Source organism: Macaca thibetana, chromosome 8 (genome assembly GCF_024542745.1).
Source record: "Macaca thibetana thibetana isolate TM-01 chromosome 8, ASM2454274v1, whole genome shotgun sequence".
Lineage (NCBI taxonomy): Eukaryota > Metazoa > Chordata > Mammalia > Primates > Cercopithecidae > Macaca > Macaca thibetana.
The window spans coordinates 34,513,892-34,658,070 of record NC_065585.1 but is presented as its reverse complement, the minus strand read 5'-3'; the positions used below and the strand labels follow the sequence as shown (position 1 = coordinate 34,658,070).

Genomic DNA, 144,179 nt, shown 5'->3' with positions numbered 1-144,179 from the left:
GTCAAGCATTCAGTCTCTACTCAGGCTCTGTAACATGCCCAGATCTTTTTCTTAAAATAAGAATAGTTATCCTTAGAGAGTGGCGTAATTTTGTTAAAATCTTTAGAGTTGCATTATGATTATCCGCACATGCCTGCCCAGTGCTCTGTACAGCATACCTGGTTGTCATAGATATGTCAAGAAAAATTGGATCTGCTGAGTCATATGGTCCAAGTGGCAGAGCAGTTTGCAAGCAACCTAGACCTGCTAAAGAGCCTTTTCTTGATTTGAGCCACACTCCAAACTAGTAGCTTCTCAGGTTACTTGATAAAAGTTTTGGATTAGCAAGCCAAAGTGAGATATTTGTCACTTAGTAAATCTAAAAATCTCAATAAACATCATGCCTCTCTCTTAATTTAAGGAGGGGACAGATGTGGCAACTTGTCTTCAATTTAGAAATTGTATCTTACATTGTCCCAGGCTGCTAAATCACTACAAAGCATGATGAAAAACAACAACAACAACAACAACAAAAACTAACTAAACTAAAAATCCATGTAGTTGGCCTGTAATCAATAAGAATAAATGAAATTCGAACTTGCGTTTTTGTCTTACTGCTTTGAAGCCTCCAACTTTGATAATGTTCATGACCTACAATACAGTTGATGCACTTTACTATGGAATTTCAAAAGCACTTGGCCAAGTACTTGAAAATGCTGAAGACAGAGACTCAGTGGGACCTCCAGGTGCTGCAGATCCAACTACTTCCTCATGCCAACAAGATAATCTGGCAGACTTGTACAATGTGAGCTATCTGAAACCATACCTGACTTTACATCAAATTTCGGAGTTTAAACATGGGCTGCTGCTGCTTCACTTCCACCTTCTAAATCATGCACAAATTTATTCTGTGGCCAACACTGCACTAGAACCTTAAAGGAAAGGGAATTTCAAATTATGTAATTCTAGTTTAGCTAAATTGATACAAGACAACATCACATTAATTATTTCCATGTTAATTTCCTCTTCCTTTAATAGCCAGAATCTACATAATTATTTTGAAGTCATACTCATGTTTCAAAATTTAACAAGATGTACTATGTCTTTTGCAACTGTAACTCAATTATTGACACCAATCTCTTCTTTCAAGGCAGTTAAGTGATGGTTCACTAGACTTGTAAGTGCACCCAAGGTAACTAAAAGAAAAATTCATACCTGTAAAAATCAGATTGAATTATTAAATATTTATAAATTCTGACAAAATATTCAGGAAATATTTTATAATTTATCAAAATACATTGCTTTACACATTTCTTAGTGCATGAACCTCTTAAAAATGAATATATAGTCTATGTCATTTTATCAGTTTACAGAATCTATTTCTACATTCTTTCAACACGTCTATTAATTGACTACCAGATTACTGGAACATGGTGCAGAGTTTATAATAGTAATCAAGGTAAGCAAGTCCCAATTGTAAAATAATTAGTATTCTGGAAGATAAAGGGGAGGGGGGAGAGGAAAACCAGGTAATAAAAAGTAAAAGTACTATACTAAACCTCAAGTAAAGTTTTATGAGGTAAAGAAAACAGAGTACTGTAGGAGAGAAATATAAGTCTATCTAAAGGAAGTTACTTCTGTTAGATAGAATTTGAACTGGAAAAGCAATGACAAGAAGGTGATCACTGTAGGGAAATCTAAGATAAGAGATCTAAGATAAGAGTGCTCCAGCAAGATACTAAGGAAGGGGAGCAAGCTTGGCATGTTGCAGGAGAAAAATAAAAATGAAAAACAATGGAGTGTCTGGAACATAATGAGAAAGGCATGAGTGTTGCTGGATGAAGTCAGAGAAATAGCTGGACTCAGAATATGTAGCATTTTATAGGCTATGGTAAATAATCAATATATGTTTTCTTTCACAGCCTTGAATTTTTGAAGTGTGTAGACCAAATATTTTGCAGAATGCGCCTCTCATTGAGCTTATTTGATGTGTCCTCATGATTAGATTTAGGTTATGCATAGGCATACCAAGGAGGTAATATTGGGTCCTTAGTGAATCATGTCAAGAGTCATGATATCTCCAACTTGCTGTCAGATGGCTCCAAAAACAATCAGTGTAGTGGAGGAGGGAGAGGAGAAAGAAGGTTGGGAGGAGGAGAGAACAACAAGGAGTGATAAAACAAATGGATAGAAACATTTTAAAAATTACCATCTGTATACCCTTTGTTTAGGTATGAAAGTTCTTTGTTCTATTCTTCTAACTTTTATGTAATTTTGAAATTATATATAAAAATAAAAATTACCCAAAGTAATAAATAAATAAATAATATTGATTATCTAAATGTGATATGGAGACAAGTATTTTTAGTATAGGAATGGGATGATATAAATTACATTTTAAAAATACCTTCTCTTTTATGAACAGAACAGATCCTTTAAAAGTGGTCAAGTGTAGAGACAGGGAAATTAATCAGGAGACCATAATGATAGCCAATCCAAGAAGTAATGGTGACTTTAACTGGATTTTATTCCTAAGGATAGAAATAAGTGGCTATAAAATATGTTGGAAGTAGAAAAATAGGGCTTATTAATGAACTGAATTTAGAGTTATGTGAAGTAATAACCAATCAAGAACCTTCTTGGTTTCAATTATGAGCAAGTGTGTAAAATGTGTTGCCATTTACTGCGATTAAAAGCCTGAATTCGGAAAAGTTTTGACAAGGAGTTTAAGGGGATGGAAATTATGAGCTATGTTTTGAAAATGTAAAATGTGACATTAGTATATAATATCCAAGTAAAGATATGGATAATTTGAACAATATAAGTATTTTGTGAGTCCAAAAGAGTCAAATGTCATCAATTTCATATGATTCCATCACCTAATATTATGTGGCTGTGGATATGAATCTGCAGTTCAGAGAAAAGCTCAGATTTAGACAGAGATTTGAGAAGCATTGGAATATTGATGTTATTTAAAGCTGTAAAACTGGATGTGGTCACATAGGAAAAAATGTAAACAAAAAATAACTTTATAGGTGAGCTAACAACAAGATATTTATAAATAAAAATTGAGGCTGAGCACAGTGGCTCCTACTTGTGACTTCCCAAAATTTGGGGAAGCCAGGGTGGGAGGATTGCTTGAAGTCAGGAGTTCAAGACAAGCTTTGGCAACATAGGGAGACCCCTGTCTCTATAAAAAAGAAAAACAAACAAAAAAATGAGTCAGGTAGTCCTAGCTTGTAGGTAGGCTGAGGTGGGAGGATTGCTGGAGTCCAGGAGTTGAAGGCTACAGTGAGCTATGATTGTTCCACTGCACTTCAGCCTGGGTGATAGAGCGAGACACTATCTTAAGAAGAAAAGAATAGATTAAGAAAACAAGTATAACAAGAAATTTCAGAAAAAGCAGATGAAGTGATTAAAATTATTTGTATTTTCTTCAACAAAATATTAAAACTATTTTTCAGTTTGATCTTTTGGCATTGCTGTGTTTCATTCCCTGTCACATAAATAAATAAATAAATAAATACAATCTTCTGAGTCACTATGAGTCTATAAAGTTGACTCTTGATTTAATAAAGAATCTTAGCAAACCTTTTCAAATTTCACAACCCTAGGACTTACCTAACTGCAATATTCAATGTTTTATATGCTGCTCCAGCTTCTACCAACTGTACAATAAACTACTAACAGTTTAAAATAGACTAAAAAAGAAATACACAACCATAATACTTTCTTATGCTTTATTGTGCAATAAATTTGACATAAAGGTTCCAAACCCACATTTACTTGATACATGGTGCAATGTAAACTGATAATTTCCACTTTCTCTTCTCCTTCTCTTCTCTTTTCATCAACAGACTGTTGACTTGTTTATCTTATATTCAGGAGCCCCATCAAGGAGAAGTATGTACTTGCTATATACATCAAAGCAGCATTTTTCAAATTGCTACTACTTGGTAGCAAAACCAAAAATGTAACATGAAAATGAAAATAACTTAATAAATGATATAAAATTGCTCCTAGGGTAAATCTGGAGGACCAGGCTGAAAAATTAAGCAAGAACAAGATAACTAACCAGTAGACAACAGGCTACTGAAACAGACTGGCTAGATGCTACTCTGAACATTAATGTTTGTGGAAACAGCCCTGTCATCACTCAGGAATGCCACTCTTGGAAATTTGATCATTTTAACTTAAATAACCTCAAACTTTTCTTGAATAACTTTCACTCTCCCTTAACATCCAATGCCTGAGAAAGAAATATGTGAATTCAAGCTCAACCCAAGTTTATATGTCTATGAGCTATTAGGGTATGAATGTAGGATGGGGCCCTGCCTGCTTCAAGTTCCACCATCACACTAGGGATTCCTTGACAATTCAAGGGATATTTACACGATGGATAATTAACAAGTAACAAATATCTACTATAACCAAAATTATACATACAATCTTCTTTTATTTAGAAAAAATTTATCCTATATGACATAATACAAATATTTCTTGTACAACTGAAACAAATTTCATTTTCAAGGGAAAATTGCCTAAAATTTCAGTAATTTTTGCATCCAATTCTGTTTGAATTCTGTAGAAAATACTTACTGCTTTTCACAGGAGGAAATTTGTTACAATATAAATATAAGTGCAAACACTAGCAAAGATTTAAAAATGGATACTCTAGTTTATAACATATAATTTACAAATTACCTCCTCTATCACCCATTTCAAATTCTTCTGGTTTTGAGACAGCAATCTCAACCTGACAGGGTTCTCTACCTAATTCTATGATCCAAACTTATGTTAATAAATATCTGTGACTTTGGTGTTCCTGCCTGTACAGATTACAATAACATTTAGGCCTCTGTGCTGTTATGCTAGTGGGTGTAGTAGGGGGTCATCTGAATTCTATTCATATTCTTTCCTCCTTTATGTAATATTTATCTATTTGGATCATGAGGATTGATCATGCCAGCCAATATAAATACCCTGTTTTGACTTTTGATTTAATCATGTGAAAAGCTACTTTGGCCAGAGATAATCTCATCTAAATCAACATGACTCATCTTGGAAGCATTCTTCAGAACCCAGACTTTCAAATGAGCAAAGCCACGAATCATGGGTGATAACAATAGACCTTTTTCCCAACTATGTATTTAGGTGTGATTCAACTTCTGTGCTTTGTCTCCAACTGCATTCTGCTTATGGGAGGACATTTTTCAAAGATTGGTTGTTAGTTCAAAACACATTATATAGTCTTCAGGACAACATCATAACTATTCAAGTTTCAGGCTCATGCGTTGGGGAAGAGAGGGAGATATATTAAGTATTTGGAGCTCATCAAGGTGACTAGCATTATGTAGTCCCTCTGGTTGCTTTGGACAGCAGGTGGAACAGAGGCCCTAGAAATCACTGAGTGGTGACCAAAAGAAAATGCCATAGAATAATGTAAACTATGCTTATTTTTAAAATGGCTTTTGACTGATTTTTCACCTAGAGCCCTGATGGACTTATTAGAGGACCCTTTTAGGAAATTTATTCTAGTTCTCAAATACTAAGTTATATGGACTTATCTTGATCATGTGTGGGGCTGCCTGCCTCTGAGGTAACCTCCATTGGTCTCCACCTCCTAGTATTGATTCCATTGTACAGTCCATTCCCACCTTCTACTAGGGTTGATCGATGTGGCCAATAGAATATGAGAGATTGATGGTATGTTGCTTCTGTGATTGAGTTATAAAATATATTGTGACCTCCATCTTGGTCCCTCTTTTTGTTTTTGTAATTTCGATAGTTATAGGAGTACAAGGGGTTTTGGGTGACATGAATGAATTGTATAGTGGTGAGGCCTGGAGTTTTAGAGTATCCATTACCTGAATAGAGTACCTTGTACCTAATAGATGATTTTTCATCCTTCACCCACCTCAAACCCTCCCTCCTTCTGCGTCTCCAATTTCTATTATGCCTCTCTGCACGTCTTTGTGTATCCACAGCTTAGCTCTCACTTCTAAGTAAGAACATGCAGTATTGCATTTTCCATTTCTGAGTTACTTCACTTAGGATAATGGCCTTCAGTTCCATATTTAAAAAAATCATTATTGTATTCTTGTTTATGAGTATTTTTCCATGTTGTTAATATACCACATTTTCTTTATCCACTCATCGGTTGATAGCCATTTAAGTTGATTCCACATCTTTGCAATTGTGAAATCTGCTGCAATAAACCTATGCATGCAGGTGTCTTTTTAAAATAGTGACTGCTTTTCTTTTGGGTACAAAACCAAAACTAATAAATAGGACCTAATTAAACTGAAAAGATTCTGCACAGCAGAAGAAATATTTAATAAACAGTCTACAGAATTGGGAAAAAAAATGCAAACTTTACATCCAACAAAGATGTATATCTTTATACATCTAATATCTTTATACAAACTAATATCCAGAATCTACAAGGAAGTCAAACAAATCAGCCAGAAAAAAAGTCAAATAATCCCATTAAAAAGTAGGTAAATGACAACAACAGACATTTCTCAAAAGAAGATACAAAAATGGCCAACAAATATTTTTAAAATGCTCAGTATCACTAATCATAAGGGAAATAAAAATTAAAACCTCAATGAGATACAACCTTACTCCAGTGTGGGTATTGGGCATTATTAAAAAATCAAAAACAATAGATGTTGGTGTAGCTGTAGTGAAAAGGGAATGTTTATACACTGTTGGTGGGTATGTGAATTAGTATCTCACTTTTTTAAGTGACTTATCAGGGAGAAGTCAGCTGCAAGGGAGCACAGCTTTATGTTGAGACTCATGTGATAATCAACCGAGACTTTCTGCCACTGACCATACAAGTGAGCTACCTTGGAAGCAGGTCCGTCAGTCTCTGTCAACTTTCAGATGACTGAACTGTGACTGACAGCTTTACTAAAATCTTATAAAAGATCCTCAATCAGGATCAGCTATATAAACCACTACTGAATTTCTGATCTTAAAAACTATGTGAGATAATAAATGCTTGTTGTTTTAAGCTGCTATTAATAATGTTTAGAGCAATTTTCACAGTAATAGAAAATTAAGTCTGTTAGGAGGGTTATCTTAAAAACATTAAAGAGCTATATTAATAACCATTACTAGAAGCCCATAGTCCTTATGATTTTGGACTATTGTCATAGAATCCTTTGGATGTCAGTTTAATATGATATAATTTTTGTACTACTCAATGGAGATAATTAAATATCAAGCCCATTAACCAAAGAAAGTGGGATACATTTTTTTTCAACAGAAATTTTGGTATGCCACAGCAAGAAAAAACATTAAAGCATAATTAAGATATCTTAGTGTAAACAGATGTTTTAGAAAACACACAGTAGGAAAATGAAAACACAGTGAAACAATTTTTGAAATTAAGATAATTGGTTAAAAATGGAGCTTCTTTGACAAATAAACAAGTAGTCAATCTTTCATGAGAAACAAGAAGGCTCGCTTTGTACTCAACATTGCTGGCATGATTTATTATAAGGAGAATATCTTAGCCCTGTGGAATTATCTTCAATTGTACATCAGCTAGATGCAGAACAGAGGATGAGAATGGCAGAAGGAAGAGTTTCTAGAGAAGAAACTAGAAACGCATTTTTACAGTAGCCTTCTGGAAATAGAAGTGACAGGTTTTTTTTGCTTTTGTTTTTGTTTTTTCTCTATTCAGATTATAAGCAATGCCTTGCAAATTTGGAGTTTAGACCTAATCTTGTTCAATAGTCCGGAGTATCAAAGGCTCAGGATCAACTTTCTAAATGTAAGATAATTTACATGCAATTACAAAGAATACTTGTTTACAGTTAGAAAGTTAGGAGAACAATGTTTAATTCGAATACTTTCTTGAGGGTTTCAGACTTAACATCAGATAACTACCTTGCACTTTTCTCAGCTCAATTACAACAGGAATGTTATTCTATATTTCTTGTTAAGGACGACCTGCCAGACTATGAGGCCAACCAACTCCTGCAGATGATTAGGCTCCAATAAATGCATCGACCAAAACTTATTACAGAAGACTTAGATAAAGTAACAGCAAAGGTTCCATGAAACAGATCTGGAATGAGTCTTAGAGACAAATGAATGGTCAGAAATGTTAGATGAGGAGGAGGAATTGCAGAGGGCTCCGGGACTAAGTCGCCTAGTAATTGACCTGGAAGGTGAAGAAGCACATCTCTGCAGAGCTATTCAGCTAAGTATGCAAGGCAATTCCACAAATTTATCTCAAGATGTTCCATAGACCTCAGGGACAAATCTCACTTCGAAAGAACTTTGGAGGAGAAGAGAAACCTATTTGAAAAGCAGCAGCAGCAGCAGCAGCACCAGGTAGATTCGCCAGGACAAATTGCATATCCATGTGAAAGACTGACCACAAGTTCAGGAGCATTTGAGAGTGATCTAGGTGACATGACTGAATAAGCCATGTTTCAGGCAGCTGTGATCATGTCTTTAGAAACCGTTGGAAGTAATTTGAAAACAGAAGGAAAAAATATCATTCAAAAATAATTTAGGCTGGGTGTGGTGGCTCACATCTGTAATCCCAACATTTTGGGAGGCCAAGGTGGAAGGATCACTTGAGGCCAGGAGTTCGAGACTAGCCTGGCCAACATGGTGAAACCACATATCTACTAAAAATACAAAAAAAAAAAAAAATAGCCAGTTGTGGTGGTGCACATGTAGTAATAGCTATTCGGGAGGCTGAGGTATGAGAATTTCTTGAACCCTGGGGCAGAAGTTGCAGTGAGCCGAGATCATGCCTCTGCACTCCACTCTGGGTGACAGAGTGAGACTCTGTCTCAAAAAAATAAAATACAGGTAAATAAATAATTTAAATACTCCTATTTTTCCAATATTATCCCGTGTGATTACAGCATAGGATTCCAACATTATACTGTAGGATAACAGCACAGCTCCATTTTGGTAATGTGTTAAATACATGAGGAAATAAGACTTTCAGATGACTTGCAAACAAAATGATGAGAAAGCAGGAAAATGCATCAGTTGTGGGACTAAATAATGATATTTCAAATATTAGCCAAACAGGCATTCAGCAATTAAAGAAATTTAAAATATATATATTTTTAAATTGATCTTCTTTTCCTCACCATGGTTAACTTAGGTACTTAACCAGGCCTTTCATACTCTTACCTAAGTACTGGATTATAACAAGAAGATGGTATAATTCCAATATAATTTTTAAAAATTCTCTATGAGTTGTATTTTCTTCCAAAGTTAACATTTGTATTCATTGCATCATACTGAAATATGGTTTTCTGTATTTTTTTATTTTAATAATAAACACACCTCTATTGACACACACGCTTGTGAGTATGGCTCTATTTATCTATGGGATTTACCACCTGATGAAGTTTTGTAATTATGACAATTTAATTCAGTGCTTTTCTCTAATTAGGCCCACTGTAAAGACATTTTAAATTGAATTTAATTGTATTAATAACCTCTGATTGACACTGGACTACTATTATTTTAATAGTTGTCATCAACTGTCTTAAATACTTTTGGCAGAAATATATTTTTCCCAACACTGTGTGAAAGAAAACTCACCTGAAAGCAGGATAAATTCTAAAATGCCAACTGTTACAGTTTCTATTTTAAGGACATCTTAATAGTTATAAAGGACCACTTAGGAAAGATATAAATACGTCTCTCTTTTTTTCTCCACTTATACTATGCAAATTAGCCCTGAATACCTGAGGACCCCTGATTGAATTATGAAAAGTAGCTAAATCATTTACAGGCACGTATGCATGCGTGCAGGTGAATGCGTGTGAGTGGTGATAATGACATAAGAACTGAGACACTGGAAAGTCTTTTGGAGGGGAATTTGTTGCACATTTTAGTGTGTATTTTAAAAACAAGGCAATAGATAAGAGAAAATATTTGTAAGTAGCAGATCTTCAGAATCCTTGACAAATCAAAAATATATAATATGAAAAATGCATCAACAATGGCATACATATCTTGTCATTGATTGAGAGAACATATCTGTTGGTTGGACACTGGAAATAATGGAGAGAAATAAAATGCTCTCAGTAATTTACAATGAACAGTAGAAGAGAGCATAATAAAATCCAGGTGCTTCCTCTTCCAAACTAGTCTTTGGCTAGACACAAAGACATGACAGTGGTTGGTGATTAGGTTAGAATGTATGCCTGGAAATGAAGACAATACCAATAAAACAAATATCTATTGCATTGTCATCATTCTACTTTCTGTGAAGGATAATATGGGGAAAACTAGAGAAAAAATGGTTCCTATGACAATATAATCATAGCAGTGTCTACCACCTGGCATTCAGAAATAATGGCTTCCTGCACCTACCTGCACCTACCATTTGCAAAGCTAATTCTGCATTCTTGTTAATGGAAATCCATACCTTGAGAGAAAATGATAGGTGTTGTAATTTATAATATTCTGCTTTACTCCAACAGCACAAGATCATTTCAGTTTCTGTTTACTCATCTGTCAAAGTTTTTACAGGAACACATATTTTTAGCCATAACACCTGCATCTAGAATCTCATATATGTTATGCAAAATATACTTAAGATTTTCGGTTTGTTGCACATGCACTCAAGATATGTTTCTTATGTTAAATAGCGATGACGACAGGTGTACCAAATCAGCCTGTTATGTTTGTGGAGCTCAAAACAAAATACTGCTGCATGTCTTTTGCATTTTAAAAACCTAACAAATACCATACTTCAAGATGATTAAATCTGGAAATCTATTTTTAATTGTTCCTCTTCTCTCTTTTGCTTTCACCTCTGATGGAAGTCTTTCCTGCTGCCATTTCCATCTATACTATCCCCTGCAGGTTCATGAATGAGAATAATTTCTACCTAAAAACATGACTAAAAATGAAGGAAAGAGCCTTGTTTTGAGTTTTTCATAACTCTTGTTTGAATGACTAATAGTGGTTAGAATGCTGGAGTTATGTTAGGAGATTTAATGGTGTATTCAGTCACATTTAAATTTTTTCTTTTTTTAACATTTTATGTGAACATTTAAATGTTGGATCTTTCAGTTAGGGAAGCTACACAAACAGCTACACCAGGAGATCTCCAACACAGAATTTTCTACTTACCTGGTCTCTGTGTCTTGTGTTCCTGAGAAATCTGAATAATGTGTCTTTGGGGCAATAACTGAATATAATTTTCTGTATTTCTCTGTTCCAGCACCATGTTTATGTGGAGATGAGGCATATAGATTTTTTTCTCTGTATCTCTTTCTCTCTGCCTTTCTCTCTCTCTTAGATTTGTTTATAGTATATAGATATTATATAGCTATAAAGACTACATATATAGGGATAATATATATACACACAGAAATATTTAACAAAATTTATAATAAAACTTTTATATTTCACCTTTTAGTTTTCCTTCACTCTTTTCCTTCATTTTTTTTGAGAGTTTTCTATATATTTTATTTCAAATGAATTTTAAGTATTATATATACTACATGGTATGTGTATGTGTGTGTGTATATATCTCTCTCTCATATATATGTGTGTATATATATGTATCATATATAATATGCACATTTTACTTATGATTGAAACAGGTGAGTTCCTTTATTTCCTTTGCAGGACATGTGACAGGGGATTGGCTTGCCTCTTTAGTTGCACTACAGCTCAAACCCCTAGGGGGAGCATGCAGATGGGCAGGTGCAGAGGCCCAGGTGAGTGCTATGGTCTCTTGGCCCCACGGTAGTGTCTAGGGGTGACTGCCTGCAGCCCCAGTGTTACAAAGCTCTTTCAGCTCTGCCGTCTGCAGACAGATTGAATGTTAATCAGGTCAATGGGCCCTCTGCCTTATCACAAGGGCAGAGAGCCAGTGTGACAGCCTTCTGTATCCTGAGTTCTTGCCCAGTGTCCCAGAAGAATCGGATCACAGGTGGCTTGAAGGATGAATGTCAGGTTTTATTGAGTGGCAGAGGTGGCTCTCAGTGAGGTGGATGGGGAGCTGGAAGGTGGAGGAGTGGGGGAGATCATTTTCTCCGGGAGATTATCCAAGGGGAGATTGTCCAAAAATGGCTGAACTCCTCTTGACGTTCGGGCACCTCTTTTCTCCTTCTCTGCCACGCCATCCTGCTGCTCCCTGCAATGCCATCCTGCTGCTCCCTGCCACTCCCTGCCACTCTCTTCCGCTGTCTGCTGCTCTCCACAGCTCCTCTTGATGTACAGTCATGTGGGTGTGTGTCCACTAAGGTCTCCGGTTTATATGGGCACAGGATGGGAGGCATGGTGTGCCAGAGTGGACTTGGAAAATGCAACATTTTGTCACAAAAACAGGAGTGCCTGTTCTCACTTAGGTCTGCAGGCACAAGTCTGAGAATGGAACCCTCACCAGCGACCCTGCCCTTCTCTACCCAGAACTTCTCTGCCACCTTCTGTATCACCATCATATATGTATTTATAGAATATATGATAAATACACGAATATATATTTATTATATTATATACATTTAGTATTTTTATATATATACACACACACACACACATATTACACACACACACACACACACACACACACACACTTGATCTGGACATTTCTAAAACCAGTTTTAGATTCTGACTATATTCAAACTTGATATTTTCTACAAGAGCCAAAAATTGAACAAGATTTTTTCATTCTCAGGGGTATTTTAAAATAACAACAAAAAGTTTTAATCAGAATTTGGTTGTTTTTTCTCAATTTGCCTTTGTCTTTTTAAGTGAGGAGAGTTGATTCATAATTTTTAAAAGATTGGGTTTCTTTTTGAAAGGTGTCTGTTCATATCCTTTGCCCACTCTTTAATGGCATTGTTTGTTTCTTTCCTGTAAATTTGCTTAAGTTCCTTGCAGATTCTGTATATTAGCCCTTTGTCAGATGGATAGATTGCAAAAATTTTCTCCCATTCTGTAGTTTTCTGTTTACTCTGTTGATAGTTTCATTTGTTGTGCAGAAGCTCTTTATTTTAATTAGATTCCATTTGTCATTTTTTGCTTTTGTTCGAATTGCTTTTGGTGATTTCATCATAAAGTCTTTGCCCATGCCTATGTTCTGAATGGTATTGCCTAGATTTTCTTCTGGGGTTTCAAAAGACATGCATGTGGCCAATAAACATATGAATAATAGCTCATCACTGATCATTAGAGAAATGCAAATCAAAACCACAATGAGATACCATCTCACGCCTGTCAGAATGGTGATTATTAAAAAGCCAAGAAACAACAAATACTGGTTAGGTTGCAGAGAAATAGGAATGCTTTTACACTCTTGGTGGGAATATAAATTAGTTCAACCACTGTGGAAGACACTGTGGTGATTCCCCAAAGATTAGAACCAGAAAAACCATTTGACCCAGCAATCCCATTACTGGGTATATACCCAAAGGAGTATAAATCATTCTATTGTAAAGATGCATGCACACGTATGTTCACTGCAGCACTATTCACAACAGCAAAGACATGGAATCAGCCCAAATGCCCATCGATGATAGACTGGGTAAAGAAAACGGGGCACATATACACCATGGAATACAATGCAGCCATAAAAAGGAACAAGATTATGTCCTTTGAAGGCACACGGGTAAAGCGGGAAGCCATTATCCTCAGCAAACTAATGCAGAAACAGAAAACCGAACACCACATGTTTTTACTTATAAATGGGAGCTGAACAAGGCGAATACATGGACACAGGGAGGGGCACAACACTTCCTGGGGCCTGTTGAGGGAGAGTGTGAGGAGAGCCTTAGGGAAAGGAACTAATGCATACTGGGCTTAATACCTAGGGGATGGGTTGATAGGTGCAGCAAACCACCATGGCACACGTTTACCTATGTAACAAATCTGCACATTCTGCACATGTACCCCAGAACTTAAAAAAAAAATGTAAAATAATTATTAAAAGTAAAGAAAATCTGACCAACAATTCCATTTATTATTTATTTATTTATTTATTTATTTTGAGACAGAGTCTTGCTCTGTACCCTTGCTGGAGTGTAGTGGCACGATCCTGTCTCACTGAAACTTCCACCTCCCAGGTTCAAGCAATTCCCCTACCTCAGCCTCCTGAGTAGCTGGGACTACAGTTGTGCACCACCACGCCCAGCTAATTTTTGTATTTTTATTAGAGATGGGGTTTCACCATGTTGGCCATCGTGGTCTCCATCTTTTGACCTCGTGATCCACCCATCTCAGCCTCCCAAAGTGCGGGGATTACAGGCATGAGCCACCGCGCCTGGCCAACAAATTTTTGTAAGGTTAAACGTATACAAATCGGATGGACAGTCATTCCATTCCTAGGAATTTACACACTGTGTCTGCACAATGATCTGTATGTGTATTCATGATACTTTATTTATAATAGCCCAAACCTGGAATGATAGAATTGTCCAATAACAAGTGAATGTATAAACAAAATGGTATAGTCACACAAATAAAAAAATATATATCGGGTTTGAAGAAGTCTCTTCTCCAATGGAATGGCAGTAGAGACAATAAGAAAGGAAGAAAGAAAGCTAAGAGGTTGAAAGTGAAATGCTCTGTGTGTGTGTGTGTGTGTTTTTCCTTTCAGCAGATGTAACTCTATGCAGTATAAATATTTCCAGTAATATTTCTTTTTAATTATTTGTAAAATAGAAAGTGTTAATTCAGTTAGGTGTAGTTAGAGCCAAAACAGTTTTCTTTTTAATTTTTAAGCACTTGTAGAATTAACAAAACAAAACAAAACAAAAAAGGGGGTATGAGAAGATACATTGAATAGCAAACAAATTTGAATGTTGAGAAAAACAGGATTAAAGATGATCTTCACAGATTAGAATATAAATGAGCTTTTATACTTTGTGTTTCCGTATCTGGATAACTGGAAAAAAATAACACTAAGAAAGCAGGTGTTGCATTAAAAAAAGAAGTGAGGAAAAAAATCTAGAAGCATGAGATTTTCACTGATTTGAAGCATACACGAATGCCTGAATCAATTGGGATTGCAGCCAAATGAAATAGAACAAGGCAGCAGAAACAAATCATGCTGTGCTTCATGAAAGATATTAGCAGCTTCATAATTGTGCCTTGAAAAGCTTTTCTTTATTTCCGTCTAATTGCCATTAAATTCATCATTTCACAGAGAAGTTAAGGCCAAAACTAAAGGAACATTTCAAAATTTATGTTTCTTATTTATCATTGACATAATAATTACACATATTTATGGAGTACAATGTGATGTTTCGGTGCATGTATACAGAGTATAATAATCAAATCGGGTAATTACCATATCCATCACTATTATCATTTATCATTTATTTGTGACAACACTCAAAATCTCTTTTGGCTTTCTTGAAATATACACTACACTGTTATTTGTTATAGTCACCCTATCATTTTAGGACTCACTTGATCTGCTGAAAAATCAAATCGATTTCCTATCTTAAAAGTCATTCACCAGAGGAACATGATTATAAATTGCCTGAAAAATTATATGGGTGGGTGCTAAGAGATCCCACTGTTGCTTACTTTTCTATTATCCTTTTATCTCTGTTGGAAATCTTGAGAAAAATATTTTCCATTTTTAAAATGGGAACATAGGTGGGAGGTTAGTGATAATTTAAAGGTTATAGCCAATAAATGGCCATTGACATCAAAATTTCTGATTGTAAGTGATGTATTGTTTCAACAATTTGATGTTATTGAGCTAAATTGCCCCCACACAGAAGTTTTTAAAAATTGACACAAAAACAAACCAAAAAAATGGGTAGGTATGCGAGCTGATGGATGCGTTAATTTGCTTCACTTTAGTGACAATTTTTTTCACTATGTATATGTATCTCATAACATAATGCCATGTAACTTAAAATTGTTTTTTTAATTGCAAATGGAGGAAAACTTCAGAATGTGTCTTTAGGGCTTGGAGAGGAAAAAGGTGCTCTCCTATCAGTGCTGCTGTCACCAGTGGATGTTTCTATATTCACTAAGTTTACATACAAAATTATATCAGTCCTAGAAGCTATACTCCTGGATAAAAGGAGTGAAAGCAGGTAATAAGATAACACAACAAAACTGATATTTATATCTCAGATTTCCCCATGTTTCCTTAATACCTATATCAGGAAATACAGTTTTAGCTTTAGTAAAATAACTGAGTTTGGAGTTGCTTCTTTATGGCATCAATGCAAGATAACCTGTCTTTTCTCTGGAATGCAGCCAAGTAAGTCTCTCCATTGCTCCATTTCTTCAGATTATCCCTGCCAACACTGGTACCTGGTCAACAGTAAAAAACCAACCAATCCTAAAGTGTCACTGCCAGTGACATTCTGAGTCCCACATGTGTTAACAAACTAAGCATTTTCCAGTTGTTTATTTACCAAAAAAGAAAAAAATACTTTATGCAACTGCAATATTCCTTTAACGTTCTTCCAATATGCATACTCTAGTTAAAGATAGGGTGTCAGTTTGGAAGTAGATTATTTTGAGTCAAAATAAATAATATTCTGCCATGGGATATGACTCAAGTTGTAATATCTCTCCTAATATTATGATCTAGATTGATACTCAAAATCATTAAAATTGGAAAGTGTTCCACCTAAGCTACATATACAAAAGTAATTCGTAATTTCACAACTCAAATATACTCTGGGGTTCATTGCCTTCCTTTGCCATTTTGTATTCTTAAAACCCATTTGAGAACAATGATATTTGTAAGGGCATAACCTACTCATGTTAGGGCCTCTTTCAATTTAATATTGTATTATGAACAGCAATATCTGAAATGCATGTAGATACACTCGATTACCAGAGTGAACACCTTCTTATTTCGAAATAGTAATAAATAGTTGGTTATGTGAAATTGCATATGTAAGACTGGATAGGTCCACTCCTATTTCATTCTCTCCAAAAGCTTCATTGGAAAACGATACAAAAGAATCATTGGAAGGGGACACGAAGTAGTCAGTTCATCCTTATTTGGTTGGTCTTTCTTCCTTCTTTCTTTCCTTTCTTTTCTTTCTTTCTTTCTTTCTTTCTTTCTTTCTTTCTTTCTTTCTTTCTTTCCTTTTTCTCTCTTTCTTTTCTTTCTTTCTTTCTTTCTTTCTTTTCTTTCTTTCTTTCTTTCTTTTTCTCTCTTTCTTTTCTTTTCTTTCTTCTTTCTTTCTCTTTCTTTCTTTCTTTCTTTCTTTCTTTCTTTCTTTCTTCCTTCCTTCCTTCCTTCTTCCTTCTTTCTTTCTTTCTTTCTTTCTTTCTTTCTTTCTTTCTTTCTTTCTTTCTTTCTTTCTTTCTTTCTTTCTTTCTTTCTTTCTTTCTTTCTTCCTTTCTTTCTTTCTCTTTCTTTCTTTCTTTCTTTCTTTCTTTCTTTCTTTCTTTCTTTCTTTCTCTCTCTTTCTTTCTTTCTTTCTTCTCTTACTTTCTGCTTTCTTTTCTTTCATTTTCCCTTCCTTTCTGCTCTGTCCTTTCTTTTTTGTTGAGATTCAATTTTCCACCATCCCACGGTCAAGGATAGTGACAATCAAATCCCACTCTGACCATAAAGAGCAATGAAGGATTCTAATATGTTTTCGGGGAAACACCTGCAGAATAAACTTCCTCTTTGCATAACCTCATTTTCATAGTGAACTAAGTGACCCTTCTCATCTGGGATAAGTTGTGAAGAAACAAGGTGAGGGAGTGAAAAACCTTGACCTGTTATATAAATGACAACACCCTGTGTTTATAGTTCACAATTTCCCCCTACTCTATGGGTAATGAGTTATTGTTAATAATGTGAGCATTCATAATATATCATATCATATCACATCTCTGTCTATATATTCATACTGCCTTCTCACACTTGGATAACTGAAAAATAAATATTCTTCTTTCTCAAGGCAGGGGCTATTTTGTTCAACTTGTAGATATGAGAGATTCAGAATTTTATATTTGAGAGACAAGAAAGGAGAAACTTCAGAGACTATTGTCTTATTTATCTCTATTTCATTTTATACTTTCCTCACTAGAAAAAGTAATGAATAAATAGTTCTTAATAATTTAAGTCAAGGACTCTAGGTTCAGAGAGTTTAGCCATAGATTTTGCTAATTACTGAAAAGGGTTGTGTTCTTATCATTTTTGAAGATCCAGGTCCTTTTGATTTACTGATGAAAGTTATAACTACTTCCCATAGAAAAAATCAACATATGCTTTCAACATGTGTTGTATAGAGAATGTCCAGTTTCAAGGAATTCACAGATCTCATGGAGCCTACTCATGGGCTTTCTAAATGGACACAGTTTCATGATTTTTAGAGGAATTTAATACCATAATATAAATTGTTTGAATAGTATATAAAAATTGATATTATGAGTCACTGACAAAATTCTGCTTTAAATCTGAAGGATTTACTCTTGCAGTGACTGGATGTGGTGCTAGAGTCAGCCTTTAATTCTCGCCTCTAATCCAAATTGCCTTAGATGAATAGAGCTACTTCACAAGGTCATAATTCTTTTGGGGGACATTCCACTTCCAGCAACTAGTTGATAAGGTGTGTGCATGTACCTAACCACTTTGCATGAATTCAGGATAATTCTGAAGGCTATCCAAGCTACAGATCTCCTTATATGCTCTTCTGAGACTGCTTTACCGACCACCTTCCCATTCTACCCAATCCTGGTTCCATTAGTCCCCTTCTACAGATGAAAATCTGAACACCACTACCTACTAAGCCACTTGCACTCTACTCTCCATCCCAGAGTCTCTTTCCAGGACCCTGGTCTGATTTCTGTGAGAAAGCAGGCAGCCAAAGGAGTCATCAGGCTGATGTCCAATTGGTTGCCTTTTGTGTCTGAACCTTGAATTCTTCCTTTCAGGGAATACTTGGGATAGTTTAAGAAAAATATACAGAGGCCGGGCGCGGTGGCTCACGCCTGTAATCCCAGCACTTTGGGAGGCCGAGGCTGGCGGATCACAAGGTCAGGAGATCGAGACCACGGTGAAACCCCGTCTCTACTAAAAAAATACAAAAAATTAGCAGTCCCAGCTACTCAGGAGGCTGAGGCAGGAGAATGGCGTAAACCCAGGAGGCGGAGCTTGCAGTGAGCCGAGATCGCGCCACTGCACTCCAGCCTGGGCGGCAGAGCGAGACTCCGTCTCAAAAAAAAAAAAAAAAAAAAAGAAAAATATACAGAAACCTATAGTGAAAAATACTGGAAAGACTCATGGGCTTGAAGCTTCATGTTCTAGTTCAGATCCTTTACTCATGAGCTTGGTGAATTTGAATAAATATTAAGTGTAACATTCCATGTCCTAAACAAGGTATATCACAAACCAGGAGTAGAATTTTCCCTAAAATTAGCTTATATTATCAAGTTAAACCTGAGAATACCAAGTTTTCTAATGACAGCCCTTAGGCAGTCAATCAGGTATTTTGCTCCTTTGGTTTATTTATAGACAAAGTGACCTTGTAATGTATCATTCATAGTAGAGCACTTCAGAAAGTGATTGAGAAACCATTACTAATCCTACCAACACAACATGAATAATCTAGAACTATAAGCCAGAATAGATTGTCCACCTTATGTATAAGTTCCCCAGATAAAAATGTATGTTCATTGTATGTTATATGCCATGCCACATTCCCTGACAAAGAGAAAATGGTTCTCTCCAAATTCAGAGGCTGATGATATTTTAACCCAATCATGGAAGTACAGAATCAGAATAAAAATGTCTAGCCTGAACCTGAGTCTATAGTTTAAAGTTTTCTGGAAGCTGAGAGATAGCCTCATGACACTGTAGCTCTCCTTCTATATCACATAGAGAATTAAATAAGAGAAACTAAGCATGCATTACATATAAACATAATTTCTAAAAATGTTAATAGAAGTTTACCAACTCTAATATTTCGTGAATTACAAAGTACTTTCAAATTAGTGTATCTCATAATCAAGAGGAAATTTTTTATTTTTTTTAAGTATCTCTACTTAGACTGCATGAAAATCCAATGAGCTTAAAATAAATACATTGTTTATTATTAGCACATTGTTTTATTTTCATTACACAATGTCTTCACTCAACTTTTTACAGGTCACATAAAGAGTTTAGTATAAAAACAGAGCTGTTGGGGGGTATTTATCGGTTTAATAAAGATCGAGTTTCATTCTCACCTAAGTTCAAAACACACTGAAGGATGAATGCCAAGTGTCAGACAGATAGAGATCAGACTCTCAGTTTATTTTTCAATAAAGCTGACCCTGGGAAGCACTTTTTGGGCTCTGATTTACTCATATTTAACCCTGAATTAGACATATGTATTCACCAGTCACTGGCACAGGAAGAACATTGTAGGACTCCCTAATGGAAATGTCCTATCCTTCTTACATTATTGCTGCAACAAGAGTAGCTCTGAACATAATCTCAGAACAGGCAAGACATAAGAAGAAGGAAAAGAAAACATGAGTGGTGTTTCCTCACTTAAACTTATCAGCTAAATCACTCTTCCTTCCTTGGAGTAGCAAGTGAGGGAACTCAGAATGGTCATAAATGTTATATTACCAATTGTCTCTCCCTGTGAAATGCAGGATGAATGTTTCTTACTAACTTGGAACTCTTTAGACTTATGTAGAGAACTTACATAATTCTTCAATTTTATCTAATGAAGTTTGAGAAATGGTACATATTGATAAATCATAAAAAAGATTTCTTACTAACACATAAAATGCTCAGTACTATAGATTTAGCAAAACCCATTTGCTGACACCATCTACATTTCAAAATCCTATATTAGCACAGTGCCTGGTTCATAACAAAGCTAGATAAATTTTATGTATTTTTGTTTGTATTATGATAACCCTCATTTTGTATAACAGGAAACTAATGCTCAAAGTACATAGCAGGTATATAACTATATTGGCGAACAGTTTGGGAGGCTGAGAAGTTCAAGATTAAGGTACTGGCATCTAGTAAGGGTCTTCTTGCCGCACTAGCCTAGGGCAGAAGATAGAAGAGTGAGAGAGACCAAGAGAAGACCAAATTTGCCCATATATAATTGTACCAATTCTATCCATGAGGGTAGAGCCTGATGCCATGTTCTTCTCTTATGAGTTTTGGCTCTTAATATTGTTTCAATGACAATTAAATTTCAAAATTAGTTTTGGAGGGAACAAACATTCAAACCATAGCAGACCTTAAACAAACAAACAAACTAAAGGTTCTGTATTAGTTTGTTTTCATGCTGCTGATAAAGACATACCCAGAAAAGGAAGTTTAATTGGACTTACAGTTCTACATGGCTTGGGAGGCCTCACAATCATGGCTGGAGGTGAAGGGCACTTCTTACATGGCAGCAGCAACAGAAAATGAGGAAGAAGCGAAAGCGGAAATCTCTGATAAACCCATCAGATCTTGTGAGACTTAGTCACTATTACGAGAATAGCACAGGAAAGAAAGACTGTCTCCCATGATTGAATTACCCTCCCCTGGGTCCCTTCCACAACACGTGAGAATTCTGGGATATACAATTCAAGTTGAGATTTGTGTGGTGACACAGCCAAACCATATCGGGTTCATATAAAGAAATACAAACATTCAGTTGTGATAGGCACTATGGAGGACACTTTTTCCTGCCATAATTTGAGCATTTCTTAAGAAAGATTTCCCTGAGAAAATACATAATAAATTTATGGTCTTAAGTAAAAGCATAATTTAACCAGTTAAAGAGAGATGCATAGAAAGACTATTTCAACTAGAAAAGACAGGTAAAAAGAACAAGAATAAATTCAAAGTGGCTCAAAACCAGAAAAGATCAAGGAGATCAAGGTAAAAACGTGTAATATTAGACACAAACAGTAAATAACCTGGACCAGAAAACATAGGTGAGAAGCAAGCAACCATCCTTCTCCCAAACAAAAAACAGAAAACGTGGTGTACCTGGTTCACAGAATATGTAGACCTTATCATCTATTATAACTAACTTACCAATTTTTTGTTATTTTTATTATGTTTTTACTAGAATTATGAGATAAATATTTTTTAATAAAATATTATTTGATAACTTCTAAATATATATCTAGCAATCAATTAACAAGTTATATATGTAAATAATATAGCAAATTAAGCATGTAAACAACATAAACAATTTACAGTAGAGACTACAGTAAGCCAGAATATTTGCAAAAATAGACAATTAAAATGTATTGCATAAAGCCTAGCACAGTTTAGTGAAATTTCATGAAGAAAACAACACATATTGCCAGCTGTTTCTCTACAAATTCTGCATCTTACTGCATACATTGGACATCTGATGACTTTTGCTAAATTCATGGTCATATTGAGGAGTACAAAAAGGTGACAACTTTGCACAAATTCATTAGCAACACCTGGGTCTTGCTGGGTGCCAAGAAAACATATTAATCAGAAAAATGGACTTGAATCAGAATGGCTATTAAGAAATAGAGTGGCTTCTTATCACCCTGTTTCATATCAACTATTATAAAGTGCTTCAATTGTCAATGATGGCTCTTGTACCAGATGGAGGTTTTTCAACAGTTGTATTAGTCCGTCTTCACACTGCTGATAAAGACTTCTCCAAAACTAGGTAATTTATAAAGAAAAAGGTTTAACGGACTCACAGTTTCATGCGGCTAGGGAGGCTTCACACTCATGGTGGAAGGTGAAAGTCATGTTTAACATGGCAGCAGACAACAGAGAATGAGAACCAAGAAAAAGGGATTTCCTCTTATAAAACCATCAGATCTCATGAGATTTGTTCACTACTATGAGAACAGTAAGGGGGAAGTCACCCCCATGATTCAATTATCTCCTACCAGGTTCCTCCCATAACACATCAGAATTATGGGAGCTACAATTTAAGATGAGATTTGGGTGGGGATGTAGAGCCAAACTATATCATTCTGCCCCTGACCCCTACCAAATCTCATGTTCTCACATTTCAAAACTGATCACGTCTTCCCAACAGTCCCCCAAAGTCTTAACTCATTTCAGCATTAACTCAAACATCTACAGTCCAAATTTTCATCTGAGACAAGGCAAGTCTCTTCTGCCTATGAGCCCGTAAAATAAAAAACAAGTTAGTTACTTCCTAGATACAATGGAGATACAGACATTGAATAAATACACCCTTTTCCAAATGGGAGAAATTAAGTAAAATGAAGATGCTATAAGTTCCATGCAAGTCTGAAATCCAATGAGTCAGTAATTAAATCTTAAAGCTCTGAAATAATCTCCTTTAACTCCATGTCTCACATTCAGGTCATGCTGATGCAAGAGGTGGGTTCCCACCACCTTAGGAAGCTTTGCCCCTATAGCTTTGCAGAGTTTAGCCTCCCTCCTGGCTGCTTACTTGGGCTGGCATTGAGTACCTGTGGCTTTTCCAAGTGCACGAAGCACCTCTGTGTGGGGGTTCTGACCCCATATTCCCCTTCCACACTGCCCTAGCAGAGCTTCTCTATGAGGGCTCTGGATATCCAGGTCCTTCCATATATCCTCTGAAATCTAGGCGGTGGTTCTGAAACTCCAGTTGTTGATTTCTGTGAACCTGCAGTCCCAACACCATGTGGAAGCTGCCAAGGCTTGGGCTTGCACGCTTGGAAGCCACGGCCTTAACTGTACCTTGGCCCCTTTTAGCCATGGCTAGAGCAGCTGGGACACTGAGCACCAGGTCCCTAGGCTGCATAAAGCAGGGGGCCCCTGGTCCAGCCCATGAAACTAATTTTTTCTCCTTGGCCTCTGGGCCTGTGATGAGTAGGGCTGTCTCAAATGTCTCTGACATACCCTGGAGACATTTTCCCCATTGTCTTGGCAATTAACATTTAGCTCCTCATTACTTATGCAAATTTCTACAGCAGGCTTGAATTTCTCCTCAGAAAATGGGTTTTTCTTTTCTATTGCATTGTCAGTCTGCAAACTTTCCTAATTTTTATGCTTTGTTTCCCTTTTAAAACTGCTTTTAACAGCACTCAAGTCATCTCTTGAATGCTTTACTGCTTAGAAATTTCTTCTGCCAGATGCCCTAAAGCATCTCTCTCAAGTTTGAAGTTCCACAAATCTCTATGGTAGAGGCAAAATGTCGCCAGTCTTTTTTTTTTTTTGGGAAGAAGAGGAACACTTTATTGTAGCATCAATTTTAAATAAGATTAATCCAAAACTTTCCCATTGCAATCTTTACTAAAACATAGCAAGAGTCACCTTTACTCTTTACCAGTTCCCAACAAGTTTCACATCTCCATGTGGGACCACTTCAACCTGGATTTTATTGTCCATATTATTATCAACATTTTGGTCAAAGCCATTCAACAAGTGTGTAGGAAGTTCCAAACTTTCCCACATTTTCCTATCTTCTGAGTCCTCCAAACTGTTCCAGCCTCTGCCTGTTACCAAGTTCCAAAGTCGCTTCCACATTTTTGGGTATCTTTATAGCAGTGCCCCACTCGACCAGGACCAATTTACTATATTAGTCCATTTTCATGCAATGATAAAGACATACCCAAGACTAGGTAATTTATAGATTAAAAAAAAAAAAAAAAAGTTTAATGGACTTACATTTTCACATGGGTAGGGAGGCCTCACACTCATGGCAGAGGTAAAAGGCATGTCTTACATGGTGGCAGACAAGAGAGAATGGAAACCAAGCAAAAAAGGTTTCCCCTGATAAAACCATCAGATCTCATGAGACTTATTCGGTACCATGAGAACACTATGATGGAAATTTTCCCCATGATTCAATTATCTCCCACCAGGTCCCTCTCACAACACAAGGGAATTATGGGAGCTACAATTCAAGATGAGATTTGGGTGGGGACATAGAGCCAAACCATACCAAATAGTGTCACACAGTGAAAGTTCACGGATAAGCATTTCATCATGCTGTATGTTGACTATAAATGGATAATTAATTTATTTGAGAGCATGAGCAAAAAAAAAAAAACCTTTAATTTTAGTATTTTGTTTCTTTCCCTTTCTTCATTCCTTCCTTTTTTCCTTTCTGCCTCAAGTGTCCAGGGAGTTTTGTGGCAATAATGCTGAAGTTACATTGATGCTGCATTGAGTAATAGAAAAACTTTCTCAAGATTCTCAACTAAGGTAGAGAATACATGAATTCAAAGTTATTTTACTAATTTAGTTAAATTGCTCAAAAATCAAAAAAGAGAAGAGTCTAAAATAGAAAGTTATTGTTGTATGTACATAATACTCAGCACAGAGTTGTATGCAAAATCCTAGGATTGGAAGTGACAATATTTTGACAACATTTTAAACTTCAGGAATTACCATTATCATTTTTTTCTACCAACTCCCATACACTTACTGAGAAATATTAAATATTTATACTTTTGTAACTAATTTAACATTGATAACCATATATATTCAGAAGCTATAAGCAAAACTGTAGGAAAGTCAGCCTTCATTATTTCTCTCCCTTAATTTACAAAATCATCAATATTTGCCAATACTATTTAAAAACATCTCTTGAATTCCAGCACTTTGGGAGGCCAAGGCGAGTGGATCATGAGGTCAGGAGATTGAGACCACCCTGGCTAACACGATGAAATTCCACCTCTACAAGGCATGGTGGTGCCCACCCGTTACACCAGCTAATCGGGAGGCTGAGGCAGAAGAATCACTTAAACCTAAGAGGCTAGGTTGCAGTGAGCCGAGATTGTGCCATTGCACTCCAGCCTGGGTGACGGAGTGAGACTCTGTCTAAAACAAACAAACAAACAAACCCTTGAATTAATTGGCTTCTCTCCATCAACACTGAAACTATATTGTTCAAGCAGCCATTATCCCTCACTTGGACACATCTAAATCTGTATACCTTCTTGTCCACATTAGCTATCACTTTTTTAGTCATTTAGCTTTATAAAACCTAAAATATAAACCACATAGTACTCTATAATTCCTATACTACCTGCTTCCATAACTTTCCATTACACACAGACTAAGATCTTCATTACTTACCATCTCACCAATCTCATTCCTTCTGGCTTCATTTCAAGTCAGCATGCCCTCTTATTAGTATAATCCAACCATACTGGCTTTCTTCCCATTCTGTCAACATACTGCACTCTCCCCATGATCTTTGCTATGAGCGGTTTTCATGCCTGGGATGCTCTCAGCTTCCACCCTCCTGCATCATTCTCAATGCTATCTCATTCTCATCCTCCAAATCTCTACTCAAGTCTCTTCTTCTTTGAGATGCTTTTTATAACAATGTTATTGAAGGTAGATCAAATTAAGCCCTTTTTTTCCCTTCATGGCAGTTATTTTATTTTTCTTCTGATTATTTTTTTGTATAATGTTTTTGGTGTGACTGCACAGTAGACTGTATGTTTTATGAATGCAACAAAACTTCATCATTTTTAATTTACCTTTTTATCCTCAGGTGTTGGCACATAACAGGTGTTCAAAAATTATTTCAGATAAATAATTAAGACTTCTTGTAGAAGTGTTTAGAATTAGGAAGTCTTCAGAATTAGAAACAAAGTAGAGAACAGTCCCTGGGTAAAACATGGGTACACCATCACACAGACACACCCACACAAACATACATGCATGTAACATTCAAATTCTAACAAAATACAACTTTAAGGTACAAGATTTTTAGCTTAGAATAATGAGAATTAATATTAGGTTGGTACAAAAGTAATTGTGGTTTTTCCCATTACTTTTGCATTAACCTAATAGTAAATAGTCGTGCCCTTTTATTTCACATTTTTATATGATAAAGTTAAAATCAGTACACATAAGATTTTTGTAACAGGTAGGCCGAGAAAAAGGAAAGAAATATTAATTAAAATTCATTTGACTATGTATGCACTGCCCTGTTGCTTTTTTTCCTCCAATTTTGTTTTTGAATAACAAAATATTCGGCGCTCAATTCTGTAGAGTGCTTTTTACTCGAGCATATTCATCTAAATACCAGGATACTTATTTTAGCACACAAATACTGTCCATTCTGATTATCTAGAGAGAATAATATTTAAAGGGATTATCTAACTTGAACAATTATGAAAAAGGGAAATAGTTTTATAATAAGGAATGGACCCCTACTTAGAACAAAGATTATGCAAAGTTTAATACATGTATGCGTGCATAAGTAATTTTAAAAAATAAGCAAATTTTAGTGTCTCTTTTTAAAGGAATTAGGATTAACCTTTGAGACTGCAGCTATAGAAATTATCTTTTTTTTTTTCCTCTTTATAATCCATGCTTTTTTGGCTAATAATTCCCATTTACAGTGAGATATCCATTTCCTATCTCTGGACTCCTATGAATTTTTTAATGTATTTGCATCCTAGTCACATCTTGGAATGTAAAGCTCTATAAATTAGCATCTTTTACTTTCTATCATAATCATAATAATCTCTTGTCTGAGTTTGTATTGCTCTAAAAGAATGCCTGAGGTCAAATAATTTATAAGGAAAAGAGGTTTATTTGGCTCATGGTTCTGCAGGTGGTACAAGAAGTATGGTGCAGGTATCTGCATCTATTGAGGGCCTCAAACTGATTCTACTTATGGCAAAAGGGAAAGGGGAGCCAGGATGGGTAGAAAACCTATGGTAAGAGAGAGCAATTAAGAGAGATGGGAGCGGGAGGTACCAGACTCTTTTTAACAACCACCTCTCCTGGGAACTCATAGATTGAGAACTCACTCACTGGCCTTCATGCCAGGGAGGGCCTTACTCTATTCAGGAACGAGTAGCCCCAATAACCCAATCACCTCCCATGAAGCACCACTTTCAAAATTGAAAGTCAAATTTCAACATGAGATTTGGAGGGGTCAAACCACTATATCCAAATGAAAGCATCACTGATACAGCTTTCTCTTGCTGTCTAAAATATGGAAAGATGTTTGAAGACCCATTAGCAAACTGACTTTCAAATTTGTTTTCCACTTAACTCTTCCAGGGTCCATAATACCTGATCATAAAAAGGATGTGATATTATATTTTAGAAATACTCTCTAAATAATATGACTTTCTCTCCTATCACCTAGTTAATGTTTCATCTTCCTTCCCAACTATTCATACATCAATTACATGAGGATCACTTCCTCCTTGTCTTTCTTTCCACAGTGTTAATCATTATGTCTTCAATACTATTTTTGTCTGTGTTAGTTATCTATTGCTGTGTCAAAAATAGGTCAAAATTTAGAAGTTTGAAAGAATAAACACTTAGTATTTCACAGTTTCTGTGGGTCACAATATAGAAGTAGCCTAGCTAAGTAGTTTCAGCTCAAATTCTTTTAGTTTGCAGTCAAAATGTCAGTTTGGACTTCCACCACCTGAAGGTTGAATTGGGGTTTGATATTCACCTCTTAGATGTCTCCCTGACATAGCCATTGGCAAAATGCTTCAGCTACTCTCCATGTGTATTGTTCCACTAGCCTGTTTTATTGTGCTTGAAAAATGGCAGATGGCATCTCCCAGTGTGAGATAAAAAAGAGAGGGCAAGGAGCAAACCACAATGTCTGTTATGCCATAGTCTCAGAGGTAAAACACCATCACTTCCACCGTATTCTGCTTGTTAGGTATAAGTCACTTAGTCCACCTCACAGTCAAGGAAAGAGGAATAAGATCCCACCTTTTGAAGGAATATTCAATATTTTTAAGCATACTTTAATAAATTTCTCTTACAATAAATAAACATTAAGAAAATAAAAGTGTTATTTAGATTCCTCTCCTAAATTCAAAGCTCAGTTTTGGCACATAGTAATATCAAAATAAATGTTTAATTCACTTTAATTGAAAATTTATATTAATACTTTGTAGTCACAAACAGTGAACGTATCATCTCTTAATTGGTCACCTTTCTGTTAAATTCGTTTATTATGTCCTTTTAAAAATATTATAAAATTGACCAGGTGCAGTGGCTCAGGTCTGTAATCCTAGCACTTTGGGCGGCCCAGGTAGGTGGATTGCTTAAGGCCAAGAGTTTGAGACAAGTCTGGCCAACATGGAAAAACCCTGTCTCTATGAAAATATAAAAATTTGCTGGGCATGGTGGTGCTCATCAGTAGTCCCAGCTACTTGGGAGGCTGAGGCATGAGAATCGGTTGAACCCAGTAGGCAGAGATTGCAGTGAATTGAGATCATGCCACTGTACTCCAGTCTGGGTGACAGAGGGAAACTCTCTCTCTCAAAAAAAAAAAGTATATATACACACATACACACACATATGTATATATATATACACACACATATATAATTACATGTAATTACACATGATAGGTCATTAAACCTATTAACTTTTTTATGATTATGTGATTTTGAAGTCGGGTTTTAGAAGACCATTTTTTTCTGATATCTCCATAGTTACAATTCTGTTGAGTCAAAGGGGGATATAAGAAAGAGTATGTAAGCTTTCTTAAATAAAGTTTGTAAAAATATTTTGGCCATAGGATTACTGCAATGCAACAAAGAATTAGAATTAATAATATAAGAAGTCCTAACGAGCATATCAAATATCCAAATTACTTCACACTGTTCAATTGTACAACAGAAGGAACAAATTTGCCACAATCTGATTTTTATTGTGAGCTTTATAAGGGCACACCAAGCTATGCAGACAATAATTTAGATATATAGTTATAAGAGTAGAGGAAAAACTTTGTAAGTCCTGGAAAGAATAACCAGTTTTTAACAGCAAGACTATTTTTTGTTTTTAGTATAATGATGTTGTAAAATACCTACTTCATTCTGCTACTCCTCTTCCATCATCAGAAATTTTCTGGATATGTTTCACAATAAAATAACAAGCTGGGCAATCTGTATTTTCATCATATACCTTCAAATGAAGTTTGTAATATCATCAAACTATGATTATTTTGAATTTCTTCAAATATACTCCTGTTCAATGTGGTTTCAGCAAATGATGTTTTATTTTCTGAAAGGATGGTTGTGAAAATAAGAGAGAAAGGTATTTTGTGTATATGACTGAAGTTAATACATGCCAATTATTGCTAATGTGTAAAATTATCAGAGTTGGAATATATCTTTTACTCTAAAATACTTCTAGAAATGAACCAATGAAATACAGATGTGCTAGGATGAGAAATGTGGGGTTTAGGACCTATATGTGACAATTCAGAAAGAATAGATGTTGACATGGAGGTGATTTACTTATATGGAAAGCAGGGATGTTAGCATATGCATGTTATTACAGATCATACATGACATACTGTGCTAGGTGTGCAATGGATCTCTAATAGTAAAATGTCATGGATGCACACATGTATACACACACACAAATGTATATAAATAATGCTATTATGCTAGGCATTTATTGCACTTATTTTTCTTCTAAGCTTATATGTGCAGACAATGTCTTTCAAAAATAATTTAAATTTGTATGATTTCCTGGAGAAGAGGATAAATTACTCCAGACCCTTCAACGAACACATTGAAGAGTCTTAAGAAAATATAAGCAAGTGATAATATGCTTTATACAAAGAAGAGCCTTCTGAAGTTAATCTCTTAAAAGAGAGATAAATAGGAAGATAGAAAAAGAGGCTTCCTCATAGTCAGAGTCAAAGCACTTCCTGGTGATTTCTTCAGTCAATTCATTTGGATGTACCTGTGTGATCATTTAGCTTCTATGGAGAAGTGAAATTCTTCTGGAAAACGAAAAAAAAAAAAATTATTGATTATTTTAACAGCTGTCTTAGACCATTTAGTCTGCAATAAGAAAAATATTGTAGACTAGGCAGCTTATGTACAACAGAATTTTTTTTTTCTTACAATTCTGAAGGTTGAGAAGTCCAAAATTAAGGTACTCACATATTTGATGTCTGTCAAGGGCCTGCTTTATGGATCACAGATGGACCTTCTTGATGTGTCCTCACATGATGAAAGGATGTGAAGTCTCTCTCAGTTCTCTTTTATAAGGTCACTAATTCCATTCATGAGGGCTCTGCCCTGCTGATCCCATCAACTCTCAAAGGTCTCCCCTCATAACATCATCACACTGGTGATAGGTTTTAACATATGAATGCTGGGGAGACATAGATTCATACCATAACAACAACTATATAATTAAATGAGACTGCAAAGGTAGAAAGACCAGAAGTGGGCACACTTTCTGGTATTAAATCTTGACTCATATTCTGACTCAACAATTTCATACTGATGTGATATTAAGGAAATTAATAAAGCTTCCTTAGCTTTTATTTACTCTTTGGTAACATTGTATAATGGGATTATTGGGAAAAACAAAGAGATATTGCATATAAAGCCCTAAGAATCATACATAGAACATAAATATAAACAACTGTGATCAGAATAATTGCAACATAATGCAATTTGCTTGTTAAAATGGAACAAAACTCAAAAATCAGATATTTTAGGTTGAATATTTTCATCTAAACACAACTTTAATGATTAAATAAAATCACAGTCAGGCAAACTGAAATTTTAATGCATTTGAATAACAGAGTAATACCAACAATTGACAAAAAAGAAAAAAAAAATTTTAGCCTGACTTGTATGAATGTGTACATAAAATATCAATGTGACACTTCTTCTTTGAAAGATTTTTAAAACAATAAATAGCAACAATAAAAATACTTTCAGGGGGTTAATTAAAAATAAAGAGCAGAAATGACATTATGGGCAGAGAAGTAGTATCAGGAGAATGTGGTATATATTGATATTACAATTGATACATTGATATTACAGATCTGTTTTTTAAATTAAATTTTCAAAACTATTATTCCACATATTTGCTCTTTCAACAAATATTTAATAAGCACATCTTTGTGGTAGGCACTCTTCTAAGCACTATGTAGATAGTGTTGAACAAACCAACATTCCTGCTTTCATGGAATTTACTTTCTAGGTAATTCACATAAATATAATGTAGTGATATAAATATGATTTTGGTAAATGTAGCTAGAAGATAAGTAAGATAAACTTAAATATAACTATCATAATATAAATCATGTTTACATTCACTTTTTTTGCCTGAATTCTGTACTAACCTAGTGTAGATATCAATAGAAGGGAATAAATTCAATAGCTAATAGCAATAACAAACAAACAAAACTTACAGAGTTTAAACTTAACATATAGTAAATTTTTTTTTTTTTTTTTTTTTTTTTTTTTTTTTTCTTTTTTTGAGACGGAGTCTTCCTCTGTTGCCCCAGGCTGGAGTGCAGAGACGAGATCTCGGCTCACTGCAAGCTCCGCCTCCCGGGTTGACGTCATTCTACTGCCTCAGCCTCCTGAGTAGCTGGGGCTACAGGCGCCCGCTACTATGCCCAGCTAATTCTTTGTACTTTTTAGTAGAGACGGGGTTAACATATGGTAACATTTTTTACATGTAATGTTCTCATTTATTTTACTAATATACATAGATTATGTTAGTTATGACACTTTTATACTTATAATTTCCTCCTAAATGTTAATAATGAATGGGAACACAATATTGCATTTAGTATTTTTATATTTACTATGAAGTGTCTTCCTGCTTCATTTTCTTCAAATTATTTAGTAGGAAAATTAGGTATATTGTGTACCAAGTAAATTTTAATGTACCCTATTAAATGAAATATAATGCCAATCTTGCTTTTTAATTACTCAGACTTTTACTATGAGTTTTAACTTTGAAATTAGCTGCAATGGCAAATTCTGCTAGTACCCCACTCCCACTCCATCCCCTCCTATAATTGTTTTCCATTTGTCTGCCCAGAATAGATAGTAATAGCCCACTCTTTCTTGCTTTCTATCCTCTCTTGCTTCCTGTGTGAATAACTTCTTGCCAATGGTATATATGTGAAAGTGGCAATTTGGGGAATCTTAGCAGCTGGCTAGCATGTACCATTTTTTCCACTATGTTCTTTAATTTTCTTGCTGGAAGGAAATGGTTATGGCAGTGGTATTAGTCCATTTTTATGCTGCTGTTAAAAACCTACCCAAGACTGGGAAATTTACAAAACAAAGAGGTTTAATGGACTTAGACAGTTCCACGTGGCTGGGGAGGCCTCACAACCATGATGGAAGGTGAAAGGCACATCTCATATGGTGGCAGACAAAAAAAGAGAGCTTGTGCAGGGAAAGTCCCCTTTTTAAAACCAACAGATCTTGTGGCACTTATTCACTGTCACGAGAACATCACTGCAAAGTCCTGTCCCCCGATGATTCAATTACCTCCCACCAGGTCCCTCCCACAACATGTGGGAATTCAAGATGAGATTTGGGTGGGGACAGAGCCAAACCATATCATTCCACCCCAGACCCCTGCCAAATCTCATGCCCTCACATTTCAAAACGAATCATGCCTTCCCAACAGTCCCCCAAAGTCTTAACTCATTTTGGCATTAACTCAAAAGTCCACAGCCCAAAGTTTCATCTGAGACAAGGCAAGTCACTTCTGCCTATGAGCCTGTAAAGTCAAAAGCAAGCTAGTTACTTCCGAGATACAATGGAGGTCCACATATTGGGTAAATGCAGCCGCTCCCAATGGGAGAAATTAGACAAAACAAAGGGACTACAGGGTGCATGCAAGTGTGAAATCTATCAGGCAGTCCAATCTTAACATTTCAAAAATTATCTCCTTTGACCCCGTGTCTCACATCCAAGTCATACTGATGCAGTAGATGGGTTCCCGTGGTCTTCAACAGCTCCGCCCCTATGGCCTTGCAGGGTGCAGTCTTCCTACAGGTTGCTTTTGTGGCTGATGTTAAGTGTCTGTGGTGATATATATATATCTCCAATCAGTTATTTTGATATATATCTGTATATCCTATCAGTTCTTGAGGAGCAAGGAGAGCCAGTCCAAGTCCCAAAACTGAAGAACTTGGAGTCCCCTGTTAGAGGGCAGGAAACATCCAACACGGGAATAAGATATAGGATGGGAGGCTAGGCCATTCTAGTTTTTTCATGTTTTTCTTCCTGCTTTATATTCTAGCCATGCTGGCAGCTGATTAGATGGTGCCCACACAGATTAAGGGTGGGTCTGCCTTTCTCAGGCTACTGAGTCAAACATTAATTTCCTTTGGCAACACCCTCACCGACACACCCAGGATCAATACTTTGCATTCTTCAATTCAATCTAGTTGGCATTCAGTATTAACAATGACAGCAGTTGTGATGATTGAAGCTGGATTAGCTATCTTTAATCATGAGGTAAAAACTGCATGCTTAGAATGAAGGGAAAACATAATGCATACAGTTTTAAAGAGCTTCAAATTTTCTGTGTTTTTTTAAGATAGAGTCTTACTCCGCCACCCAGCTGGAAGGCTGGAGTGCAGTGGTGCCATCTCTGCTTGCTGCAACCTCTGTCTCCCAGGTCCAAGTGATTCTTATGCCTCAGCCTCCGGAGAAGCTGAGATTACAGGCGTGTTCTAACACATCCAGCTAATTTTTGTATTTTTAGTAGAGACAAGGTTTGACCATGTTGCCCAGGCTAGTCTCGAACGCCTGTGATCAAGCAATCCTCCCATCTCAGCCTCCCAAAGTGCTGAGATTATAGGCATGAGCCGCCACACCTGGCCTAAAAAGCATAGAATTTTTGTGAAGCTAAATTGGTTACCTCAAAACTTACTTTATGTGACAGGAATAGCCTTCTGTCTTGTCAATCCACTGTTGTTTGGCATTTTATATGACTCAGTCTTACAGAGTTGGTTTCCAAAATTTCAGAAGTATTTTAGTCTTTGAAACATAAAGTGTACTCTTTGGTGAGATAAATTTCTACAAATTATGACAAGATTTATATGATATAGATTAGTCCACTTGGCAAATAAATTTTAAAATTTCAAAGTGGGCGCCCTTACCAGTATAATTACATTGTAGGGTAGATATGTTTTTACAGATTACCTGAAAATCTTACTGTCATTTATTAATTTTCTTTCAGCATACATATTTCCATAAATCATAGAAAGATATAACTTTGAAAACTATATTCTCTGCCCTCTGCATCCCAACCTCTCGTCCACCACAGAGTTGTTATATAGCTAAGGAAATAAAGATACTGAGAATAATTCCGAAAATTTAGGTGGACTGACCAAGGAAACTGAAAATTAAAGAGGAACTTAGGTAGGGACTCAGACACACTGGGCACTGGAAGATAAAGAACAGCTTGTGTGTCTGTAACACTAGCTTACTACCTCATGGAACTGATCGAATTCAATTAAATCCAGTATTGTGCAGTGTGATGGGGGTATACAGTAGTAACCAAAATAGATGTTTTCCCCTGCCCTCATGGAGCCTTGTAAAACAGGGAAAACAGAGTAAATACAATTACAAGAATTTTGATGTAATGAATAGGAAAATACAGTGTGCTATAAAAGTGTGTATAAAGTGCAATTAACAATGTCTTTCTGGAGTTCACAAAATGAGGGCTTGATGTTTAAGGTGAGATTTAATACGTACATGTTATTTTGATAACTTTGGTGACTCAAAAGTTTGCAGACTGTTTTGGGGAAATTAAAGAACTTGAACCACAACGTAATCTATTTGCAATGCATCAAATATCCTATATAGCTGAAGAGCAGGGAGTAATGAAAGTATTGAGGCTGCAAGATAGGTAAAGGTCTTATGTTGGGGGTCTTGGTAAGTTTTGCCATGTTAAAGAGTAATGCATATCATTAAACAATTTTAAGCAGAAAGATTTTAATAGACACAGACCCTTAGAGTCTGGGACCCCACAAAACTGAGTCACGTCACCTCACTCTCAGCCAGAGCTGCGTTTCTGGCCACTTGAAAAGTGAATGTGGATCCCAATGCCTCTACCAATTTCAACTAAGTTTTATAGCAGTGTGAGAAACATATCTCTCTTCTCTTTGCCATAGTTATAGTCACCTCGTATGTGACAAGTGAAAAAGACAATAGAATGGAGACATTTATTTTTCTGAAACTAGTGAAGTCTGCTCTGCCCACTATTTTGACACAGGGTAATCTCTTGGAGACTAAGTATATTGAGGACTGAATTGTCTTTACATTTAACTTCTTGTCTACAGTCAGTTTGATTTCTATTTTCAACTTTGCATAGAATATGGTAAGAAAATTTAAGCCTGAGCAAATTTCCATGTAAAATCCCTTTATTATACACCAGCATGTAGGCAGTTGTAGGTCCAATTCCTTTTTGTGAACACAATAGCAGGATTTTTTCATTTTACCTCAAAGGTCAATTGCTTTTTGCAATAGCTATACTCTATGTTTCCTATCCATTAGACATGCATCATTGCAATGATTTCCTAAGATATTTTCCTGAGGTTCAAATTTTCTTTTGAGTAGAAAAGAAAGTGAGATCCAGCTGCTTTTTTCATCATATATTTTCTCATTTGTTCAGGCTGTTATTTTTTCAGTTTTTTTCTTTTTTTTCCTCTGAGATTATGTATGTTTATGCCATGTAAAAGGCTGAAGGCCCTGGCTCCTTTAAGGCGAATCAGAAGTCCTATATGAGCAGCACACTGTAGTTTGTAATGTTTCGTTGTGGTGCTCTATTAAATACCGGTAGCTGCTTCTCACTAGCACCTTGCTCCTGAAATTGCCTCAGTGAGATTTGAATAGCAATAAGCTGTGTCATTAACCTTAATCACGAAACCATGTCTACTGCATTCAAAAATAAATGCCTTATTTTGTGATGAGATATATGAATCATCAGCTTGGAGAGAAATTTATCTTTAACTCATCTAGTGGTTTTTGTGTTTGGTGATCCTTAACGTTGAAATTGCTCTTAAAAATAAATCTTTTAGTATCAATAATTAAAAGGCAATCTCTATTTGACATATATTAATGATCCACATTATCTGTGTACCAACACAAATTTGTGGAAAAGAGTGTGACAGGATTCTTGGCTTTGATAAAACATGTGCTTACTTCCTGTCAAAATAAGAAATTGTGCTTATTTTTAAAGGATAAATCAGGCTGTGTCTAGAAACAAAAACATAATCTTAAATTCCTCATAAGAGGCTAGCACACCAAAGAATAAGATAAAAAGAAACTATTCTCACTACATTACTATTTGAATCTAAATGCCAATGCCATAAATTTGGTAGTTACTACCCAGAGAGGAATGGGAGATTGTTTAGAAAAGTAACCCAATTTATGATATGTTCCAACTTTGCAATATGTTTTACAGTGATAAGATATCCAAATTAAATAAACAGCATATTTTATTAGTCAGTTGTCAACTGTTCTAACAACTGACTAAATATCTAGTTATAATTCTGACTTTTTTAACATTTTACATTACTTTTTTTTTTCAAATTCCATCTGTATATCCACACACATAAATATTAACTTATTTATTTTATTGGCATTTAGGTTAAAACACTAGACTTTTAATTATGATCATATAAACTTATTCTAACAAGTGAGTTTTAGTTTAGTCATAATAACTTTACATTTTAAAAATAGTTGATTTTTAAAAAATCTCATTTTTGGTGTCTCTTTATATCTTATGAGGAATTAATGTTGTATTTAATGATAATTGATCTGGTCACAAGCCTTTCTAAAGAATTAATTTCCAAATGACAATATTTGTAGGAGCAATGATGGAGACTTGAAGAACCTAATAATTATTTTCTGAGATTCTGTCTCTATACTTAGACAGGCAATTGTATCACTGACTAAACTGGTCATTTAGTGTGTGTTGGGAGCAAGCCCCCCAAAATATGGCCATAAACTGGCCCCAAAACTGGCCATAAATAAAATCTCTGCAGCACTGTGATATGTCCATAATGGCCCTAACGCCCAAGCTGGAAGGTTGTGGGTTTACAGGAATGAGGGCAAGGAACACCTGGCCCGCCCAGGGCAGGAAAACCGCTTAAAGGCATTCTTAAATCACAAACAATTAGCATGAACGATCTGTGTCTTAAGGGCGTGTTCCTGCTGCAATTAATTCAGCCCATCCCTTCATTTCCCATGAGGGATACTTTTAGTTAATTTAATATCTACAGAAACAATGCTAATGACTGGTTTGCTGTTAATAAATATGTGGGTAAATCTCTGTTTGGGGCTCTCAGCTCTGAAGGCTGTGAGACCCCTGATTCCCCACTTCACACCTCTGTATTTCTGTGTGTGTGTCTTTAATTCCTCTAGTGCCATTGGGTTAGGGTCTCCCTGACCGAGCTGGTCTTGGCAAGTGTGCATGATCTTTCATGTCTTCATACCCACTTCTGGAGACTGATTGACTATTTCTAGCACCACAGGTATATACTGCCTTCGTAAACTCAAAAGATAATGGCAAATGAATCAAAGTTATGATGATGCATTGAAAGGACACAAAGATAGATGTGTACCCGCCCCCCCGCTACACCCTTTGTTCTGCTCTCTAATCCTTGCACATACCAGAGATTTCATAAGTTCTGTGGGTACCTGTTTTTCTGCACGTACCAGAGATTTTGTAAGTTCTGAGGCAAGGTCACAAGACGTGTTTAAGTAAGATAAACTCTTGCTGCCATAAACCTGCTCTCCCGCCTCAAAGGTTGAACCGAAATATCAGAAATGGCGGGAACCAATCATAGTTAGCCAAATCGCTATGTTCAAACACTAGCCAATCATATATCTGATTTGTATAATAACTCTATGCCCACTTTTCTTAGACTATATAACACTGCTCGGAGCTCAGTGGGGGAGCTCTCCTGCCCGTCTCGTTTCGCGAGCGAGGGAGAGTTCCAGGTTCGAACCTGTAATAAAGATCCTTGCTGCTTAGCTTTGACTCTGGACTCTGGTGGTCTTCTTCGGGGAATAAACGGTCTGGGCATAACAGCATCTTTTAAAATAGGCAAGGTAGAAATATTAAATGAGTAAGCCAACCTAGAAGTTGTCAAAAAAATGTATATGTGTACATATATAATTCATCAATGGCTTAGGATCATGTCTTAGAAGCGTTGGTATCTCCAGAAAATGTGGAAAGCAATATGAGAAAATTGAATAAAACAGAAGATAGGCTGAATGTAGTAGGCAAATCATTTGAAAGAAATGAGAGTAGTCTTATAATACAAATATTTCAATTGTTATCTGTGTCCAATAGAAGGACATCTGTTGCACTTTGACATGCTATTTTTAGATCACTTACACATTTTAGCCCCATTCATTCAGAACTTCTGCTCATTAAAGACCACCTTCCTTCATTATTTTTCCCATCATTCTTGATCTTGCATCTCTGATCATGTATGTAATCTTCTAGTAATGTCACAATCCTTGAGGTGGAGCTTCAGTGAAACATTAAACCATTTTCCTGGTTTCCCTGCTCTCAGTGACTGTGTGAATTCATCACGCCACCCTTCAGTATTAGCTAGAATATTAGTGGTATTTTTTTATTGCATAAGCCAGCCAAGAGTACTTGAGTTTTTGAAGAATATTGATTCAGTCTTAAGTAGAAACTTGACAGATGGATATAGGGTGGATGAATACCCTTCACTGGGAGTATAGTGTGATCAATGTACAGAGGCATATATGGGCAAGCTGATTCTTTCAGAATGAATAGGCCCCTCAACAATAGAGTAGATTAGAAATGTATGTAAGACTTGTCAGGCCTCTGAGCCCCTGTGACTTGCATGTATACGCCCAGATGGCCTGAAGTAACTGAAGGATCACAAAAGAAGTGCAAATGCCCTGCCCTGCCTTAACTGATGACATTCCACCACAGAAGAAGTGAAAATGGCCGGTCCTTGCCTTAAGTGATGATATTACCTTGTGAAAGTCCTTTTCCTGGCTCATCCTGGCTCAAAAATCTCCCCCACTGAGCACCTTGTGTTCCCCACTCCTGCTCGCCAGAGAACAAACCCCCTTTGACTGTAATTTTCCTTTACCTACCCAGGTCCTATAAAATGGCCGCACCCTCATCTCCCTTCGCTGACTCTCTTTTCGGACTCAGCTTGCCTGGACCCAGGTGATTGAAAAGCTTTATTGCACACACAAAGCCTGTTTGGTGGTCTCTTCACACGGACGTGCATGATAAGACTCAGTCAGATTCAGTTTTTCTTTGTCCTAAAGTACACTTTTTTTCATACAGAATTATAATATACTGCCTTTATTTATAATTCTTTTTATAATGATATATTACATAGAAATTATTTACTTAAAAAATTATATATTATATGTTTTATGATTTTTAGAACAATACCCCAAATAAATGTTGATTTGATGTTATATATCCAAACATATATTTCAGATATTATAAATAGGTCCTTCATGATATAAACTACAACTCTAAATGTAATACATTTAATTTGACAAAAATTTACTTTTTTGAAAATATCCCTCAAGGTAAAATGGGAGATTGTATAATATTTGAAGTCATTTTATATTAATGCATATGTGAGGGAAAGTTGATAAATCAATTAAAGCTGTTTAATTCTATTTTATTCCAAAATTTACCACACTGCTTGCTTTTTCAGAAAAATATAATAATTCATATTAATGGCCTTAATAAGACATTAATTATAGCAGTAATTTCCCTTCTTTTTATTCTATATTCTGTTATGTGAAAGTGTTATGTCTTTGGGCAATTAATTTAGCACTTGAGATTTGAATGATTTTCTTATAGAAATATCAATGACATTTTGATAAGAAAGTGATTATTTATTTAGAAATATTTTTAAATCATTATGATCTAAGCATTTCGTATCATTTAAAGGGTTAAAGCATGCATTTATGTAAAAGTATTCTAATATTTGCAAATAATATTTCTTCTCATGAGGCTGTATTTTTTACTAGATATTATTAACTTTTATGACAGTATTTCTTTTTCTCCAGATTGTATAATATCAAGAAAGAAATTATTATGTTAAAGAGAAGTTGCTGGGTTTTTTTTTAAGACAGAGTCTCGCTCTGTCGCCTAGGCTGGAGTGCAGTGAGGTGATCTCAGCTCACTGCAAGCTCTGCCTCCTGGGTTCACGCCCATTCTCCTGCCTCAGGCTCCCAGGTAGTTGGGACTACAGGTGCCCGCCACCACACACAAGTAAGCATGTTAGTCAGGATGGTGGTCCCAATCTCCTGACCTCGTGATCTGCCTGCCTCGGCCTCCTAAATTGGGATTACAGGCATGAGCCACTGTGCCCGGCCGGGTTTTTTTTTTTTTTTTTTTTTCATAAGTTGGTGCCACTATTGTTTCCACTGTTGGAAAGAGAAAAAGATAACTTACATACCGTTCAATTTTGTTCTTTTAAAGTGCAAAATTTTGTGGGTTTTAGTACATTCACAGAATTCTACAACCATCACATAATCAGCTTTTGAACATTTTCATCACCACCTAAAAGAAATTGTGTAACCATTACCAATTTCTCCCCAGGGTCAATCTTTTTGCCATAGAAATTCTCAATTTACAGTTAAATTCCCAAGCAAATATAATGTTTTCCTCTCTGTTATTCTTTCTCAATTTGATGGATAATACAAGTGACAACAGCAATTTAAATCCCCTATTCTTTGGCACAGTATAGCTAGTTTTTAGCTACAACTAAAATAGTTTATAATTAATCTAATTTTTGACAGCATTAAAAGTGACATGAAAAATCTTACACTTTCCCTTCAAAAAGACCTCTAAGTATCTCTGAAATGGTGATATGAATATCTAATTGTAAGGGTGATTTTATTTAATTAACATTAACAATTACGACTTATAATAAATGTAATTTACTATTACATAGTTACGTATATCACTATATAATACTAATTTTTACTGCAAGAACACTGATGGGCAACTGAAATGCACCTACGATCAGAGAAAGAAAAAACATACTATATTGTTTATCAGGTGAGTGGGAAAAAGAAATTAGGAAATAACTTCTTTCCAAGCAATAATGACACCATCCTTATCATCTGTTCATATCTCCGAGTCTCAAATTTCTTTATTACAATGATATAAAACCACCTACAGGGCAGTGTTCCCTGTGTTCCATGGATGCAAGGTGTCTTTCAAATAAGGCTTTCTGCATTGAAAAAGCTGAATATTTTTTCTCTCATCATATTCTCAATGTAGCTGTCTTGAGGGTAAATTCCTAACGTCACATTAAATAGCTATGCCTCCCAAGAAGAAAGTGGCTTCACAATGATAAATTTATTAGTGAGGAAATGTGAGAGAGGTAGTTTCGAGAGGAGAATTGATATATTTTGTAAATATAGATGATTTGTACTACACGAATATACCTTATGCCAAAGCAGGTCAGTACTCTGAATCACAATGATCTTGCGTAGTTGTGTTTGGAGGGCAAGATTCCCAGCATTGCAATTAGGAGTTCTCCAAAGCACGCTATACACATGAGGTGTGAATCACTGATAACACATCTCACTAATGACCTAACTCATTTATTACCTGGGTTCTTCTAGAGACTAAATCACTGATTTAAAGTGTATTTGGGGCTGCAAATCACATCCGAAAGAGACAAAATCCTGGGTAAACATTGCTGCAATAAGGATTGTTTTCTAGACATTTACCCATGAGACTTTATGATGGCATTATAAATGCTTACTTAGTGTATATTATAATGATGTTTCTCAATAGTAGGAGTCTCAGAACTATTTTGATTTAATATTCTATCTAGGATTATACTCGAAGTTTTGCACCAAGCCCCTGAAACAGATGCTGACTCCAAGGTACAATTCTTTTCAAGGCAACCAAATGCTGCCTGCAGTATAAGACACTTCTACCACTGTGGAAGTAAACTGCCAGTACTGCAAGAACTGACTTGGAAATGGATTTAATAGATGCTTCCTAATTGTGAGACTTCTGCTGGCAATACAATAGTGTACATTTTGCTTTCAAGGCACAACTGTCCACAGGCAATCATCTATAAGTTCAAGTTTGATAAATTAACAATAACAAGACTTACATTTTACTATAACTTTATAATTTTTAAAATGTTTTCATATGTTATATTTTGTTTTTGTGACACAATATATAAAATATTATTCCTCAAAAAATGTAAGTGAGAAATGCTATGTTTTTTGCCTTGAAATCTCACCTCATTATGTGAATAAACTTATTTTCAGTTAAGCTAAAAGAAAAATATTTTGAGAAAACAATTTTTCAAGGTTATAGCTTTTCTCAGTTTAAAACTGTTCAGCTTTAAGGGGAAGACAAATTGTTTTGATAAGATTTGATAATTGTTTTCAAATGTGTACTAAAGATAAGCTACACAAAGGGCAATAGATATAAACAAGCACTTCATAGAAGAGGAAATTCAAATGACAAATAAACCTATGAAGATATGCTATACTTTCTTAATAATCTGGTTAATGGAAATTGAGCTACAATGAGATGACATTTTCTACAACCTCTAGATAGGCCTCAACCAAAGTACAGGTAAAGAGGTGGAAAAATAGCATCCTCAAGCACAACTAATGCAAGTGTAATTGGTACAACCACCTTGGGAAATAATTTGAACTTGTTTGATAAAACGGATCATGTATACAACCTATGACCACGCAATTTCAATCTTAGTTACATAATGATACATATATATGTATTATATATGTTATATATACGTACATACACACATACACACATATATACATCAGGTGACAGGCAGGGGAGAAGGCTATTCATAACAACATTATTTATAATACAAAAATTGAAAACATTCTGTAGATACATTAATAAGAAAATCAACAATTATATTATACATATAAAATATAACAAAAATGTAATAAAAATGAATGGAACAAAACTACTCTTACCAACAAAAAGGAATCTTGAAAATATGATGTTGAGAATAAAAGAAAATGTAGTATCATTTCTATAACATTCAAAAAGAAGTATAAATAATAGTTTTCATGAAAACATAAATGTATGGAAATGTTCTTCCCAAAAAAACAATGAAATAGTAAACATTAAATTCAAAATAGTTTTTACATCTAGGTAAAGTCAGAAGAATGAGTTAGTGATAATGCATATCTGTATATTTCATTTTCCTGCTTCCTGAATTTTATATTATCTTGAATATATTAATTATTGTACAAACATATACAAAATTATATAAAAATGCTATCTAGAGATATAGAAATCTTCATTTTATATCTAAAATACCATCAAAAAATATAAATCCGTTATTTTTCAATGTCTAACTCTTAAGCCTAATTTTATCACTGTTATTTTAAAGTCAAACATATATCAATATATATTTAACATTGATATCAAATGTTTTCATATTAAGCTTATCGATTTTATTTAAGAAAAACATAATTTGCATTCTATCATCTTATATTTGAGAACTATTTGACAAATTGAATTTCTTAATCATTTTTGAAAAAGACAATACTTTGTGTCCTAGATATTGTGCACATCACTCGATTTGAATAAACTAATGGATTTGCAAAATTCAGTAGTTTACAATATTCATTTAAAAATAACTGAAAGGTTCATATTCATAAAACCATAGTTTCATATATTTGATACTCTGTAAAACTGTTTAGAAAGATGTGAGCATTTTCTTATGACCTAGCCCTTTTCCAGGAAATATATCTTGATTCCTAATTTGCACTTTGGAACGAATCCTGTGTTCTCATTTTGGCTTTTGTACCATCAGTACAGATGTTCCTACATATTTTTGCCAGTTTATTTAATGATGTGTTAAAAATGAATCTAAACTCTTCAAAATCCCCTTTCTCTTTTTTGTTATATCTTTGTCAAAACTTTCCCAAAGTAATAAATCTTTCTCTTATTTGCCATATAAAATATTACATAGAATAAGCAAAACAGACAGACTCACATCATTCTCACTTCATTAGTTTACTTGTAATCTTTTCACATATTCCCAGTGCTCATTAAATCATCATGCTGCTCAGTCTATTTTCATATCTTGCTGCCACCTAAAATATGTATTAGTGTCATTAAAAGGATATGAGGTTTTGTCTATTTGCTTTTTTCTCACATTATTTATTAATGCAAAATATTTAACATGTCTATATATTAATATTTTAAATATTAAATGAATTTAGTTTTTATAAATACGTGACACATAAGTACAGAACGTGGTGGGTCCATAAAACACAGCTTTGAAAAAACCTCTCTACAACCTTAAGTGATTGGAAAATGTTGACAATTTGCTAGAAAAAAATAAAAAAGAAAACTTCTAAAACAGTATTGTATATCACTATAACTACCGTCTTTCACAGTTTCAATACAGTCGTAACAATATTTTAATTAAAACACAGAAAATATAATGTAAGCCAGCGTTCTGCCTAAAGGGATTTCATGTTCAATTTTTACCCATAAAATAATGACCAAGAGTCAATTCACACCTCACAATGTTAGCAGGACACAGGATGTCTTGTTCCATTATACTCTGCTCTGAAAGAGAGAAGTGTCACAGTCGTCTATTGCTGCATAACAAATTATGTCAAAAATTAGTGCCTTAAAACAACATTTGTAATCTCAGTTTTATAGCCAAGTCATCTCAGTTTTATAGCAAAGGCATTGCTTATCTGGGTTCTTTGCTTCAGAATATTTCACAGGCTGCAATCAAGGTGTCGCCTAGGTTGTAGTTACCTGGACGTTCAACTGGGGAAGAATCACTTCCACACCCACTCTTATTGGTCAGAGTCTCTTCCTCACAGATTGTTTTCATTTCCTGGGTTTTGATTGTTTGTGTCTTAGTCCTTTGGGACTGATATGACAAACTGCCATAAACTGGGTGGCTGACAAACAACAGAAATTTCTTTCTTTTAGTTCTAGATTCTGGGAAGTCTGTGATCAATGTGCCAGCAGATTCAGTGTCTGGTGAGCGCCCACTCTCTCATTCATAAGTGGCACCTTCTCATTGGGTCCTCACATGGTAAAAGAGGCAAGACCGCTCTCTGGAACTTCTTTTGTAAGGGCAGTAATCCCATTTAGAAAGGCAGAGACATTATGACTCTATCATCTCCCAAAGACCTGTGTCTTTTGATACAATAACCTTGGTGATGAAAATTCAACATAGGTACTCGGGGAGTCACAGACACTCAGACATAGCACTTTGCTTGCTACTGGCTGAAGGTAACCCTCAGTTTCTGGCCATGTGTTTCTTTCCTTAGGGAAGTTCACAACATGGCAGCTGGTTGAGTCAGAGCTGGTAGGAGGGCAAGAAAGAGTGTGAGCAAGATGGACATCTCCGGCTTTAGAACCGAATTTTGGAGCAGACAGTCATTGCTTCTGCCATATATTACTTTTTAGAAGCAAGTGACTAGTTGTAGCCCAAGTGAATACAAGGAAGTCAATGTTGGGAGTCATTTCAAAGGCCTTCAAAATAACCAATTTATTTCTGATTTTCCATCTACAACTTGGGTTTCAAGGCATAAATACTAATTTCAGAATTTTCATGAAAATAGAATAATAGGTACATTCTTACAACTGTGCAGGGGATTCATAAGTGATGTTGAAATATACGTTTGACAAATTTGTTTTCTAAAGGTTAAAGCCAAATTAAAGTTAATAGAAAATTTTGGCCGTATATGAAGGCTAAAATTGAAATGTGATACATGCCTGCTTGATTTTTGTGCTACTGACAGTATATTATAATTAAAAACTAGTATCTATTATAATTAATAGCAAGCATCTATCTTCTTGATCTTAAGTAAAATGTTTGATCATTAAATATGATATTTAATGTAGTTTTATGGTATATAGCAATTACATGATCAAGGACATTTCAGCCTACTGCAAGAGTTTTGAAGAGTTTTAAAGTTACGCTTGTGTTTTGAAATATAGCATTTTTTTAATGTACATGTAGGTAAAAATGATGATATCATTTTTTCTGTAATTTATAAATATGGCACATTACATCAGTATATTAGTCCACTTGGGAAATACATTTTAGAATTTCAAAATCTACTTCAGTACATCTCTTTGACATTGCGTTATCCTTGAATTCCAAATGTTCATACATATGGGTGTGTATGTATGTGTATATATATATGCGTGTGTGTGTGTGAGTGTGTGTGCATCTCAAAAAATATTTTAGGAACATAACTACAGTATTTTTATAGTATGTTGGTGTTACTCTATTTTTTCCAAAGCCATAGTTATCTTTATCTACTATGCTATGGCTCACTTTAAATTTCACTTGAATGATAGTAAAATTACTGCCCTCCTATTAAATCAATAATGCGTTTAGCTTCAAGGAACAGAAAAACGTGTGGTAGGGACTTAAAAACATAGAACTTTATTTTCCTCATATAAAAAAATCAGCAGGCAGACATTTTTTATTCTAATTCAGCAGCTTAATAATGAGAGGGCAATAGTTGTTAATATCATCTAGTGTTTTGAATCAGACACAGAATGAGTATTGAAGTTTCTGCCACGCCATCTATATTGCAGCAAAAAAGAATGGGGAGGAAAACTGACAGATGCCTCTGTCAGAAAACTAAACTGTTCCCAGGACACTAATTATACTTATGTGTTATCATCTGGCATTGTCCCATTAAGCCATCTTGGTGAGAAAGTGATTTGGATATGAAAGTTGGAAGTAAATATTAACAATGTTTGCCATATCTAATTTCCTTTTGGTTTATACTTTGCCTAGCATAGAGTTTCAAAACTCTTTATTTTTAACTAATCTGTGAGATTATGTTTTATGTGTATCCTCTGCAGACAAACAAATAAATATCAACAGGTATTTTTAATCATTCTCTTTTGTGATTTTAATTTTATTTGTTTTATGTTTGTTTTGTATTTATTTTTTCTTAGAATTATTTGGAAATTACGTATCACGGCCGGGCGCGGTGGCTCAAGCCTGTAATCCCAGCACTTTGGGAGGCCGAGACGGGCGGATTACAAGGTCAGGAGATCGAGACCATCCTGGCTAACCCAGAAAACCCCGTCTCTACTAAAAAAAAAAAAAAATACAAAAAACTAGCCAGGCGAGGTGGCGGGCGCCTGTAGTCCCAGCTACTCGGGAGGCTGAGGCAGGAGAATGGCGTGAACCCGGGAGGCGGAGCTTGCAGTGAGCTGAGATCCGGCGGCTGCACTTCAGCCTGGGCGACAGAGCGAGAGTCCATCTCAAAAAAAAAAAAAGAAAAAGAAAAAAAAAAAAAAAGAAATTACGTATCATATTTCAATTTCTGGTAGTCATAGATAAGTTATTATATCAGTTTCCTATAATGTTGTAACAAATTATCCTACATTTAATCCTTTCAAAACAATAGAAATGTATTCTCTTTCACTTCTGGAGGTCAGAATTCCAAAATCTATCTTGGTGAGCCTAATAAAGGTGTCAGACAGAGGTGTCTCTTTTGAGGGCTCTAGGAGAGAATCTATTTTCTGACCTTTTCCAGACTCTAAAGACCTTGGCTCATACCTACTTTCACCATCTTCAAAGCCAGCGGTGGACCATCTTCAAATCTCTCTCCAAGTCTTGGCTTCTGCCTCCTTCTTTCGTCTTTTAAGGACACTTGCAATTACATGAGCCCAACAGGATAATTCACAAGGTCTCTAAAAAGTAAACTAAAAGATGGATTTTGGAAGCAAGCTAAAACCTGGTAAAGCAACACATAATCTTTTCTCTTGCAGATTTAACCTACTCATAGACTCTAGTCAGAGCATCTTGCCACAGTGGTATTGGCCCAGACAGCTAAAGTTTAAAATGAAAAGCCTGTTATAGGACAAAAGAAAAAAAAAAACAAGAACAAAACCAGGAAAAATCTTCAGCCAGAAAGTACAGAGGAAATCCTAGAGAGAAGAGAAGAGAGCTGGAGGTTGAAATATCCTACTTCTCATGAGTATATGAAACTGTACAAGTTCAGGTGTTACCTCTGTGCTCCATATAAACATGACAGACCAAAAGTAGAACAGCAAATTTGTAGAAAACTGAACTTCAGTTTAAACTGACACAAAAATTGCCAACCTTGTGAGCATGTGTTGAGAAGACACAAAGAAATATGTAAAGGCTGGGCTGAGATTAAGCGACCACCCAAGATTCAGACTAATAGCTAAAGCAGTACATAAAGGACACCCAAAGAAGCAGACCAAAAATCCATTTGATAACTGTACTGATGCTGGGAATACAGATCACAGAGCCAAGACAGAATTTGTAGTCTTGACCAACCTAGGGTAAATATCTACTAAAACAAATAGATCAACATTATTAAGAGCAAAGTCTTGACAAACTAAAGCTCGTGGGCCAAGTCCATCTTACTGCCTGTTTTTATGTAAATGACATTTTATTGTATACAGCACATATATTCATTAATAGATCATTTGTGGCTGTCTTTGCACTAAAATGGCAGAGTCAGTTTGTCACAACAGGACCATAGGGTGTGGAAAGTCTTAAAGATTTACTATCCAGTTCTGTACGTAAAAAGCTTGCTGACCTCTGCTTTAGAGTATTTTAATAGTCTATAGTCTTTAAGTTTGTAGCCAAATCCACAATTTAATATTCAAAACATTGATGGTAAAAGCCAAATTTAGTCAATATCCAAACACTGAGGGAAATGACATTAATCCTCAAAAAAAAAAAAAAAAAAAAAAAAGAAAAGAAAAACAACAGATGCCAATCCAAAATGATCCAGATATTGGGTTTAGGTTTATAAGATTAAGACATTAAAGTAGATATAAATTATAACTATTCTCCATGAGGTCATAGTAACTATAGTTGAAATAAATGAAAAGATGTAAGTTCTCAGTAGAGAAAATGAAACAATAAAAATAATGGAAATTTTAGAAATAAAAAATGTTTGAATTAAATATATAAAGGATAGGCTCAAGAGCATAATAAAGATAAAGAAAAAACAGTAAAATTGAAGTTCGATTGTTTAAAACTATCAATTACAAAGGGCAGATAGGAAACATTTGCTTCATTACATATGTTATAATCACACAATATATTGCATATTATTAGTAGTTTTCAAAGAATATTAGTGTATTGTGTGATTATAACATATGAAATGGGGCAAGGGGATGTAATGATTGAAACCCTTCCACATTTTGTTAGCAGTCAAAAAATACTAAAACTAAAAGATTATAAAATCTTAGAGATGTTTATATCTCCCTAAACCACCGTTATAAAAATTATGTTGAAAGTGTGCTCCCCCAAGAGAGAAGATTTAAGATATATACAAAAGATACAAAAGAAGGAAAGAATTGCAACTTAGGGAACAAATAATAGAATACCAAACCACAAATAAATATCAAAATGGTAGAAGTCAAGTTATATCAATAATCACATATATGCACATTTAACAAAACCGTTAACTATATACTATCTATAGGAAACTTCTTAAAGAATAATATAAGGAATGTTCAGACTAGGAATTCCCAATGCTCACAGCCCTCCCACACACAAAAAGGAAAACAATGCAGGAAGTTTGCGTGGCATAAAAACTAAAACTAAAGATGCCCTCATAGAAAAATTTAAGAAACTTTTTACCTGTGAAACTTTATTCCCCTGGTTGAGTACAGCTTGGCACCAGGATGGATCCCCTCAGTGTAGCCTTTTCCTGTGTAGGAAAAACAAAAAAAGAGGATCATAATGGCCCTCATCACTGCAGACACTTGCAGCTTTCAACACTGAGGATTTCCCCAGACTTTATCAACACTGACCGCAACTGATGGATTAACCCAGAGTCCGTGATGCTGCACTTACTCTAGATGAGGAGCTGCTTCTGCTCCTCCAAAATATACCCCCAGAGGCATCCCTGCCTACTTTAGACTTCACCATGTACCTTGAAGCAGCGCTATGACTCAGTTCTAGTCTCTGGAATAAATTATAAACAAACAAACATACCTAAAGCAGGTTCCAGCGTCATCTGTGTTGAATGATACGATTAGAATCTGAATTTGTTTTTTTCAAACTCTCTATTTCCCTTTTCTGTTTATGGGTTATTTGCCTTGTTTTCTCTAGTTCTTCATGAACTATACTTAAGTATAGTCATCCCTATGTACTCATCCTCATAACTCGCAATTCAAGGGAAAAGAGTGTCTCCTTTCAACTTGAAAAATTGCCATAAAAGACGGCTTTATCTAGCTAAATTTGGCTTGTGTCAAATTCATAAATGTTTGCAGCTATTACTGCATCTAGAGGGATACTGTTCTACAATTGGCTTGCTTGTATCATGTACCTCTTGGGCAAAGGAGGATAGTAGGCAGTCTAACATATGAATGCAAGATTTTTGTATTACTTGAGAGAGAGCAAATACTATTTTTATAATTGTGGCAGCGTAACACATTATAGGAATGTTTAAGTCATTTCTGATTGGAATCTGCATTAAATTCATGCTGATTGTATTATAAATATAGAAGTATGAATGTGTGTGTGTGTGTGTGTTTGTATATGTAAACATATTTTTTGACCTTGATTTTTATCCACAAAGTAAGGCAATGTCTTATGATTTGAGTTATAGTGATCTTTTGCACAGAATGCTGACAATAATTAAAAATGGATGGTATATTTCAAAATTGCTTAAAGATTAAGTTTTAAATATTCTTACCACAAAAACCCATATGTATGTGAGGTGACAAATATACTAATTAGCTTGATTTAATCATTCCACAAAGTAGATACATATTGAAACATCTCATTGTGTCTTATACATATAACCAATTATATTATTTGACAAATAAAAATAAAAATTGCTGGGTGCAGTGGTTCATGCTTATAATTCTAGAAATTTAGTAGGCCAAGGCAGGCAGATGTTTGAGCCCAGGAGTTTGAGACCAGCCTAGGCAACATGGTGAAACCCAGTCTTTAGAAAAAAATACAAAAGTTAGCTGGGCATGGTGGCACACACCTGTAGTCTCAGCTACTCAGGAGGCTGAGATGGGAGGATCACCTGAAACCAGGGAGGTTGAGGCTGCAGTGAGCTGTGATGGTGTCACTGCACTCCCACCTGGGCGACAGAGTAAGATCCTGTCTAAAAATCAATCAATCAATCAATCAATCAAATTTGAAAAATTTAGCATCAAAAAAGGGAAATAAATCAAAAGTATAATATTGTCACCTTCAAATTTGGGAGTTGAGACCATTTTTACAGATGATTATACATATTTTTAAATTTTGACATAAATCTTTGTTTAGAACTGAAATAGCAGGGGGTGCTGTGGGTCAGGATGCAATTGGAAGGGCTATATGGGAACATGCTCACATCTCTGGGTGTCTAAAAAAGCCAGTACATTTACACCTTTGGTTTCCTGGAAATTATAAGTAGGGAATTAAAGCGTACTGGGACAGGAATCTTGGTACATAGTTTTCTATTGTGCAGAATTGTGACCCACATATGTAATTTGTGTTTATATATTTTGGATTTTATTATTATTTTCAACTTTTATATTAGACATAGGGATATAAATGTGTTAGTTTGTTACCTGGGTATATTGCATGACACTGAGGTTTGGGTTACAAATGACCTTGTCAGCCAGGTACTGAGAATAGTCCCAACAGTCAGTTTTTAACCCTTCCTCTCCTCCTTATCTTCTCTCTCTCTTAGTCCACACTCAGCAGATTCATATTATGGATGTAATAGCTTCTCGAATATTTCTGGGACTCTTTATTTGAATGTTAATATTTTGCTGTTGTTTTTTATTTTATTTTTATGTATTTATCCCTTGAATTATCCATTTTCATTAGATTTTTTTTCATTTTTTATGCCTTCTTCTCTTTCTTTAATTTCTCAAATATCTGGTGTGACAACAAGGAAGTGTGTATATAACTTCACAGTACAGCAGATCTATTGCCAGATTTCATTTTAGGAGAGACATAGAAAGTACCAACCATCATGCTCTTGAATCAAACAATTGCAGGAAGTAGAAGATTTTGCTTTAGTATATCAGCTTTCAAATTTTCCTTAGTGTTTCCCAGGCTACCAAGACAGATTGTTTAATTACTTTGGGAAAAACAAACAAACAATAACAACAAAAACTCTGATTTTTTTTTTTTTTCCCCAGCAGCACTAAAGTAGTGGGAGGGAATAATGGTCTACTTTGTGAGTATGCCATAAGTGTGTGAGTGTGTGTGTGTGTGTTTCACTGTTTCATTTGTTTCATTTGGAGGTGCCTATTAATGCACTTTATTTTAGCTACATGTCTTCCATAATTCCTGATGTTATCAGTTTCTAACCTGAGCTGTTTTCTCAAAGAAAGTTTTGCAAGGTGAGACAGCTACTTAAAGCACCTTATGACATTTTCTTCACCTGTGTCATCTATCACCACTCATTCCATCTGGTTTCTACTTTTCGGGAGTTTATTGAGCATATGTTTTCCTGAGTTTATTTGTTTTGTAAACTTTTACTCTAATGAAGTCTAATAGAGAAAATACAATAAATTCTTGTTTGTTTGCTATTTTACACTAAAATGTTTGGATTTATGTTAAACAAGCAAAGGTTTTAAATTTTATTTTAATATTTTTCATATTTATAAACTGTATATGTTTATGAATATATGCTTATGAATGTAAAATTCAAAAACATATAGTTGAATATATACAAATGAAATATATATCTATATATGTATAAGTATACATATATAATTGAACAACACACGGATGCTTTTATTTCTTACATTCTAATACTTCTGAGTAAATTTTTCCAAGTTAAAATCTAAAAATATTTTCCACTTATTAAAAAAAAAAGAAAGAAGCATTCTATTCATTTTCTACTCATTTCCTACATGCAGAAAAAATAATGTGATAGATTCAGGAAGCAAAATTTACCTTGGATTATAAGAGACAGAAAATGGAAAATGCACAATTATTATTTTGAAGTCAACAACAATGAACATGAACTTATATTAAATTACTACATATTTATATTTACTTTTAAGCTAATTATTTTATTAGTAGTATATTTTCTATCTCTGTTTGTTTAAATGAGCAATTCAGAGGATGGTACAGAAAATAAAAAATGTAGTAAACATACTTTAAGTAAAATATGTGTCTTAGTCCATTTAATGTTGCTGTAAAGAAATACCCGAGGCTGGGTAATTTATAAATAATAGAGGTTTATTTGGCTCAGTTCTGCAGGCTATAAAAGAAACATGGCATCAGCTATGAAGCCTTCCTCGGGGAGGGCTTCAGGCTGTGTTCACTCATGGCAGAAGATGAAGCAGGGCTGGCATATGCAGAGATCACATAATGAGAGAAGAAGCAAGAGAGAAGGAGAGGAGGTACCAGGTTCTTCTTAACAATCAGCTCTCATTGGAACTAATGATTGAGTACTCACTTACCCTTTACCCCAAGGAGGGCATTAATCTATTCACAGAGATCCCCTCCCTGATCCGAACACCTCTCATTAGGCACTCATTTCCAACATTGGGGATCAAATTTCAACCTGAGGTTTAGTGAAGAGAAACATCCAAACTATAGCAATACGCTTTTAAAAATAGCAAAAGAAGGGAAAAGTCTGAAGGGGGAACTTCGAAAGAGAAAATGAAATAAATGCCAAAAGGAAATTGAAAGAGGAAAAAAAAACCAATTAACAATTAGCCATTTAATAACTGTTTTAGGAATAATCATGATATGCTTCGTTGTTATTTATATTTATATTTATGACCTTGTTCCTTTAGAACAATGTGGAGAAAAGTAGTTAACAATTATAATTATATTAATTATAACATAAATTATTATTTATTTAACAGTTAATATGTGTGTGTTAATGCATTGAGTGATTTTAATTATTGTAATAACAAGCAACATATTTTATGTTAATGATGGAATCAAAACAGAGAAATTCACATATTCTGAGTAATGAATTGCTGTTAGTGGAAACAGTTTGTGTGAATATTAAAGTCATAATCTCTCACTCTGATTAGAAAAGTCAGGAAATTTAGGTTTGAGGACAGAAATACTCATCAGATATTTGTTTAACAAAAAAACTATTAAATTTTCTCAAATATCTTGCAATTTAAGAGATAGAGTGAATACCCTAAAACAATGGATGAAAACCTGAAAATGAGTTAGTACAAACAGAAAATATATTGGGACCTCTATTAATTTTTAATGTATTTTAATATCATATGTGAAATAAACAAAGAAAATTCTGATTAATCTCACATCTTTCTGTATTCTTTAAAATAGACATTTAATTATGACTGTGCATATTCATTTTATCAACCTGCAATTAGAAGAAAGACCTGTCTTCATATCCCCATAATTAATTTAATTAAATATAATTAAAATAACAAATGGGTAATGTAACTGAAAATTAGCAAGTAATTAGACATTAACAAAACCTAGACATTAACAAAATCTAGAGAGATGAAACCTGGTGACAATTATATAAACTTTACTTGGTATAACAAAAGATCTATTTTAAAACATATGTTATAATATATAAATGTATACATGTTATATAATATATATTTATATTTATTACACAGAATTGTATAATATCTTTATACTATATATTCATATTTAATGTTTAACATTCATTGCTTGACAGAAATTATGTTAAACCTGGGGATTAATTTGGGAAGTTTGGCATCGTTACTATGTTCCATCTTCCAACCCAAATATATAGCACGTGTGTCCCTCTTTATATTTAGATTTTATTTCACTACTTCTAACACTATTTTGTAGACTTTAGCAAAAAAGTCCAATTTGTTTTCTTAGATTTACCTTTTGTTAGTATTAGAAATACCTAAGCATGTTTTCTGAGTAATTATAAATGATAAATTTTTTAAAAATTATTGTGTGAATACATTCATTGCTAGTATATAGACACAAAATCAGTATCTCTATGTCGATCTTGTTACATAGTGACCTTGTTATTGGGACTCATTATTTCTAGGAGGTTGTTTTGTTTAGTTAAGATTTCTTGGGATTTTCTTTGTAGCCACTTGCGTTATATGTATATAGAGGCAGTCTTATTTATTCCTTTCTGCTCTGTATATCTTTATTTCTTTTGCTTAGCTTATTGCACAACCTAGAATTCCCAGAACAAAGTTGAGTAAGAGCTGTGAGGGCATGTGTTCTTTGTCTTATTTCTGATCATAAGGGAGAAAATATCATGCTAGTAGTTTTTATTTTATTTTTTAAGAATGTTCTTTTTCAAGTTGAGAAAGTTTACCTCTATTTCTATTTTCCTAAGAGTTTTTATCATGCATGAATGTTGAGTAACTGTCCCGAGTTCTTCCTCGCCCCACAGGTTGATATGATGTTACTTTTTCAAACATTACTGTTAATATGGTAAATCACACTGAATGATTTTTGAATATTAAACCAGGCTGTGTCCACGGAATAAACATTACATGGTCATGATATATCACCCCTTTTGTATATAGCTGCACTTTATTTACTAATATTTTGTTTCTTTCTTTCTTTTTTTTTTTTTTTTAAGACGGAGTCTCACTGTGTCTCCCAGACTGGAGTGCAGTGGCGCGATCTCCGCTCACTGCAAGCTCCGCCTCCCGGGTTCACGCCATTCTCCTGCCTCAGCCTCCCGAGTAGCTGGGACTACAGGCGCCGCCACCACGCCCGGCTAAATTTTTGTATTTTTAGTAGAGACGGAGTTTCACCGCATTAGCCAGGATGGTCTCGATCTCCTGACCTCGTGATCCACCAGCCTCGGCGTCCCAAAGTGCTGGGATTACAGGTGTGAGCCACCACGCCCAGCCTATATTTACTAATATTTTGTTAAGGATTATTATATTTATATTCATAATGAGTATTGGTCTGCAATTTTCTTTGATTATACTGTATTTATCTGGTTTTAGTATCAGTGTAAACCAGTTTCCTAAAATAAATTGGACAGTGTTTTCTCTATTTTCACATTCTGGAAGGATTGTGTAGAGCTGATGTTAATTCTTTAAATCATTGGTAGTATTCTCTAGTTAAATAACTGAGGTATAGTGGTTTCCTTCTGAGGAGTTAAGTTATCTCAACTGCCTTAGTAGTTATACTGCTATTTAAATTATTTATTTCTTGTTGAATAATTTGTAGTAATTTTTTTTTCAAGAAATTGCTTCATTTTATCTTAGTTGTCAAATCTATGTGTACAGATGTCTCTGTAGCAGTCCCTTGTTATCCTTTTGAAGACTGGTTTTATTCCTGATACTGGTGTATTGGTATTTTGTATTTCTCCACCTCCCTTTCTCTCTCTGCCAGTTTTGCTTTTCTTACTGATTGTATCTATTTTTTCTATATCAAATCTCTGTTTTTATCTTTAATCTTCATATTTTTGTGCTTAATTATTTGGGTTACTTTGTTCTTTTTTAAAAGTCTTGATGTCAGAGCTTAGATGATTGACTTTAGACTTTTTTTCTTTTCTAACATAAACATTTAGTGTTATGAATTGTCCTAGTGCTTTAGCTTACCCTAGCGACTTTGATATGTTGCATTTTCATTTTCCTTCTGCACAATGTGGTCTTTATTTCTCTTGAGACTTTCTCTTTGAACCATGGAGTATACAGAAGAGCAGTATTTAGTTGCTAAATGTTTGAAGATTTTCTTTTTATCTTTCTGTTACTGATTTCTACTGTAGTTTCTACTGTAGTCAGATAGCATAATCTGCATACTTTTAATTTTTAAAATATTTGTTGAATTTGTTTCCTGTTCAGGATATGGTCTATCTTAGTGTATATTCCATAGGAACTTAAAAGTGAGTACTCTATTCTTGTTGGGTGGAGTGTTCTATAAATATCAGTAAGATCCTGTTGGTTGATGGTGTTGTTGGGCACTTCTATTTCCTTGCTTTTCTCACTTGTTGTATGAGTTTGTGAGTGAGATAACTCATTTATTATAAGTTGATTTGTCTTTTTCTCCTTTTAGCTCTATCATGAGTTTTCTTCAAATAATTTGCTGTTCCGTTGCTTGTTTCATATATATGTGGAATTGATGTGCCTTTTTGCTGTGTTAACCATTTTTAAATTATTATATAAAATCTCTTTCTGGTAACATTCTTTGCTCTGAAGTCTACTTTACTTTATATTAGTAGCCATCCCTGCTTTCTTTTGAAATGATTACATAATATGCTTTTCCCATCTTTTTGTTTTCAATCTACCCATATCATATTTGAAGTAAGTTTCTTGAAGACTACGTATCATTGGTCAATATTTTTCAATTGACTATGCCAACCTCTATCTTGAATTGTCTTGGCTATTCAGAAAATTTACAATTAATTTAATTATTGATATGTTACAATTTAGTACTGACATTCTTCTGTTTGTCCACTTTGTTTTTAATTTCTTTGGTTTGGATTGTTTGCCTTGTGGTGGGTAACTTGAATGATGTTTGAGGATTTCATTTTGATTTATGTGTAGTGTGTTTCAGTGTATTCTTTTCACCAGGACATCCGTAATCCTCCTCTCAGCTTGTCTAAAATTTAATTAGGTTTCTTTCTGACTGTGGACCCTTGGCATCCCTTTTCTTACAGAGCATTAACTTAGAAAACTTGCAATTGTATTTTTTTCTGCATATTTCAAATGCAAATCATCTCCCAGCTCCGTGACAGTTTTGCCATCCAGGAGTATCTTTTTCAAGGACCTGGAAGTCATCCTTTTGAAATGTAATAATCAAGTTAGATAGCATACCTATCATCTTCCAGTCTATGGGAAGTTAGGAGCTTAAATTCCGTAAGTGCCAATTAGCAAACTCAGGTGGCCTAATCACATTGGCCAATTTCCCCTTAATATCCTCCAGAACTTTTCCACTACCTCGCCTCAGTGCATAAAGACTCCCCTGCCTTTTGTATCAACAGAGATAAGTTTGATCTCTCTCCTATTGTGATAGTCTCCCTACTTTATTGCCATAGTTTTGAATAAAGCCTTGTTTGTCATTTTTAACAAGTGTCTAGTACAGTTTTTCTTTGGAACTTTCTATAGCTTTTATAGTGGTTGCTATAGGTATGAGAGATAGATAGATAGATAGATAGATAGATAGATAGATAGATAGATAGACAGACAGACAAAACAACACGGTCTACTGATGTTGTTACTTTACCAGTTCAAAGGAAGTATAAAAACCCTAATCTCTTTGTGTCAGTTTACACTCCTTATTTATATATATATTTTTAAATATTGTCTCTAGGTTATATTTTAATCACATCATTAAATATTATTTTTGTTTCAATAATTAAACAAATTTAGATAACTCAAAAAGAGAAAGGAAGTCTATTGTATTTACCTATAAATTTATTTACCATATTTTTTTTTCCTTTCTCATATTCTAAGTTTGCTTATTTTATTATCTTTCTGTCTAGAAAATTTTTAGCCATTTTTAGCATAGATTTGCTGTGGAAAATTTCTCTTGGTTTAACTTTTTCTGAGAATGTCTTGATTGTCTCTTCATGTTAAGGGATATTTTTGTCTGACATAGGATTCTTGGTTGGCACTCGAAAAATGTTTTGCTGCTTCCTCTGTCCTTCATGGGTTTTAATGAGAAATCCACTGTCACTTGAACTATATTCCCCTTAAGGTGTCATTTCTCCTCATTGTTTCCCAGGGTGATTTTCTTTGTATTTAGTTTTCAGAAGTTTGACTATGCTGTGTCTTGGTGTAGAATTTTTTGGGTTTATCCTGGTTGTTGTTTGCTCTGTTTCCTGACTCTGTAGTTTTAAATGTTTTGCCAAACTAGGAAACTGTAATAGTTTATTCTTGCATTGCTATAATGACATCTGAGGCTGGGTAATTTATAAAGGAAAGACACTTAATTGGCTCAAAGTTCTGCAGGTTGTACAGTAAGCATGGCACCGGCCTCTGCTCAACTTCTGCATAGACCTCAGGAAACTTACAATCATGGTGGATGGTAAAGGAGAAGCAGGCACATTACGTGGCCAGAGTAGGAGCAAGAGAGAGCAAGGGAAGTTGCTGCACACTTTTTTAATAAGCAGATTTCACAATAACTCACTCACTATCACAAGAACAGCACCAATGGGATGGTGCTAAACCATCCATGAAAAACTGCTTCCATGATCCAATCACCTTTCACCAGGCCTCACCTCCAACATTAGGGATTACAATTTGACATGAGATTTGAGCCGTGACACAGAGTCAAACCATATCAGAAACTTTTCATCCACTAGTCTTTTGAATAATTTGTTTAGCTGTATCCTCTTGATAGTCTTCTGGTATAAGAATGCCACAAATATGAAAACTTTTGCTATAGTTCTATGGTCCCTGAGGCTCCGTTCATTTTTTTTTTTAAACTGTATTTTCTCTCTTTTGCTTGGATTATGTGATTTCTATTGTTCTATTTTCAAATTCACCTATTTATTTATTTGTTTTTCTCTATTTCTTCCATTCTAGTATTGGGTCTACACACTCAGGTTTTACTTACTTATTTTTTTTATCAGTTATTGTATTTTGTTGAAACTATTTCTTTCCTGAGATTATTTTTTCACTCATTTCAAACATTTTTGTAATTGGTTATCATGGCATTTTTATGATGGCTGCCTTAAAATATCTTGGTCAGATAATGCTGACATCATTATTATCCTGGTGTTGGCCACTATTGACTGTCTTCTTTCATTCAGTTTGAGAATTTTTTTCTTGCATTGCTCTAAACAGTTTGAGATCTTTATGATTCTTTTTAGGACAAGTGATTGCTTCTTGATAAGGTTTGGCTCTGTGTTCCAACCAACATCTCATCTTGAATTGTAATCCCCACGTATTGACGGAGGGACCTGGTGGGAGGTGATTGAATCATGGGGGAAGTTCCCTCATGCTGTCCTAATGATACTGAGGGAGTTCCCACAACATCTGATGGTTTTAAAAGTGGCAGATTCCCATGCATGCACTCCCTCCTGCAGCAATGTAAGACATGCCTTGCTTCACCTTTGCCTTTTGTCATAATTGTAAGTTTCCTGAGACCTCTGCAACCATGTGGAACTGTGAGTCAATGAAACCTCTTTTGTTTATAAATTACTCAGTTTCAAGTAGTTTCTTTATAGCAGTATGAAAAGAGACTAATACACTTATTAAAACTTTAACGTTTCAGGTATGAGGTAATGAGGCTCTGGACTTTATTTAAAATTTCTGTTTTCACTGTTTCTCTCTAATACCGTTCTTACAAATAAAAGGCACTGGCTGCCGCATTACCATGAGGAGGTTTGAAAGTCCATAGTTCCCACTCAGCCTATGTTGACACCCAACAGGGAGTGCTTGTTATCACGACTTCGTGTAGGTGGGAGTTCTAGTTCCCCATCAGGCCTTCAATGATAGATACACTGTCTCTGGCCAGGAGGTGTAGGAGTATATCATTAATAAATCCCAAGGATACTTGGGGGAATGTAGCCTCATAACTGCTGTAAAATTGAGGTAAAATTTATGACTCTTTGACTGGTCTTTCTGACACTCTCAGTGGGGTGAAGAAAGGGTCACCTCCTTAATGACAGGTTGGTTTGAAAACCCAAGCTCTTCATGCAATCCCACTGACACCACAAGGGTGGCCTTGTTATTTCCTGGCCGGGATGGAAAAGCTGGCTTCCTACTAGGCTTTCTCTCCTACCATCCCAGTGCAAGAACTGAGAAGGTTCATTACAGCGTGAGGATGCTAGAAATCTAAGCTCCCACTGGGAATTTGCTATTATGTTGGGGGAGGGGGGGTGAGAACAACATTTTTGTTTGTTTGTTTGCTTGTTTTTATTTTTCTGTATTTTTTGCTAGAGTAAAGCTGTTTTGTCAAAGTCTTCTGTCTTAATAGGCCACCCTTTTCTTGAACCTTTGGCTATAAACTAAAGCTTTTAGGGGAGCCTTGGCTGCATGTATTGGTATTTTTCGGTGTTAGCTTCTTCAGCTCCAAGTCTGGAAAATACAAGGAAAAACAAACAAACAAACAAACAACAACAACAAAAACAAACAAGAATTAAAAACCATGCCATTCTTTGGTCTTAATATCCCTAGCCATTCTCCCTTTTCCTACCTTTTAGAGTCTCATTATGTTCGTTTTATATATGATATCCAGGGTTTTTATTTGTATTTAATGTAAAAAAGAGGACAAGTGTGTTTACTTCATTTTATCAGAAGCAGAAGTCCCAGTTTTCTCATTTATTTATTTATTATGATCTGTTCTTTATACTGCAAATTTCTCTCATTGTATGAGGTTCATGATTCTATGGGGATGGAACATGTACAGTGTTATACAATGAATAGGCAAGGAGCTAGTGTTTATAATACATGATCCCTAAATGACAGAAATTTCTTTCCTGTTTTCTTTTGTGGTACTAAGCCTCACCTGGAGGGAGATTTCTACACCTAGAAGAAGCAGTTAAGGAAAGAGGGCAAAGTCTCATAATACATACATTGCCATTGAAGTCCCAATATTATATTGGGGATTTGGTCAGGTTTCTGCTATAATAAAGTGCATAGCAAATCACACCTCAGCAACAACATTTTCTTTTCTTGTTCCTTGATCAGTAGACGGGATAAAATTGGCTCCAGGCCAAGCCTGGTGAGGTTCTGCCGTACATGTCTCATCATAGGACTTGCAGCAAGAGATGTTCTTCTCATAGAGATGGTGGAAGCGCACAAAGAGACCAAGCAAACTGCCCAAGCACATTTAAAGTTTCTATTTGTGTCACATGGTATAACATTCTACCATCAAATGCAACATGAACAAGACAGGGAAATATACTCAGTAACTGCTGTCAGAGACACGCCAATGTTAAATTGCAAAGATACTGAATATGTAATTCTATATCAGTGAGAGAATAAAAATTGAGAAAAAGTAGACACTGTAACACAATTAGTATTATGTTTAGAAGTGAGAAAGCAATTCTGACTGAAAAATACTCACTATTAATATCTGTTCCACCAAAACAAAAGTAAATTATAACATTAGAACAGTTACTGAACATGAAACCACTTGGAAATTCTAAAGAATCATTCAAATGCAAAATGTGTGCCTTAAAATTAAAAAAAAAAAAAAAAACCTAAATGGATGGATAAAAGCATTGATCGTTACATCTACCAGTATATTTTAATTTGAATAGGGATCTCTAGAAGTAACCAAGGGTAAAAAATATTTGCAAGAAAGCATGATGTATGATGCTAAATTGCTAAAGCCAACACCATTAATTTGTAATAAAATAAAATGGAAATTTGTCAGTTACTTAGTCTGGCTAATTACACTTATCAAACTTATATTAACTTCCTAATTCCTAAAGCTTTACTTCACTTACTATTGTGAAAACCCACATGTAGCACATTCTATTTTAAAAGGCAGAGCTAATTCACACTATGTCAAATAACTCTTTAAAGAAACAGCTGAAGGTTATATTGACATGCAGAAAATGAACTGGAAAATTGGGATAATTATTTAGATAAGTCAAGTGAAAAATAATATTAACCCTTGCCCCAATTACTTGAAATTCTAGACAATTAAAATGAATCCTAAAACAGCAGAACAAGTGTTTCAAACCTCTCAGCCAATTTCTAATAAGTCTATGCCAGAGTATATCATGATTTAGAAAGAAAAATATATTCATAGTTTGTGACGCTATAGATCATGTATGCTAAACATGTTTTTCACTTGACTTTCCTACTTCATTGCTAATGAATTGAGACTATTTTCCCGGTCAAAAGTTCCATGATTTTAACTGTTTACAAATCTTTGAGTCTTAGAATATGCATATTTGAAGAAGTGACAGGGATAGCTTTGCTGTTATTAGATGAGGTTTAGAGACTGCCTTATTTTTGTACTTTTGGACTTTGATAGTACATATTACACAAATAACTCGTTCTCAGCCTGAATTAATGAAGCATACCAACACCTTTTAGACAACCCTGTCAAACTAGAATGTAGCTAGGAAATATTGCTGACCCAGTATGGTAAAACTAATACAATTAATAAGTTCTACAAATGGAAACTAAAAGACCACTTCCAAGTCTTGTTTATTTAACAATAACAGCTAATTATATTGCATAATTAATATAATTCTAATATTGCACTGGTTGCTTTACAGGTATTATATCTTTACATCCTTGTAAAAATCTGATTAGCTAAATTCAACTACAGTCAGTATCCAGATAAAAAGAAGAAGGTTTAGAGATATTGACACTTTTGCATGATCCATTCCGTACATAAAGGGAAGAACACAGATAGTGTTCATCTAGAACCTTAAATTCAATTCCATATTTTATGTGGTTTCTCATGTGTATAATAGATGTTTGGAAGGAGCTAGATGACTCCACTAAAATTATGTATTTTTTTTTTAAATTTCATATCTAGAATATTTAGAACATTTAGAATGTGTCCTGAAACAAGAAATTGTGTGCTGGTGGTAGCTTACTTGGACAGTGATCCCAGGAAGAATAATGGAAGTGAGACAGAAGAAGAATGTCTGGGGGGCGGGAAATGTTATTTTATTAAACTCTCTCGTGCTATGGATAACTGGGACACAAATTCCACTGGGTATCATCCCAGGATCCTTGTAGAATGTTCCTCAGATGTGAGTCACCAATGAATGGGAAGTCTAAGTCCTTTATCAAACACCCTTTTCCCTGGTTGAGGTTTACCTCTGTGGGCATTTACTACTCTGAACTAAGTTGACACTATCTGTATTCTAAGTGGCATTTTATATCTCTGGAGAAATCCCTGAGGTAAAAAACAAAGAGCTACTAGGGCACAAAGCTTGAGATATGATGCTGGTAATATGCATGTCAGTGACAGCATTGGCTGGACTGGAAACAGATGGACTGAGGGTACCATATGCATCTGCCATTGCCATACTCCCCAGACTCCCAGTGGTGCCTCTGAACTCACAGAATCACTTTCAGATATTTTACGTTTTCAAGGGAATCACAGTGACATCTGTTCGATATGACAAAAGCTACTTTCATGCATGTGTATTTTTTTTTCAAATAGCTACTAAGTTGTCGGGATATAAGCACTTATATCTACTGAGGTATTTATTCACTACTTAATAAATGGAGCTGTTAGGGTTCCCCCCCCCACAGTGGGTACAGTAGTGACATGAAAAATATTACTCAAATACTAGGGGCACAATGGGTCAAGAATATTTTCAGGACTTCTGAAATAGTATATTTTTACCTGTTGTACACCACACTGCAAAGCAGGATGGACCCCCCGTTAAAAAATTTGTTTGGTAGTTGAGATTGATGACGTCACACAAACACAAAGGGGGCATAAAACGTCTTATTATTCACATAACAAGGTTTTCTAGGGAGACCAGGGAAGCTCCAGTTAGGTCCAAAAATGGCTTGTGAGAGCAAGAAAAGGATACTGGCTTGAGGTTTTTATGGTAGTTTGGAAACGGAAGCATGAGTATTTCCACACATGGCTTGAATTTCCCATTGGTACCAAAGAAGGGTGTACCTGGCTTTATTATCAGCCTGCCCAGATGTAGGACAGAAGGGGAAGATAAATAAGGCTTAAAAGTTGTTATTAGTCATTTTTTTTGAGTCAGGCTCTTTGTTACATTACTTAAGTAAGTTGTTTTTATAATCTAATAAGACTCTAGGATTTAATCTTAATATAGAATAAATTAATGTCATGTATAACACCTATATACATTTCACTTGGGCATCCAATATCTATTCATTAAGTTAGGCATCGAGCTGAAGGCTATCTAATCCTGATATGGTCTCTCATAAAACTTGTAATCTAAATGAGGAGTTCTGTAAATTTAAGCTGGAAACTGTGGTAAGTTTTATGAAGGCTACAATGAGGATGATATGTTACTGAGCAAGTATGTCAGGTAGCAGGATATCTACTTTACAAATATGTGGTTTTCTAATGCCTCACTGAAAAAGTTAGTTCTATACTGATTCCTGAAGGAGGGGAAGTAGTGAATCATATAAAAGACTAGGGGAAAATTATTCCAGGTAGACTGAATATTATGGAGAGACAGAAGACAGAGGTTTTCTTTCTTTCTCTTTCTTTCTCTTTCTTTCTTTTTCTTTCTTTCTTTCTTTTTTTCTTTCTTTCTTTCTTTCTTTCTTTTCTTTCTTTCTCTCTCTCTTTCTTTCTTTCTTTCTTTCTTTCTTTCTTTCTTTCTTTCTTTCTTTCTTTCTTTCTTTCTTTCTTTCTTTCTTTCTTTCTTTCTTTCTTTCTTTCTTTTCTTTCTCCTTCCTTCCTTCCTTCCTTTTTTTTCTTTTTTTTTTCGAGACAGAGTCTTGCACTGCCACCCAGCCTGGAGTATAGTGGCATTATCTGTACTCACTGCAACCTCAGGCTCAAGCAATTCTCCCCGCTTCAGCCTCCTGAGTAGCTGGGTCTACAGGTGCCCACCGTGATGCTGGCTAATTTATGTATTTTTTAGCAGAGACGGAGTTTTGCCATGTTGAACGGACTGTTCTTGAACTCCTGACCTCAGGTGATCTGCCTGCCTCAGCCTCCCAAAGTGCTGGGATTACAGGCATGAGCCACTGCGCCCGGCCAGAAGGCAGAGTTTGGACTGAGCTCAATGTGTTCTAGAAACTGAAGGAAGTTTGGTATGATTAAAATTAGTTACTGACAGGTAGGAACAGCACACTGTGACGTAGGAAGAGTGGGTGAGGGGTTTGGCATTCATTGTAAGTGCTGCGGGAGCCACTGAATGCTTTTTAAGCTGGGGGCAGTCTGATGTGTTTTTAAACACAGGGCTCTAGAGCTCCCAAGCTGGCAGTACTGAAAATAAAATCATATTGAAAGAAAAAAATGTGATTCTGAGAGTGCAGAGGAAAACTGATTAAAATATAATGCATGTTTCAAAATGAAATATCAACACTGATGAGATTTCTAAAGACTATCCTTTATTTTTATACTCATGAATCATCTAACGTGTACTTTGGAAGAGATTTGGATGGATTGGTAAGGAAAGAGAAGATAATTATTTTCCCAAATAGATAAGCTGATTTAACCTCAAAGATGAATAAGTGTGCTTTATATGTTCTTTTTTAAACCCTATTTATCTATCTGTATAGAGGAAGCTTGAGTGCAAAATAACTATGGATAATATAACTGGACTTTAACCGTCCACGTCTGAAGACATTGACATTAATTATTTAAAAGGCCTATCAAAAAGTAAGAGATAATTTTCAGTGAATTTAAACTATTATTTAATTATTTAAAATGCTACAACAAGTTAAAAACTTAAAAGATTTAGAAAATACTGTGTTATAAATTTTTAAATGTTTTTATTTTGAGTTTTGGGGAGAATGAAAGAAAATACCATGCAATTAAATTATATCTAAAAATGTTTGATATGAACCAGCCATTATGGTATGAAAGCATAATTGATGAAAGACCTAACTTCATTAGACACATAGATAAGACATTGACCATCCCTCTTTTAACATTAAATGGAATATGAAAATTTATAAAATGCCAAATTTGAAAAATAGAATTATATAAACTCTTTATTTCAGAAAACTTGGATAATTTACAGACACAATTTTTTGAGAAAGGGAATTGATTTGAAACCTTCCGAGCATTTTTACCTCATAATAATTTTGTAGATGTGGTATATACATTCAAAACATTTACCAGACTCAAATGTTTAAGGATTGGGTGACATCCATTGTATACTTAGCATAATGCTCTTTAAATTTCCTGACATAAAAACAGAAAAATGTATTTTTTAGATCGTCAGCATTCAGCATACAGTATGCTTAGGAAAAAAAAAAGTATGCCTGACAAAACTTTTTTGGTACTTAGAATTTGCAACAATATTTTACTTGTAATACAGATTTACACTTTGACATGTGATTAAAAAAAAAAACCATAAGAGATATTGAAGTATAGATTTTAATTTCATCTTTCAAATGAAAGTATTAAGACAGATTGGTCTGAGATCTCAAAATAAATTATTGGAAGAGATCCCTTGTTTTGAACTTATTTTTGTGGTCACCAGTTAATATGATGAATATGTTAGTTTTTCAACTGCAAAGATTTCTTTATGTCAAATACTTGTTCATTTTTTAAAGAATTTTTCTCTTTAATTTCAACAATCAAGTATAAAACAATAGAAGGGAAATCAGAACTTCAAGGTGCTGTTATGGTGAAAGTACTTTGGAAAGTTTGGCAAGCATATGGGTGAGTACTAACAGACTTAGTAGAACTAGAAAATGTCAAATCCTGAAGTGGATATGAAGGATGATCAAAAAATAGCCTGAACTCTAAAGCAGAATCTTCCACAGACTAAGAAAATACCTGTACCTGGAATGAGAGAATGGAGATAACTAAATAAGAATTGAAACTTGTTGGCCGGGCGCGGTGGCTCAAGCCTGTAATCCCAGCACTTTGGGAGGCCGAGACGGGCGGATCACAAGGTCAGGAGATCGAGACCATCCTGGCTAACACGGTGAAACCCCGTCTCTACTAAAAAATACAAAAACCTAGCCGGGCGAGGTGGCGGGCGCCTGTAGTCCCAGCTACTCAGGAGGCTGAGGCAGGAGAATGGCGTGAACCCGGGAGGCGGAGCTTGCAGTGAGCTGAGATCCGGCCACTGCACTCCAGGCTGGGCGACAAAGCAAGACTCTGTCTCAACAAAAAAAAAAAAAAAAAAGAAACTTGTTTAAGAAGTTTGATTCTAAGATTTCCTTCCAAACCCATTTCACCGGTTGATTGCTCTTCCCCCAAACAGCTGAAGGTTTACTCATTGGAGAGGGAAAAGCAGAGAATCTATCCACTGGGTGACCACAGCCAGAGTTGAGAACATAAATACAGTATCTAAAACAAGGGAATTTAGTAATTGTGAAAATACCACATGGTGAATGCTGACAGTCCCTAGCATTTTATGCTGAATGCTAGGGATTCTTCAGCATTCTAGAACCAATCTAGCATTTTTAGAACCATAGTCCTTAGTATGTGGCTCTAAGAACCCTGGAAGCTAGTCCTTTGCTTCCAAGGCAACATATTAAGAGCATCTTTACTGAGAAATCTGAGTAGTCCACAAAGAAAAAACAAAAATTATCAACATCAGTAATTTTTCAAAAAAAAAAAGGTCCAATAAATCATCTTCAGCAATGCTCAAATTCAAAATGAACCACTAACTCATTCAGACTTAGATCAGGTTCTTTTAAAGACTTTTATGAGATGTCACAGTCAGAAAATTAATAGGGAACAATTACCCTTAGCAGACATTCAATAAGAAAATGAAGAAGATAGAATTGGACAAAAGGAGAAGTTGATCTCCAATGCACTCGTGTGACTGAGCCTTCAGCAAATAAACAGAAGCTGTGTAGCTTAGATGGCCTTTCAGAGTTGCCTCCAACAAGGATGTAACACTGTCTTGTACCCCTACACATCAGTTAGTACTGCTAATAAGGATAACTAATACCTGAGTGTTTTTGAACATTTGTGACCAGATGATTTATCATGATATGACAGCAAATCACATGCAACAGGTTAATTGGAGAGTTTGGCAAACCTATCCTGAGAGGAAAATTTGCCTTCATTGCACCTCCGTCCACAAATGGAATACTCTTTTCCAAACATGTGGAAGGCTACGCATATAGAAGGTATTGGTCTGACTTTATGATGACTGTGGCTTAATTCAATTGATACTCATGATGCTGGAAATAACAAAGAGGGGGCATGGGCTTTCTAATCTTAGTCATCATATATTTTGCATGTGACCACACAATATCCAAAAGATCAATACCATATAAACAAAAGGAAGAGAAATATAGAGACATGAAAAAATGGCACGTGGGAAACAAGGTACATCTGCTTAGATGGCTTTTCAGAAATGTTTTATTTTAAAAAGAGAAGAAATTGATGATGTTTGTGATAAGCAGTTATATAGTGCATAATCAAAATTTGGGGGGTGGGAGAGTCACTGCTACCAAAACCCCACCTTTTAAAGCAAAATAGTAACTTTACTCTCTCTTTTACTCATCTGGAGGGAAATAGGGCTGAAGTTACTCCCTCACATAAAGCCATGGAGTCTGGAAAAAAAAAAAAAAGGTTGAGAGGCTGCAATCTGCTAAGATGCCAGAGATCTTAGTCTTCTTTCAATGATTTGGGTGAATGGCCTGCAAGTGATATACAGAGGTACTTAACGATTGCGAGATGAAGGTGCTATTCAGTGTAAAGTAATCCTTGAGAAGAATGGGGATGGTGGTCGGAAAGGCTTGTATTTGAAAGCGTTAGGGTGGGATACTCTGTAGGTGAGACGAACAACGTAGAAGTGAACATAAGAATTGGAATGTGTACCTAGAGATTTTATTTGGTGATTGGGTTACTTATACATGAATGTGTAATTTGGATGAATATTATTTGTGAATGTGGCCTATGGGCATTGCAACTTTCATGTGGATATTTGTCCAAGTCCAACCATCACATAGTTTAATTGGTCACACTGACAGAGCCATTGGAATTGTCCTGGTCCTAGTAGTAAGCATTAAGCAGTTTCAAACTCCATCAGGTCTTTAAGTGTTTATTAATCTGATCAAAGAAATTGTGATAATATTCATTCCTAATAATGTCCTGCCTGGCCAGTAAATAAAGTAGATAATTCCTAGATATTAAAATTAGACTACATTAAGGAAGGATATTCTTCTGTTTGTTTCAGCTAGTCCGGAAGTGACGAAAACTATGCAGGATATACAAAATACCAAGGGGGCTGGTACAACATTATAAACCTTGCTAACCCAATCTTTTCCAATCCAGTTTCAGATTCCAGCCAGCTGCAATTTGCATCCTCACAAAATGTAGCCTAGTATATATTTACTGCACTGCCACAGGGAAATTAGAGTTTTGATGACATATTTTTATAATCTAATATGGTGCAGTCTAATAGAACTCTTTATTATTATGAAAATGCTCAATGTCTATACTCTCCAGTAGGATAGCCAATAACCACACCTGGCTATTGAATGTTTGAAATGTGGTTAGTGGTACTGAGTAACTAAATTTGTTTTGTTTAATTTTCATTAACTTAAATTTAAATAGCTGTATGTGGCAGGTGACTTCCATATTGAACAATGAAAATCTGGAGGTGTTCATAACCACCAAGAGCATGTTAGTGTGCTATATTTATAATAACATGTTAATTAACTCATTGAAGGAAGAAGCTCAGGAGATAAAGGACAATTGTGACATATACAACTAACATAGCCTGGTTGATAAATCCAGCAGACACTGAAGTCCTAGCCCGATTTTGGAATTTTTGAGAATTATATATAGTGGCATAAATAGAAAAAGTAATCAAACCATTAAAAAATTACCTATGACAAACACTTTCAATAAATATGTACAGATAATAGCAGAGATATTTGGATTTTGGCAAAAATTATATTCTTTACTAAAAATTACTTTACACCCTATGTACAATGTCAGAAAAATCTGATTTTCAAGAAACTCTAAGCAGAAACTATTTATTTTTTTTAAAAAAAGAGAGTAGTACCAGAATTAACTCACTTGGATCTTATGATTCCACAATTCAGATGAGATTTGTCATACATGAAGTAAGAAGATACGTAGACTAAAGCATTTTGCAGAAATTTAATAGATCTTCTTAAGGAGGGCTACCTGGTGTTCGACTTGTCTTCCTCGAGCAGCTGCTCATATGTTCCATATGAAAGAGAGGTGATAACTTCTAAACTGCCCCACCATTGGAGAGCATCAGATAACTCTCAAGACATATTGTCTTAGTATCAGAGAGATATTTGAAGAGGTGATTAAGCAAACTCATTCATAAAGTAGAAGTGGCATAGTCAAACAAATATTAAGGAGCCAATCTCATAGGTAGTCTACTGTATACATGAGCAAGTTATTTCTCTGCTTATTGGGCCAGTAATAGGTTTATTTGAAAATTCTCTGCCCCCATCACTCTGTGGCCTGCAACGCTTGCTATTGATTGCATAATTTCCCAAAGTAAGTTATTTATGCGTTTTGAGCTTGAGTTCTGTGATGTACAAAATAGCAAGAATAGAGCTTCCTTCCTGTTGTATTATTTAGTAAGGTACTATGTGGAAAAGTTTCAAGCCTCATATGGAGATGCTAGCAGAGAGTCAAGTAATGATTGCTCCTTTTTCTCTTTCTCTCATTTTAGTAAGTACACTGGTCTTAATGTCTGGGATCAAACACTATTCTGAGTCACTATACAAAGTGAAGAAACCATTGAAATACATTTTCACCCCTGTTTTATTCAATGAGGTTTTCATTTGAATGATTATTGCCCTTGTAAGATAAGTAGAACTGGCTAATTTAAATAGGAGCCCAGTGCAAATATTCAGCTTTGATGGAGATATAAAATATAACAACATTTTAATTAAGTATACTACACAATACAATGAGTGCCAAGAGTTATAAATAAGCACTTTACTAATTTACTTTATGCTCTATTCTTACTTTCTGAGAAATAAGTTTTAAAGAAAGAATACTACCTCTTTCAATACAAACTTTTGTTAAGTTGTTATCTTAGAGAAATGTAGAGAGCCAATTAAAATAATTGCCTCCTCCTCCTCCTCCTCCTCCTCCTCCTTCTTCTTCTTTTCTTCTTCGTCTTTTTTTAATGAGACAGGTTTTCACTCTGTCACTCAGGATGGAATGCAGTGGCATGATCTTGGCTCACTATAGCCTCCGCCTCCTGGGTTCAAGTCATTCTCCTACCTCAGCCTCCTGAGTAGCTGGAACTACAGGCATGCCACTACACCTGGCTAATTTTTATTTATTTATTTATTTATTTTATTTTTTGTAAAGATGGGATTGCAACATGTTGGTCAGGCTGATCTTGAACTCCTGACCTCAAGTGATCCACCTGCTTCAGCCTTCCAAAGTGCTGGGATTACAGGCATGAGCCACTGTGCCTGGCCTATACCTTTCTCTTTTTGGTTATCTTGACAGTTTGGAAGTGTGCTGGTCTGGTATTTTGCAGATTGCCCAATATAAACATGTTTTTCTCATAAAACTGAGGTTATGAGTTATTGGGAGGAAGACTATAGATGTACAGTGTCATCTTTATTATGTCATATTAAGTGTATACCATCAACATGATTTATGAGCGGTGACGTTGCCTTTGGTCACCTATCTTAGGTTGTGTCCATCCGGGTTCTCAATTGTAAAGTTATTATTTACACCCTTATCATTACTTTACACTTGGGAGGAAGTCACTATGCACAGGAATGAGCATAGCTCCCCCATTTAAGGGTGCAAAACCTACATACATCCTATGACATTATTCTGCTTAAGAAATGTGTCTCTTTCATGTATTAATGTGCTCATTCATTTGTTTATACCAGATTAAACTTACATATATTTATTTTTCATACTTGAGGTTATATTTCAGTATTACTGGCCGGGCGCAGTGGCTCACACCTGTAATCCTAGCACTTTGGGAGGCCGAGGCAGATGGATCACCTGAGGTCAGGAGTTCGAGACCAGCATAGCCAACATGGTGCAATCCGTCTCCTCCAAAAATACAAGAATTAGCTGGACGTCTTGCCAGGTGCCTGTAATCCCAGCTACTCAGGAGGCTGAGATGTGAGGATCGCTTGAACCCAGGAGGCAGAGGTTGCAGTGAGCCGAGATCATGCCACTGCACTCCAGCCTGGGCAACAAGAGCAAAACTCTGTCTCAAAAAAAATAAAAATAAAAATAAATAAATAAAATAATTCACTAATTAAATTATTTAATTAATTGATTGAATTCAATGCAATAATAAACTCAATTAAATTTGATGCAATGATTAATTAAATCAATTGAATTAAATGCAATAATTAATTCAGCAACAAAAATTTTGTTACTCAAATTTTCTACCTTTGGCCGTGGTGAGTTCTTTCAGCTGGTTTTCATGATGCTTTGAAATAACCTAAAAAATGTATTACAATTTTTTTGAATGCTTTTTTACTTTCTGATACTACAAGATGCTCATAGTTCAACTTTCCTATTTGCTCCCCTAGTCTTAGAACCAAGCATTTCTTTAAGGAACTCTTCTTCTTTTTATTGGAAAGTGGTATTAGAAATCAAGATAAGGGCATGCTCGTTGCTCATGGGTGTCATTTGTTTAAGGCCCTCCCAGCTGATACAGCAAAAACTATATGCGTTTATACTAATGCATTTATACACATATCCATAAATATTTCTATATGTTACCTGATTTACCTATATTAAGCTAAGCATAATTTCTTACTATCTCCAACTCTAATCCATTACTATAGAGATCGTTTTAGCTTCTTCCCTTTGCTTGTCTGTAAACTCCCTCTCCAGCAGTGAGAAACTTGGTGTCTGCCATTGCCATCCATTTACTTCATCATTCAATTACAGTGCACAGTAGAACAGTAGTAGAATTGTTAATCCATGCAACCATGGGAAATAACTTTATCAACTAAGTATAGTGTTTATCAGCAGTTTATTTTTTCTTTAGTCTTACAGGCTCTATTCACGTCCAAAGATGCTTAGATCAGCAATTTTTACCACCATCCCTGAAGGTTATTTGAAAAATATGTGATTCAGTTAGGTTATCTTGTAACAGTCTGCATTTCTTCTTGAAATGCCCCCTCTTCTTAAACAATTTATACTGTTTATTGACACATATTCACTCTTTGTGCTATAGAAGTCTATGAGTTTTGACAAATGCATAATACCTTCTATCCATCATTATGGTATCATATGGAATAATTTTACTGCTCTAAACATGCCCTATTTCTCACCTATTACACTCCTCCATCACCACCTTCCCCCACCTTGTCCCTGGTCACAGATGACCAATTGACTGTCTCTTTACTTTTGTGTTTTCCAGAATGTCATATAATTGCAATTATGCAATATGCAGCTTTCTCATACTGGCTTTTTTCACTTACCAATATGCATTTAAGTGCCCTTCATGTCTTTTCATGCCTTGAAAAAAGGTTTTTTGTTGCTGAATAATATTCCATTTTATGGTTGCCACACAGTTTATTTATTCAGTTAGTAAAGGACCACTTGGTTGGTTTCCGATTTTGTAAATTATGAATAAAAGCGCTATAAATATTTGTATGCAGATTGTTATATAAGCATATAGTTTCAAATTAACTGGATAGATAAATATCAGCACAATTACTGAATCATACGGTAAGACTATGTTTGGTTTTACAAAAGACTACAAGTGTTTTCCAAAATTACTGCAGCACTTTGCATTTTTACCAGCAATGAATAATAGTTCCTGTTGCTCCCCATCTTGCCTGCACTTGGCATTATTTATTTATTTTGATTTTAGCTATTCTATAGACTAGATGTGTAGTAATGTCTTATTTTTATTTTAATTTGCATTCCCTGTAATCAAATTATATTGAGGATCTTTTTATACAGTTCTTTGTCATGTGTATAATATCCTTGGTGCAATGTCTATTCAAGACCTATGTACAATTTTTATTCAGTTTGTTTTCTTATTGTTGAGTTTTAAAGGTTCTTTGTACATTTTTGGATTCAATTTTTATTTATCAGGTATGTGTTTTGCAAATACTTTTCTACTGTCAATGTCCTGGTTTTGGATTATCTTAATAATGTCCTTTGCAAACCAGAAGTTTTAATTTTAAGAAGTTAAATTCATCCATTTTTTTTTCATAGATCAAGCATTTTATGCTCTCTGCAATTAGAGCATATCAACAAATTCAACTTCATATAAATGTTCTCCTATGTTTTCTTCTAAAAGTTTTACAGTTTTGTTTTATATTTAGATCCATGATTCATTTATTTTTTGTGTGTGTGTGTGTGTGTGTGTATGAATTCTAAGTCGAGATTCATTTGTCTGCATATGAATGTTAATTTGTCCCAGGACCATTTGCTAAAAGATTGTCATTTCCCCATTGAATCATATTTGTCCCTTTGTCAAAAATGAGATGATTTGCATCAGTCTATTTCTTAGCTTTCTATTCTGATCCACTAATTCATGTGTCTTTTCTTTCTCTATACCATATTGATTTCTGTGTAGCTTTATAGGTCTTGAAGCTAGGTAATATCAGTTATTCAACTTTGTTCTTCAGTATTGTACTGGTTATTTTGGGTCTTTTGCATTCACCGATAAACTTTAGAAACCGATAAACTTTAGAATCAGTTTAAAGACATTCACAAAATATCATGCTTGGGTTTTGATTTTGATTGTGTTGTGATACAGTCAAAAAGAATTGACACACTGTCCAGGCATGGTGGCTCACGCCTGTAATCCCAGCACTTTGGGAGGCCGAGACGGACAGATCATGATGTCAGGAGATTGAGACCATCCTGGCCAACATGGTGAAACTCCATTTCTACTAAAAATACAAAAATTAGCTGGGCGTGGTGGTGCTCACCTGTAATCCCAGCTACTAGGGAGGCTGAGGCAGGAGAATCGCTTGAACCAGGGACTCGGAGGTTACAGTGAGCTGAGATCATGCCACAGCACTCCAGCCTGGGCGACAGAGCGAGACTCCATCTCAAAAAAAAAAAAAAAAAAAAAAAAAAATGACACACCAAAAATATTTGTCTTCCAATCCATGAATGCACTCTTTCTCCATGAGTTCAGCTCTTTTACTTTCTATCAGAGTTTTGTATTTTTCCCACATATAAATTCTATTCATAGTTAATTATGCTTATGCTTAAATACTACATATATTTGATACTATTATAAATGCTGTTTGGTTTTTAATTTCAAATTCAAATTGTTTATTGCTGGTATGTGGGAAAGCTATTGACTTTTATATAATAACCTTGTATCCTCAAACCTTGCTATAGCCATGTATTTGTTCCAGGTGTCTTTTCAATTTATTTTTTTTTTAAATAGATAACCAAAGTTTCATTTCTTCTTTTGTAAGATATATGCCTTTTATTTCCTTTACTGTCTGATCTTAGGGGAAAAGCATCCAGTTTCTCACCACATAATAGAATATTAGCTGTACATTTTTAAAAACAAGTTGAAGAAGTTCTTTGTTGTTAGTTTGCTCAATGTTTTAATCACAAATAGATGTGGGATATTTTTCTCAATGCTATTTTTTTTCATCTATTGATATGTTCATATGTTTTTAACCCATTAATATGATAGATAAATTTTTTAACTGATTTTTTAAATGTTGAAATGGCCTGGCATACCTGTAATAAATCTGATTCAGCTGTGATATTTAACTGATTTTAAGGATTGATTGATTTAATTTGTTAATATAGTGTTGAGAATATTTTTTATCTAAGCTCATAAGAGTTACACATCTGTAGCTTACCTTTCTTGTAAAGTTTTTATTGGTTTTAGTATTAGAGTAATTTTGGTATCAAAGAAGCAGTAGGAAGATTTCCTCTGCTTCGATTTTCTGGAAGTGATTGTAGAGAATTTTTATCACTTCTTCTTTGAATGTTTGGTATAATTAACCAGCAAAACCATCTTGGCTTGGCATTTTCCATTAATTATAGTTTATGTCTTTCAAACAATTTACCTATTTCATCAAAGTCAAATTTGTATGCATAGAGTTGTTTACTATATTCCTTTATTTCCTTGATGTGTAGATGGGATCAATAGTGATGAACCCTCTTTTATATACAATATCGATACTCTGTGTCTTCACTCTCTCCTCTTTCTCACTCTCTCTCTCTCTCTTTTTGTTGTTGTTGTTGTCGTTGTTGTTAACCTAGACAGAGTTTTGTCAGTTTCATTTGTATTTTTTTAAAAAAACAGCTTCTGGTTTTGTTGATTTTTCTCCACTTTTTCCCTAATTTTAATTTCATTGATTTCTACTGGAATTTTTATTTATTTTATTCTGCTTGCTTTCAGGTCATGTTGCTCTTCTCTCCATAAGTTTCTAAGGTAGAAGTTTAGATTACTTATTTTAGATCTTTCTTTTATTTGAATACAACTATTCAATGATATGTCCCACTAAGCACTGCTCTGGCTGCATCACATGGATTAGTGATAAGTTGCTTTTTCATTTTAGATAAAAATGCTTTTGAATTTCTCTTGACACTTCTTCTTTGACCTATGTGTTGATATTTAGTAGAATAGTTTTTTAATTTAATTTTTTATTTTTTTGAGAGAGTCCTGCTTTGTTGCCTAGGCTAGAGTGCAGTGGTGTGAACATGGCTCACTGGAGCCTCAACCTCCTGGGATCAAGCAATTCTCCTCCCTTAGCTGACCAGGTAGCTGGGACCACAGATATGCACCGCCATGTCTGGATAATTTTTTTATTTTTTTATAGAGACAGGACTCTATAAAAAAGTTTGCCCAGGCTTGTCTCGATTTCCTGGACTCAAGTAATCCTCCTGCCTCAGCCTCCCAAAGTTTTGGGATTATAGATGTGAGCCACCATACCTGGCTATAGTGTGTTTTTAAATCTACAATTAATTTTGATTTTTGAGCTAACTCCCTGTAATTAATTTCTAGTTTAATTACATCATGGTCTGAAAGCATATCATGTAGGATTACGTTTTTTAAAAAAGAGTTTTATTGATGTATACTGAAATCCATAAAACTGGGCATATTTATTGTATACAATTAGATGAATTTAGGGATTTGCATACACATGTGAAATGATCAGCAAAATCAAGATAATAAATATCTATCATCTCCTAAAATTTTATCTTGCCCCTTTGTGTGTGTGTTGAGAATATGTAACACGAGATCTACACTTTTAACAAAATTTTAGGTGTATAATAGTGAATTGTTAACTATGGGCACTATGTTGTACAGCAGATCTCTAGAACTCATTCATCTTGCACTCATCTGTACATCCATTGAACAATTATTTTAAGTTTATTAAGGTGTGGTTTATGGCCCAGAGTGTGGCTTTCTTGATAAATATTCCATGTGAGATTGAAAAAAATGTGTATTATGCTATTGTTGAATCAAGTATTTTATAAATGTCAATTAGATCAAATTGATGGTGCTGTTCAGGTCAACCACATCTTTACTGCTGTTCTGCCTCCTTGATTTGTCAATTGCTGAAAGAGGGATCCTGAAGTCTGCAAATATGATAATTAATTTGTCTATTTCTTCTTGAATTTCTATCAGTTTGTATCACATGCATTTTGACAGTCTGTTGTTACATGCGTACATGTTAAGGATTGTTATGTCTTCTTGGAGAACTGACCTCTTTATTATTATTATGTGATAACTCTCTGTACCCCTGAAAATTTTGTTTCATTTGAAGTCTGCTTTTTTGAATATTAAGATAGCTACTCTAGTTTTTATTTGATGAGTATTAGCATGTGTATTGGTTTTCTAGCATTTTCATAACAACTTGCCACAAATTAGGTGACTAATAAAAGAACAAATTTATTTTCTCACAGTTGTGAAGGCCAGAAGTCCAACTCAGAGTGTTGGCAGATCTGTGTTCTATTTGAAAGGTCTAAGGATGAACCCTTCTTTGTTTCTTCTAGTGTCTGCTGGCTCCAGGCATTGCTTTCTGTGGATACATAGCTTTAATCTCTGCGTCCATCTTTACCTGGCCTTCCCCTCTTCCTTGTGTGGTTCTCCTCTGTGTATCTCCTATAAAGAAACATTGGATTTAGTGTCTACTGACACAGCTCAGTAGATGAACCTTATCTAGAGAAACTTAACTAACAATTGCAAAGACCCTTTTTCTAAATAAAAGGAAATCACAGGTTTTAGGGATTAGGACATTAATATGTCTTTTGGGGGATTCATGTTCATTCAGTCCATCCCAGCATGGCATATATTTTTCCATCTCTACTTTGAACCTATCAGTGCCTTTAAAAAAATAAATAAAAACAGAAATAACACAAGCAAATGAAAAATATTCCATGATCATGGATAGGAAGAATCAATATCATGAAAATGGTCCTACTGCCCAAAGTAATTTATAGACTCAATGCTGTTCTTATCAAAATACCATTGAAATTCTTCACAGAACTAGGGATAAAAAAAACATTTTAAAATTCATATGGAACAACAACAACAAAAAGCCCGAATAGCCAAGGCGATTCTAAGCAAAAAAGAACAAAGCTGGAGGCATCATGTTACCTGACTTCAAACTACACTGGGCTGCAGTAACCAAAACAGCATGATACTGGTACAAGAACAGACACACAGACCAATGGAAGAGAATTCAGAACCCAGAAATAAGACCACACACCTACATCTATCTGATCTGCAAACCTAACAAAAACAAGCAATGGAGAAAGAATTCCCTATTTAATAAAGGATGTTGGGATAACTGGCTAGCCATATGCAGAAGATTGAAACTGGACCCCTTTCTTATACCATATGCAAAAATTAACTCAAGGTACATTTCAAAGACTTAAATGTAAAACCCAAAATTATAAAACTTTGGAAGACAATCTAGGCAATACCATTCAGGATATAGTCACCAGCAAAGATTTCATGATGACCATGCTAAAAGCAATAGCAACAAAAGCAAAAATTGACAAATGAGATCTAATTAAACTAAGGAGCTTCTACACAGCAAAATGAACTATCAAGAGTAACAGACAACTTATAGAATGGAAGAAATTTTTTGCAAATTATGCATCTGACAAATGGCTAATATCAAGTATCCATGAGGAACTTAAACAAATTTACAAGAAAAAAAAAAAACCCCATTAAAATGGGGACAAAGGACATAAACAGGCACTTCTCAAAAGAAGACATACACATGACCCACAATCATATGGAAAAAAAAAAAAAAACTCAATGTTACTAATCATTAGAGAAATGCAAATCAAAACCACAATCGGTGCCATGTCACACCAGTCAGAATGGCTATTATTAAAAAGTCAAGAAATAATAGATGCTGGTGAAGTTGTGGAGTAAAATGAAATGCTTATACATTGTTGGTGGGAGTGTAAATTAGTTCAACCATTGTGGAAGACAGTGTGATAATTATTCAAAGACCTAAAGACAAAAACACGATTCAACCCAGAAATCCCATTACTAGGTATATACCTGCCAAAATATAAATATTCCTATTACAAAGACATATGTACACATATGTTCACTGCAGCACTATTCACAATAGCAAAGACATGGAATCAACCTAAATGCCCATCAACAATAGACTGAATAAAGAAAATATGTTACATATATACCATGAAATACTATGTAGACATAAAGAATGAGAGAATGTCCTTTGCAGGGACAGGAATGGAGCTAGAGGTCATTATCCTTAGCAAACTAACATAGAAACAGAAAACTACCACATGTTTTCACTTATAAGTGGGAGCTAAATGATGAGAACTCATGGACACATAGAGAGGAACAACACACACTGGGGCCCATCAGAGGGTGGAAGGTGGAAGGAAGAAGAGGATCAGGAAAAATAACTCATGGGTACTAGGCTTAATACCTGGGTGATGAAATAATCTGTACAACCAACCCTCATTTACCTATGTAAAAACACATTTACCTATGTAACAAACCTGCACATGTACTCCTGAACTTAAAATAAAAGTTAAAAAAAATAAGAAAGAAAGAAAACAAAAACAATTTGTGAGTTTCTTGGAGGCAACTTATAGCTGGATCTTGTTATGGGTCTTTTTGAGGGGGCTTTTGTTGTTCTTGAAACCCACGCTGGTACTCTCTATCCTTTAACTAGTGTATTTAAACCATTCATATTTAAAATGTTTATTAATATAATTTGTTTAATACTTACTAGGTTAATAAATATTTTTCTATTCATTGTTTGTGCTCTTTTTTCATTTTTTTCTTCTTGCTTTGCCTTCTCTAGTTTTAACTGAATATTTTACATTATTTTATTTTATCTCCTCTCTTAGCATATTAGCTATACTTTCGTTATATGTTTGCCATAGATTTCACAATAGACATTTAGAACTAATCTAATCTCACTCTCAATCTAATCTCACTCTTGAATAACAACTATTTAATGGGTAGTGCAGTTGCCTTATAACAGAGTATTCCCATTTCTTCCATCCAGTCACTTATAACGTTAGTGCCATTTATTTCACTTATCTATATAGTGTAATCATTGAAGACATTATTATTATTACTGTAAGCAGTTATCTATTAAACCAGTTATGAATACATCAAATAAAATTCTTCATTTATTTATACTTTGATGATTTTCTTATCTTTATTTAGACTGAAGTTTGAAAATATCTCCCCTTTGTTCTCCATGAAAAACTTTTGTTCTCTTTTTTTTAACATTTCTTACAGTGTAAGTCTACTGGTTATGAATTTCCTCATTTTTTTGAGAAATTCTATTAATTCTCCTTCAATTTTGAAAGATACTATGATGGATATAAAATTCTAGTTTTCTTTTTTATTGTCTCCCAACATTTTGCATATTTTACTCTGCTCACCTCTTGCTTGCCGGTTTCAGAACAGAGTTAATGCAATTCTTAGTTTTGTCCCTCTACAGCCATTGTTTAAGTGCTCCTGTCAGTTCATTTCTCTGGTGCCCTCTGCTCTTGGTAAACAGATCTTGGCTATACTTCACTATATTTACCTTTTAAAAAATAGATTTCAGGGTAGTGTTTGCCCTGTAACCTCAATTCTTTGCTGGGTCTAAGAAAGCTCATTTGTTTTCAATTTGTTTAACTTATTTATTGTTGCAGGCTGAATGATAACTTTTAGCCTCTGTACACACAAGAGTGGAAACTGAAAAGTATATGTTGACTTTTAATATGATAATAACCTGAGAATTATACATGGTATCACCTTTTTATGCAGCCAATCAATGAATGAGTCCTGTTATTTTTACCTTTTAATTATTTCTTCTTTTCATTCTAGCCCGGACTTCTGTTCTCTCTACATTTACTGTTCTTTCCCATTTATTCTTCACACTGAAACTTACTTGCTTATTGACTTTAATGTACATTCCGAAACTCATAATATAACCAAGGACAACACAAATCCTCTTTTTGTCATGTGCCTGTCTTCGAAGCCCTCCATATTTCTAACTCCAGACCTCTAGTCACATAGTTTAGCAAAATATAGTATAGTACACCCTAGTTATCCTAAACAGCATAAATACCTTGCTATAATTTAATTCAACACACAAATCTCTTATTTGTAATTATTAAAGATACTTTACATATGGCTCTTTAATTTTAACTCTAAAACACTTTTTAACTTTAACTTATAGACAGTATAACTTTTTTTATACTGTCTGATTTGTGTGTACACATTCAAATATTTACAAGTTTTTAAATCTTCATGGTTTTTCTGCCTGAAATACAGTCTATAGAATTTCCTTTAGTGGCAACCTGCTGGGAATTATCTCTATTGTTATGTTTTGTGGAAAATGCTTTTATGATTCACTTTCTTCATCAGCACATATGCTAAGACTAGAATTTTAGCTTACCAGTCATTTTTACTGAAATGGATTGAGTGTACTGTCTTTCTGTCTTCTGACTTCTCTTGCTCCTTGTAAGAAATCAGCTACATTTTACATGTAAACTCATTCTTTTCTTTCCTTTTAAATTATCTGCTGTCTGTTTGTGTCTCTGTAATATATTCTAGATAATTTCTTCATTTCTATATTCCATGTTATTAATTCTCTTTACTGATGTCCAATTACTGGTAAAATAGTCAATGAAGTATTTAATTTAATGTATTGAACTATAATATTTGTAATATTATAACTTGTTTTCTTATGTTTTTTTTCAGTTTTTACTAAATTTCTCACTTACTTTGGAACTTTATTCATTTTGAATAACAATAACAAATTGTTATTCAGTTTGTTAACTCTTGAGAAGGTGGGACCCTTTTAAGTGAATTTACATTTGCTTTTATTAATTGCTTGGGTCTGCTAGTAGTCTGGGACCCACCTTTAAATGGGCTTGGGGATCTACAGATTACTTAGGTAGTGAGAATTTAGGCTATGAATCCACATGAACACGCTATTGACTTTATTTCTTCCTTCCTTCCACTCTCCCTCTCTTCTTTCCTTTCCTTACTTCTCTTCTACTTTCCTTCTTTCCTTTGCTTCTTTTTCTTCCTTAGGCACCAAAGTTTTAACCAGGAAAACTTTATTGTCTTTCTCTTTCTAGTGCATACTAGAAAATCTTACACATTAGGGCTACTAAGTATGTAGTCCTTTGTGGGTCTATTAGAATCTCCCACTGAGGCATGAGCTAGACCTTATTTTCTGTGCCCCAAGTCTTGCAAGGCCATAAAACTTATGCTAATAGTGACTCAATTTTGTGAATACTATAATGTTTAAAGCTCATGTTTGGCTCTGCATATTACCTGTCATTTGTTCCTTTTTTAGTGTGATTATTTTTCACTTTTATTTTTCAATTTTTAATATTTATTTTTACTAAAAATATGATATGCTATATTTCAATTTGTTTTCAATAAGGAAGCTGATCTAAGTAGCAAGTCACCTATACTGTTGGCAATGGCATGCCTGAATACTATATAATAAATATGTTAATATTTTGCTTATACATTTGTCCTTTTTTTCTTTTTGATGCAAATAAAATTGATTTAATATGGCTAATTCTTCCCATTTGTTACATTGTTATGTGGATTCTGGAATCAGAATCCCTGAGTTAAAATCTTGGCCCTGCCATTAACTATATTACTTTAGATAATGTACTTAATTTTTCTAAGCTGCAATTTCTTTATCTATAAAGTGGAGTTGACAGTAATATCTGCCTTGTAGGGTTGGTATGCAGATGAAAAGCATTTAGTATATTATTTAAAAGATGAAATTCATGTCACAGAGAAAGTTATCTTTGTCAACTATTATTATTTCTTTAATTGCTTCTAAGCTTAGGTAATTTTTTCTACTCTAGAGGGTTAATAAATGCTCAACTATTTAATGCTGTCTGTTCAGAGGAGTTTACTCTTTGATGAATAAATGTTTAATTAATTCATATTTCTATACATTTGAATACACAGAATAACATCTGAGTTTTAGTTAATTAATTTATTTTTTGAGACCAAATCTTGCTCTTGTTGCCCAGGCTGAAGTGCAATGGCACAATCTTGGCTCACAGCAACCTCCTCCTCCTGGGTTCAAGCGATTCTCCTCCCAAGTAGCTGGGATTACAGGCATGCGCCACCACGTCCGGCTAATTTTGTATGTTTTGTAGAGATGGGATTTCTCCATGTTGGTCAGGTTGGTCTCGAACTCCCAACCTCAGCTGATCTGCCTGCCTCAGCCTCCCAAAGTACTGGGATTATAGGCATAAGCCACCACACCCAGGCCTAATTTATTTATTTATTAAATAGTCAAGGAGTTATTTTGATAGTGTTTAACAAATATTTGTCCATTCCCTGAGTTTCTTTCATTATTGATCTTACCATTGAATTATATTTTAAAAAGGCCTCTTCAGTGGTTTAAAGTTTTGTCTGTTTTATGACAGTCACATATGTGATGCCAGATACCAGTCATTTTCTTGACTTAAATTTCAAGTATGACTTTGAAGGCAACCAGTGAAATAGAATTCAAAGCAGTGTTAGAATTTTAATGCTGAGATGAAAGTTGACCTTAAGTTCATTGACCTGTGGATTGATCACTAGGGCAAAATGGAAGTGAGGAGTCTTCACTTCTTTTTTTTTTTTTTTTTTTTTTTTTTTATTTATTTATTATTATTATACTTTAAGTTGTAGTGTACATGTGCATAACGTGCAGGTTTGTTACATATGTATACTTGTGCCATGTTGGTGTGCTGCACCCATCAACTCATCATTTACATCAGGTATAACTCCCAATGCAATCTCTCCCCCCTCCCCCCTCCCCATGATAGGCCCCCGTGTGTGATGTTCCCCTTCCCGAGTCCAAGTGATCTCATTGTTCAGTTCCCACCTATGAGTGAGAACATGCGGTGTTTGGTTTTCTGTTCTTGTGATAGTTTGCTAAGAATGATGGTTTCCAGCTGCATCCATGTCCCTACAAAGGACGGAAACTCATCCTTTTTGATGGCTGCATAGTATTCCATGGTGTATAGGTGCCACATTTTCTTAATCCAATCTGTCACTGATGGACATTTGGGTTGATTCCAAGTCTTTGCTATTGTGAATAGTGCTGCAATAAACATACGTGTGCATGTGTCTTTATAGCAGCATAATTTATAATCCTTTGGGTATATACCCAGTAATGGGATGGCTGGGTCATATGGTACATCTAGTTCTAGATCCTTGAGGAATCGCCATACTGTTTTCCATAATGGTTGAACTAGTTTACAATCCCACCAACAGTGTAAAAGTGTTCCTATTTCTCCACATCCTCTCCAGCACCTGTTGTTTCCTGACTTTTTAATGATCGCCATTCTAACTGGTGTGAGATGGTATCTCATTGTGGTTTTGATTTGCATTTCTCTGATGGCCAGTGATGATGAGCATTTTTTCATGTGTCTGTTGGCTGTATGACTGTCTTCTTTTGAGAAATGTCTGTTCATATCCTTTGCCCACTTTTTGATGGGGTGGTTTGTTTTTTTCTTGTAAATTTGTTTGAGTTCTTTGTAGGTTCTGGATATTAGCCCTTTGTCAGATGAGTAGATTGCAAAAACTTTCTCCCATTCTGTAGGTTGCCTGTTCACTCTGATGGTAGTTTCTTTTGCTCTGCAGAAGCTCTTTAGTTTAATGAGATCCCATTTGTCAATTTTGGCTTTTGCTGCCGTTGCTTTTGGTGTTTTAGACATGAAGTCTTTGCCCATGCCTATGTCCTGAATGGTACTACCTAGGTTTTCCGCTAGGATTTTTATGGTATTAGGTCTAACATTTGAGTCTCTAATCCATCTTGAATTAATTTTCGTATAAGGAGTAAGGAAAGGATCCAGTTTCAGCTGTCTACTTATGGCTAGCCAATTTTCCCAGCACCATTTATTAAATAGGGAATCCTTTCCCCATTTCTTGTTTCTCTCAGGTTTGTCAAAGATCAGATGGCTGTAGATGTGTGGTATTATTTCTGAGGACTCTGTTCTGTTCCATTGGTCTATATCTCTGTTTTGGTACCAGTACCATGCTGTTTTGGTTACTGTAGCCTTGTAGTATAGTTTGAAGTCAGGTAGCGTGATGCCTCCAGCTTTGTTCTTTTGACTTAGGATTGTCTTGGAGATGCGGGCTCTTTTTTGGTTCCATATGAACTTTAAAGCAGTTTTTTCCAGTTCTCTGAAGAAACTCATTGGTAGCTTGATGGGGATGGCATTGAATCTATAAATTACCTTGGGCAGTATGGCCATTTTCACGATATTGATTCTTCCTATCCATGAGCATGGTATGTTCTTCCATTTGTTTGTGTCCTCTTTTATTTCACTGAGCAGTGGTTTGTAGTTCTCCTTGAAGAGGTCCTTTACATCCCTTGTAAGTTGGATTCCTAGGTATTTTATTCTCTTTGAAGCAATTGTGAATGGAAGTTCATTCCTGATTTGGCTCTCTGTTTGTCTGTTACTGGTGTATAAGAATGCTTGTGATTTTTGCACATTAATTTTGTATCCTGAGACTTTGCTGAAGTTGCTTATCAGCTTAAGGAGATTTTGGGCTGAGACATTGGGGTTTTCTAAATATACAATCATGTCATCTGCAAACAGGGACAGTTTGACTTCTTCTTTTCCTAACTGAATACCCTTGATTTCTTTCTCTTGCCTAATTGCCCTAGCCAGAACTTCCAACACTATGTTGAATAGGAGTGGTGAGAGAGGGCATCCCTGTCTTGTGCCAGTTTTCAAAGGGAATTTTTCCAGTTTTTGCCCATTCAGTATGATATTGGCTGTCGGTTTGTCATAAATAGCTGTTATTATTTTGAGGTACATTCCATCAATACCGAATTTATTGAGCGTTTTTAGCATGAAGGGCTGTTGAATTTTGTCAAAAGCCTTTTCTGCATCTATTGAGATAATCATGTGGTTCTTGTCTTTGGTTCTGTTTATATGCTGGATTATGTTTATTGATTTGCGAATGTTGAACCAGCCTTGCATCCCAGGGATGAAGCCCACTTGATCATGGTGGATAAGCTTTTTGATGTGTTGCTGAATCCGGTTTGCCAGTATTTTATTGAGGATTTTTGCATCGATGTTCATCAGGGATATTGGTCTAAAATTCTCTTTTTTTGTTGTGTCTCTGCCAGGCTTTGATATCAGGATGATGTTGGCCTCATAAAATGAGTTAGGGAGGATTCCCTCTTTTTCTATTGATTGGAATAGTTTCAGAAGGAATGGTACCAACTCCTCCTTGTACCTCTGGTAGAATTCAGCTGTGAATCCATCTGGTCCTGGACTTTTTTTAGTTGGTAGGCTATTAATTATTGCCTCAATTTCAGAGCCTGCTATTGGTCTATTCAGGGATTCAACTTCTTCCTGGTTTAGTCTTGGAAGAGTGTAAGTGTCCCGGAAATTATCCATTTCTTCTAGATTTTCCAGTTTATTTGCATAGAGGTGTTTATAGTATTCTCTGATGGTAGTTTGTATTTCTGTGGGGTCGGTGGTGATATCCCCTTTATCATTTTTAATTGCGTCGATTTGATTCTTCTCTCTTTTCTTCTTTATTAGTCTTGCTAGTGGTCTGTCAATTTTGTTGATCTTTTCAAAAAACCAACTCCTGGATTCATTGATTTTTTGGAGAGTTTTTTGTGTCTCTATCTCCTTCAGTTCTGCTCTGATCTTACTTATTTCTAGCCTTCTGCTAGCTTTCGAATGTGTTTGCTCTTGCTTCTCTAGTTCTTTTAATTGTGATGTTAGAGTGTCAATTTTAGATCTTTCCTGCTTTCTCTTGTGGGCATTTAGTGCTATAAATTTCCCTCTACACACTGCTTTAAAATGTGTCCCAGAGATTCTGGTATGTTGTATCTTTGTTCTCATTGGTTTCAAAGAACATCTTTATTTCTGCCTTCATTTCGTTATGTACCCAGTAGTCATTCAGGAGCAGGTTGTTCAGTTTCCATGTAGTTGAGCGGTTTTGATTGAGTTTCTTAGTCCTGAGTTCTAGTTTGATTGCACTGTGGTCTGAGAGACAGTTTGTTATAATTTCTGTTCTTGTACATTTGCTGAGGAGTGCTTTACTTCCAATTACGTGGTCGATTTTGGAGTAAGTACGATGTGGTGCTGAGAAGAATGTATATTCTGTTGATTTGGGGTGGAGAGTTCTATAGATGTCTATTAGGTCTGCTTGCTGCAGAGATGAGTTCAATTCCTGGATATCCTTGTTAACTTTCTGTCTGGTTGATCTGTCTAATGTTGACAGTGGAGTGTTGAAGTCTCCCATTATTATTGTATGGGAGTCTAAGTCTCTTTGTAAGTCTCTAAGGACTTGCTTTATGAATCTGGGTGCTCCTGTATTGGGTGCATATATATTTAGGATAGTTAGCTCTTCCTGTTGAATTGATCCCTTTACCATTATGTAATGGCCTTCTTTGTCTCTTTTGATCTTTGATGGTTTAAAGTCTGTTTTATCAGAGACTAGTATTGCAACCCCCGCTTTTTTTGTTCTCCATTTGCTTGGTAAATCTTCCTCCATCCCTTTATTTTGAGCCTATGTATGTCTCTGTGTGTGAGATGGGTCTCCTGAATACAGCAGACTGATGGGTCTTGACTCTTTATCCAGTTTGCCAGTCTGTGTCTTTTAATTGGAGCATTTAGTCCATTTACATTTAAGGTTAAGATTGTTATGTGTGAACTTGATCCTGCCATTATGATATTAACTGGTTATTTTGCTCGTTAGTTGATGCAGTTTCTTCCTAGCCTTGATGGTCTTTACATTTTGGCATGTTTTTGCAATGGCTGGTACCGGTTGTTCCTTTCCATGTTTAGTGCTTCCTTCAGGGTCTCTTGTAAGGCAGGCCTAGTGGTGACAAAATCTCTAAGCATTTCCTTATCTGTAAAGGATTTTATTTCTCCTTCACTTATGAAACTTAGTTTGGCTGGATATGAAATTCTGGGTTTAAAATTCTTTTCTTTAAGAATGTTGAATATTGGCCCCCACTCTCTTCTGGCTTGTAGAGTTTCTGCCGAGAGATCTGCTGTTAGTCTGATGGGCTTCCCTTTGTGGGTAACCCGACCTTTCTCTCTGGCTGCCCTTAAGATTTTTTCCTTCATTTCAACTTTGGTGAATCTGGCAATTATGTGTCTTGGAGTTGCTCTTCTCGAGGAGTATCTTTGTGGCGTTCTCTGTATTTCCTGGATTTGAATGTTGGCCTGCCCTACTAGGTTGGGGAAGTTCTCCTGGATGATATCCTGAAGAGTGTTTTCCAACTTGGTTCCATTTTCCCCCTCACTTTCAGGCACCCCAATCAGACGTAGATTTGGTCTTTTTACATAATCCCATACTTCTTGCAGGCTTTGTTCATTTCTTTTTCTTCTTTTTTCTTTTGGTTTCTCTTCTCGCTTCATTTCATTCATTTGATCCTCAATCGCTGATACTCTTTCTTCCAGTTGATCGAGTCGGTTACTGAAGCTTGTGCATTTGTCACGTATTTCTCGTGTCATGGTTTTCATCTCTTTCATTTCGTTTATGACCTTCTCTGCATTAATTACTCTAGCCATCAATTCTTCCACTTTTTTTTCAAGATTTTTAGTTTCTTTGCGCTGGGTACGTAATTCCTCCTTTAGCTCTGAGAAATTTGATGGACTGAAGCCTTCTTCTCTCATCTCATCAAAGTCATTCTCCGTCCAGCTTTGATCCGTTGCTGGCGATGAGCTGCGCTCCTTTGCCGGGGGAGATGCACTCTTATTTTTTGAATTTCCAGCTTTTCTGCCCTGCTTTTTTCCCATCTTTGTGGTTTTATCTGCCTCTGGTCTTTGATGATGGTGATGTACTGATGGGGTTTTGGTGTAGGTGTCCTTCCTGTTTGATAGTTTTCCTTCTAACAGTCAGGACCCTCAGCTGTAGGTCTGTTGGAGATTGCTTGAGGTCCACTCCAGACCCTGTTTGCCTGGGTATCAGCAGCAGAGGCTGCAGAAGATAGAATATTTCTGAACAGCAAGTGTACCTGTCTGATTCTTGCTTTGGAAGCTTCCTCTCAGGGGTGTACTCCACCCTGTGAGGTGTGGGGTGTCAGACTGCCCCTAGTGGGGGATGTCTCCCAGTTAGGCTACTCAGGGGTCAGGGACCCACTTGAGCAGGGAGTCTGTCCCTTCTCAGATCTCAACCTCCGTGTTGGGAGATCCACTGCTCTCTTCAAAGCTGTCAGACAGAGTCGTTTGCGTCTGCAGAGGTTTCGGCTGTGTTTGTTATTGCCCTGTCCCCAGAGGTGGAGTCTACAGAGACAGGCAGGTTTCCTTGAGCTGCTGTGAACTCCACCCAGTTTGAGCTTCCCAGCAGCTTTGTTTACCTACTTAAGCCTCAGCAATGGCGGGTGCCCCGCCCCCAGCCTCGCTTCTGCCTTGCCGGTAGATCACAGACTGCTGTGCTAGCAATGAGGGAGGCTCCGTGGGTGTGGGACCCTCCCGGCCAGGTGTGGGATATGATCTCCTGGTGTGCCTGTTTGCTTAAAGCGCAGTATTGGGGTGGGAGTAACCCGATTTTCCAGGTGTTGTGTGTCTCAGTTCCTCTGGCTAGGAAAAGGGATTCCCTTCCCCCTTGTGCTTCCCAGGTGAGGCAATGCCTCGCCCTGCTTCAGCTCTCGCTGGTCGGGCTGCAGCAGCTGACCAGCACCGATCGTCCGGCACTCCCCAGTGAGATGAACCCAGTACCTCAGTTGAAAATGCAGAAATCACCGGTCTTCTGTGTCGCTCGCGCTGGGAGTTGGAGACTGGAGCTGTTCCTATTCGGCCATCTTGCTCCGCCCTCAGGAGTCTTCACTTCTTAATCTTATTTCACTTGACTCTCTATTTTCTGAGATTGTTAATGTGTTAAGCACAATTATTTGAAAAATCAGAGTGTAAGATGTAATGCCGTAGGTTCATGCAGCGTTCATTTTGAGTCATAATTAGTGTAATTTTTAATCTTGTGTACTTTCTTCGGTTTTGCAGGAAGAATAGTCGCTTTCTAGCTCATGGTTGATATGCTAGATTAATAGTAATTATTGACTCCAAATCTGGATAACACTTCTAAGTTAACTGTTTTTTCCCCCCAGTTCTGACTTTTTTTCTGTTAACCTCCAAGTATTACAAGAAGTTATATAGTTAGTTATGAGGGCATTCCTTTATTCCTGTAAAGAGAGTTGAGGACTTGTTTTACTTCCACAATTGTTGCTAACATTTTTGTCATGCCATTTTTGAAAGGCTTATAAAGACATATTTCATTTCTTTATTTTGAATATATTTTTCCATTAACTCTATCTTAAATAAATAATATTCATTTTATGTTACTTTTTAGCCTTGTATAAGGAGACAAAATAATTCCCCAGAAAAATGCTTAATGATAATAAAAATAAATGCTAGCTAGGTTTTAGATATTGCAACGGTGAAAAAATGTAATTGTGTAACTAAATTGCTGCAATAAACCACAGGTGAGAATGAAAGGTGACATGATGGCAACATATTACATTATTTTGTAGATGTTTTGCATCATACTTCTAATGGGAAAATCATCAAGTCAACACAAATCATAAAAATATCCAACTTGTAGACTCTTTGTTCTCTTCTTATGATTTCTAGGGTATTTAATTAGCCTTGGGTTAGTTTAATAGGCAAATATGAATATAAGACCCCTATATATTTCTTTTTTTTTCTTTTAGAGACAAGGTCCATCTCTGTCACCCACGCTGGACTGCAGTGGTATAGTCCTAGCTCATGGCAGCCTCGAACTTCTGGGCTCAAGTGATCCTCCAGGTAAACAAACAACTTGGCATATGAAACAGGTATATTGAAAGAGGAAAAGGTAAACTAATAAAAAAGAAGCATAGAGGTAAGTATTTACAAAAACTGTTTATATTTAGGAGTCATAATTATTTTTATGATTAGAAACAATTTACAATCACAAAACTGATATTAGAAGTGCTTACGTATTTCACATGTAATAAGTGTTTATTATTTGTGAAGACAATTCTTAATATATGTAACATTATATTCACTCATTAGAAATTGACCATTTAAGTTTCCAAATAATACATATTCTTTTCACAAAGTAATTTTCCTAAATGAAAATCTGAGTGCTATCCTAGAATACAACAGTGCATAGTTTAAAAATAAAGATAAATCACTATTGTTTAAAAATCAATTTGAAACTTCTAGGGGGAATTGCATCATTGCTGCAGTTCATATCTGTCAAAAATTGCTGGTTTCTCTAGAAGGAAAAACAAAACTGACAGATTTGAAGGCAATCTCTGTACAGGAATACTCAATTACATTCTTCTGCTCACTGTTTAATCATATTTTAAATTGTCATTTAAAATCGTGTAATTCTGATAACCTTATGATGTTTAGGCATGTATAGGTTAAATATTAACATACAAGAAATGTAATATTCACTATTTTTATAAAGTACACACATTTTATTCTTGAAAACTATATGTGGAATTAGTAAATTTATGTTAAATGTTCAGTTCTTATGCTAGTTAAATTCTGTCAAAAGTTTAGGAGTTTTTGATACACTGAAAAGTTAGTATTTTTTAAAAACTATATATATAAGATATCACAGGCTATAATATTAAGGACTGTAGTTGAATATAAATTTAGAATTTTTGGTACAACAAATCACCCAGTATACTCCAGTTTTGGTCAAAGCGCACTGAAAATCCGTGACCACATTTTTTTAAATACAGAAGACACTGAAAAGCCTTAAAACAAAGGAAAGCTAAACAAAGGGTATGTGGGTAGTAGATGTGATTTTAAAGAGTTATTAGAAGAACATATCATTGATTTAGACTTTGCTTGGTGTCTGGGCCATTAAGAATCATGGGATACATTTCATGGTACCTGTGTAAACTAACAGCATCTAATGGAAATGCTTTTATTCCTGTCAATATCTCATGCTGAAACTAAAATATTATTACAGGGATACTCAACCTAAAAAATGCTTAGAAAACAAAGTAAGTTTGGTTACCACCTCACAATTGGCTGAGTCTGCCTGTTATATTCCTGGTGAGGGACAGAGTGAAGAGTCACAGGTTTCCACAACTTAAAAAATCTATTTCAAATTAAGCATTATTTACACTCAAAGACATAGAGACTGGTACCTGACTCTGAGATGACTGCCCTTAGCATAAAAAAAATAGAAAGCCTTCTCTTATCCTCTGGGAATAATACATAAATCATACCACATACAGGAGGATAACACTAAGGTTTATGTTTCTTATTATGATATTGATTCAAAGTTGATAAGGAAGAATCTTTTTGAGGAGGCTGTGAGGATAGCTTTGTTCACAGGGGTTCAAACAATCCTTGTCAAGATGCAGGGCTCTGGAAGCCAAGTCAATTGCTTTATTGGAAACTCAATATAGTATGCTATCTACTGTTGTTAGGGAGAAACACTACCTGCGGTTTTCCAGTTTTTGTGATGGTGAAAGATGGGCAAAAGAGGAGAGAGATAAGTCAGAACATAGCTGCAGCCATATTTCTAAATATATCCCTGCCAAGCACAGAGCAGCAGGCAAGGCCCATGCCAAGGCTTGTCAGACAGATTTAGCTAGTAAAATATGACAAGTCCCTTTTAGATTCAAACATTTTATTACTTGGCCATAAAAAGGAAGAACAGCAAAAGGAAACAATGCACTGTGCTCTTTGTTCCCCACACTCAAAAGTGTAAAACTCAAACAAAAAGGGCTAGTTGACAATGCAGTGAAAGAGACACTCTGTTCTTGAGCACTCAATGCTAGAAGTTTGTTAAGTATGTTTATAGACTGCAGCTATAACCTAAGGGGCACAGAGCCGAAAGCCTCATCCCTCATCAGAACCTGGGAAATAATGAGAAACGGAGGCATGACAGCCTCCCATGTGATATAAGAAGGTGAGTAGATACGACCTCATGGCATTTTCTCATATCCTTTTATGAGAAGGCTTTTGTCTTCTAGAAACCTCGTAAGTTGTTCCACCAAGGCTCAGACTAGCTGTGGTTCAAACTTTTGCCTACATGGCCTATATGGATGGACACATGCAGAGTCACCAGGATGCCACAATTTATTTGTTCCCCTACAATACCAATGAAATCTAAATTTCCAATTGCATACTATGTGTCTTGAGCATGATTTTCTTTCTCCTTTTTTTGTGATGTTTCATTTATTCTTCACTCATCAACACACATGCATGCACATGCATTCACACACACAGATATATAAGAACAAAAATATTAAAATTACTTATAAAATACTTACTAAAATTACCATGGTGCCAGTAACAATTTTTCCCAGGTAGGTGAATATATATAACATTATAACCCTCAAGCCTGTGAATGGGGGCAATTGAAATTATATTAACACAAAGCAATTTGAAGGTCAACTCTTGCTGTCATAATTTTCTACCTTATATACTATCTTTGGGTAGATTACAAAAAAAAAAAAAATGGCCACAATTTTCTCCTCTCTCTATTCATTCTCATTGCAAAGGGACTTTAAGAGATAAAATCTATGTCTTAAACCTTTTAAATTGGGTTAGTCTAATGATATAATTTTGCTAATAGAAGACACAGAAGAGATAGGGTGCCAGTTCTAGGCCAGGTTGTCAAGAGGCCTTGCATGCTTTTCTCTCTGTTCCTTAGAACCTTAATACCAAGACGTGTGGCCAGAGGCCATTATTACTAAATATATGTGTATGTGTATGGCATCACCCAGCAGATAACCAACCTGCAGTTGCATGAATGAGGCCTATGAGATCAAAAGAACTGCCCAGTAATCCCAGCTCCAAATAACGAGCATGCATATTAGCTTCTTTAAGCCAATAAGTTTTGGCCTGGTTGGTTATGTGGCAAAAAAATAACTAACACAACTATGTATTCACTGGTAGAAGGAAAGGTACTCTATGAAGGGATACCTTTTGGATACTGAAAGAGTTAAACGATGTTTGTACCTAATCATAAGAGATTTCCCAAATTTTCATGTGTGCTCCATTAAAGGTATTTTTGTAATTTCTAAAATCTGTCATTCCAAATGATAATCAAGTCTTAAAACTTTATTCTTTTTTGGATGCAGACATTTAATGTCTTCATTATTATTGTTGTAATTGTATGAGTGTTACTTCACTACTGCAGCAATGATCAAAAGGACAACCAGTACAGTGGTAATTTTAATAAGACTCATACAAGGCATTTGACTATGCTTGATGACTTTAACTCTTTCAAACTGCGAGTTAGGTAACCAACGATTTTTTAAAAGTCTACTCAGTCCTTTTTTTTCTACAATGAAAGTCAGTGACCTGGCCAACCGTGGTGGCTCACGCCTGTAATCTCAGCACTTTGGGACACCGAGGAAGGCAGATCACCTGAGGTCAGGAGTTCAAGACCATCCTGGCTAAAATGGTGAAACCCTGTTTATACTAAAAATACAAAAAATTAGTTAGGCATGATGGTGCATGCCTGTAATCCCAGCGATTCAGGAGGCTGAGGCAGGAGAATCGCTTGAACTCGGGAGGTGGAGGTTGCAGTGAGCTGAGATCGTGCCATTGCACTTCAGCTTGGGCAACAAATGTGAAACCCCATTTCAAAAAACAAAAAAGGAAAGCAAAGAAAAAAAAAGCAGGGGGAGGGAAGAAAGTCAGTGACCTGTAAGAAGTAATTTAATGAACTGAGAAATGGATTTTAGGTGATGGTATAATAGCTTTTAAGTTTACCTTCTCATTTTAATAATAGGGTTACACTGGATCTTGAATCAGATAAGTTTGTTGAATTTTTAATTTTATTTTTAATAAATAATTATGATTTAATTTTTAAAGATTTTATTGTTTAAGAGTTAACTTTACTTAAAATATTAAGTTAAACATATACATATTTTTCAACAATTTTTTTAAAAACTTTTTATTGATATGTAATGATTTTGAAATTTATTCATCATATGTAATTAGCAATATTAGAATCCTTAAACAACCAACACTTTCACTTTAGCATATGTAACTCATAACAATAAAAATGCATACATTTGAATATTTTCAAAATCTACAATATCTTTTGTATCACAGACTTATGTCACTAATATGACGATAAAATAGAAAGTGTCTAAATGGTCTAGAATTTCTGATTTAATTTGTACCACTTAGTTGTGTAAAATTAGAAATACTTTCCAGGTCTGTTTTAAAATATTTACTAAGTCTTTCAACTATAAAACTATGTCTTGCTCTCTAGCAATGGAGGGGATAATTAAGTGGTTCTTCTTTTTAGGCAAAAATAAATATGAAAAATAAAACATTGTAACTGAAATTAAATACTCTACTTCCCTGTCTTCTTTCTAGCTCATTCTGACTGAAGAAATTAAATCAATTCATCAGGCAAGGCAGATAGATAAGCAGAATTCTTAATCAACAAGACACTTTACTGAATTTTTAAAAATCTTGTCTCCTTTTAGCACATTTAGGTTTTATGCCTTGAACTGTTATTAATTAGAGAATATGGTGCTAATTATTAGCTATTTCAGTTATCTCAGAAATTAATGACTTTCTTTCAATTAATATTCTAACTTAGTAAGACAATTATTTAGTTGAGGCCTTGATTATGAATTCAATCATTTAAAACTATAAATCTTGATGCATCACAAAACTTTCAAAACGTGAGATGGGTATAAGGTTTTACCATACATTCAAACTGACAAATTATCCTGCCACAGTTTCCTAGATGCTGACAGAAGATACAGATGGAACTCTTTAGTCAGAGATCACTCGCATCACAGCAAGCAGCATGAGCTTCAAGTTTATATTGCTTTCTCTTATCCTCCAAGTCCCTGAGGAGTGACATAGAGTGGCCCAGGTACATGTTGTATACACAGTAGGTTTATGTCACAGATGAGGAACCCCAAGCTTAAGGAACTGATTTTTAATAACAGGTGCAAGCAAAATGCTTCAAAAGGTAGAATTTTTTTGAAAGGATACTGGAGAATGAACAAATATGCCTTCTGCTTAAGAAGGAGATGCTACCTGTACCTTTCAAAGTACTTCACTATATAGGCAATAACAGTTTAGAATAGAAACTATCAGTGCTTCTGCTTACAAAACATGCGATAGAAAACCATTTAGAAAATTGTCTCCCAAAAAAACTGTGGTATCTGAGTAGAAAAAAATAATAGGTCAATACTGTTGATAAACAAAACAACAATATTTAATTTAAGCTATAGTATAAATTTGAAAGTATATATTAATAAATTGAGACAAAGAATTTAGATATTTAATTGGCTTTGGCTTGGTTCTAGATATTCATGTTTAATTAACTTACACTCTTGTAGTAACAGCCAATAAATTGTATCAATGTTTTATTTAGTGTTGATAGCAACAGAAGGCAGGCAAATTCCTAGGCAGACAGGGATAGGTCCCCAGTCAAACTTGACCTTCAAGCCAAGAACAGTCTACAGCCTGAAAACTAGGCTACTAGTTCCAGATAAAATCCTTGGACCAGAGTGAGAACTCCCATTCCCATTTGACATGCTTTCTCCCAATTGCTCAAAAGTCAGAAGTCAAAAATTAAGGTTTGGGAACCTCTGCCTAGATTTCAGAGGGTGTATGGAAACACCTGGATGTCCAGATAGAAGTTTGCTCCAGGGGTGGAGTGCTAATGGAGAACCTCTGCTAGCAGAGTGAGGAAGAGAAATGTGGGATTGAAACCCCAACACAAAGTCCCCAATGGGGCACTGACTAGTGGAGCTGTGAGAAGAGGGCCACCATCCTCCAGACACCAGAATGGTAGATCCACTGACAGCTTGCACCATGCACCTGGAAAAACCACAAACAATGCCAGCTGTGAAAACAGCCAGGAGTGGGGCTGTACAGTGCAAAGCCACAGGGGCAGAGCAGTCCAAGGCCATAGGAGCCCACCTCTTGCATCAGGAGGACTTGGATGTGAGACATGGAGTCAAAGGAGATTGTTTTGGAGCTTTAAGATTTAATGACTGCCCTGTTGAATTTTGGACTTGCATGGGGCCTATAGCCCCTTTGTTTGGGTCAGTTACTCCCATTTGGAGTGAAAGCATTTATCCAACGCCTGTACCCCCATTGTGTCCTGGAAGTAATTAACTTGCTTTTGATTTTACAGGCTCCTAGGCAGAAGGGACTTACCTTGTCTCAGATGAGACCTTGGGGTTAGACTTTTGAATTAATGCTGAAATGAGTTAAGACTTTGGGAGTCTGTTGGGAAGGCATGATCAGTTTTGAAATGTGATGACATGAGATTTGGGAGGGACCAGGGGCAGAATGATATGGTTAGGCTTTGCATCCCCACCCAAGTCTCATCTTGAATTGTACTCCCCAGGTGTTTAGGGAGAGACCTGATAAGAAGTGATTGGATTAATGGGGCAGTTTCCTCCATTTTGTTTTCATGATAGTGTGTGAGTTGTCATGAGATCTGATGGTTTTATAAGGCAGTTTTCTCTACTGTTGCTTGCTCTCTCACCTACAACCATGTAAGACATGCCTCTTCCCTTTTCGCCATGATTGTAAGTTTCCTGAGGCTTCCCCAGACATATGGTACTGTGAGTCAACTAAACCTCTTTTTTTATAAATAAATTACCCAGTCTCAGGTATGTCTGCATGGCAGTTTGAAAATGGACTAGACTCCCACAGGAAGAGATATCAAGAACTTTAAGTGTTCTCAGATTTTACTTCATATACAGGCTTGCCTGTCCTCTGTTTTGCAGAGAGACAGTATCTGTATCTTCTAAGGCTCCGATGTGTAAACATTCATCAAACGCTTTCAGAACAACAGTTAATTCCTCACTTGAAAGACATGCAGAAATATGAGATAAAGGTTGGTTATAAATATAAAACAGAGGAAAAATCAAAACATTAAAGACACTTGGCGTAAGTGGAAAGAGGTTCCCAGAGCAGAAGCTGTCTTTCCACAGTAACTTGGAGGCTCATACAGTATTTTTTTTTTTAATCACCTTATGAAAAGGCAGAAAATGGTGAGTATATAGAAAAGCAGTGTTGATCTGTGGAATTTAAAAAAACAAAATGTTCATAGGTTTTTGTTGCTTTTTAAAATTTTCGTGTCTTGGCTTGGAACTCAGAAGGTTTGGAGGGGCATCTTTAGACCTTCCATTGTATGTCTATGAAACAATAATTTATTTATGTTCTATAGGCCATTAAATTGGTGGAGAATGACATTTATTTTTCTGGCAGGAGAACATTCTACTAACCTATTTTCTTCCCATTTCCTCTGAGTTTTGTAATTAGACAGAAATATCTGATAAAAGCTGAGATTTAGTGAGGACTTGATATACAATATATAAATTGAATATTTTATAATTCCTCTGTTAAAGTAGTCTTCTTATATCTTATTTAATTAGAGGTTACAAGATAGAGAGGTAGGTAGTTGCCTGCATATTTGAGTAAAAATTAAAAATTTTTGAGTACCGTAAAGGAACATATCAAGTAAAGAGCAGTCTTCAAATTATTAACCTGAAATGCTAATGATAGTATAGGTCTGAAACAAAGGTGATATCTAAGTTATATAAATATCCTCCCTCAGATAAATACGCCATATTACCTAAAGCATAAAGCCCTACATAAGTAATGTGATTGTTTATTTTATTTTCTACTTGATCTGTATAACTTATGACCTAAGCAGGGCAATAAAGAAACATAATCTGAATAAATGAATATATCTTTGATGCTTTACCTGAAATTCTCCATGTATTGGTTTATCCTTCAAAGATTCCTTCCAGTACTCCATGCATGGCCAAGGTATTCTGTGCCACTGCATTCTTTACTAGCTTCTTTCACTAAATTCTTTTAGTCTCCTTTGTTATTCAGAGAGAAATTTTATTGCTATTCACATGTTCCCTGTGTTAGCACAAAAGACAGACTTCACAGGGGCTTTTTTAAGGCTGCTTTAATCTGCCATCTTCTTAGAGTCTCTGTTTTATCCCCTTAGGGCTAAAACCGAGTTGGCCAAATTTAACCACCTCTTAGATTTTTCAGGGCCAAAGAAGATACATTTAATCTCGAATCAACCTTAGTCCAACATGAACATATTATTTGCCCAGAAGCAAGCTATTCAAATTTGAGAACTTCCAAATTGGTGAATATAAATGCAACTTGCTACATGATTGCAAGAGTGTTCATTGTTCTATTTTAGTATGTTAAATATCTAATCAGAGCTTTGAAATACAATTAAAACATAAAACAAGGAACACTAATGCAATGGAACTCATGTTAAAGGCATGCATTTGAGTTCAGAAGAATGAGTAGGGATTAGTCATGACAAACGGCAAAAAAAAAAAGAACATCAGGAAGATGTAACATAAATTTTCTGCAGGCAATTTGTGGTGAAGAAGATTCAAAGCTGAATAAACAGATATAAGTTCAGGATGAATTGGGTGGAATGGGCAAGAAGGGAAAAGGAGAAAGATGCAGATAAAAAGGAATCAACATGAACTTAAGTTCAAAGTCCTTTATTATTTCTCTTACAATTAATTGTCTCTTTCTGTTTTCTTGGAAAACTTCTTTAACCTCTGCAACTCCCAGAATAAAACATATATTCTCAACTATTACTCTATACTTATTTATTTACTTATTTGTTTGTTTGTTGTCATTCATTTGTTTGAATGTATGTATATATGTATCTATATATGTTAGAAACTAAGACTGGGAAAAATTTTTATCACGTTTGGATATCATGTGTGAGATTCACAATTTTGTCTGATTCTTACAGAGGGCTTAGGATGCCCAGATATGCTTTTTCTCATTTGCCTAACATATTTTTATTTTTAAAGTAAAAGTTTAAATGAAACATTAGATTTTTATATACCTTTTAAAAATGTGATATCTATATCGGTATACTTAGAGAAATGTACACAAATTATCAAAAACATACATTCTGAACAATTTTCTGAATGTGAAATGAACATCCTAATAAAAAAATAGAATTAGTGCCATATGGATCCAAAATTTGCTTCTTATAATTAATGAACTTAAAGATACCGCTTAAATTTTTAGAATGTTAGGATGGAAAAAACTTTTCAAACGGTGTCTCAAAATTCAGAAACCATAAATAAATTTGATAAAAGTTACTACATAGACTATTAAACACATAAATAAATATTAAAATATGTCATAATCAAAGTCAAATAAAAATGGAAAAATACATTTGTAGCCAATATCATAGATTAGAAATGAATTTCCTAAATTATAGATACATACACCAATAAACCAATAGAAAAAATGGCAAATAAGTAGACAATTCAGAGAAAATAAAATGCAAATGACCCTTGGACATGTAAAAATATCACCTATCAGAGAATTTAAAATTAAGACCACACTAAGCAACAAATTTCATAATAATTTGGTGAAAAAAGAAAAGTTTGATCAAACTGTTCTACTTGTCAAAGCTTTATATCATATATTGCTGACAGTATGCTTTGGTACATCCCTAATGAAAGGCAGTATGTTTACAGACAAACACTCTTACTAAGAGTGCTGCAATTCTACTCCTTGGAATTATCCTATTGATGTATTATAGTCGCACACATATAAAATAACACAGAGGAACACTTATTGCAAAACTTTATAACAACTAAAAATAGGAAACGAGCTAATGTCCATTAAACTAGAGAAGATCTGGAAAGCTGTAAAAGACTATGTGGTTGGTGAGACATTGTTCAGGAGTTGGTGGAGGTCTCACTGCAGAAGCAGAGATTGGACACAACCTTTTCTTTTGCTATTATGTTGAAAATATATGCATGGAGAAAAATAACATATAAATAAACTTCTGCCTCTGAAATATTTCTGTTCTGCACCCCCTTGCAGTCAGAAATACTATCTAGAGTTTTACCATCAATTTTATTTCTCATACTGTATTTTAATTTTGCCTTTTTATTTTGTAAGTAGTAATCATACGGTGTATAATCTATGTGTGTGGCTTCCTTTATTTTTAAAATGTTATGATACATAGTAGATATATATATTTATGGAGTACATGAAATGTTTTGATACAGGCATGCAATATGAAATGAGACCATCATATAGAGAATGGGATATTCATCTCCTCAAGAATTTATCCTAGGTGGCTCCTTTTAAATAATGACATGTTTGTGAGATTAATCTATAGGTTGTTGTGTTTTATTGTTTATTCCTTTGTATATATACACATATTATATTGAGTGAATATAGTATAATGTACTCATTATAATTTTGGTGACCATCTAGATATGTTTGATAGAAATATCTGGATAGTTTCCAGTTTGGGACTGTTGAGAATATATACTGCTTAAAGATACATAATGCTGGTATGATCATTCTAGTGAATAAATTTTTGTGAAAATATGCATGTGTATCTGTTGCTTATACACCCACAAGTGGACTTTCTTGTTCTCTCCATGTCTATCTGAACCCAAAGAATTACTTTTTCAAAAATTAAAATTTGAAGTAAACAAATAGAAATAAATAAAAACATAAAAAATTAATAGCAAGACCATATCAGCTTATGATTTGTAAGAGTTCTACTTGCTCTGGACTTCATCTTTCAAAAGTCATAGAAAAAATACTTACTTTTAGAATTAATAACTATACAATTTGTCTTCTTGATGTCCATCATATTTTTCCTAGTGATTCAACATGTTAATTTTCTTTGTAAAGATCACTGAAGAAAATTTGCCATGTGATTCACATCCCTAGCTAATATTTATCTGTTGTGTGATGACATGAGAATAAATACAAATTATTTTGATAGACGAACTTACATTTATGCAAATAACTTGAAGTCCTTAGTGCTGAACTTATTCTTTTACTTGAGGCTTTTCCCTGTATGTTTATTTGCTTATATATCTTCTACTGGTTATATGAATTGATTTTTTCCCCTGCCCTCTGCTTTTTTAAAAAATATTCCCAGTGGCCATGAGAGTCATTTCTTGGGAAACATTGTATATAGTATATGGTTGATGGTTCAGGCAGAAGCAACAGTCCATAAAGAGTCAGAATACATAGTTTAAGGAAGGATCATCTTTACTGCTTTTCTGACCCTGATGGCAGCCTCCAAATCATCCAAAGCTCTTCTCTTAAAATTGCCCCTGGAATATGGGCTTCTCATATTCAGTTGCTTAGAAATATATGGATATCTGTCTTCTCTCAGTTTTACATTGAATTTCTCGTCATTTGTTATGGAAACTTTTATATAAAAAAGAAACAAACAGGTCTACTCCTTTAAATCTCACATACTTGAGGAATGTAAAGGTGCCAGATGATTATTCTACCTATCTATTTGAATTCCTGCATATTACTTGAAGACTTTTAATAAGAAATTGATCCCAACTCTATACTACCATTTTAGGAATATGTTATGGCTTTATGAGTAGTTTTGTTGTATGTATTAAATAAAATTTAAACCTTTAACTTGTATTTATCCATTTATCTATTTGCATTTGAATGAACCACATAGTAAAGGAAGAAAGAAAAACGATATATAATTACAAATGCCAAAAAAAAAGATAGTAATTCAATACGTTTCTACTTTATGTAAAAATAAGCAATTGTGGAATTGTTCAAGATACATTTATTGTATTTTAGTACAACCATTGTATTGATTTTTTGTTAGTATTTTCCTAGGTCAAAGCTAGGGCTGCCTTTATCTCCTCTTTGGCAATGTCCACATCTAAAAGCACCACACCATAGCCAGTGATCACAGGCAATTCAAAGGTGTATTAGTCAAGTATCTGCCAAGCAATGGAGCTCCTGCAAGAGGAGCTCCACCAGGGAGTATTGACTTCTAGACTCTCTAATGTTCTGGAGGAGGGTGGAGAGCCCGTGAAAAATGAAGGAGGAAGAGAAGAAGGAGGGGAAGAGGGATGGGGCTTCATAGCAGAAGTGAGTAGGTCTGAGGAGTCTGAAGGTGTCTACCCTGACAAATGTAAAGGGTTTAATCAGATTTTATCTTGTCTGTTAGTGACTTTTCACCTTCAACTTTATTTCTCCATATATACAGCATACATGCAGACACATACAATATTGCATTTCCTGCTTCTCCCTTCATTTTCATTTGCTCACTTGAAAGACCAAAGGTGAAATGTGGTATATTTGTGTGCTAATTTGTTTCTTCTTTTAACTAGAGAAAATTTTGAAGTGTTTATATTTTGGGTAAGGTGTGAGTCATCAACAAAGTGTTAAAATATTTAGATGTACTACCTTTCTTAGGCCTTATAATTAACATTAATTTATTTTATATTTTATTTTGTGTTATCAGTTGTGATCTCTTTTGATAATTTATTAAATGACTAGAATATTAAAAAGTACATAATTTCAGAACATAGCATTGCCTTGAATATCAAACCATCTGTATATTTATTCATATTGTCACCTTAAGACAGAAATTTTTACTTGGAAAACAGCATATGAGGATGAGCATCATGTGGGAGCATTGCTCATAAATTATAAACTCTGGTAGCTATTTATTAAATTACAGTGAAAAATGTCATAAATCTTGTTTGTCCTTGTTAATTGGGATATGTGTTTGGCACCAAAATGTTGAAATTAAATACCTTATTTTCAGTGTTTATCTTACCTGATGAGTTTTGTGCTGGTTGTGATTATTGACCAATCTCTCTATTCCGACTCTCCTATCCGTTGACTTCTCTTCCAGGCTCTCAGAACCCTTTCAATATGGATTATCCTTCTTCATCCATTGAATACTGGTATTCACTAATGTTCTATTTTTTTACTTGAGGGCAGAACCGGGTTTGAGTGTCAGTCTGTCTTCCATTGTACATTTACATGTCTGGTGTGTAATAGAGGCTATGCATATTTTATTTTTTAAAAGGACAACACTTCAGATCCATTCATAAAAGCACATTAAGGGATAAATGTTTTGTATTCCCAGAGAAAAGAGAATAATTAGGTCAGTCATTGCAATCATCTCTTCTGTTTTCCTGTATGTGTATGTGTGTGTATAGGGGGGATGTACATGTACGTGTCCAATCTCCCTTTGCACTAAGGCCACTTTTATGACCTGTGTATTAAAATAAATCATTTTCCTGATTTAAACCTTCAGTGATACCCTGTCACATTTTAAATTATTTTCTCCATCATAAGTTGGTCTATGTCAACTACTATTTCTTCATCTCTCAGAACTCCCTAAACACAACTGCCTATGGTTACTTAAACATGCAGTGCCTCCATAATCCTAATAATAAATAATAAATTAGATATGTATTATTTATGTAGACATTTATTATGGGCACAATAATAATAAGTTAAACATTTATTAGGCAATTATTTTAGTTCGATTCTGCACAACCAGACTCAGCAACAAGTTGTGAGTGCAAGCAGTTTATTTGGGAGTTGATATCAGAAAATACAGGAATGGAAAAATGATACAGGGAAAAGAATGAAGCAAAAAAAAAAATATATCCAACAAATTACTACTGTGGACAACGGAAGCTTAATCCCACATAATGTCCAGTCTAGCTAAGATAAGAAAGCAGGGTATTTTTACATTAACTCCTGTCATCTGTAGGGTTTATTAATTCTCTGGAATGCTAGTAAATTGCTAATTTATCAGAAGTTAGGGAAAGCCTTTAGTCAAAAACATTCCAGTACTGGCCTCTTTGAAGTGTTAAGATTTGAGTAGATAGAGGTGAGATGTTGAAAATGTCTTCTCAAATAATATTATTATACATTGTACAGCAGTTTTTAATTACTTATTTGCATATGTGTCTACCCCAGTAAATTGAAATTCCCAGAGGAAACAAAGTATGTTTTTTTATTTATCTCTGTATCCTCTATATTCTAACTCAACAAATGCCTACTGAACGAACTGAAATATAAGAAAATGAAAGCAATAGGCCCTTGTGATCCCTATTAATTTCTTAGCATCATAAAACAGCACATCAGCCGTATGTGTGTGTATGTTTATGTGTGTGTGTGCGTGTGTGTGTCTGTGTGAGGGAGAGAGAGAAAGAGAATGCATGTTTTCAGAATCAGCATATAAAATAAGATCTGTAATAGAAGTCACAATTATTTTTGGTTTCTCTTTTAAAATAGGAGGGAAAGAAGACTGATGGTAAATTTGTAAGTCTAGTCTTACTTAACCTGTGCTAAAACTAGGGATTGTGTGCTCCAGTTTTCAGTGCTGCACTGGACAGACAGTGAGTCATCAGGTATGGACTTAACTGTCTGGCTACAAGTTCAATAAACATCTTAGTTCAATTACTTAAATTGGTAATAAACACTGTGTGCGGTAAGCAGCATGAAATCACTAGCTGATGGGCACCTATGACACAGAAGATATTTTCCTGAAGCTTTCAATAATGAAAAAGAATAAGTTTAAGAAAGAGGGAAGAGAATAGCAAAGAAAGGAAACTGATGAAAATAAAGTATGCTAATTTTCCTTTTAAAACTAGATGCTTAACTTTCTGATAATTTTCAATCCAGCCCAAATAAAGTTTGAACTTCAAAAATCACAAAATATACCCATTCCAAATTACTTCTGCTTTATTTATATAATTACTATGGAAAACACAGATGTACAATACAGTTAATAACTTAAGGAGTTTTGTTAGAGTATGTTGCATGAAAAAGGAGGCATACTTTCTAATTACTTCTGAAATCAATGTTGTTCTCTTTTCCTCTCTGATATGCATTAATATTCCCTCAAATTTCTCTCCAACACTAGAGACTGAGAAATACAAGAGAGGTAGAAAGAAGCATACATTAAATAGCTTTAGGCTAAAGAAAATTAAAATCTTAATGCAACATTAAATATCAACAGAATTTTGTGATGTTGCCATATGAATGAACTGAATTACACAAATGTAAGCAAAGTGATGACAGGCATCTAGGAAACTTAAGAATTTACTCAGATGTAAAAAACATTTATGAAGAAGAAAAAAGGAGAATTCTTAATTATATTATTTTAATTGATTGCATAATTGGTTTAGTTTTATGTTCAGTGATATTTTAATTTGATTTGGTTCAAGGATTAAAGATTTTGTATAGCCACAGAAGCAACTCTTTTGAAAAAGAAAACAGTAATAATTTAAAATTTTAGTTAAAAAGGTAGCATGTAGCTGTATGAATTATTTGTATTAACTCACAAATCTTTTAGTTTTGGAAAATACTCCCGGAAAGAATTTTTATTTATCTTTGGAAGTTTTATGATCAAATAAATATCATGCCTTTCCTCACAACTGTATCCATCTTCAAATCAGTGGAGTTAGCAAGTAAAGATTGAAATGTATGGCTTATTATTGATAAAGTAGGAATAAGGATATAACTTAGGTGTATTAGTAAAAGTACTTGCTAAAACCTCAGTCTTAAGGTTTTAGACAGATTTACATACCCAGTCCATTTCACAATTGCACAACCATGGGCCTTGGCAATTTGAGAGCTTCCTACATGGAAGAGTAAAAAATAATTGTGTCCTCTTTCCAAGCTGGCCCCAAAGTCAGCCCTATATCTAAGCTGAACAAGATTAATACCTTCACTCAATTTGCCAATCAAGACATTGTGACGTGAGAGGTCATAAGTGTTATATTCACTCCATGTTTCAAAAAGACAGGGGTGCTACTTAGCATTGTGGGAAGGGCAGTTTCAGCAATTGTTCAAGACTGTTTTGAACATGGCTGAGGAGTTAGCTTTTTGACCCCTGCTGAATAAATGACAATTGACATTGTAAATGTCTTCCATGTTAAGAGAATGTATCTTACAGGGTTAGCTGATAAAACAAATCATACTACATGTATTGGACTCCAAACAATTTTACCAACTGCTTTGGAAAATGTAACAATTAAATTTATTTAGATTTTTTCTGTTTTTTTTTTTCTTCTCCTTTCTGCTTTCTTAGATTATTAAAAATCATAAATGTAAATCCCAAAGCAGTATGCCTTACATCTACCTCGTTGTCTAAAACTATGAACTCCCCAACACAGATTCTGGAGTACCAAAATACATCATAGCTGCTACTAGTTAGGTGCTCCTAATTTAAGTACTTCCTTCCAGAAACCTGTTAAGCTACTGTTATTTCAATGACTATAAAAGCTTTACCATTTTATTTGGAATAAATATTATCTTTGAATATCCATAATAATTTTATAATTGTATAATGGTTTTTACATGTTTCATTGTCAGTGCTATTTTTAAATTACGAGAAATTTCCCTCTCTCTCTTTGTGTATGTGTCTCTGTGTGTATGTGTTTATGTATCTCTATATGTATATGAAACAGGAAAGTTGTATATATTCATATATATATACACACACACACACACACACAGACACATATATATATGGAAAAAGTTTTCCTTTTATTCCATTGTATACACTTTGCCCTTTGAGTCAACACAATCTTCTTAAAAGTTACCTTAAAACAAAAACCTGGTATTCAAGTCTGGGCCTTGTAGTTCACGCCTGTAATTCTAGCACATTGGGAGGTGGAGGTAGGCAGATGACTCGAGCCTAGGACTTTGAGACCAGCCTAGGCAACATGGCAAAACTCCTTCTCCACAAAAAATACAAAAATTAGCCGGGCATGGTGGCAAGTGCCTGTAGTCCCAGGTACTTGGGAGGCTGAAGGGTGGGAGAATCACTTGAGCTCAGGAAGTCAAGGTGTGCCGTGTGTGGTGATAACACCACTGAACTCAGGCCTGGGTGACTGGAGTGAGACTCTATCTCAAAAACAAAACAAAACCCCCAAAACTAATAATTCAATACTATGATCATCTGCATTTGAGTGGAATTAACAAAATTCCACTCAAGTTTTTAACAAAATACTTGTTATACTTTATTTCATTCTTTATACTATGCATAAAGACATTTTTGTCACATTTGATTCTGGAATGTGTGACCCAGTAGGATGGCCAAATAAATAGGTTTTCATATTAAGTCTTTTATCCTCCAGTTATTGTAGATTTAACCTGTAACTTCAGGACGTACTGACCACTGGATGATTTTACTAGGTTTATTTAGTACTAGAAAACACCTGCAATTACTGGATGGTTTCATATTCTCTGCTGCCCCCAATCCTTACAATTTTCATTCTTTTGCCTGCAATATCTTTCCAGTGATCCTTCCTTGGTTATCTCTAATGTCATCCCCACATCTCAGCTTAAACTTCTTTTGGAAAACCTTCAGTGAAAAATCCCACTGTGCTCCTAACTCCTCAAGCAATGAACACACACAAATACACTCACTCACACACGTCAGAATGATAGATTCTTCCTTGTACCCTAGTAACATTTACATAATGATAGCATTTATTACAGTTCATTAAAATTTCATTTTTGTCTTCTGTCCATAGACTTCAAATTTCTTGAGGACAATGACTATTCAATTTGTCTTTGGGTCCCCATTGCACCTCATAGGGACCCAGGAATATAAATGCATGTTTAAATGCATTGATAAATTAGTAACTAGATCTAACCACTCTCCATATATTTCTTTTGATTAGTTATAATTTTATTGATATTAGTTGCATTCCAAAGATATTTCAAACAATTTTAAAGAATGTTTTTGCTTTGGCTGTTATTTTAAACTTACTTGAAAAAAAATTTCATATAAAACATCTACAGCACCTGTGTTAATACAAATATCTTCCCAACATTATTTGCATTCAAAGCTATTACTTCCTTGGAGCCACAGGAATAGAGTTGTGTCTCGTGTGATGCTGTCTTGAAGACTCGGGGTAATTCTGAACCATGAATTCATACTTTGAGTGTTATACGAAATCATCTGCTAAAAATGGGCAATGGACTCTTTATCATTATTTGGAAAATTACACAAAATTCAGAGTCTGAAGTTACATAGAGAAAATTGTATGTGCTTTAAAGGAATTGAGAATCAGTGGGCTCTATGAAAAGAGAACGTAATTAGGAGTTCAAAGCCCTATTTGTTTTTTGTTTTCCACTATAAAATTTCATATTATTAGAGGCCAAGGAAAATGGATCAAAATATCAAAAATATTTTGCCAATATACACCACTGTGGAAACCAGTGCAAGAATCCAGCCACAACATCAAGATCCTACACAGAGCCTTGGCCCTCTGAAAGCACCCAGAAATGAAGCCAATTGACTATACTCAACTCCCACCACAGTTAAAGGAATGCCACCCCTCTTGGATGAGAAAGAATCAATGCAAGAACTCTGGCAATTCAAAAAGCCAATGTCTCCTTACCTCCAGAAGAGTCCACTAGCTTCCCAGCAATTGTTCTTAACTAAATTGAAATGATTGAAAGACAGACATAGAATTCAGAACTTGGATGGCAAAGAAGCTCAAGATTGAAGAGCAAGTTGAAACCAAATCCAAGAAATCCAGTAAAACTACCCAAAAGCTGAAAAACAACATAGCCATTTTAAGAAGGATCCAAAGTGAAGTTTTGAAACTGAAAATTTCACTATAAGAATTTCAGAATACAATCAGAAGTGCTAACAGCAGACTAGAACAAGCTGAGGAAAAAATCTTAGAGCTTGAAGATTTGTTCTTCCAATCAAATCGGTAAGATAAAAATAAAGATTAAAAATAAAGAATATAGAATGAGCAAAACCTCTGAGAAACATGGGATTATGTAAAAAGACCAAACCTATGACACATTGGCATTCCCGAGAGAGAGAAAGAGAGAGGAAGGAACTTACAACATCTATGCCAATGTGTCATCTTCCATAAAAAGTTCCCTACATATATTCATAGAATATGTGTCACATTCCATTAAAATTACCCCTGCATAGCAAAAGAAACCATCAATGGTGTAAACAGATAACCTACAGAATGGGAGATTTCCACAAACTGTTTATCCAACAAAGATCTAATATCTAGAATGTATAAGGAGCTTAAACAAATCAACAAGCTAAAAACAAATAACACAGCTGGGCACAGTGGCTCATGCCTGTAATTCCAGCACTTTCGGATGCCAAGGTGGGTGCACTGTTTGAGGTTAGGAGTTTGAGACTAGCTTGGGCAACATAACGAGACTCCCATTTCTACAAAAAATAAAAAATAAAAATTAGCCAGCCATAGTGGAATGTACCTGTAATCCCAGCTACTGGGGAGGCTGAAGTGGTAAGATTATTTGAGTCCAGGAGGTAGAGGCATTTTTATTTTAAAAATAATTTGCTAATTTCTCCACTTTAGTTTTGTAGTTGTAAGCACAATATTTCTTTATAGAGGCATTTATTTTTGTCAGAATTGGCAGCTCTGATTCATTGAAGTCAACTCTACCTAACCTGATGTGTCTAACATATTTTTTTCAGCTAATTACAGGCTGCATGAATAGTCCAAGTCAAACAAGTCTGGTATATACACAATACCAAGAAACCAAGTTGGTTTGATTTCAAGCTCAAATATTTACTAGCAATTCAGATGTTTCTCCTGATTTAAACATGTAAATATACAACAATCGATTAGGTATACTCACTTGATGACTGACTTCTCTAAAATGAAACTATAATGAACTCATCACCCTTACAACCCAGGTTCCAAACCGGCAACAAATTGAAAAGAGCAAATTAAAATAAAAGCTACACATTTGAACTATTCCTACTCAGTGACTGGAACCAGATTTAACTGAATTACCTATTTCTGATTCAAATAAAAAACTGCTATGAATATTTTATGAGCAAATGTTTGTGAGAATGCACTTTTTCAAGTCAGTTGAGGATCACCCAAGAGCATAGTTACTGCTGAATCATAGGGTAAGACCATGTTTAGCTTCTTAAGAAGCTACCAAATTGTCTTGTAAAGTGGTGTAGCATCTTATATTCTTACCAGCACTCAATAGATATTTCTGTTACTCAACGTCCTTCGTATCAATTGATATTTTCTCTTTTTCAATTGACATTAGCAATGCTAGTAGGTGTGTAGTAGCATCATTATTTAAATTTGCAATATCCTAATGACAAGGTGTATAGAATATATTTCTATATGTTTAATTGCTATCTGTATATTTTCTTTCAAGTCTGTTAAATATTTTGCCCATCCTTTAACTGGGTTGCTTATTTTCTTATTGTTGAGTTTAAGAGATCTGCATATATGTTGTATACAAGTCCTTTGTTCAGATGTGTGTTTTCACTGATATTTTCTTCCAGTCTATGGTTTGTCTTTCATTCTCTCCACAGTGACTTTCATAAAGAGGATTTTACTTTTAATAAAATCTAATTCATCAAAATTTTTTTTTTTTTAGGTGCTATGCCTTTAAGGTTGTATCTAAAACTCATCACCAAACTCAAGGTCACATAATTTTTCTGCTATGTTTGTTTTATTCTAGAAATTTATAGTTTTGTATTTTATATGTAAGTCTTAGATTCATTTTAAGTGTTTTTTAATGTCGCAAAGTCTCTGTCTAGGTTCTATTTTTGTGTGGGAAAGCCCAATTGTATTATTTGACTCTGTATTCAGTTCCATCAATCTATAAATTTATTCTTTTGCCAATACTATCCTGTTTTGATTGCTGTGGTTTTATACTAGTTATTAATGTAAGTCCTCAGATGTTGTTTTTATTCAGCATTGTGTTTGTTTTTCTAGGTTTTTCCCCCTTCCATATTAACTTTATAATCAGTTTTTCAGTATCTATAAATAGTTTCCTGAGATTTTGATCAAGATTGTTTTGTATCCATTGATCACATTCCTTCAATAGGTGATTCGATAAACTGTGGCATATCCATAAAATGGAATATTATTAAATTATTAAAAGAAAGAATGTATTGAGCCACAGCAAGACATAAAGGAAACTTACATGCACTTTGCTAAGTGAAAGAAGCTTGTCTGTAAAAGCTACACATGTGATTCTAATCTTATCACATTTTGGAAAAGGCAAACCCATAATGATGATAAGAAAGTCGTTGGTTTTCAGGAGTTCGACAGGATGGGAAGAGAGTTGAATTGGTGAAGTGTAGTGAATTTTTTAAAGCAGTAAAACTGTTATGCATGTCACCATCATTGTGGATATGTACATCTAAATGTTAGATCAAACTAAATGTTGTCAGATTTGTCTTTCCTTCTTTGTTTCTCTTCCAATGAAAAAGACCCTCATAATTGGCCTCCTGACTCCCTGTGCTTTCTGTCTCCTGGACAACTTTTTGGGTACCCTAGTTTTCATCTACCTTCAGCTTCAGGCTGAGTTCTCACTTATTTGTGTGCCTCTTTCTTTGTTTTTTCACTGGTGTTGCAAGGATTCATGGAGATAGCTTCTACATATTTTGAAACGAGCAAATGCATTTAAAAAATCTGTAGTTTTAGGATCTAGTTATTATAAAACAAAAGAGTTTCTCATAACTTCTAGTTATTCCAAAGAATATCTCTAGGACTTTTAAAAATGCTTAATGTTCATTCAGTGTAATTTGTAAAAATGTTAGCTTTCCTTTTGTTCATGTTGTTAATATATGTTTTCCACCTTTTATTCCCAAATTTTCTGTGTTCTTACATTTTAGCTTCAATTCTGTTGAAGAAGATATAGCTAGAAGATATAGAATCTATGTAAGAAAATTTGCTCTAACTTGTGTGGGTTTGTAGAATGTGGTCTGGATAACATAACTGTGAATGTTTTCTATGTGCTGATGATAACTAATCCAGATAATTTCTTAGATTGTCCCTGAAAAATTGCCAGGCTCAGCGTGCTGGGAACTCACCATTGCAGTAGGAAACAAATGAAAACAAATGGGCATTGATTTTCAGGGGTCATATCAGTTCTGGGTGGTTGAAGAGTTTAAAATAGTTATCAAAATATTTTCTGTGTGATAATTTGAAGTAATTAAATATGAACTGTGTGATTTAGGTGTGTACGAATTAGTACTTATCTATGATAATAGAACAATTAGTATTTAAAGAATTTTAATCAGAAAGTCAATCTTTCACACTTGACAACTTAGCACTTACTTTTCATTTCTTTTAAAATCTCCAAGAAGAATTTGAATATTAGCATAACAGGTGATAGGATTATTTTAAATTGGTAAAATAGTGTTCAGTATAGATGGGTGAGGAGGATTGTGTAGATCTAAGCTTCCTTGTATGAATGAGATGTAGGTATCAGACACACTTGGCAGTATCATGTCATTGTTCAGTCTCTTCTCATTACTTCCTTCTTCAAGTAGCTTGCCCTAGGTGGTGTCATCTTATGCATCAGTGCTTTTTACCTTCATGAGCAGCGCCAATATCATTCCTTTTAAATTGCTTCTTTTCGCCCAACCTAATTTGCTATATTTCAACCCCAATAAAGGCAGGTTCTATATCAGTTCTCACTTTTTATTCCCATTTTTGCACAATGACAGGTACATAGCAGGCACTTGATAAACAATGATTGTATTAATAAATCAACACTTATTTCATATTGACATAAATATTACTGTTATAGATATCTGATTCGTAAAGGCTTCCAAACACTCACATTATAAATTTGCTCCATTCTATCTGCACATTGTAAATATGTTTCGTTTTTTCTTTTAAAAGGTATCAAAATAAAACACTTGCCTAAAGTGAATTAGAACAAGTATTTAAATCATCCATTTCAGCCTTAACCATGAGTAATTTTATTTGAACAATCTCCTTTCACTGTAATCATAGTAAGATATATATAGTAGAATATATCATACTATAAAGTGGCACAGGCAACATGACTTTCAAACACTTAATGTCCAGCATTTTTAAAACCATGTCCAAAAGGCATGAAAATTACAGTATATCATCCTCACTTTTAGGTCCACACAACCAAGTTAAAGCAGAGCAAGATATGTGCACAAATAACAGACTAACACTAGACAGGGTATAGAGCTACAGTTCCTTTAGTCCATATTTAGCTAGCAACATGTGTTCTGCCTTAAGAAATGTCCAAAACTCAGTTGTACTATTGAGGGTACACTTAGTATTTTGGATGAAAAAAGTTATCTGTTAATAAAATGTATTAGTCACAATGTTTGCTTGTTAAACAGTAAGCCATTAAGCATAATATATTCTCAGTGTCGCAGATTTTCATTAATTAAAGCATATCAATTTTACTATGTCCTTCTAATGCTTCCTGACTTTAGTTCTGCTTCGCAGGGTGCCTGCGCCTTTTCAACTTGCCTCTTGCTCTCAGCTATGATTTGAGAAAGTTAATAAGCTAGTTTGAATGTATGTGTAGAAATTAAAAGGAATTAAAAAATCCTGAGTCCAAGGAAGATGCAGAGTGAATAAAAGAGGAGAGTCATCTTTTAATTTCTCATTGACAAAAAAAAAAAAAAGCTAATACGGAGAAAGAATTAAGCAAATATAATTCAAATGGAAATTTCTATAATGCCCTGTTGCATCCAGAGGCAGACCTAATATTATACCCTTTACTCTGAGTCTTCTAATGAAAAAGAGAGAGAGAAAAAATGCTTTTGCAGTCTTATCCCAATCGTAGCCTTGAAGTTTTTCTTGGATCAGAATTAAGAGATTACAAACCTGACCTCATTTCTAGCCTAAAGCTTGAGACGAACAAAGTGGTATGAGCCATGGGAATTACTTAGACAAAAATTCTGTTAACTTACTCTTGGAACTATTCAACAGAAAAGGAAGAAAGAAGTAATCCTGTCCCAGCCAAGCTCCATTCTTTGCTTTCATTGAATAAACAGTTAGATATTGAGATTTCAACACCACTGTCCACATGTCTGACTCCAACTGTAGAAATACAAAGAACATTTGTTGCCACTAAGAAAATATAGAACAATTTTCAAATTAGTCACCATGCTAAATAATAACCCGACTTGAATAAAAATGTTGTATAATACAGAACATAATTAAAAATAAAAATAAGGCAGAGTACAAATCCCACTCTAAAATGAATTTACCATAGAAAACTCAACTGGAAACAGCGGGACCCTGGCAGAGACCTACTCCTGAGGACTTGGAGCCCCACAGAAAGGGTAGGTGGAAGTGCTTCTTTGCTTCCCCTCTCCACTTTGACGATCTTCTTACTGTCAAAAAGTTGTGGAGTCTCTCTGCTCTTGTGAACCAGGGAAACACTGGTGGTATGTGATTTGAGAAGTTCTCAGGGACAGAGATCTGGGTGGCCAGCAAGTGGAGGCATGCCTGCACTCCTCTGAGACCCGAACTGGGATGGCAGACACCAACCCGGTTGAGCACCTATTGCGAGACACTGTTCTGCCTGGGATTTCTCTGCCCTTTAGTCACCATACCATCAGATCCCTCAGAAACGTACCCCAAACCCACTCTGACATGGCAAGTACAAGGGACTGGTTGTTCCCCAGGGTGTGAGCTACCCATAAGGGAGGAAGTATAGTTCTGCAGCCCATCAGAGCCCCACTGGGATGAAGAAAACACAGATATGGTGGCAATCTCTGAAGAGAACAACAGTGATACCCTGGCATAGACATAGAGAGGGTGTCATCTCACACACCCCATACATTGCTATGGACACAGCAGTGCTTCTTCCTGCTAAAGGCCAGCATGTTCTCTGAGTGAAGAGAAAGCATTTTTTATGTTATTTATTTATTTATTTTATCTTTTTATTTTTTGTGACACCTCCACTTCCACTGAAAGTGAGCCTTTGCCACTTGAACTTACATGGAGGGCAGGGTCCAACTTCTCTTCCCTACACAGAGCAACAGTGTCCCAGCAATGGAGGACAGACATGTCAAAAGGTTGGCTGCCTTGGACTGGGGAAGAGGCTTTGCCCCAAGAACATTTTGGTGCTGGCCCTCAGAGAGTTATGTCTTCAGCCCATAAGCACACTGTGATTGGAAACCAAAGGATGAATTCTCTATGAACTTTGGTTGTAAGCCCTGCAACAGGGGCACAATAGGGAAGTGGATTGCATTCCTGCCAGTTCACAGTGAATAGCTATTACTCCATCAAGCCCCTTCCTGCAAGACCTAAGTTCATCCTAACACAGTCTCCCTCATTCCTCTTATTCCTGTATCCCCACATTCCTGCACCCCTATCAGAGTGAGAGCCTCCATTCAACATCAGCCTACCTGAGCTGGAACTGGATTTTACTCTAAGGGCCACCTACAGTGTGGCAGTCTGAACTATACCACCAAATAAAAACTTGCTATCAGAAAGACTTAGTGCTAGTCTAAAAGATAAGCTTCCTGAGACCTCCCCACCCTCAGCCCTACAGGTGATAATATTGGCTCATACATCCAAACCATCATTACAACAAGCAGTCTCTGAGAAAGCCATTGCACAGAAGCTATCAACAACCAAGAAACCCATACAGATCTCAACCCACTGAAAGCACCCAGAAATAAAGCTAAATGATCGTATGCAACGTACACCACAGTCATACCCCCAAAGGAAGCAAGAATTTTAAAAAAGTAAATGTCCTATTCAAATGATAGTAAGTTCAAAAATAAGAAGTGACAGCCTGCTCAGAAGACAATGAATCAGCACAAGAACTGTGTTGGTGCTAAAAGTTAGAGTGTCTTGACACCTCCAAAGGATCTCATCATCTTTCTAGCAGTAGATCCTAACCAAACCAAAAAATTTGAAGTGACAAGGAATTCAAAAAATCAATAGCAAGGAAACTCAACAAGATCCATGAGCAAGTGGAAATCCAATACACACACACAAAAAAAGAAAACGAATTTAGGAAATGAAAGCTGAGATAGCTATATTTAAAAAAGAAACAATAAATCATATTTCAGGAATTGAAAAATTCACTAAAGGCATTTCAAAATACAATTGGATGCTTTAACAATAGACTAGATAAAGCAGAATTTATTTCAGGACTGTAGATTTATCTTTTACATTAACCCAGTCATAAAGAAAAAATAATTCTAAAAACTAAACAAAATCTTCGAGAAATATGGGATTATATAAAGCAATAAAACTTATGTTGTATTGCCATTCCTGGGAGAAAAGAAGATAAAGCAAACAAGTTGGAAAATATGTTTGAGGTAATAATTTAGTTAAATGTTTCTAATCCTGATAGAGAGATCAACATCCAGATACAGGAAGTACACAGAACACCTGCAATATAATATACAAGATGACCACACTGAAGAGTTAAAGTCATCAGTATATCCAAGGTTAGTATGAACATGCAAACACTAAGGGAATTAGTCACCACCAGGCTGAAACTACAACAAATACTCAAAGGAATTCTAAACATGAAAGAAGGATACTTGCTATCATAATAAAATACTTGCTACCAGAAATGGAAAAAAAGATACTTGTTACCATAAAAGCACATGTAAGTACAAAGCTCACAGACACTGTAAAGCAATTACACAAATCCACTAGCTAACATCATTATAACAAGGACAAAACTTCACATATCAATATTAGCTGTGAACATAAATCACCTAACTGACCTAAATGATCTACTTAGACAAAGCGTGGCAAATTGGCAAAAAACAAGACTCAACATTTGGTTGTCTTCAAGAGATTCATATGTAATGAAATTCATAGGCTAAAAGTAAAGGTATGGCGAATGACCTATCACGTAAATAGAATACAAGAAACAGCATATGTTGCTATTCTTGTATGAAATAAGACAGAATTTAAATAAAAAATAGTAAAAAAAAAAAAAAAGACAAAGAAGAACATTATATAGTGGCAAAGGATTCAATTTAACACAAAGGTTTGGCTATCCTAAATACATATGCACGCAAAGTTGAATCACCCATATGTATAAAACAAATACTACTGGCCCTCAGAAAATAGATAGACAGACATACAATAATAGTGGAGGACTTCAAAACCCCACTGACAGCACTAAGACAAATAATTGAGGCACCAAACTAACAAAGAAACTCTAAACTTAAATTGGACTCTTTATCAAATGAAGCTGATAGACATCTACAGCATACTTCACCCAACAACCACAGAATATACATTTTTTTCTTAATCTGCACAGGGAATATTCTCTAAAATTGAGTACATGCTTGGTCATAAAGCAAGTCTCAATAAATTTTTAAAAATCAAATCCATATCAAGCATATATTCTCAGACCACAGTGGAATGAAACTAGAAATCAATGCCAAGAGGAACTCTCCAAACTACACAAGTATATAGAAACTAAACAATTTGCTCTTGTGTGACTTTTGGGTAAATAATTAAACTGAGGTAGGAATCAAGTAGTTTTTAAAACAAATGAAAATAGAGATACAACAGATACAACATACCACATCCCATGGGATACAGTAAGAGGAAAGCTTATAGTACTAAATGCCTACATCAAAATAATGGCAAGATTTCACAATCTAATGTTTCACTTAAAGAAATTAGAAAATCAAGAACAAGCCAAACTCAAAGCTAACAAAAGAAAATAAATAACAAATATGAGAGCAGAACTAAATGAAATAGATCCCCCAAAACCATGCAAAGGATCAGTGAAACAAAAAGTTGGTTCTTTTCTAGGATAAACAAAATAAATAGATCACAAGCTAAATTAACAGAGAATAAAAGAAAGAATATTCAAAAAGCAGATCAAAAATGACAACGGTAACATTACAATTGATAAAAAATATCCTCAGAGGCTATTATGAACATCTCTATTTGTGCACACTAGAAAATCTAGAATAAATTGATAAATTACTGAAAACACACAGCTTTCCAAGACTGAAGTAGAAAAAAAGTTGAAATCCTCAACAGCCCAATTATGAATCATGAATTATGAAACTGGAACAGTAACAAAAAATAAGTTGAATTCTAACAGGTGTTTAAAAAAAAAAAAAAACAGACTTGGTGCCAATCTTACTAAAACTGTTCCAAAAAATTTAAAAGGAGGGATTCCTGTTTAACTCATTCTATGAAACAAGTATTAACCCGATACCAAACTCTGGTAAGAACACAGCAAAAAAAGGAAACTACAGGCCAGTATCTCTGATGAGCACAGATGCAAAAATCCTCAACAAAATACAACAAATCAACTCTGGCTACATATATATAGCCAATCATGGTGGCACATTCCTTTAGTCTCAGCTACTCAGAAGGCTAAAGTGGGAGTATCAGTTGGGCCCAGGAGGTTGTGACCAAACTGAGTTGTGATTGTGCCACTGCACTCTAGACTGGGTGAGAGAGCAAGAACCAGTCTGAAAAGAAAAAAAGAAAAAAGAAAAAGATAATTTATCTTTTCATCTCATTTATGCGAGTGTTTCTGGAATGTAATGATGCTTCAAAATATGCAAATCAATAAATGTGATTTACCACATGAATAGAATTCAAAACAAAAACCATGTGATCATTTCAATAGAAACAAAGAAGCATTTGATAAAATCTAACATCCCTTCATGATTAAAAAAAACAAAAAAACTCACCAAACTAGGCATCAAAGGAACTCAAAATAATAAGCAATTTATGACACATATACAGCCGTCATACTGAAGAGGCAAAAGTTGAAAGCATTTCCCTTAAGAACTGGAACAAGACAAAGATGTTGACTCTCACCACTCCCATGCAACATAGTACTAGAAATCCTTGCCAGAGCAAATAGGCAAAAAAAAAAAAAAAGAAATAAAAGACTTTCAAATTAGAAAAGAGGAAGTAAAACTACCTCTGTCCTCTGATGACATAATCCTCTACCGAAAAACTCCTAAGAATTAAGAGACACCTACATCTGATAAATGAATCCAATAAAACTTCAGGATGCAATATCAATATACAAAGTCAGTAACATTTATATACATCTACAATATTCAAGCTGATAACCAAATGAAGAATTCAATAACACTGACACTATCCACACAAAAAATAAAATACCTAGGAATGCATTCAACTAAGGAGGTGAAGGATCTCTACAAGAATATGTACAAAACACTGCTGAAAGAAATCATAGATGACACAAACAAATGAAAAAATATTCTATGATCATGAATCAGAAGAATCAATATTGTTAAATGACCATACTTCCCAAAGCAATCTACAGATTCAATCCAATACCTATCAAATTAGCAATCTCATCTTTTCGGATAATGAGAACAAAAACTATTCTAAAATTCAAATGGAACCTGTAAGGTTCTTGTATCCATTCAAACCCTGAGAGTGTGTCAACAATTTTTAAAATGTGGTACATACACACCATGTGCCACAGCCATGTTATGGAATGCTACACGGCCATAAAATAATGGAATATCCTTCACATATCCTTCACAGCAACATGGGTGCAGCTGGAAAACATAATTTTAAGCAAATTAATGCAGAAACACTAAGTCAAATACTGCAGGTTCTCACTTGTGAGTTAAAAAATGGGTATACATGAGCATAAAGATGGAAACAATAGATACTGGGTACCCCTAAATGGGGAAGAGAAGAAGGAAGGCAAGGGTTGAAAAAACTACCTATTGTATTCTATGTCCACTATTTGGCTTATGGATTCACTAGAAACTCAGATACCAGCATTATGCAATACACCCATGTGACAAACCTGCACATGTACCCCCTGAATCCATTATTAATTAAAAAAAGAAAAGAAAAAGAAAACTCAAACACATTAGGGGAAAAAAACAGTTTCATCTATTTTCCAAAAAGGAATAGATGACATAATTACTAAATTGTTGAAATATTTATCAAAATGTGTTGATTCCACAGAAAGTTGGATTTATGGAATTATTTTTAAATTAAAATAAGTACTCATCTCTTTTCGGAAGTTCTCTTTTCCCCAAATGGTCTATGAATACTGATGCTTACTCACTTCAAAGTCCTGCTCCTAAATCTCTGATAGAAGAAAACCATAATATATTTTCCAGCCACTAACACTCTTTTTGTTGTTATTGTTTTTACAGCCATAGATACTATCCTTGTTAAAATATTATCTCCCAAGGCTACTTATATTCTCTGTCTGATATATCTCCCAGATGGGTCTTTCATGTTTCAACTGTACACTTAATATGACATAAAATTTATTCTAAAGTACACTCTTTCAGGATGAGTAGGTGGGGCTGTGGGAGTTGGAGAGAGTGAATTACTTCCAGCTGCACTCACATGCTAGTATTCTAGAAACAGATATCCGGATAATATCCACAGCCATCTAGATCCTAAAGTGGAGACCAGGTTATCAGTTCAGATTTCAACTGTGATATAATGGTTAAGAGCTAAAACCCTGGGGGCAAAACCGCTGATGCTGATGAGTCTTTATCTTGATAGCTGTGTGATTTGGTGGAAGTTACATAATCTTAGAGAGATTAGTTTAGTTTGGCTTAGTTTCTTCAGCTCTAAAATTAGGATATTAAGAGTCCTCATAGTGTCAATGGGAGTATTAAACTAGTTCATTATGAAAGAATTTAGAACAGTGCCTTATACATAGAAATGCCATGTAAATATTAGGTTTTAATCACTGTGAATTTTCCCTGGGTGGCCTTTGGTATGTTTCTTAATCTGTTTAAAATGTTCAACATGTAAATCCCTTTCCTCTCAGGAAGATACTTGTTCACTCTGAAATTTTTCTTAACTCTTCTGAGCTCTGCAATCCAATGTATTTCTGATGTGGTAACTTCTGTCTAGACACTAAAGTTCAATTTTTATTTTTATTTCACTTATTTATTTATTTGTCCAATTTAGAAGGTTCTGAAAGCTGCCTGTCAAAGATTCTTCTGAAAACAAACTTGCTGACTCCAAGTTGACAATTTTTAAAGAGCAGCTTCTCTAACAAATGTTCACCCAGAGCGGTACACAGCTACCTGAGACATTTTACAACATGGACATGTTTCAATACATGTTCTTAGTCAGCTCTTCATAAAAGCTGAAAGTGAACATTAGTGAAAACAGTGAGCTACAAACAAAGAGAGAGGGTCAACTATCTTCTTTTCAGAGGCAGATCAGAAAGATGCCAGAATTTTTGTACAAAGCATCTCAACCCTGCTCCAGCATTTGGAAAATCGCTCTATTGAGACTGGAAAACATAATTTAATTTATAATTATCGATCACGTGAACTATTAAAGAACCTCACAATAATACCTTTCAAATGCCCAACATTGAGCGCACGAGATTTTGAAGTAAACATTGTAAATTTATATATTAGATATGATTATTTAGTGCTATTAATTTAATATTACAGGTTGTGAACCAGATTTAGCAAAATTTACCATTCTTATATTCAGTGACTAAAAATTTTAGTGATTTCTTATGTCAAATATTATGATTAAAGTTAATGATCAGAAGAATATTTCCCTTCTTTTTCAGGTATTCCATTTATTATAAGTTTTATAATTAAGTATGTGTCAAGAAAAAAATGACTGCTAATATACCACTCAGCGAAATGTATATTGTCTCTTCTACCAGCTTCCAAAACCAATCTCACCTGCACAGATCATTTTACAATGTTTTGCTCATCTAAACACAATCCATTTTTCCTTTCATATAAACATGTAAACCTTGGTAGTTCTACAATATCCAGAGCTGTAAAGAATTTTATGCAGAAATGAAACAAAAACTATATATTGAACAGTATTCATCATCACTTATGTGCATTTTTATCTTCTTTGATCTTGTTTTTTTTTAATGTCAACTTTATTCTAAAAAAGTGAAACCCAACACTCATGAACTAATAGCAGTTTTGTTACTTTATTGCATGGAATCCTAAAACAAACAACTAAAAATCTGCTAGCTGTAAGACACAGGAGTTGCAAACACATGGATAATTATCTCAGCATGGTATAGTTTCCCCTAAATGCATTTAGAATATCTGATTCCTTTAAACGGCAGGAGAAAAGATGGCATCTTTCACTTCATATCTGGATGATTAGTCTTATGTAGACACAGTCTGATTTCTAGCTTTGCTATTCACAATATAAAGAGGATACATACACTTTCAGTGTAGCTAACATGAGTATTTTTAAAAGTCATATCCACTTTCACTATGAAAGGCTATTAAATACCCATGTTCAATCTCTCTGTGCCATCATCATCAGCTACCACTTATGGAGCACCCACGGGTACTGTGCTAGACAACAAAGGGACATTTTAAATCCTTCTTAAGTTTCAGTTAATCTGCACAGATTTATTCCAACGACATGTACACTAAAGCACTTCTGTGAAAAAATACAATTTACCATTTCTTAGTGCTTATTGTAACAAAGAAAATGTCTTTTTGTTGTTGCTGTTTTTTTTTTTTTAAATCAGCCCATTCAGAAACACTGAGGAAAACTAGAAGCATAATTGCATTCCATAGCTCCTTCTTACCTCATGCCTCTGTCACTTCTGTGTGTGTGTTTTTTTTTGTTTTGTTTTGTTTTGTTTTTTTTGTTTTTGTTTTTGTTTTTTTGAGGCGGAGTCTCTCCCTGTTGCCCAGGCTGGAGTGCAGTGGCGCCATCTTGGCTCACTACAGCCTCTGCCTCCCAGGTTCAAGTGTTTCTCCTGCCTCAGCCTCACCGGCAGCTGAGACTACAAGTGCCCGCGACACTGCCTGGCTAACTTTTTGTATTTTTAGTAGAGACAGGTTTCACCGTGTTAGCCAGGATGGTCTCGATCTCCTGACCTTGTGATCTATCCGCCTGGGCCTCCCAAAGTGCTTCTGTCACTTTTTAAACAAATTTGACAATAAAAAACTAATAATAGCTGAGAAAGATTGAGAGCAGAAAGCTCTTAAAAGAAAAAAATAAATGTTTCCAAATTCTTACATTCCACAGTGAATTTACATTCACTGTGGATTTACACTCACTGTGGAATGTAAATTGTTTTTGTTGCTAGATTGAAAATCATATCATCAAATCACAAAATATGTATTTAGTTTTTGGTAAATTAAGAATGCATGGCCGGGCGCGGTGGCTCAAGCCTGTAATCCCAGCACTTTGGGAGGCCGAGACGGGCGGATCACGAGGTCAGGAGATGGAGACCATCCTGGCTAACACAGTGAAACCCCGTCTCTACTAAAAAATACAAAAAACTAGCCGGGCGAGGTGGCGGGCGCCTGTAGTCCCAGCTACTCGGGAGGCTGAGGCAGGAGAATGGCGTGAACCCGGGAGGCGGAGCTTGCAGTGAGCTGAGATCCGGCCACTGCACTCCAGCCTGGGCGGCAGAGCGAGACTCCGTCTCAAAAAAAAAAAAAAAAAAAAAAAAAAAAAAAAATGCATTATGATTAGTTTTCTGAAGAACATGAATATGTGGAATTCAAATAAGTTAACTCACACATTTTAAACTATTTTTGAAATGTATCTTCTTGGTTAGTATGACTTTTATTGACAAATTATAGATTTAAAAACAGTATTATAATTGTTTTATACACTGTGAAATCGTTAAATCAAGATAAATGACGTATGCCTCACCTCAAATGTTTAATAATTTTGTGATACAAATTTTTGAAATTTATTCTCAGTGAAATGTAAATGTTCAACACTCAATTATTAGGTATATTCACCAAGGTGTGGGATTGATCTCAAAAGAAAAGAAAAAAAATATCAAACATTTCTCCTAAGAATTTTCACCCTTCAGCTATCATCTTCCCATTATCCCTATCTTCCTAACCTCTGGTAACCACCTTTCTACTCTCTGCTTTCATGAGCTTTAGATGCCACAGGCAAGCCAAAACATACAGTGTTTGTCTTATTTCACTTATCAATATTTTTTCAAATGACAGAATTTCTTTTTAAGGCTGAATAGTATTCCATTGTGTATATATATGAGTTTTTTTTTTCCATTCATTTCTTGATGAACATTTAGGTTGAATTCATAACATGGATATTGTGAATAGTGCTGCCATGAACACAGGGGTGCAGATATATCTGACTTGTGTATTTTGTTCTATCAAGAAAGTTAACAATAGATTCAAGAAACAAACATAGATCCTATGTTTGAACTATATTGCCATTAATTTAGACAAAATAAATTTGCTGAGACATTTAGAGAATTATTATAAATCTCCATCATAATAAAAAGACAGAAATAAAAGAAACATCATAACATATGTTTAGTCAGGCATATCTACAAGTCACCAATATCCTGTTTTCTTGTGTTTAAAAGAACCCAAGATATTTGTATTTCCTCACCTTCTTGAAGTTAAACATAAGCATTTGACCTCCAGTGGGTAATGATATAATCAGAAATGTGTATCACTTACATTTGGAAGCATTTAGTTGGCATCCAGTTCTCCAGTCTGCTCTCCTTCTCCTGTGATAAAAGCAGAAGTACTGTTGATGTGGAAACACAACCCCCAGCTGCCCATGGAAAGTTGCTTAGACTTGCAGTGGACATTGCTTGAGGAAAAAACAAATGTGTTTGTTTTAAGCCACTGAAATTGTTGAGTTTGTTTTTAGGGCATAATCAAGCTATTCTGATAGAATGAGTACATTTAATAATTATAAGTCAAATTGCATATTCTTAACATGAAATATGTATTTATTATAGTTTGTTTTTCACCTGACAATGATGGAAAGTAAATGTAGGATATCAAAAGTGAATATTTTAATTTATGGTAGTAATTCTATATTTACGTTATTTTCTTTGCCAATAAAATCTTTGAATTTGTACTCCAACTGTTTAGCTTGGCAGATAATAAAAGAGAAAGAGGAGACAGAGAGAGAGAGAGAGAGAGAGAGAATGAATGTTTTATTTGCCTGTTGCTATCATTCTATACTTTCTTTAAGATATAACTCAAGCTACTTTTCCCCATGATTCTTCCACTCCACAAGTAATTTTATTTTGCCTTTTGCTCCCATAGCACATTGTTAAATCTTTATTTTTTCAATTTTACAGACGTTTGGATTTGCTTGGTTTTCTTGATACTCCAAACTTGCCACAGGTATTATAAAAAAAGTAAACCTCTAGACCCTCATATTTTTGTTTTTTGATTTGTCTGGTCTCTATTTTCCAAATCTTGTTTTGTCCTGACCTACCTCTTTAAATGCCTTCTTAAATATCTGGTTTTTATTCTTCAACTGTCCATAATGAAAGATGAAGTTAGAGTCTGTCTCTTGCTAAGGATGTCTCTTCTGAAACTTAAAATTAAGTTCATTTTGCCTAGCATTCTCTGCAGTATGCTATCATTAACATTATAATCATTCTTATTTTTTTTTTAAGTCAAATAATGCATTTTATTTTCTAAAGTTCAGAAAGTAAATTTGTTGATATTGTATGAGTAAACAGGCTCTGACTCTCAATGACTTAAAATAGCTAACATTATTATGTACCTCTACTGTTTTATTTATCTCATTTTCTTCAGTCTCCACAGACACCCTACAAAGTCACTTTTAGTACACAGAAGTAAAAAGCTTGTAAGGATAGAGATTATCTAGCTTGCTCAAAGTCAAACTGTTAATAATTGTGCCTACCCAGCTCAGCTGACTGGGACCTGGGTCAGTTGTAGCCATAACCTGTGCTCCTTAAGCTACTTCAGATTTTCCCAGGCAGGTTTCACATAACAAATAAATATTTAGGCATAGATGATACGGTGTGGGCACATATTAAGCACTCAAAAAGTATTGTGTTTTATTTTGATAGAAAACTTACCTACTTTTCAAAGTGTATTTTCTTTTTTTTTTTTCTTCTTTAATTTATTTATTATTATTATACTTTAAGTTGTAGGGTACATGTGCATAACGTGCAGGTTTGTTACATATGTATACTTGTGCCATGTTGCTGTGCTGCACCCATCAACTCGTCATTTACATCAGGTATAACTCCCAGTGCAATCCCTCCCCCCTCCCCCCTCCCCATGATAGGCCCCGGTGTGTGATGTTCCCCTTCCTGAGTCCGAGTGATCTCATTGTTCAGTTCCCACCTATGAGTGAGAACATGCGGTGTTTGGTTTTCTGTTCTTGTGATAGTTTGCTAAGAATGATGGATTCCAGCTGCATCCAAGTCCCTACAAAGGACTCAAACTCATCCTTTTTTATGGCTGCATAGTATTCCATGGTGTATATGTGCCACATTTTCTTAATCCAATCTGTCACTGATGGACATTTGGGTTGATTCCAAGTCTTTGCTATTGTGAATAGTGCCGCAATAAACATACGTGTGCATGTGTCTTTATAGCAGCATAATTTATAATCCTTTGGGTATATACCCAAATCACTTTTTTTTTTTGGAACAACTCTCAATTTCTTTGCTGCTCTCTTGCTTTTGCTTTTTTCTTTAAAGTCAGTAAGCAAATTAAAAATCATTGTTATATTCAATTTTCTGCCTTCTGTATACCTTTACTGGCACAACTAACTTGGTGGAGAAAACCTCACAACCCAACTGACTGGTCTCAATGTCAATCAAGATCATATGATACACTTGGTTTCCCTGTATGCGCATAGGGCTTCCCCAATCCTAGATAAGCCGGTCCCTACAGATGAGTACTAGATCTGGTTGCCTATTCATACCTAACTAAAGAAGAGAGTGTTAGCAATTATCCAATCTTTTGGTTGCATCATCAAACATTCCTTCTATATTGGATCATTTCACAAAGTATATGATCATTATTTCTCTCATTTTATTTAAGCAATCTTACAAACAAAAAGTTTTATTTGTAAGCTTTTTGTTTGTTTGTAAGCATTTTATTTAAGCAATCTTACAAACAAAAAGCTTTGTTGTTCTCAGTACCCTTTCAGCAATGACCCACTTCTTGCCTTCTTTTTAGAAACATTCATCCTGAAATAGTTTCTAAACTCATAGTCTCCAAATTCCTGTCCTTCCCCATTCTGTCTTAAATCCACTATAATCAGGGTTTAATGACCACCATCCTCTAAAATTGTTTTCAACAAAATCACAAAAGACCTATGCTTTGTTACATTGAATGGTCATCTCTTAGTCTTGTCTTGTTTGATGTGTCAGCCATATTTGAAGTACTTGTTTTCTCTCTTCTTGAAACAAGCTATTCATTTAGCTTCTAGGATATCATTCCCCTCTAGATTTTCTCCTACATTTTTTACTTGTTTAAATAGTTTTTAATTTTTTTTTATAGTTTAGAGTTTATGTTTCTCATTTTACCAACCTCTAAGTGTTGGAGAGTCCAAAGCTCTGTCCTTTAGCCTATACAGGTTTTTAGCCTCTAATTTTTTTCCTAGGTTTTATCTAGCCTCATGGCCTTAAATATCATCTATATGATATTCCTTTTGAATAGATTATACATGTTGATATTTTCCCCAGTTTATTGTGAAATCTTGGAGATGGGGGTAGTAAGGTTTATATATCCTTACACTTCCAGTAAATTAATAGTTCATAAATAATGCTAAATACATACGTGCTTTGTCCTTTCATTTTACCTCTTGCATCTGGAATATACATGGGAGCGATAATAAAAGTAGAAAATGTAAATTACTACTGGCCTTAAATATTCTTAGGGTTAACTATAAATATTGTTCCTAGCTAGTTAAATAGATAATTACATTGTATGATCCTTTTAGTTTTCCATGAAAACTTATAATGAATATGAATTATAAAAATGCCTTAAAATAATTCTGTTAATCTATTTTACATCTCAAATATTCTTTGCACTTACTTCCTTATATTGGGAAAGTGACTATTGACATTAGTAAGAGTTCTTCAAGACAAGAGTTGCCAGCCATTACCAAGAAAAGAATAATGTTAGGCATAATATTTGATAACAAAATTTCTGGTAGACAGCAACCAAGGAGTATATAAAATACAAGACAAAGAAGATCAAGTGGAAACTTAGAGCAAAAGAAACAGGCTGATCTAAAACATTTTCTGAACCTCAGCACTATTAATATTTTGAAGCAGATAATTCTTTGTTGTGGGGGGCTGTCCTGTTTATTACAGGATGTTTAGCAGTGTCAGTGACTTCAACCCATCAGAGGTCAATAGCATGTTCCTTTCAGATGGAACAATTACAGATGTCTCCTGATATTGGCCCCTCTTCTTTGACATTGCAAATTACTGGTATAGTAGGGTAAGGAAGACATTAAAGTACAAGGGGAAGAATATATGAAATCATAAAATTGTAAGTATATTAAGCAGAAAACATCAAATTTCTTGTGTTTTATCCAAAGAAATCTTTTGATTCTTATGAACTTATACTCTCTCTAGGGTGTGTGGGTGAACAAGGGCTCAATGCTTAGCTTGCTTCCAGGGAAGAAGATATAAGAAAAGCCTCCTCCTCAGTGAATCATGTGTTGTAGACTTTGCAGTGGTTCTTTGCATCTAGAATACCCACTGGGAGTGATAATAAAAGTGAATATAACAATTGTGTCTAGCTTCACCTATTTTCAGTGTTCAATATTAATATTGTTATTAAGCGTTAATAGGGGAATGATGGGCATATTTTCTGGCATAGGATTTGAGCAACTAAACAGGAAGAACAGTAAATAAGATCCAAACAATCAATATCACCCCACCAAACCATATCATTAAAGTGAAAGAAAAACTGAGTTCTGGCATAGTAGGCAGGGATTTCATAAAAAATTAGGTATAATATATTTAGATTAAGAGAAGGTAGAGATATCATAAGAAAGTTAAAAGATGAATAAGAGGATTATATTGTATAAAAATTATAACAACAACAACAACAACAAAAAAAATAAAGAAACATTCAGGAAGCAAGCATACCTAAGGAAACAGAAGACATTTTCTCCAGCAAATGATTCATACATCAAGAAATTTGATTCATATTTCATCAAAACTTGATGAAGTTTTACAAAGGTAAAAACACAAGCTAGGATTATGTCATGAAAAAACAGTATAGACAATTACATGTATAAGCAAATAAATTCATTACTTCATTAGAGTATTAATAATAATAGAAATGATAAATGAACAATTAAATAGACACACCGAGTTTTAGAGTAGACATATCTGAAAATCAAATTATTGACATGAAAATTTCTGAGAATGGAAAGAAATTTTTTGACAAAGATAAAAGTAATTTTAAAGAAATACATATGGCTGACGAATGAAAATCAAACAGAGATAATTTTAGTTTCTGAAGTATAGAAGAGAATAAATAAAGGAGAAATTAAAATTTAAAAGTTATTTTGTGGGTAAATTACAAATAAATGTTAAAAATACAACATTTAGAATTTCACTGAGTGTCATAATCTAAAGAAAATGACCCGAGACATACATGTATGTGTGTGTGTGTGTGCATGTGTGCACATATATACAGCCATATCATATTTTACTGTATTTCACTTTATTGCACTTCACAGATACCGCATTTTTAAAATAAATTGAGGATTTGTGGCACCCCGTGTTGAGTAAGTCTATCAGCACAATTTTTCCACCAGCATGAGTCCACTTAGAGTCACTGTGTCACATTTTGATAACTCTTGCAATCTTTAAGACTTTTTTCTTATAATTATATCTGTTGTGGTAACTTGTGATTAGTGATCTTGATGTTACTATTGTAATTGTCTTGAGGCAACCACACCATATAAGAAGGTAAAATAATTGATAAATAGTGTGTGTGTTCTGACTGCTCCACCAACCAGCTGACCACTCTGTCTCTCCTTGGGCCTTCCTATTCCATGAGACATAACAATATTAAAATTAGGCCTACTAATAACCTTACAGTGACCTCTAACTCTTCAAGTGCAAGGAAGAGTTGTACATCTCTCACTTTAGATCAAAAGCTAGAAATGATTGAGTTTAGTGAGGAAGACATGCTGAAAACAGAGTTGTGAATGCAAAGAAAAAGTTCTGAAGGAAATTAAAGGTGATACTCCAGTGAACACATGAATGATAAAGAAAGAGAATGAGCCTTATTACTTATATGGAGAGAGTTTTAGTTATCTGGATAGATGATCAAACCAGCCACAAAATTCCTTAAATCAAAGCCTAATCTAGAGCAAAGACCTAACTTTCTTTAATTATATGAAGGTTGAGAAACATGAGGAAAATACAGAAGAAAAGTTTGAAGCTTGCAGAGGTTAGTTCATGAGCTTTAAAAAACAAAGTTGTCTCCAGAGCATAAAAGTGCCACATGAAGCAGCAGTTGCAGATGTAAAAGTGGCAGCAAGTTATCCAATAGATCTAGCTAAGATAATTGATGAAGGGGGCTACACTCAACAACAGATTTTCAAGACATTTTCAATTGTCTTCTATGTGAAGAAGATGCCACTAGGACTTTCATAGATAGTGAAGAGTCAATGGCTGTCTTCAAAGCTTCAAAAGACAGGCTGACTCTTTTGTTAGGGACTAATGCAGCTGGTGACAACAAGTTGAAGCCACTGGTCATTTGCCATTTTGAAAATCTTAGGGCCCTCAAGAATTATGCTACATCTACTCTGCCTGTGCTCTATAAATGGAACAACAGAGCCTGGATGACAGCACATCTATTAACAGCATGGTTACTAAACATTTGAAGCCTATGTTTGAAATAACTATTCTTATTATCAAGTCTGCTAGCACAATATCTATTCTGCAGACCATGCATCGAGTAACAATTTCAAGTTTCAAGACTTAATATTTAAGAAATAATTTTCATAAGGCAATCACTGCCATAAATAGTAACTCCTCCGATCTGAGCAAAGTAAGTGGAAAACCTTCTGGCAAGGATTTGCTGGTCTAGATACTATTAAGAATATCTGTGATTCATGGGAGGAGGTCAATATATCAACATTAACAGGATGACTTTGAGGGGTTCAAGACTTTAGTGGGGGAAGTAACTGCAGATGTGCTGGAAATAGGAAGGAAACTAGAATTAGAAGTAGAGCCTAAAGATGTGACTGAGTTGCTGCACTGTCATTATAAAGCTTAAATGGATGCGAAGTTGTTTCTTATGAATGAGCAAAGAAAGTGTTTCTTTGAGATAGACTCTACTCCTGGTGAAGACGCTGTGAACATTGTTGAAATGACATCAAAGATTTAGAACATTACACTAACTTAGTTCAAAAAGCAACAGCAGGGTTTGAGAAGATTGACTCTAATTTTGAAATAAATTCTACTGTTTGTCAAATGCTATCAAACAGCATCACATGCTACAAAGAAATCTTTTGTGAAAGGAAGGGTCAATGGATGAGGCAAACTCCATTGTTGTCTTACTTTAAGAAATTACCACAACCGCTTCAACCTTCGACAGCCTCCACCGTGATAAATAAGCAGTCACTAACATGAAGGAAAGACCCTCCACCAGCGAAATGATTACGACTCGTTAGAGACTCAGATTACCATAGTAATTTTTAGCCATAAAGGATTTTTTAATTGAGATATGCACATTTTTTAGACATAATGCTCTTATACATTTAATAGACTACAATATAGTCTTTTAACTCTACTGGAAAATCAAAAAATGCATGTGACTGGATTGTTGCTATATTAGCTTTATTAGGGTGGTCTGTAACCAAACCTATAATATCTCCAAGGCATGCTCATTTATACATAATTGCATTAGTAATTGTTTTAATAACTTAAAGTAAATTAGTAAAATTAATTTGCTTAAATATAATGTATTTGGTTATTTAAATACCAGGATAAAATGGAATTATAGAGAATCCAAGTAGAAGAAATAAATTACTAAATAAAATTAATTAGATAATCTCCTGCTCCAACCAATATTAAGATGAAAAAATAAAAATTCCAAATTCATATGATATTTATCAAACTTGAATAACAGCAAAGAATATAAGTTTCTAACTGCATCATTTATAGATGGCATTAAAATTATAAGCAAAATACTACCATGTAAAATTAAAAAGTAGATAGAAGAATACTGATAGTTAAGTGTATTTCAATCCAAAATCTTAAGTATGGTTTTGCTTGTGGAAATTCCGTTTGTATAATCCACAAAATATTCAAAAAAAGGCACGTGACAAAATTCAACTACTTTTTTTAATCTTAAAAGAGCAAATTATGAAAATTTTTTTAATCTTAAAAGACAAATTATGAAAAATAGTTAGTGGTCCAGAGCGGTGACTCACACCTGTAATCACAGCACTTTGGGAGGTGTAGGTCGGCAGATCGCCTGAGGTCAGGAGTTCACGACCAGCCTGGCTAACATGGTGAAACTCCATTTCTACTAAAAATACAAAAAGTTAGTCGAGCATGGTGGCACGGCTGTAATCCCAGCTACTCGGGAAGCTGAGCAGGAGAATCACATGAACCCAGGAGGCGGAGGTTGCAGTGGGCCAAGCTCGCGCCATTGAACTCCAGCTTGGACAACAGGGGCAAAACTCCATCACAAAAAAAGAAAAAAGAAAAAGTTAGTGAAGTGACTCTTTCTGATAGTAAATATATCATAACAGTCAACTAAATACTATGGCACATTATAGTAATGATGCAGAAATAGACTGATAAATTGCAAACAGCAGTCTGAAAATCTAAGAAAACATGCATTTAATGTAAGATATTAATGAAATTTCATAAGATTTGTTTTAAAGGCATATTATTTTAAATCAGTCTTTTAGGCGATCGATTCCCATCATACATATACTACTATTACTAATTCTGAGCATATCAGGAAAGTTCAAAGCTGGATTACTATTTCACTCTCCTTGCTTCTGCACTCAATTTTCTATAGCCTACTCTTAATAGAGAAGCTTGTGTGGCAATTTAATAATACATGTGTTATCAAGTGAAACCTTTTTCAAATCCTTTCCCTGTCTTTCTATTCTTACTCAGTATAAAAGCCAAGTCTGAAAACACTGTTGTTTTTCTCCACCTCTGACCTCTTTCCTACCAGTCTTTCCCTTTGCTTCCTTCCATCTACTTTCACTGGTCTTGCCATCCCACAAACATGCCTGGTATGCTTCTGTCTCATGGATTTTGCTTTTTCTTTTCTGCAATTGTCTCCCTTCAGAGAGTTCCATGGCTTATTCCCTCCTCCTTCAGGTATCTGCATGACGCTGCCTTCTCAGATAAGCTTCCCCCTTTCACTATAACTAGAATGTCAGCTCCAAGAGGGAGCTTTTTTAAAAAATTTAATTGTATTCATTGCTATATCCTCAGTGTTTCCAAAGCCTAGCACAGAAGAGGTTCTCATGAAAGAATCTGTTAGTGCATGTATGGATAAATGACTGAATGAATTAATAAAATTGTGTTTGATTCCTTCAGCTTTACGTATTGATTCCTTCGACTCCTTTATCTTTGAAACCAAAATAGCTCAACGTATATAAACTAAATAATAATAATAAGAAGAAGGCTGGGTGCAGTGGCTCTTGCCTGTAACCCCAGCACTTTAGAAGGCTGAGGCAGGTGGATCACATGAGGTCAGGAGTTCAAGAACAGCTTGGCTAATATGATGAAACCCCGTCTCTACAAAAAGTACAAAAATTAGCTGGACATGGTGTCACATGCCTGTAATTCCAGCTATTTGGGAGGTTAAGGCAGGAGAATCCCTTGAACTTGGGCAGCAGAGGTTGCAGTGAGTAGAGATCGCGCCACTGCACTCCAGCCTGGACGACAGAGTGAACTTTTAATTTTATTATTATTATAATGTAATTTCAAACTGACATTTTAAAGTGAATAAAGCTGATTAGTCACTATTCTGGGGGGGCGGTTCAAGTTTATTTGTAAAAGCCTAACCCTGACATAATTCAATATTGTGACTTAATGGAAAGGATTACAATGAGTATAAATCAATTGTGGCTGAGAAATTACTAAAAAGATAATAAAGGTTAATCAAGTTATCATCCCTCAACACTCTGCTCCCAGTAATATTTTCTCTCAAAAGGATAATCTTCCATCCCCAAGAAGGCTAGTAGTATGTCTTGGTTCAGGATTTCTTTCCCCAGAGTAGAAATTGCACAAGAAAATCAACCCTGGATTTTCACAGTTGATGTTTTCTCTAGTTTTAACTAAATGAGTAAAGCTAGACATTTTTCCAAACCTTTTCATCCTTGTGTGGGGTGCTGAGAATGTGTTTCTCCTTGCCTATGACAGTGGTCCTCTTTCCTATTGCTTGGGGACATCACCAATCGTGTTTTTAATTTAATTCTAGATAATTTCTGTCTCAAGATTTAGAAAAGTATTTCGACCCCAGCCATGGGTGACTATCACCTTCCTCACTTGCCAGCTGTGACTCACTGCTGATTATTCTATTTCTTTCTTACTCCCTAATGAGTTAAAAACAGGTGTTTTCAATGCCTAAATGGCTAAATATACTGCCCTTTATTCAATCTACTTCTACATTGTTTTCTGTCTGGGTCAGTCTGAATTGATTACAGTTGATGACATTAGTATTTAACCTATGATCTTCTAAGGATGGTAATTTATTTCTGGGAAGTACCTTCCTGCCCTGCTCCATTGTTTTCCAACCTTGATACGCCAATAGACACCCACACCTCCCTTGGTAAGCTAGAGAATAAAGTGTGTACTATAATCTTCAATTATTTGGTAAAAATTGTTCCTCATTTTGCAATTCTTGGCACTTCACTCCAGCAGAGTGACCATTCTGTTCTGTGTTACCCCAAGATTTCTGTAAATTGAGCTAAGATTAATTGCATACTGAGCAAGGCTCTTCAAAATTTCACCCTTGTTGTACACTGCAAAACAGAAATGGACAGTTATCTCAGATCTTTCTCGTGTAAAAGAAATGAGGTTAACAGCCAGTAGCAAAATCCTGTTTGAGGAATAGCAACTGCTGAGTCCATTGTTTTATCTGCTCAGGGAAAGCGTCTCCAACAAGCTTAGCATGCTGATAACGAGCCACTTCTCCTTTCTCAATTTCTGTACTTCAGCTTGCTGAAATACTTCCCTATAGCAGAAGGCTCTTGAACTTCCCTTCCTGAAACAAAGTAATTAGACAGCCATACACAGGATATTGGCATAAATTTAGTTGGTGTATTTGCCCACCCACCTGCACAATCCTAGGTGGGAAGAATTTTCACTTAATACATGCACGAATTAATCACAACATTTTCTGGCTTTTATGTTCCAATGACAGAAAGTCTATACACAGAAAAATCAGTGGTTTGTCTTCTAGATAAGCTGCCTGAGTGGTCAAGATATTCAGACAGAGGCACAGGGGACAAATCTTACATGAAATTGATTCCTCTGCCAATTGGAAAACAAAAGAGAAAATAAAAGTACTTTTTTTTTCCTGGAAATAGAACATTTACAAAAATCTGTAGCAAACATAATTCATGGTGATCGCTTAGAATAAAAAACACGTTACATTTAAGAACATCAAAATCAGCAGTTCTATTCAACATCATTCTGGAGTTTATAGTCAGTGCAGTAAAGAGATTTTTGAAAGTTGTTGTAAAGGCAGAGTTTATTACAACATCCACAAGGGAAAAAAAAATTAGTTTCACCAAAGAAGGGCAAAATCTTTAGGGAGAATATTAAAAGTGTATTTAAAAATATGTAAAAATAGTGAAATAAATAAGAGATATAAGATGTTATAAATGGGAATATTTAAGATCATAATTATGACAACTATCACAAGATTAATTTATTATTTAATCTCAAGAGATTTTTAAATAAAACTTGAAAATATGATTTTTTTTTTTTTGAGACAAAGTCTCACTCTTGTCCCCCAGGCTGGAGTGCAATGGCATGATCTCGACTCACTGCAACCTCCGCCTCCCAGGTTCAATGGATTCTACCGCCTCAGCCTCCCGAGTAGCTGGGATTAGAGGTGTCTGTCACCACACCCGGTTAATTTTTGTATTTTTAGTAGAGACAGGTTTCACCATGTTGGCCAGGCTTGTCTTGAACGTATATGGAAGGAGAAGTTTTCAAGGAAATATGGCTTGCGTTTAAAGAGTTAAAGAAAAAGATATTAAAAAAAAGGAAGTGGAGAAGGAATTATGAAATATAAGATGGAAGAAACAAGAGCAAGAAACCACTCATGAATTTCAGAACTTATAAAAAAGTTGTATTTAATAAAAATAACATATTGTGTCAGAATGAACAAATACATGAGCGAGGTAATATGAACAGCTTTTATGTGACAAAAGTGGTAATATGAATTTGTGTAGAAATAAGCTATTTTAAATGGCAATAAAAATATTGGTATTCATATGTAAAATGTTATATATTCCTACTTTTTGCTTTATATACACACAAATTTTCACTGAGCAAAGTAACAACTTTAAAAGACCATGGTGTTTTATAAGAACAAAAAAAGTATCTTCGGAGTAAAGAATGCTTATTCAAAAAGATATAAATAATATAAACCATAACATTTTAAAAAGCATAAAAAGAAGAAATGAATTTTTTTCCACATTAAAATTAAAAACCACAATAAACAAGGTAGAAATATAGGAAGAGGGGAATGTTTTAACCCAGCTTAATCAAACAACTCTTCTAAACCAAGAAAACAAACAGAAAAACAATCCACTAGAAATAGGGAAAAGATATGAAATGTAATTCACAGACAAAAATATCGAATGGCCAATAGCTCACAAAGTGTTGCTCAGCTTTAGTAATAATTGTAAAAATGTAAATTAAAACAAGCATTTGATATACTTACATTAATCTAACTTAAAAATTAAAGGAAGGAAAAACACGAATGTTTTTGTTGTCTCATATTATGATAAATATAAAAAAAAGAGCGTGGTCTAAAGCAAATATGGCAAATGCCTCTTTAATTTTGATGCTGAATACACACACACGTACACACATATTTTGATGTATCTTTCTAACTGATAGAGCCTGAAGGACATATTAAGATCATTTTATTTTTTTGCATCAGTGAGACATGATATAAAATATATATTCTTCAAGTTCCTTTTCTCAAAATTACTGGTTCTCTAATAGTCAATTGAAAGACTTTGAACACAAACTTTTGTGTGTTGATTCATGTTAATGATTCTTTCTGGACTTGATACTAAAGGACATATGTATTTTCTCTGATTAATATTAAACTCCTTACATGGTTACTGCAAAGTACAGTCAGCTCTCCCTATCTGTGGGTTCTGCATCTATGTATTCAGCCAACTATGGATTGAAAATATTTAGGAAAAAAAAAATTTACCAAGTTCCAAAAAGTGAAACTTGAATTTGTTGCACACCATGTACTGAGTTTATGTGAATAGAATGATGTGTAGGCATTGCATTAGGTATTATAAGTATATGGGAGAATGTGCATAGGTTATATGCAAATACTATGCCATTTTATATCAGGGACTTGAGCATCACAGGATTTTGATTTCCTGAGGTTCTGAAACCAATTCCCATAAATGCCAAGGGAGGACTGTACTATGAAATCCGGAGATTACGTTGTTAATTAGCAGCTCATTAACATTCATGTGCTTATTCAAGTCCTTGATCAGGTCAGTGCTTACTTCTTTAATTGCTTCGGAAAAGATTAGTGATCTTTCACTGTGATCTCATTTATCTATCTGAACAAAGCACTTCGTTTATAGAGAGATACAATCTCTTTCAAAAGCAAAAATTGCTCCAGAGAAATTTAATCAGGAAAAGAAAAAAAAAAAAAAAAAACCTTCGTTCAAGACCATTGTAGTAGGCAAGAGGCAAGAACTCAGTCTGAAATTAACTCGTCTGAAACAAAGGACTGAAGTTTTAAGAGCTGGAGTGGGAGATGGGGGTCTTGGGGCCACCTGTGTTTGCTAATTGACTTTACCCAAGGGAAAAGTAAATTTTCTCCTGTCTTCATGACAAGTAGTTTTACAGCTTGGAGAAAGGCGCCCACCTAAGTTAGGCTCCTATTTGCCTGCAGAAACTGGGCTACCTTCCTTGATAACAACATCTCAAAGGCATGGCTCCCAGGTCCTTGAGAAAGACAATTCTGGCTTGTAAAACTGGCCAGTAGTTTTTGAAAAGTTTTATATCTCAAAATGACAGAGAAACAATTTACACTTACAAGTATTTTAATGTAAATGATTGAAGGTCTTCTTCAGAAGCAGAGAGAAGCTTTGTCTAAAGTTTAGTCATGCTGAGAGAAGTGCCTCTGCCGTCTTGGTCCTTTTCCTTCCATTGCATGGGATTTGTGCAGTCGTCCTATGAAAGCTTCATGCATTTCAAACACCACTGTACACTGATGTTTTGATTTGGACGTTTCATAAGTATATCAGCCTTACAATGTCCAAAATCAAATTTCCTTCAAAGGGCCAGAAACTTTTATCTGCACACCCTGTTCCTCGCCCCACAACACACACCTGATAGATGTATTCTTGGTATCTAATAAAGTTTTAACACCAGGTAAGTACTCGTGATTACTTGTTAAATACAACAATTAAGGGGGTGGGGAGGGCAGATCTTTTAGGTACAACCTTAGGAGAGAAAGGAATTATCTGCTTATGCCTGCATTTATCCTCTGTCTTCTATCCTTCAATAGACATGGACACACAGATCACGAAGAGACATGAAATCTAGATTTTAGTCTCTGTTTGGAGTTGACAATATTTGTCTTAAAATTTTAGAAAGATATAATGTGTTTAAATAAGCACTGATACTCTCTAAATGTTTCCCAAGCCTGCCTCACTAATCCTTAATTGACTTTTCATAAGTTACTTTTATACAAAATTATCACATAGCCACAATATGGATAGGTTACTATTCTTAAACCAGACAGGTTCAACACCTCTGTCTTCAGAATTCTGCAGACTAAGGGAAAGGAAAACAAACTGTTAAACCTTAAGAAATGTAAAAAGATCATTTTATACCAATTCCTCAGGGCAGGAATTGCTTCTATTTCTACATTTACATAACTAAGGAATTTTTATTTATTTATTTTTTCCACTAGTAAAGAGAATATTCCCAAAATGACCTGGTAACTCCATCTGTAGGCAGAAAAGAGGTTGACACCATTGCTTCTAAAGTCCAAAAGCAACAAAGACTCAATGACATTTAAAAATTCTCAGTGTCCTGTACTTATTCCAATATCTAAAATCTTACCTTGTAAAATAATCCTTCAGTCTTCATGTTTGTCTTTTCCCTTGACCCTTCGGGAATAAATTCGTTAGTTCATCTGCAATCTGTTTATACTATGTCTGTTTCTCTCATCATCAGTGATGATCTTGACATCACACCTAGATGTGATCGTTTTGATGAGAATAATATATAGCTGGATGTTGAAACATCCAAAGCAATTGTAGTGGACATCAGTTATTCTTATCAGTCAAGCATACATTTCAAATACATTTGGCAAAGTAGGATCTCTTTTTCTTTGGGGAACTAATTCTCCTCACACTATGGTCCAGGTACAATTATTAACTGTCAGGCTAATAACACCTCCACCTCCCACTCTTGAAACTAGAGATGTGTGTTTCTATCTTGTTAGAATAACACATTCACAGAAGCCAGTAGGAGGCAAGCCAGTTTGTAAGCAGCATGGTGTCTCAATGAGACTCTCTCCGTGAGTTCCTGATTGAGATCCTTCCTGTTCCTCTTCTTCCTAGTGCCTGGTTTATGTTTTTCTTAGATTTTGCAAGTTTCTAACTATGATATAGTGAACTGTTGACTCTAATTCTTTACCTCTTCCTTCATCTACATGCATGCCATAGATTCATGTTGGACAGAATGTACGTCCCTTTGTCTCAACCATGATCTGAGACACAGGAATTGCTTTGATCAAATGAGAATTCTTCTAAGCTGTGAACTTAGGAAGCATTTTTCCAGTGATTTCCCCTTGTCATTTGGCACTTTTGCTATTAGAATAATAAACTTAGTGTTTTTTTTGTTTTTTTTTTTTTTGAGCTGAAGTCTCACTCTGTTGCCCAGGCTGGGCTGCAGTAGTGGGATCATGGCTCACTGCAGCCTAGTGCTCCTGAGATCAAGTGATCCGCCTCAGCCTCCCTGGTTATGTTTAATTTTTTTTTTTAATTTTACTTTTGAAATGTTCCTTCCTGCACAATGAAACATATAGATAATATATTCAAAAAGAAAATTCACCAATTTCATCCTCTATGAAATAAATAACTATTAAAAATAGTTACTTCATTTAAAATAATGATCTCCAATCTCATCCAAGTCACTGTGAATGCCGTTAATTCATTCCTTTTTATATGTTCTCACTGACATGTGGGAGCTAAGCACTGAGGACGCAAAGGCATTAAGAATGATGTAATGGGTTCTAGGGACTTGCGGGGAGGGATGGGAGTGGGGCAAGGGATAAAAGACCACAAATAGCGTGGATTTCAGTGTATACTTCTCGGTTGATGGGTGCACTGAAATCTCACAAATTATCACTAAATAAATTAGGAATGTAACCAAACAACACCTGTACCCCAATAACCTATGGAAAAATAAAAAAGAAAGATACCTATACTGATCACTGCCGGAAATATCAAAAATTCTGATATTGTACCTGTTGATATGTATTTGATTTAGTACTTAAAAAAATAGAAAAGTAAACAATAAAACTACTTTTTTTTTCCTCTTGATTTACTGTCTTGGTGAATGACTCACTATCTTTGTAATGTGCAAGTCAGAAACATGGGTTTAAATTTGTCTCCTCCTTCTTCATCACCCCTTACTTTCAAACATTCATCAAGCCCCCTACATATGTATATATGTTCACACACACACACACACACATTTTTCAGGTTTATACTATATCTCTCCTTCCCACTTGCCACTTTCGTAGAAGGCAGTTCTTCTATCTACCATGAATCAAGACCAGAGTCCTTTAATTTGTCTGCCTATCTACTGTCTTACTCTCTTCTATTTACCATCTACTATCCTACGTCTACAAGCAGCAGTACCACTATTTTCCTCTCCATTATCATCTCTTGGCTACACCATCCATTGTGTACATTAAACCCCAGAAATGCTGAATTTGCCTCAGTTTCTCAATACACTGGACTCTCTATTTTGTCTTGAGGACTTGTGATAGCAATTCTCTCCTATGCAAATATTTCTCAGACCTACCTCATTCCCCTATTTTACTTCACTGCTGCCTAGATGTCAACTTTTAGGCTAGATGTCACTTCTAGTTAGTATTCATGGTTCCACAGGAGCCTCTCAAATGCTCACCTATTACTTTTCCCTTTTCCAGTGTGGCCAAATTGTAATTTTCTTTTGGAAGTGCCCGTTCAAACCTTTTGTTCATTTTTTTATTTCACATTGTCTATTTTACATGGATGTATAGGAGTGTTTAAAAATATATTCCAAATGTGAGCTGTTTATTAATTATGTGTGATAAAAAATATTTCCCCCCACTCTGTGATTCATTTTTGTTCCCCTTAGTAGTATTTTTTGATGAACATAAGATGCACATTTTAATGTAGTCCAATTTATCATTTTCCATTGTTAGTTCACCTTGTTTCCAGTTTAAGAAACATGTCTTTGTCTTAACATGATGATGAAATTTCTGCATGTGCCTCTCGATATATCACTTTTTTTTGTTGTTAGAGAAAAACCTAAATTTATCCCCCCATCATGATGATCCTACCAAAAGCATTTTATGATGCCAACTTTGTAATCATTAAATTCTTCCTGGATAGTGATTCTCCAACTTTGGTGTAGATCAGAGTCACCTGGAGTGTTCGTTAAAGAATAGATTGCAGGTCTCCACCCTCAGAGTTTCTGATTTGTTAGATCCAGAGTACAGCCCGCTAGTTTATATTACTAAGTCTGCACACAATGCTGATGTTGCTTATTTGGGGTCGCTACTTTGAAGACCACTGCTTTATAGGAAATGCATCACCAAATTTCAAGCTCACATCTGTGAAGTTTTCTTCTCTCTTATACCTTGATCCTTCAATTCTTTCCTGCCATTTTAACTTTCTTAAATTTCCAAACAGGAATGTGTGTGTGTGTGTGTGTGTGTGTGTGTGTGTGTGTGTGTATTAAAGAGAGAGATACATTGTCCAAAGATCCTAGTTCTTAATAAGGGGGACTGTTTGCTTCAGAAGAATCTAGACTACCATCGTCAGCATGAAGCTTTAGTTTTAATATGTAATAATAAAGGTATCAAAATTAGGTAATTAGATAAATAAATTAATCGGCATACGGCACACTAGTTAATATCTTTCGGATTTTTGTGAGAGGAGAGCC

The 144,179-nt window shown here is 35.0% G+C and overlaps 1 long non-coding RNA gene and 1 pseudogene across 1 annotated transcript; one reads left to right on the top strand and one right to left on the bottom strand.

The window, feature by feature from the left end:
• The first annotated feature begins 619 nt into the window (after positions 1–619).
• Positions 620–8,490, top strand: LOC126960647 (ataxin-3-like; annotated as a pseudogene).
• Positions 8,491–49,962: 41,472 nt separating this feature from the next.
• On the bottom strand, positions 49,963–126,511 carry LOC126961647 (uncharacterized). The gene is made up of 3 exons (XR_007728378.1): positions 126,457–126,511; positions 78,931–79,131; positions 49,963–50,334 (listed from the first exon to the last, which is right to left on the bottom strand). It is a non-coding gene; the product is annotated as an uncharacterized LOC126961647 (long non-coding RNA).
• Between the last annotated feature and the right edge of the window lie 17,668 nt (positions 126,512–144,179).